The following is a 118,533-nucleotide window of genomic DNA, read 5'->3' on the forward strand; positions in this document are numbered from 1 at the left end:
TGGTGTTTTTAGAGCATAATTGAGTTAAAAACTCAATAAATATCAGAGAAGTTAATTATTTTTATTCATTAATTATTATATTACATGATATTGTGTTGTGGATGAAATTGTGATGAAATATGTATAGCAGTGATGATTAATTTTTGTTGAACATTAATAGCATGATATATTGAGTTGAATGATTCTATGTAATTGAGAATATGAATATTAGTTTGGTTAAATTGGCTCATCATATAATTATTAATTATGTCTAAATATTTTAATATTATCCATAATATAATTTATTATTTAAAAACATAATTAATTATATAATTTTGTATTTTTATTTTACACGGAAATTTTGTAGTTTTCACACTTATTTTACTGACCTTTTTCCACACCACCCTCCTTTGGGTCTGTAAATACAAACAAGACGTGAGGGCATACTACTTTATTACTCTAATTAAGCAATCGATCATAGTTAAATATTACAACTTTTCAACCATTCTATATTAATTAAAAACTATTAAAGATTTTGTGTAGTACTTCGTATTACTTGCTATAGCTGGCGAATTATAGGATACAAGTTTTAGAAACAGAAGAATATATATGGTCTTTCTTTTTCTCTTGTAAAAACAATATTAGGACATGCATGTTACAATTCTACGTGGAACCAACATCAGTGGAAGTACCAAATTATTTTGATAAATATTCTTTAGCCTTACAAGTAAGAAATTGCTATAATTAAAGTTTTATAATTATATTGCAAGAAATTGCATTTTAATTAATTTAAGGAAGTATGTGATTAAAATATAAGAGGGAAAGATGATATAGTTATAAATTTGATGTTAGGTTAGTGGATTTGAATTCTTGGATGACATGTTTGTCTGGGTGTTGCTAGATTCATAAATCACGAACTCCACTTCCTAGGTGAATATGGTGTATAGCTATTAAGATATTGATTATTGAATGAAGAGAAGAAGTGATTTGGAAGTTTCTTCATTATTGGTGGAAAAGAGGGACACTTCCACCATCTATGTCTTCACCTTGTCCACAAACACCTCAAATTCTGCCCAAGATTGATGCACTTCATTCTTATCAACATATACCCTCATTTTCTTTTTTTCTTTTTTATAAACACGCCCATTCATTATTTTACGTACAAAATGTAGACTGTAAAGTATTTTAAATATAAGATGTTCAGAAATATTTTAAACTATTTTATTTTAATGAGTTTCTAAAATCTTTTTTTTTTCGAATAACATTTTTTACCATAAAAAACATTTTAATTCTTAAAAAAATGAATTGCTGTCTTAAAATTAGATGTCCAAACACACTCTAGAGCTTATGAATGCAAAAGTACATGTATTAAAAAAATGATTAAAACAAGTTTGGGCCATAAAGGATAACCTGACTCATGAGCCCACCAATAAAAAAGAAACATTTTGGGACAAAAAGGTTGCTTCTTCCTGGACTTCTATACTTCCATAGTTTCTTCCTGCACCTCTATAGATAATGTAAGAAGACCAAATTATATATAGTTTGAAACCCAAAATAAAAAACAGATAAACTAAAATTTTAAAATATATGGAGGTGCAGGAAGAAGCACCCCACAAAAAGAGCTATTAGGAAGCCTAAAGAATGTGTAAGGTGATGGATAGAAAGGAATTTCTCTCCCCAACTTCATATTTTCTTTCTTCATAGATTATACAGTGCAATTAGAAAATTATTTTTTGGTATAAAAACAATTATAGATTTTATAATTAGAAAGTGATTTAATTTATTTTTGAATTATACAATCTGAAAATTAATTTTACTCACAAATTATATAATCTAAAAATAAAACTTTGCATGAAATAAGTTTCCATATAATTTTAAAGTCATTTTTTAAATTGTAGAAACTATTTTTTTTCGCGAGAAATATTTTTAGATTGTGTAATTCATATATTTGTTTTTGAAAAATGACTTCAGAATTCTTCTATAACTTAAAAATAATGTGAATCATCTTAATTGTCACCTTAATTATAAGCAGAATCGTTAGTTAAGATTTGTTTGTAATTTCTCGAATTCTAGAAAAGTTTGTTTTCAGTTACTCAAATTTAAAAGTTCCTGTTTTAATTCACATTTTTAATATGTGATCTAAATTTTGATACATGATACTTTTCAATTAATTTTAACGTTAAATTAACGATCACATTGATTTTTGTTTAAAAAAAAATATGAGATTACATGGGATCTTTATAATAAAATAAACAAAGACTCAGTTAAATAAAGAAATATAGAGATTAGAATAAATTAAATTATTAAGTCTTAAATTTTCATATGAAAAAGTTATTCAAGAGATTCAAGTCGTTCTTTCTTGACACAGTGGTTTAATTTATAAATGTTTGTAGTTTAGAAACAAGAAAGGAAGTGAGAGGAAGAAAAATAATTGGAAGCAGAGAAGAAAGAGTAAGATGTGTGAACCTTACTCAAACATTTTGTATTGGTGCAGCTAAAGCAGAAAAGAAGATGGGGCCATGGCTAGTGATGCCCATTACGTGCCCCATCCTTCCACCATCATCACACTTGCACAGAAATCTATGTCACCTTGTGATTGCAAATGATGCAAATGTGATTGCAAAAGTGAAACCACCCCAATCATTTCTTCATCCATGGATAAACCACACACCCAATCTTATCCCAAACAATTTCTTCTACGTTTAATATCATCGTAAAAGTTCTGATTCAGGAGTTGTATTTGCAGTTCATTGCATCTCAAAAATATGTCATTGATTTCAGTTCATGCTTACTAAAAGATTCACACTTTTATGTCACTGATATTTTATTCTGTCACCAACCATGTTGTCAATATAGCTTTTTGTGCATCCAAACACACCCTTTCTGCTACCATCTCTGTGAAAATGAATATGATAATCACTGATTCAGAGTGGTGCTATAACAACTACCTACATTGGTTTGAGTTTATCTTTGAACATCTATTTCCTTTTTCAACTTCTTACTTTACCTGTGTTTAGTGATTTTTCATTCTATAAATGGAGTTGAGGTCAATGGTGAGCCATGCACGTATCAGCAAACAAATTCGTTTATTGTATTTTTTTTCATCTGATTGATTAATCAAGTGAAAACTTTCGATAATTATGAAAGAATCACAATTATATATATATATATATATATATATATATATATATATATATATATATATATATATATATATGACATGATTATAAATTTAGGCTAATATCTTTAATTTTATTCACCACTCTAGATATATGAAAGAGAAAGAAAATATAGATTATATATAGATGAATGATCAATATTAAAAGGTATAAATTAATGATTAATATTATAACCGATTTAATAGTTATAATTATATATATATATATATATATATATATATATATATATATATATATATATATATATATATATATATATATATATATATGAATACAGGATACAATATCTGATAGGTTGATATGTTTATTTTGAAAATAATAAAATATAATATGTGATATATACACGATTTATAAATACTAAAAAATGTATATTAATTCTTAAAAACATAATAAATATAAAATTATTATTGTGTGAATCTAAATTAAAGCTATATGTACTAAAGTTGTTAATATAAAAAAATATAAATTATTTTCATCATAAAAGTATCACTATAAAAAAACTTTTAAATAATGACTAATTTTATTAACCAAAACTATTAGAAATCAATTTCTTAATTAAAAATCAATTTAGAGACTAATTATTTTGGAAGCCAAAACCTATAACTAAGGTTAGTGATCAATTCAGGAACCAATTATTTTGGTAGTCAAAACCTTGGTAGTTGATTGTTAGTTACCAATTTAAAAACCAATTCATAATAAAAACTATTTTAATTATATGATCAATTATAATTTTTTGGAACTATTTTAGCTGCCAATAATTTTTAGTTTTTAAATTAGTACTTAAATTGGTCACTATATAATGACTAACTATTTTTTATTACTAAAATTGGTTATTATTAAAAAAATTTCTTGTAATATATTACGACTTTATAAATTAGATACTTTACATATAAATATAGATATAGATAACATATTCTAAAGTATCGAACACGTGTCAAATACAAATACATGATCTAAGTGGAAGTATCGATACATTATGGATAATCACTTTTGAAATACCAACCCTAAACCAAATTCAAATCACACCATTTTCGAACTTAATTAAAGGTGTGAAAAGTTGTCTAAGTGGTTTAAAAAATACATTTGAATGATTAAATAATTCCTCGTCTTTTTTTGAGGGCTTAACGAAGAATCTCTCGTCTTGTAGATACACAAAGAGCACAGAAGCAAATGACATTTGTTGAGAAAACTGTCTGCTTTTGCTTTAGTGTGAACAGGGTTATGCCAACCACACTCTGAACCCAATTTCTAATTCCACTGTATCTATCTATCTATCTATATATAAATAAATATATATAATTTCATGCATAAAGAATTTTGGCGTCCAGCTGAGTTGTCGAATAATTAAATTTGAACTTATCAATAAGGCAATGTAAACATACTGATATCTGAAAATATTCTATAGATTTTGTATCAATACTTAATTCACTTTTATATAAAGTATAATACAATGATTGACTTTGCACACCAAGACTCACTTTAATATATATATTTTGAAAACTGGGCTAATCTGTTAGTTAATAATGAAAACCAATTAACTATAGTAAAATGATCAATTTTTGGAATACGTTATATATATAAAAAAAGGTTAGAGGAAAATCCGAAAATATGTATACAAAATAAAAGAAAATATTTATATTAATGAATCAGTAAAAAAATGAATACAATATTTTTATTTCTTCAAAATAATTAAAAATTAAGTTATTACTTTTTACTCTTAAATATGTATGTTACATAAGAATATGTTACATATAAAAAAAAAAAACTCTATATGTATGTCACTGGCAATAATAAATTTTAATAAGTAGGAATGAAACTTAGATTTAAGTGTTAAAATATTTTATTTGAATTTTTATAGATTCTAAATGTTGAAAAATTGTAAATACATGGTTTATTTCTAATAATTAATTATAATTTTTTTAATTATCGTGAAATCGATGCAATTGAATTATAAATTAATTTAAATATGATTAATAAATCTGTATAGATTAAATTAACGCTATTTAAAATGTTTTTAGAAGGTGACATTAATAAACTATTTCTTATAAAAACATATATTAACATTTGACTCAAGACTTGTAGGTAATCAAAATCTCATAACAATTTTTTTTTCATTCTTCATAGACAACTTCATATTCAACCATGTAAATTTAGAATTATATATTTTCTTCTCAAACCGAGTTGACAAATAATTTCCTTTTCTATGCATTAAAACTTCAATCAAGCTATACAACTATTCACGTCTTCAATATATTGATTTCAAACTTTGTTCAATTCAACCATTTCCATATCCATTTCTTAGAACTAATTTACAAGAATTGAATGCCACTCGAATAACAATATGCAAACTTGTCAAATTCATCTCAAAGTCTTATTCTGCACGATTAATCAAGTTAACATCTGAACTGTTTAAAGAAGTGTCTACTCCATAATTTTGTATGTAATATAATCCTTCAAAAATCAAGATAGAACATTCTTCCAAAATTTTAAATAAAAAATTTTAACAAATGTTTGCTTCTTTTGTCTTGGGATTTCTTGAAAACTAAGAAAAATAAATATTGGAGTGGATAATTAAAGATTCCAATACTCTTTAATCACCTCCAAAATAAAATCCTAACAACCAATCATTTCAAAATAACCTCAAAGTAATCTAAAACTCATTTCTCACAATAATGCCAACATGCGTATAGATTCTAAGAAGGATAAGAAGATATTGAAAAGGTTTTCCAGTTTCAAAATTGGTGTTATACCTACACTTTTGCTGACTTGTGCTTAATAGGATCTAAATGATTGAGAATTTATATTGATGGTGAGAAAGGGGAGGAAGGAAGAATGTTTTCAAAGGTTTTTAGATAACAAAAAGAGTGAGTGACTTTTTTTTTCCCACTTTTCTAAAGACACCGCTTCCATATACTATTTTTACTCCTTTTGTTGTTTTTTTTTAATTAAACACTAAGATCCAAAATAAAAGCTCACTCAAATAATTAAACTTTTCTGATATCTACACCCTCATTTTAACTCACACATCTTATATTAAATAATAAAATAAACACACAATTCAATTCAGAATTATTAAAATTCACATATACAGATAAAATGAAAAACTCAATCCTCACAGAATTTGGGTATTGAATAATTGAAGTCGTTTAAATAAATAGATTTTTGGATATATATAATGGTTTATAATACTACTTAAAATTTCCCACTAATATAAGAAAAGCCAATTCTGTCACATTTCATAGAGTTATTTTCACATCCTTTAGAATAAGCATATAATTTATATACTTATCTGAATTTAAAGGTGTTTATTAGGTTAGAGTTAATCGGAAGGGATCTAACTCTCTCTCTCTCTTTCTCTCTCCTACACCATTGTCTGTTCTTAAAAATCTCGATCTCTGCACATTGTCCTCTCCCTTTCTCAGTTTTGTGATCATGCATCTTCTTAAACTTCAACAGTAAGAGACAGATACCAGTTTGCATGAACGATATATCACTATCACAACACATCATCATTCATCATCATCTTCTTCTTCTTCTTCTACCATGGCCTTTCCACCTTCTCACAGCTTCACGTTTCACACTCACGAACAAGATCACCACCACCTCCCTTCAACCTCTCTCAACTCCTTCCCCTTACCACCCCAACACTTTCAAGGTTCATTCATCTCTTTCTGTCGCAGTACATATATATATTCTTTGTTGTTGAATTGAAACTCATATTTCACTTTGGAGTTAGATAACATTATACGCAAGTATATACATATTCTCTTTTCTTGATTTTCGTGTTCAATTTCTATACCCTTTTACTCTCTGTGGATATGCTATCAGAAAATTGGGTTTTGTCTTAATGTTGCAGGGGTTGCACCACCATTGATGTTGAAGCGGTCCATGTCGTTTTCAGGCATTGAGAACAAGTGCGATGAGGTGAATGGAGATGATGAGTTATCCGACGATGGGAACTTTCAGTGTGGGGAGAAGAAAAAGAGGCTGAATTTGGAACAGGTGAAGGCTCTAGAGAAGAGTTTTGAGTTGGGGAACAAGCTTGAGCCAGAAAGGAAAGTGCAGTTAGCTAAGGCTTTGGGGTTGCAACCAAGACAAATTGCCATATGGTTTCAGAATAGAAGGGCCAGATGGAAAACCAAGCAATTGGAGAAGGAATACGAAGCACTCAAGAAGCAGTTTGAGGCAGCTAAGGTTGATAATGATGTTCTTAAGAGTCAGAATCAGAAACTACAGGCAGAGGTAATAATAATGGTTTTTTAGCTTGCTTCAAATTTGTGTTTGGATCAATCATTCAACTTTCCATAATGGTCTCTTTTTGGATCTAAGTAATAATAAAGTGTTTGGTGAAATGGATCAAGGGGAACATGAACTTAATTACTGATCAGAATCTAGGGGTCAGTGTTACTGAACTCTTGTTCTTGATCTTGATTCAGATATCTGTATGTGTAGTATGATTCCACTATTAAAATATTCGTTCTTGGTAGGATTCTTCTACTTTTGGAAAGAAAAGCATAAGTTTGCATTATTCCTCTTCTATTTTTCTTCCAAAAATTTAAATTTTGTTCCTCACTTTCCTCTACACATATATGCATTCTCGTCATTGACTTGATATGGAATTCAATTTGTTATATTCTGTGAGTAGAGTTTTTCTACTCCTCATGTTTCTTTGGCTTTATAAGAAAAGGAAAATCTTTCCATGTTTTGAGTTTTGGTGCGTTTCATTTACTTCTGAAACCCCATTTCCTATATTGCATCACTATATGTAACACAGTAGTGATGGCCAGTAACTTTTTAAAGTGACTGGTTCCCACATTAACTATTTTCTTCTATAAATTGGTCATTAATTTGGTGAAGAATCTGCGTCATTGTCAGGTCCCATACCTGTAACAAGTTGCAACGTGTTTCTTTTATGCAACGTGTTTTATTTTTTACCACGATTTGCAGACACATTGCACAGGATCCAAGTAATGTTTTAAGCTTTTAACATACTAGTATATGTTATATATGCTACTTGATATCTTTACTTTTTTTTACATTTTTTTCACTATATATCAATGTTTGCAGTTACAAGCAGTAAAAAGTAGGGGTTGGTGTGAAAATGGAATAATGAGACTTAAGAAAGAAGGTGAGGGTTCATGGAGCAATGGAAGTGATAACAGCTCAGACATTAATTTAGAACTCTCAAGAGCACCAGTTTTGAACAACCCTACATCTTGTCAAGCACCCTTTCCCACCAGCATCACTCAGATCCTTCAATATTCGTCAAAACCAGATTTTCATGATGATGACTTCTGCAACGTGATTCACAACATTGATGCACACCAAAACTTTTGGCCCTGGCCTGGTCAACAGAACCACCATTTCCATTGACCTATAAATGATTTGAGGATCTATCATACAACATTTTTCCTTAAGTTTTTTTTTTTTTTTTTTGCATTATTATTTATATGCTGTAGATTGGTGTATAAAGTCTGAACAGATTAAATGTATGTAGAGTCGGTGGACTTTAAGCAGTGCAATTTCTTTCCCATAGACATTATTGTTCCATACACATTATTGTATTGAAAAACATAAAATAATATTTACGTTAGGCAGAGAAGTAAAAAAAGAAAATATTAATTGAGTTATGGCACATGTGCCTCCTAAGTGGATTTCCAGCTCTGCAGTGCAGTGTGGACCATGCATAATTAAAAACTGGATTCTCTGTTTCTCTTCTTTAAGCACATATTTTATTACATATTGGTACTTTGCAATCTTGACATTGAGATCATGTTGTGGAAAAATGCATGCAAAGCTCACCATAATCAGTGTAACCATGGAGATTCAAAAGGATTATCTCTCATCTATATATACGGGTTGAAAAAAGAGCGAATCTAGCTTGCAGTAGTTGATTAAGAAGAACATTACCAAAATCAGGAAAAAGAGTAATGCAACACAGTCCAAGAAGCAATAATTTATGTCCAACTGTTCCTACATCAACTTACTGTTATATAGTAATTTTATATATTGTATATTATTTTGTATAAGTTTGATAATATTTCTTTTTTACACTATTTTGAATATTATATATATATATATATATATATATATTAACTTATTAGAAAATATTCTATATTTATGTAGCAGAAGTTTGAAACCACAAACAGAAAGACTTGTATATGTACTTTGCATGTGCTAAACAATTAAAAATCTACCATCATTATGGCATTTCAGAATTGTTGGAAAAAGCACTTGTGTTGTTTATGTTTATAAATATCTTAAAATTTTATGACAAACAAAACAAATATTGAATAATTACGCCCAAAATTGATGATGAAAAACTACACCTACATCTCCAAATCGTTGCATGTACCTTATTGAAAGAGAAAAGTTGTAAAATATGTGTTTATAAAACAGACCGGCCACAATCTAAATAAATTCAGAAAATATAAATAATATTTTCTAATCAAGAATTCTCTCTCAATCTCTTTTCTACATTGTTTGAATATTATTTTAAATGTCTATAACATAATGTTATTTATACATGTACGCAAACTTTATAATTCTCACATTTTATTTTATAATTTTGATGCAATCCTTTTATCTGTTTTTTTCCCTAAAAAAATGCTTTTCCATAGAATTTGTTCTACATTATCAAGTTCAACAAAATCTCTCGTTTGAAGATTAATTTTAATTTGTCTCGACTTCTCGATCAATGCAATAATTTTGTTTTATATGCTATTCTATTAGGTCAATTGAAAATTGATACCTCAATTAATAAATGATTAACAATTTTGTCAACATGTTTAATGTTTATAAGGTTATGTTAGCACCCAATCCTCATTTAAAGATATGATGAAATGATAATGTAGGCTAATATGTTTTATTCTAGAATGAAATATTGAATTTTTTATTAGATGTTTCACACTCTGATTATCCCTAGCAAAACACTTATCTAGATAAATCCTAACTTTGTTAATAAATCTTGAAGTCATTATCAATTCTTTATTGACTTTTATTGCTGTTATATACTCATTCTCTGCGGTGGATGGAACAACTATCTTTTGTATCTGCTATATCCAACTAACCGTTTTAGTAACAACAATAAAAATACATTAAGTGGTATTTCTTCAATGATCAGCTTCATTTAATTCTAATTTACTAAAATACAAATACTTCTTGTAGTGTCTTGTAATACCTCAAAATCCATTTAAATGTTTTAGGGAGAAGTAATATTTTCCTTAACTTCTTGATTCTTTAGTGCATTTTTGTATAGATTTGTTTTTCATAATTTTAACACTAGATTGTCTTTTAGTTATGAGAATAACTATGATGATTCTTAGACCTGGAATATTGGATTATGGGTGTTACACAATCTTTTTCCTATCTCATATTATTTAGAAGGTTTAATTAGTTAAATAATATCTATTTTCTCAGATATATCAGTTTAATATTTATTATTAAAAATATGTTAATTAAGTTTCAACTTTTAAAAAAATATCTCTTTGTGAAATCAAGAGCAGGTAGAAAAGAAATGTGAGGGAGAATGCGTTGAGATAACAGTGGTTGGGTTAATCTTCTTATCCTTTGAAAAATCAAAGATGGCACTCTCAACTATGCCCATTCAAATACCTCCAAAATCTAACCTTTCTTCCTGCACTTCGTCAGAGTACTGATTTTGATTAAAAAACAAAAGTGAAGAAGAAAAACCCCTATATAACTATTTTTTATTTTAGCCAACTTTCACCTACTCTCCCTCTCTTGTCAGAATCATCTCTTCTTGAATGATTTTCGTTGTCCCCACAAAACATTCAGAACTGAATCAAATAATTTATGCTATTTTGGAATATATACTACAAATTAATCAATTTCAATCGCTACAATTTCAATTTCAATGTCCTTAAAATTATATATATAATTCGTCTCATTTTATCCAATTAATTCTTTGTTAGTTCATTGAAAGAGTACTAAACTCTGCTCATTACAAGAAAATTAACCTTAAGATACGCCTAACGATTAAAGGTCCACATTAATGAATAAACGTCGGTTACAAGAGAAGATTAATTTTTAATTAAAATAATTTAACATTGATAAACTCAATGTTGATATGCTTTTATTTTAAATAAATTTAACTTAATTTTTAATATTAGTGTAACTTATGTTGACGTGATTAATGTTAATGACATATAGTAATTTCATAAAAAGTTTCAGTACGTAGAACACTTCCGTCTCCAACAAAAGATAAAATACAAACAAATAGTAAAAAGAAATTTTAGTATATGAAAGATATGTATTTGTATGAAGGAGATATTGTTGATGAAAGAGATGTGTGGTACATCCTATATGTGGTACGCGTGTTGAAACACTCAATTTCATGTGTATTAAAATTTCGAGTTTTCTTGAAACACTCATTTTAAAAATTAGTTAATTTCTTCATATAATTGGAGTTATAGTAAAACATTGCGGTCAATTGGGCGAAAATTGTTGTTAATTTTAGTCTTTGTTCATTTTTTACTTGAAAGTTTATACAATTTAAGATGGATTTATTAGTGTTTTATCGAAAGAATATTAATAGAAAATTTACTCATTTTATCTACTTAAAATCTTAAAATTATAGGAGTTTGATAATTTCTCCTTCATACTCTAAAGGCAGCTTCTTTATGTATTTTTATAAATTTCTCCCTGCATCTTTACATACAAAATGTTTTTTGTTCTTTTAAGATTATGTAATAGTTAAAAATGACTTTTTTAGATTGTATAATTTAAAAGTTAAATGACTTCGGAATTTTACAATCTAAAAACTATTTTCTTAACTCTTTTCAATCTTTGAAAGTCATTTTGAACTTTTAAGTTTCACAATCCGTAAGTCATTTAACAAACAAATTGCTAAAAGTTATTTGATTTTAAAATCCAAAAAGAATAAAAGTTATTTTTTTATATAAAATACAGGGTCAAATCTATGGAAGCAGGAAGATGTCGCATGCTCTGAATTAAAAAATAAGCATTATCTGTAGGGCCAAACTAATATACTCCTTCTATACCTATAAACATAACATATAAATTTTAAAAGTATTCTTTATTTATCTATTTTTTATTTTTATAAATCCAATGCTTCAAAAAAGAAATGACACTCCCTAGTTGTGATCTAAAAAATAGAGTATTGGGAGTATGTATTATATGTTCACCCACTCCCATCAACATTCACATATTAGCTCAGGGAAGATGATCAACTACCAATTTCATTCATCTCTCTTCAACAATTCTACACTACCAAATTAATCTTTGAATAATCAAATTTCTTACCAAATCTATCATATTTTACATGACAAATACATTGGACCATGCACTCTACGATTTTATAACTACTTATAAAAGAAAATAAAAATAAAAATGTCTACTTGCTTTTTTCATAAATTTACTTTATATACAAATAAAAAATAGATTTTAAACTAATAATTTCTTTTACTAATTAATTTATGTTTTACAGATGAGTTTTTAAAAAGCATCTGCAAAAAAAAAAAATTATATAATAAGCCATTTTGAAAGTTTATTATAATCATATAAGGTAAAGTTGCTTCTACAAAATGTAAGAAAAGCAATACACATATTTTGACTTTTACAAAACCGTAGGAATTTCAAGAGAGGTTTTTTACAAAGAAAGAAAACACGTCATCGTACATTGTTAAACAATGAAAAGTGAAGGAAAATTGCAATACATATTCCATGAAAGTAAGTATATAGTATATTTTTCTTTTTCATTTTGTTACACCTAACTGTTTAAGAAAACAACTAATCCATTCAAACGTGTGTTCCGATAACATTCTATTACGTACGACAATTTCAGGTGGCTGTCGTTGGTCGGTCACTCTTACCCTGCCGTGTTCGTATCAAAATAGAACAAACCTATCATTTTTAAAGGTAAATTCAACATTGCTTTTACCTAGTAAAAATTCTTTGTGTTCAGTTTCTCACCCTATATATATTCCTGCTCAATTCTCAGGTGATTAAATTGCACTTTCATCTCTCTTTCTGAACGTTAACCAAAAATATATAGTAATATGGAACACCTAAATGAGGAGCAAGATGAACCAGTTAGCCCTATGGGACAATACTTCAATAGTTCTGCGCTATGCATATATATTGTTGGAGTTTTGGAATTTGAAGTTCCCATTCATGACTTGCAAACCTTCACTCTCATTAAAGATGTTTTCCTTCCCATCAATCCACGCTTCTCTTCCATCATGGTTCTCTCTCTTTCACTGTTTCATTTATTTTCATGTCTGTTTATATTAGGATTATTCATGGTTTATGAAACTTATGAAACCAGGTCCAAGATAAAGATGGAGAGAAACGATGGAAGCAAGTTGAAGTCAATTTGAAACATCATGTGCAGTTTCCGAAATTCCCTAAAGGGAAAACAGTGGAATCTTACGACAAGTTTTTTCATGACTATTTATCGAACATAGCAATGGAGCAATTACCACAAAGCAGACCCTTGTGGGAAATTCATGTGATCAACTACCCCTCTAAAGATGCATGTGGCAGTATAATATTTAAGCTTCACCATGCTCTTGGAGATGGTTATTCTCTGGTTGGTGCTCTTCTTTCTTGTCTGCAACGAGCAGATGACCCTTCTCTTCCATTGTCGTTTCCTACTCTGAGACCACCAAAGCCACAATTATCATCAACTAAAAGCTTCTGGAGAAGATTTTCTTGGATGTTCTCTTCTGCCATAAACACTGCCTCAGATTTTGGATGGAGTGTGCTGAAGAGTAGCATCATGAGTGACGATAAAACACCAATAAGGTCTGGAGATGAAGGAACCGAATTTCGCCCAATTTCCATATCAACTATGGATTTCTCCATTGACCATATCAAGAACATCAAGTCCAGCCTCCGAGTGGTATTAATTCCTTATTTAATCTTTAATTCTTCATTTATAAAGTTTACCACTTTATAAATGCTCATACGTACGTCACTTCTGTTACAGAAAATACTTTTCAGTATCCATGCATATATGTACATCCAAAAAAAATAATTATTTTATGAAGAAAAATAATATTTTCACAACTAATCCAAATGTATAACAATGTATCACGGTTCTTTTATCAAAAAGAGACATGCATAGTAGTACCTGGGCTTGTTTGCTGTCGGGCTCTATAGTTTACATGTAACAATTAACAACAGTAAATTATATCATGGAAATGAATGTACACATATTTTTTAAGTCACAGGAAAATAAGTGATGTACCTTTTCATGAAATTAATTTTATATCTCAGTTGCAAATCGATTTGAATATTTTCTTTTACATAGTTTAAAATAAGCTATGGGATTAAATACCATTTTAATTTTTTAATTTTCAGTAAAAATTAAAATTAATATTTTTTAAATTTTAAATTAATTTAGTTCTTATTTTTAAACATACATTAATTTAGTCCTTTTAATTAAACTTTATTAAGTTTATTTGATATTTTAATGTGTTTTTCGGTGAATGTTAAAGTGAAAATATATCAAATGGTATAAACAACTCAAATGCTATCATAAAATACTTTTAAAATGTCAAATAAATTTAACAAAAATTAGTTGAAAAAAAATTAAATTTACGTATTTCTAAGATTATGGAATAAACTGGATCAAATTTTTTAAGAGGACAAAAAGATATGTTTAAAAGAGTTACCCACGTAGTTAATTAGTTGCAATACTTAAAACATTTGCTCTTGAAATCTAGTTGTGCCTCAAAGTTTGTAGGAAAAATATACATGCATGACTGTCATTGAAAAGTTTCAATAAGGACATGTTTCTTATACACAAAACTTGTTTTGACATAAATTATGTGCTTACAAGAAACATAAAAAATGAGAAATTAATACATGATATCATAATTATCTTTATGTTCAAATAATATTGATAGCACACACACTCTCTCTCTATTTATATATATATATATATATATATATATATATATATATATATATATATATATATATATATATATAGTATGTGCAGATTAAAGACATTTAATAATCATTATCTGATTTTGTAATGGCAGACTATAAACGATGTGATCACTGGAATGGTGTTCTATGGGACCAGGTTATATATGCAAGACATGGACTTGAAGTCAAAAACAGCAGATTCCACTGCATTGGTCTTGTTGAATACCAGAAACATAGAAGGTTACCAAACAATAAATGACATGCTCAACAGCAAAGCCAAGGGTCCATGGGGGAATAAAATTTCCTTTTTGCATGTCCCAATACCAAAATTAAATCAAAACACAATGTCAAACCCTCTACATTTCATTTGGGACTCCCATAATATAATCAAGAGAAAGAAACAATCTCTAGCTGTTGCCCTCACTGGAACTCTTTTGGACATGGAGAACAAATTCAGAGGACAAGAGGTTGGTATCATTATATATAGCTCCTTAAATTGAATGTTATATATATATATACGTTCTTCCATTCAGTGCTTTTAGCTCTTTTTTTTTTCTTAACTTAATGTAATTATTGTATTTGCCTTTATAATTTTGTTACAGGCAGTAGCAAAACACCTTCGAGGGACAGTAATGAATTCAAGTGCAGTGATTTCAAGCTTGGTTGGACCAACACAACAAATGTCTTTAGCTAATCATCCTGTTAAGGGCTTGTATTTCACATTGGCCGGTGGACCTGAGGTTAGAACAAGTTGCAGTGAACACAAATATTTCATCATATTATGAAATTTTCTTGATGAAACAAATCAAATAACAGTTTTCATAAACTTGATTTCTTTATTTTAACCAGAAGATTTAGATGTAGTGAAGTTATATGCGTGAGCTCTATTTAAACATCATTGAACTATGTGTGCATTGCAGAGTCTTGCCATTTCAGTTATGAGCTATGTGGGAGTGCTTAGAATCACCCTAAAGACAGAAAAGGACTTCATAGATGAAGAGAAATTGAAGGCATGCATACAAAGTGCCTTTCAGATGATACTCAAAGCAGCTACAGAAAATTCCTGACAGAGCAATACAGAAGTCAAAATTCTTACATTATTTATTTTGAGGAATTGGAATTGCTTTGTTTTAATTTTTTTTGTACAAGTATCATGTCATTATTTCTTGGGTTTCATGAACACCTTAATTCATTAATCAATATGATGTGTGTATGCTCTGAAACTTCATAAAGGAGGTCTACTCATCCATGTGGATTTTCCGTATGAAGTTATGTTTTTCTACTATTCGCCATGCCTCAGTTAATAAATGCAAATTTTCTTGTTATGGTAAAATCGAGTTTTGATTCTTTGTTGATTTTCTTATATAGACCTGCATATGAAAACTCAGCACTGACGAAGAATAAAGAGAGCAAGTATTTTCATATTGTTCACATAGACAAAATATTGATACTAGTATAACCGACAATTAAGTATATCACTTTACAGAAATCAGATTTTGAGTACCCTACACAATTGACATCATTTTTCTCATATATTATCTGTATTACAATGTTGTGCTTAGTAAAGCAATTTTGGTAGAATTGTATTCCAATGCTTTAGATATCACATATATTATCACTGAGCAATATTCTAGAATTTTCTATGTATGTTTTTTCTATTTTCGCGTTGGTGGCAAAATCAGTATTTGTTATATTTATTCATTATAGATGGGGTGTCTGATTTGTTTTCTGGAAATAACCTGCACTACATTAAAATATTGTCGTTAAAAAAAATGACAAACTTTCAAATTCAATCCATATTGTCAACGTCATTTTGGCAGACTTTAATTACGTTTGTCGCCCCGTTAATTACAAACATTCTTGTCCTCTTTTAATTTTATTATCTTTATTATATTTTTAATAAATATAATATGTATGATATTATATTAATAAATAATTTATTGTAATATTATTAAATTAATATACAAAATAAATTTATATTTATTAAAAATAAAATAAAATTAATGAAAAAAAAATAAAAAATAAATATTAATGGATAGAAAAAAAAGAGAAGATAGTTTTATAAAAAATATGTAAAATTAACATTTAATTTTTAAAAATTTAACAAATAATTATATTATAAAGAGTAAAATTAAAATTATGAGATATGGAAAAAAAGTTAAATTTATGAATTAATTTAAATTCATATCTTTTAAAATTTAATTAAGTTTACATCTGAGAAATTTTCGTGTATTTAATATTCAAAATATATTTATTTTTATATAGCTATTTTGTCATTTGATTTTTATTGTTAATAAGATGATGTCAAATTATATATATATATATATATATTGCTGATAAAAAATGGTTAGGTGCAATATTTGTTTTAACAGCAAAAAGTAAATATAGTAAATAGGAGATCCTCTTTTATTAGCACTTTCCCACTTATGGTAAAATTAGTCATTGTGTTATCAATCATAAGTTTAATTGATTTAGTTACATAGATTTAACTGATTTTTAATTTTGCTTAAGACATGAATAATAATTTTCAAGCTCACAAGACTCGCTATATAAAAATCTACTGAATGAAATTATTGAATCTATAATCTTTGTCGTATTAGACAACAGCGGTGGTGCAAACATATTGGACAATAAATGCTAAGGTTACGTTATTTAATTTTCGGTGACATGTAGTTAACAGTTAGCCAGCAATATTCGGTGGCGTTTGGTGAACCTAATTCAAAGTATAAATGTTTGGACAAACAGTTCTTAAAAGAATTTCATCAATCCCATCTTTAATTTTAATTTATTTTTCTCTTGCGTATAATCCTCTGATTTTTTTTATTAAACATGTTTACCTTTTAAAATTAGAGTTAAAAGATTTTAATCGGAAGTGCAAACCTTACTACTTGCATCCATCGTTATTCCATTTGAAAATACATAGTCTTTATGTCTGAAATCACACGAGCTGCTTTTTCCGAATATATGAACACCCAATGGATATATTTTGACTTAATTTGAAAGTGCCGCCGGAAATATTTAGTTATTGTTTGAAAAGGAAAAAGCCACCATAAAAGGTTAAACAAACAAAAATAAACGCAAATTTTAATTTATATTTGAGAAATATTTTTTCTACAGTTTCTTTTCTTCTTTTTAAAAGAAAAGAAAAACAGTGTACGAAAAAAATATTATTACTACTTTTATTATAATAGAAAGCAATGTCCGTAGTATATGATAAATGATAATTGATAAATCTATATTTAAGTATGAGTCTTAAAGATATTATTAAACGTATATAAACATATTAGAAGTTTTTTTCTTAAAGAAAAAAACTATCTAATTATGTCAAAAAGGTAATACTTCAACATTTAAATGGATTATGGTTTGTCATTAACATTGTGTACTTGTTTACGTAATAATGAATTGTTGGTTCTCATGTATATCTGTCATTTCTTGCTCCATGCCTTTTGTTCTTATCAAAGTAAAACTTACTCATTTCAATGGTAACTTAAAACAATCTAAGGTCACTCTGGCACGTCTTTATCGCTTGCTTTTCGTCCTCACCTTCGTTCTGTGTACTATATATATGGTTTATTTCCCTCTTGAAGTTGTCAAAAATTTCACAGAAGGTATACTATGGAACACCAAAAAGAGGAGCTAGCAGAACCAGTTAGTCCTGTGGGACAATACTTCAACAGCTCTGTGCTCTGCATATACATTATTGGAGTTTTAGAATTCGAAGTTCCAATAGATGACTTGCAAACATACGCTCTTCTCCAAGATGTTTTCCTTCCCATCAATCCACGCTTCTCCTCCATCATGGTTCTCTCTTTTTCTTCCTTACTACACTGTTTCACTTATTTTCATGTGCATGTGATGTGTAAGAACATTACAATATACTATACATACCAGGTTTACCTTTCATCATTTCTGAAATTTGCACTAATCACATGGTTACCAGGTTCAAGATAAAAATGGAGAGAAACAATGGAAGAAAGTTGATGTGAACTTGAAAGACCATGTGAACATCCCCATATTCCCCGAAGGAAAAACAGTGGAATTGCATGACAAATATTTCCATGACTATTTATCAAGCATAGCAATGGAGCAGTTACCACAAAGCAGACCCTTATGGGAAATTCACATGATCAACTACCCTACAAGTGATGCATGTAGCACTTTAATATTTAAGCTTCACCATGCACTTGGTGATGGCTATTCTCTCATGGGTGCACTTCTTTCTTGTCTGCACCGAGCTGATGACCCTTTTCTTCCCTTGTCCTTTCCTTCTCTCAAACAATCTAAACCAGAACCTTCCACTAAAAGCTTCTGCAGAAAACTCTCTTACATGTTGTCCTCTGCCTTCAACACTGTCTCAGATTTTGGATGGAGTGTGTTGAAGAGCAGCATCATCAGTGATGATAGAACACCAATAAGGTTCGGAGATGACGGAGCCGATTTTCAACCAATTTCCATATCAAGCATCACATTCTCCATTCACCATATCAAGGACATCAAATCCAGACTTGGAGTGGTATGAAAACAATTTCTGGTTGTTTAACTTTATCTTTGACTTTATCCATACATATAGTCTTATTGGATCGCCTACTTGTCAGAGTACACACAAGTATTTTCAATATTCAACTTTTGCTGGTAGAACTGGTTGGATCTTATAATTTGTCTTTTGCTATGTGTGTGTCAATAAAAAATGTTACATATCTAATTACATTCCATAATGCTTCCATCATGCAATAAAACAACCTTACCATGTAACCACTACTTTCTATGAATCTTGGTCCATCACTATCTTCAAATCATTGACATTGTATCATTATTTGCTTTTTTGAAAAAACTTGTATTACCAATTGCAGACTATAAACGATGTTATCACTGGAATTGTCTTCTATGGGACTCGATTATATATGCAAGATATTGATTCCAAATCCAAAAGCTCACACTCCACGGCATTAGTATTACTGAATACGAGAAACATTGAAGGGTATCAGTCAATCAACGATATGCTGAATACTAAAGCCAAGGGTCCATGGGGGAACAAAATTACCTTCTTGCATGTTCCGATACCAAAATTAAATGAGACCAGAACTTCTACCCCTCTTGAATTTATTCGGGATTCACATAACATTATCAAGAGGAAGAAACAATCTCTGGGTGTTGTTCTCACTGGAACACTTTTGGACATAGAGGGCAAACTGAGAGGACAAGAGGTTGGTAGAATATTTGGTTACTTAACTTGAATTTGATCATGATGCTGTTACTTACATTTTTCCTACCAATAATCTGTGAATGGTACAATTGTTAAGTTAGTTCTTGTTGTTGCAGGCAGTAGCTAAACGCATTCGTGGCACATTGACAAAATCAAGTGCAGTGATTTCAAATTTGGTTGGACCAGTACAACAAATGGCTTTAGCTAACCATCCTGTGAAAGGCTTGTACTTCACATTGGCTGGTGGACCTGAGGTATCTTCAATCAATCCCTTTCATTTTTCAACTAATCATATCAGTATGTGAGAATCTGAATTGATTCTTAATTTCCTTTTCTAGATACCAAAAATAAATTTTATATTTTCTAGTAGCCAAAACTGGAATGAATGACACTTTAAGAAGGAAAGTTTTTATCTCTTCACTCCTTGACTTGATTGCTGTGATACAAAAGCACCATTTAATTGTATTTGCAGAGTCTGGTCATTTCGATCATGAGTTACATGGAAGTGATAAAAGTTACCCTCAAAACGGAAAAAGACTTCATAGACGAACAGAAATTAAAGTCGTGCATGCAGAGTGCATTTGAGATGATTCTCCAAGCAGCCATGGAAATTCCTCTCGAAACAAAATGCTAGTGTGCTCCCTCACCAACTCTGAAGGTCAAAAATCTATTATTTGGTTTGGATCGTTGTAAACAACATGGAACTGCTTAATGCGAAATCAGAGAGAGAGAAATACATTAATTATACATATTATTCCCAGGATTTATCAACGCCTTCAATTGCTTTTCTTGAATATTTGTCGTGTGTATGTTATGGAAATTAATAGAAGAAGCCCACCTTGGGATTTGTTGTATATATTTTCTTGTATCTGTCAGCAGTGATTGGTAAAACTACCATTTCTATGGTAGTTTTGCTCAACAAAAAAACCTCACCTACGTAATCGTCGAAAACTTGTTATAATAATTTTTATATAATTAATATATAATGCTATTAATTTTTTTTTTTTTACACATATGTCTGTACATGGAGAAAAAGAGAGATCATTATATAAATTGTCATACATCTGATAACTTCTCAGTACAGACAGAGTCACTTCTGAGAGAGATACTTTTGTAAATTGTACTCACACGAAGTCATAATCCTTACCAATTGTCCCCTAAATAGGGATAGAGAAGACTTCCATGATGATACACTCATTATAACTATGTGTAATAAAGTGATAACAATTCATAATTTTATATGTATTTTTAAAATAATTATTATGAAATTGTCATAAATCTTAAATTTGTACTTTATAACATCAAAAGCCTCCCAGATATTTATTTCTTAAATGAATTTGAGAGTTAATTTAAGAAAGAAAAAAAAATCATCCACCAATTGGTTTCGCCTAAGTTGACTAAATCCTCGTAACATGGTGTGTTTCAGCCAACAACTTTGACTGTCAACGCAACAGCTGTTTAATCCTTCATTACAGCGACAAATAACAAGAAAATAGTTTTTTTAAGAAATTAGAAAAAAAAAAGTCACTGGTATTGGATTGGGGTCTTCTTCCACATTCTTATGAGAAAAAAAACATTGTAGTTTGTGGAAAAAAAATTCTTAATTTATCATGATAGATTTTTACTTTTTAATAAAAATGTCGCAAGGTTGTCAAATATTAAAATAAACAATGTATGCACCTGTAATATTTAATAAAATGAATTGATGACATATACTATAATATGACTATTCAAAATTTTTAAATAAATAAATTATATTTTCTTTTGTCTTTTTCCGTGTTTATAGTTAACTTTTTTATTTTTACTAAATCTCATACTCAAATCCATAAGTAGATTCTTACGCACCACCAATTATGGAGAGAACACTAAATTATTCATTGTAATGGCCACAAGTATGGACGAAATCCAGGTTCATAAATGTTACACTGATTTAGCGAGGTAAACTGAAATTGGGAGAAACATGACTCCTCTTGCGTCTCTCTAAACTAATAGTGAGTTTTGGTGGAAAACTTGAAGAGCATATAGTGCTTGTAAGGCTTTTCTGGGGTCACAATTGTCGAAGGAAAATTAGGACGATTCACAGAATCAGGGAAGGCCTGAGTCTCCAAACACAGTCCTGCATGAGCATTGTATACATATCCACCTTTCCCCTTCACATTCTTGATATAGTTACCACTGTAAAACTGCAAACCAGGAGCGTTTGTGTACAGTTCAAAAACTCTTCCAGATTTCTTATCCTGCACTATAGCTGCTAGCTTCCTCTTTTTTCCCTTCTCAGCATCCAGCACATAGTTTATGTCATAACCTTTGGTTTCAGCCAGTTGGTTGATCCTGCTTCCAATACTCTGTGGCTTAAGGAAATCATAAGCTGTTCCTTTCACAGAAGCAAATTTTCCTGTGGGAATGAGTTTGCTGTCAACAACTGTGATTTGTGAACCAAATATCTGCACAACCTCGTTCAGAATGTTGCCACTGTTTTGGCCTCCTAGGTTCCAGTAAACATGGTTGGCCAAGTTCAACGGAGTTGCTTTGTTCAGAGCTTTTCCTTTCATAAGTATAACCAATTGGTTTTTCCCAGTTAGAATGTAGCTCACACTTACAATAACATCACCAGGGAACCCTGAAACACAAATATCAGAATTTCTAACTGTCAGAAATTATTTAGCTCACACTTACCCCTCTAAAATAAATTGATCTTTTACTTTAATCATTTAGAACTTAGAAGCAATCAAAAGAGTGATACTATGGCTTACCTTCTTCACCATCTACACTGTGGTAACTGAAAGTGATTCTAGGACTTGGACCTTCCTTTTGATACCTTTCCACTTTCCAAAGAACATCACCAAATCCTCTGGATCCACCTAACAAATAGGACAGACAGAACACTCTGGTAAAAATAATATACGACAACTAAGGTATAAATTCTTTGTTAAGGTCTTTTTCACTTATGTTGAACATACCATGAAGTGTATTGTTTCCTTCATTAGCAACTAATTTGTAATGGGTTCCATGTAGAGTAAACTGAGCTCCACCAATTCTGTTGGCAACCCGGCCAACAGTAGCACCAAAATATGTTGTATCATTCTGCAAACAGTTGGCATGCAATAACTTGGTCACAATTTATCCACTATATGTGAGACATGTTAGGTGGAAACAAAAAGAACAAACATTGTGGTATATAAATCCTGTGTTTGGTAGGGTTAAGTTGGAAACAAAAGGAAAATTGAGTTGAAAAGAAAGCATAAATGTTACTAGTTCTGCACAACACAACTCTGACTTCCACCAAGTAACTTTTAGTAATGGCGCAGTACCCTGGTGTAAAATGTTTTAAGGCCACACGTGCATCACGTGACTTGTGGCCATCTTTTTCCGAATTCATAGATAAACCTTATCTACGGATTTGGGAAAAATTATCTGATAAGGGGCACTTCACCTACTACCCTTAGTGCGTCCTTGCTACGATATCAGAAGAATAATTATTTTTGGAAACTTCTATATACCCTTTTTGATGATGATTCTTTGTGAAAATCTTTCTAAACCATACTACCACTAAACTAGTGCAATATATACTATTCTCCATCTTAAATTACTATAATTTAACTGAATAATCCTTTTTAAATTAAATAGTATTTATATTTTTTAATAAAATATTAACCTTTTTACTTTATGCAATCCTCCATATAAAGTAATGAAGAATTTTTACTCAGAAAAAAATATTTATTCGAAATTTATTTTAATAAAAACTACATTATTAATCTATTTATAAAACTTTAACTGCAATCATTATATTATTTAACCATAAGAACAAATTACTATTATTTTAATTAATTTTGGTCATTAGTGCAACCACCATGATTATACCTTGAAACATCATTGCAACCCAATATTCCAGGGGATCGCACAATGCCTTTATAACTTCCTCAGATCTAACCTACACCTATCTGAATGCAACACTCAACATACCTTGTTGTCAACTTGTCATTACTTGTATGCTACTTTTCTTCATTATAAAATAGCTAGTTAGATACACTACATACAGTGGAAGCATCACTTGTAGAATTTTAATTTTTCAAATTAAAAATTTAATCAAATTAAAATTTTATCTACAATCACGAAATAGCAAAATGATTTTGAAGAAATAAAAAAATAATAATATAAGCGAATACATTTTTATATACAGCTGGGGGAGGTAAATATGACAAATATGTATATGTGGAAATGTCAGATGGAAACAACAACTAGAAAAGGGACATTGAAAATTAAAAAACGCAATCCCTTTCTGTATTAAAAAATTGACTTATACGTACGTGGACCCTTTCTTTCCATGAACTGACACAAACTTCAAAGCTATCTTAATATAGTGAAATTTATTAATAACTCTTCAAACTAAATAATAGTATTATTCTCTAAATTATATAACTAAATAATTTAACCTAAAAGTAATTCGTTTTTACATTGGACTCAAGTGGTGACTAGGACTCTGGGGATAGCGACAAACTATACTCCAAATCTTAGCCAACCAAGCAAATTTTTTTTTTTTTTTTGCTAAACAAAAGTATTCATAGCTATCACATGTTTGAATAAATCCAAGTTGTTGAACACGAGAATATTGTAGCCTTGCAGAAGAGAAGAAATCACAGAAGGTAGCAAAGTCTGAAATCACAATAATCAAGAAATACAGATGAGAGTGGACTCACAGTGTAATCCTTAACAGAATCGTATCCAAGAACAACATCACCCAACTTTCCTGAACACAGAAGACAGAGAAATAAGGAAAATAAAGAAGAAAAATCATGATTTGAAGTTTGGAGCAGTGAATTATACCATTCTTATCAGGAAGGAGAAGGGACACAATTGATGCACCCCAGTTGGTGACCTTCAAAGAAAGTTCACCTTTCTTGAGCTCAAATATTTTTATATTTTCCTTCTCAACAACAGAGCCATTGACAGAGCCAGAAGCTCCTAAGAAGAGACTCAGCAGGAAGAAAAAGAGCTTGATCATTTTTGTTGCAGAGGGATTTGGTATGAAGCAAGAATGAGAAGAAGAGATTGTAATGTAGTAGGAGGGAGAGAAAGGAATAATGATGGGGAGTGAAGGGGAAAAATGAAAGGCAGTGGGTGAGAGTGTCACACAGCACTTCACTGTTTTCAGCTTAAGACCAGAGTTTATATGATACTCTGACTAGGCTTGTGTTTTGGGCCATGTGGACCTATGTATTAATTTGTCCTGGCCCTAAGTCAATGAATTTATTTGTTAAGGTTATCTTTTCAACATCTAAGAATCATTTAATTAATTAAAGCTTAGAAAATAAAATAATTTAAAAGGATAAAGTGATAATCAGAATATTAGGCAATTCAAACTCAACACACTTGGAAATAAAGTTATAACAAATATATTATCAAATCTGCTTTTATACGTAGGAATAGAACATATATTAAAAGCTTACAACAACGTGTCTTGCTTAATTAATCGGGTTAGATTCCTTGTTTTTATCAAGAACTTTTTGTTTTTATTTCAATAATTGTCTGTAAACCTATACATAAGTTCTTTTTGAGACCATGCTAATTTGAAGGCAAAGCTAAAACCTTTGACCAAGGAAGAAATGAAAAGAAAAATCAACGGCAAAAACCTGCTTCCAAATAGGCTTTTTCTTCCTACACCCTATAATTTCTAAATGCATCCCCATAATTTTGAAAATGATCATGTATCTTTTGTAAAAAAATGACATCTAGATTATTTGTTATGAAATTGTTCCAAAACAAGTTTTCTATAAGTTTATAACATAATTTTTGGAATAAAATTTCCAGAATAAGATTTTTAAGCTTTGTGAAACACATGTATTCTAAAATAAACTTTTGAAAACAAAGTTTCAAAAACAAGCTTTCCAAAATATATATGATATATTTTGAAATGAGATTTCCAAAATAGATTTTCCAGAATAAAATTTTGAAAATACATAAAATACATTTTAGAACGAGCTTTTAAAACAAAATTTCTCATACAAACTTTTCAAAACATAAATCATAACTTTTGGAACGGACAATCTTTTCAAAATGAGCTCTCTCATCTTCTTTCTCTTAAAGCACTTGGAAACTAAGGTGGAGCATGCGAGGGCGTATTAGCGACAACTGTAGTGGTGTAATGAGAAAGAGTATTTTAGTCTTATTTCTACGTTAGTATGGCGCAAGAGTTAGTAATAATGTGAGTGCATAAAGAAAATGCCTCCAAAATTGCAATATGATTGTTTCTGGTGTGAACCTTTGAGCTGCCCATTGTTTTAAAAAATGGATAACTGCTTCCTGCACCTCCATACATTTATCCCTGTGCGCCAGTATTTTAAAAAGAATCATTTTTTATCTTTTTTGTATAATCTCAAAATAAAAATAACTTTCGAATTCTGCGATTCTTCATTAAATCATTTGACTTCTGAATTAGATAATTTAAAAGTTATTTTTAACTTCCAAATTATACGGTCTAGAAGTTTTCTTTTAAGAAAAAAATTTGCTTAGGTAGAACGCAGTGGGAAATTTATGAAGATGTATCACAATTTTTGAGATGGGCTCCAGTCCCCAAATATCTATTATTTGGTAATACACACAAACATCTACACATTAATGTAGACATCAAAATCTATATATTTTGGACACAAATTATTTTAACACTACTCTTTTTTTCATTATCATTTCATAGTATCTTTCACTACTATTTATTTTCTCTTTCTTCTAAAAATACAAAAGTTAACTTTTGTTAAAACTATTTTACCTTTATACAAATCATCGAAGGGTCGTCAAATGGTGTTAAATGACTTTTTCCATATATTTTTACCCATTAATGCAAATTTAAAGTTTATACATAAACAATAATTGTACCAGGTCTCATTTAACATCCAAATTATCATAAGGGCACTTCAATATATATATATATATATATATATATATATATATATATATATATATATATAATATTAAGACAATAGCATTACAAAACACATGTGGTACAAAACTCCAATTTCACAGTAGATCATGTTGTTTTGTGCCCATCTTATTCAGAAATAAAAACCATAAAACATGACATCATATGATCATGCGTCTTTATTTGGGTCACTAACCACAGAATTTTGGCTTAGACACAAAAGGAAAAAAGCGAAGTTCCAGCAGTAAAATTTCCAATATTCAATCCAAAGCCTACCTTATATCCATTCCCAACATATATGCACCCATCACTGACAGACAAGCCACCGTACACCGATGATCCTGTCTCATACGACCACAAAATACTACCTGTCTCAGCGTTAATTGCATAAATAGGTCCTTTTATATCTACGGATCCTGCAAACACAATGCCATTAGCTACAGAAACAGGTCCAAAAGCAGAGGCATTACTAGGGTTTTCTGTGGACCACAAGATCTTCCCACTCTTTGTCTCCATTGCCACCCACCCTCCACTTCTTGTAGTCTTCTTCGATGGTTTCAGGGTGAAGTTCTTGCGATCAGAATTAGCAATGTTAGTGTAAACCCTTTCTATGTCACTCGCTGCTCCCCATATTGCACCTCCCGCAACCCCTCCTGGTCCAGCTTCCTACACAAAATCAAACTTTCCAATGTTACGTACCATGATGTATATTAAATAATTCCTAAGGTTTTCAACATTCTTAATTAATGCTTAAAACCCTAACCGTGGACCAAACTAGGTTGCCGTCATCACGGTGCAAAGCCCAAGCAAAACCACTCTTTTGCACAGCAACAACAACATCTTGTTTTGTTTTGTTGACATCAATTGTGAGAACGATTGGTGCCTCCCCGAAATCAGCATCTGGGTTGGGACCAGGTGGACAATTAGGTGTTGACAAATTGCTGCATGAAACGAACCACACATCGTACCCTCCGAATTGGCGGTACCATTTGATTTTTCCATCATCCAAGTCAAGTGCGAGGATTGAATCAGAGTGATTTTCTGGCTCAACACAGCGATCAGGGTGAGTGGGTTGTGTTTCGTTATTTTCTTTTTCTTGACATTGACGTATTTCCAAAGGGGCAGAATACAAGTTTCCAGTGGCAATATATATATGGTTCCTTGATGCATCGATGGAAGGGCTACTTCCCCATACAGCTGCTCCAGCATATTCTCCTTTTTCTCCATGATTATCAGGTAGCAGGAAGGTTTGCCACAAAATGGCACCAGATTTAATATCTAGCTTTAAGAAGCTTCCTCGAAAGGTGCAACATTCTTCAGGTGTCAGACCTTCTTCTTGTGAAGATGTTCCCACATAATAAGCCCTGTATACATTTGCAACTTCATGTGCAATCACTACTTTTACATTGATTCTTTAAGGTGGTTTTTTTGTGTGTGTCTGTGATCATTTTCTTTACATAAACGACACTAGAAAGTTACTCGTCTGTGTTGGTTATTCCTCCAAGTAAATCTAGCTCATCATTCAATCAATTTGAATTTATATGAAAATTTGATTCTATCATTTTAGATTTTGTGTTTTTCATTAAACAAGTCACAACCTACTTATAATATTTTAATATTTACATTATATACCCATGCATCATATTATAATTGGCATACCAATTAGTTGTCAACTTCCAAAGAATTGATTATGTATAATATATATACCATTTTTCGGAGACCACGTCCCCGATAAATTAAATATAATTCAATGATATGGAAAGAAACGTTGAACATTGTACACTAATTTGTGAAATACTTTTCATAGTCATACAACCAAAAGTCAATGTTTTTCTTTGGTTGACTTTTGTGCTTTCATCATTTAGAAACATAGTTATGATAATATCTGGTAGTATATTTTAAAACATAAATGCATATTATTTAACATCTCAGTTAAATCACAATATATTTTAGGGATGAGTTTGGGAAAAAAAAAATTAAAAATAGAAATGAAAAGTTAAACTGTGGAACAAAACGTTATAACTGACCCGTTGTAGTAGGTTCCAGACGTGGAGATAGCACTTGTGTTATGACTGTCCAAACGTGTGTTCCAAACTAACTCTCCCGTGGATCTTTTGAGAGCAATAACAAGTGCAGGACCATATATTCCAAACAACACAAGACCATGGTCTGCAATAGTTGGTGTTGCTCTTGACACAGTCCAGTTGACACCTGGCACAAACCCTGTTGCACTTACACCCGTTAGATTCTGCAAGTTCTGCTTCCACACCAGAGATCCATCTTCGGTTCTCACCGCATAAATGTTTCCATTCCACGACGGAAAGTAGAGTATTCCATCAAAAATAGCTGGAGTTGCAGTTATGTCTTGGCCCGCTTTGAACTTCCACTTCAAACTTAAGTTCGAAACAGTTTCAACGCTGATCTTTTTCTCCATGCTCGCGTATCTTCTGTTGTATATATCCCCACCATGGTTCAACCAGTTTTCTGTCTTTTCTGTTGCTCTGAATGTCTCCTAAAACAACCACTCAACGATATATAGTAAGTTCAGCTTAAGTAGATCAAAATCAATTGTAGGAAACAAATTAAAGTTAACATGGTAGCTCTTACATCAGAAGCTTCCGATAATGAACTTGTTAGTAGGCATATTACAAGCATGCAAATTGTAAAACATGTGATTTTCTCGAACTGTGCCATGATGTTATGAAGTTGGAGGTTTGTAATTGTAACCTTCAGGACTTTCCTAGGATATATATATCATTTATACTATGTATGAAATGTATGAATGTGTAGTCGTTATTTTATTCGAAAAATGTTTTTTTTACACATTATACACATATAATTCAGTTTTAGAGTATTTTAGTTAAGTTAACTTTTATATTTATGAAGAAAAAGAAATTGAAAAATAAAATAATAAATATAAAATATGTATATAAATTTGTTGGTGTAAAAGGAACAATATCATTTTTATTATAATATGCCTCTTTTATTATGATATGCCAAGGACAATATTTTTATTTTGGTTTACCATGTCAATGTGGCGGCGTTCATTTTGAGAGGCATTTTGGTTGTGTATAGGCATTGGTTTGGTTGTCTCACTTATCTTTAATAAAAAAAACCGATTCAATGATTTGTTTTTTTCCGAAAAAAATCGCGTAATGTTGAATAGAAAATTTTAATTTTTCAAATATATATATATAAAGAAACCAATAAAAATTGAGTAAAATTACATTTTTCAGAAAAAGAAAAGTTACTGAAACCTTCTTCTAGATCAATACTTGTATATATTGATCGTTTAAAGTCATTTTGTTTAAAATAACTATCCTTCTAAACACTTCTTTTAAAGATTACATGAAATATTTGGAGGAATAATAACGTTAACGTTTGAGATCTGGAGTATAGTTATTATTTTCGTATTTTGGACGAGTAATTGTTATATAATAATTTATGTATAATGTTTGGTTTGAATTAATATGAATGAATGGTACTGTTCCTTATTTATATATCGTTATTTTTTTTCTTGATAAGAAAAAATTACGTTTAATCAGTAGAACATTGAGGACAGTAAAATACTTTATTTGTTTAAAATTGCTTGAAATATATTTATTATTGGTCTCTAATTCATTCATTTTTTTTCCGCTAATTTAATAGTGCTTAATGTCATATGCATTTTTTTTTTCTTTTCACGCTGTAATGCAAACTTCATACTTTACTTGGTGATGTTTGCAGTGAAGTCAGCGTAAGGTATAAAACTCGAAATTTGTTGTACTAAATAAAGAAATAAAGTTTAAACACTTATCATGGTCAACTTTTAACCACTTGACATGAAATAGTATTAGAGATGACAAATAAGTTTATTTTTATAGACATTGTTTGGCCTTTCCTATTTTTGAGGAAGAATTATTGACTATGGGTATCTAGCATTTTAAGTTACATATAAAAATGAGAATAGAGAAATATATAGTTATCCTCTCATCTATTCATTTACATTTAAAATTATTAAAACATTTTTAATTAATTAAACAATTTTAAAAATTGATTTTCATCATTTCTTTGATAATTTGTTTTATTTTATTTGAAGAATTATTTCTTATATACATTTTTTTCTCAATTATTCATGTCACTTATTAAACATAAAATTTTAGATTTTCAAGATTTTTTTTTCATTATAACTTTAATTACACTTTTTTCTATGTTAACTTTTTCAAGGAGGTATCGTATTTTAAGAAAGTGAGTAAACTTAATATTGATTGAATAAAATTGTTAAACTCTTAAACTATTACATAACAAAAAAAATATTTATTTTCACTTTTGTCTATGATTTTTTAATTTTTTTTATTTAAATAATTATTTTTCGTTACACAGTTTTTCATTAACTCTTTTAATAATTAAATTCATTCATAAGTTCATTCAAATCTCTCAGATATTTTTTTCATTTAACATCTTCAAAAAAATAATAAATATAATTATTATTATAAAACTTAAATTATGTGTAATTTTTATTTAATGTTGTTTTTTCTTGAATAAATATTTAATTAATATTTAAAATAGTGCTGTATAAATGTGGGTAACAAACATATGCTATTAAAATAATTCATAGGAGGTTACAAACATACTGAAATTTTCTTAGAAATGTAGAATATATGGTTGCAGGTACATGGATTTAGATATGGTAGGAGAAGTTTTAAGTTTTATGTGAACAAAGATTTGTATTGACGTTGCGTAATGCCGGCTATCACAATATGACTTTATGACTTTATGAATGAAGACAATGATTAATTATCTAAACCTTGGAAGTATTACAGTGAGACTAAATAATTAACATGTCATTGGAATTAATAAAATTGATGTTTAGGATTAAGTTGGATTCAAAGGAAAGGAATTTTAATGTTATTGATCAATTATGATACATTTTCGAATTTGGATTCTCTCATGTTTTTTTTTTCTTTTTACTATTCCTCTATTGTGACTCTATAATATACTGATTACCACTAATTTTAATATTTTAAAATATGTTAAAAAGATATTTAAAATATCAACACAGTATATTTTTAATGCTCAACAGAGAATAATACCAAAAAACAAAAAACCAGTTGATAATCTGGACTCTGCATTTTCACACCCATGTTTAGGAAATAAATGAACAATTTGTCTATTCCAGAAACTGTGACTACTTAGTTTATGTAAAGTTTGCTTAATCATGGGAAGTCAACTTGCATAATCAATTGGGTATAACCTCACATATATCGTTTCTTCATTTCTTTATGTGACTTCATTATCGATAGGTATGACTTTATACCTTCGCCATCCAAATTCATCACTTTCTGTTAGTAAGAAATATAAAAAAAAAAACAATGGCTTCTCGAGAGTAATCTTTGGGGATGAATACTATTTATCACACTATAGGAAAAATGATCGATATAGATTCAAAAATCTGGTCACAAAAATGAGGAATTTCATTGATGAATTTAGTGTATAATATTTGTAAGCAGGGAATGATCAATTTGTGAATTATGAGTTTTATCTTAACCTTTTTGTCTGACTATACTTGTAATTTAGACATTTTAATGTTGGCATAATCCATACGATGTTGGAAACCACTATCAACATACGCAAAAAAAAAAAAAAAAAAAAAAAAAAAAAAAATTGTTTGAAAACAATTGAGGTAAGAATACGTGACAATTGAAGCTCTACATTATGTATAAGTTTATATGGAGTTTAAGAAAATGGTTCACCAATTAGCGAAATTTCAATCGTTGGATTTCAAACAAGCTACATGTTAGATGATTGTTTTTGAAATGTATTTTATGCGTGTTCTTGCTCTATATATAGCTCTCTTATGACCTAAATTATTTTCTCATACTTTTTTAGTTGCACACACCTCACTTGTAGTTCTTTGTATTTTTTGTTAGCAGTCTGTAGTTTTCTTTTTTTAAAGAGTTGAAGTACGATCACTTTGTTCTGCTCTTTTATTAATTTATTTTGCATTGTCGATAAAAAGATGTATGAATAATGATGACACTAACGCAAAATTTAAGATATAACAATAAGATAATATTAGGTTTACTATAAAGAAAACAATGTAACTAAAAGTGCAGTGATGTTCATGAATATTGAAAACAATTATATCGGTTGTATGTTCTAATCAATGTAATATATAACTTATATTACAACGTTATGCGGAAAACCGATGTAATATATTATTTTAAGGTTGTTGTTTAAGTATGAATATTCAAACTTAAAGATTCATAACATTTTTAATTTATTTTACTCCCACTTCAAATTTGTTTTTTTATCTTTTAAGCATGAACATTTAGAGTAGATATATAAGACTAAAATTTGAACACACACAGAGTTAGAGTGTCATATATTTTTCTTTAAGTAATGCATTACACGTTATAATAATGTACATATACGATATGTATATCGGATATAACACGTATTTGATATGTCGATACATTTATTTTGAAAATAATATATGATATGTTATATTTGCATATTAAAAAATATATAATAATTCTTAAAGACATTATTTATATATATATATATATATATATATATATATATATATATATATATATATATATGATTATTATTGTGTAAATCCAAATTAAAATCATATATATTAAAGTTGTCAACATAAAAAATTAGAAATTATTTTCATTATAAAAATATTATTGCTTTATAGATTAAATACTTCATTGATAATTAATATCAGTCAAGTATCCTAAAATATCTTACTCAAACACGGATATATTATTCAAATTAAAATATCGGTGTATCATAAATTACAATAATAACAAATTACATTTTGATTTCTTAAACTGAGAAATGAAATATGTATGCAATAAGTATTTTGTAACGACTTTTATGATATTATTATCGAGACTTGAGGTTTTCATCACAAAGATTGTCACTAATTTTGTTTTATATATTTTATGAAGACTTTTACTAGATATAATTTTTTTGACAAGTTAGTGATACAACATGTTTGTTTAGGTGATTTTGTTATAAAATCTCTCGTATATTTACTCATTGCATATTCATTACAGTTGAGATATCAACGGGACGGGTAGGGTACGAGTAGTAGCTCTCCCGTACCCTACTCGCTGGATAAATATCCATCTCGCACCCATACTCATATTTGTGTAGATATCCGTTATGCGGGTATCTGCATATTTTTTTAATATCCACGGATATCAACGGGTATCCGCGGGTATTTACAAAAGAAAATTTTAATATTTAACAATATATTTTAACAATAAATTCAAATAAAAATACAATGCATAACATAACATTTATAAATTTCAAACAAAGTGCAAATAACGCATTTAAATAGTGTTGGATGACAATTTACAAATAAATGAAGATTTTTTTAAACCAATTGATAAAAAAGAACTCATTCAAATTCAATATGTTAAGTTGTAATCATGGTTTTTTTTAATTTAAATGAAAATATAGCGATACGGGTATCCACGGGTGCGGATACTATGATACACGTACCCGCGTTCTGTTAACATGTGAGTATTAAAAATATCCGTACCCATTGGATATCCATTTCTATCCGTTGCGGTTTTATCTACGGATATTCGGAGGTACGAATTTTTTTGACATCCCTAATTACCGTCCTTAACTTTTTGTCACAAAATTTGTTATTTATATGAATTGTAGCCACAAATACTTGTAAACAACATGATTTTTTAGTGTGTTAATCTTTAACATTTTCAACACTTTTTCATAGTTCAAATGTGAAATTATAGTAATTTATTTCCTAGGGAACCATGTAGACCGCAAATCTCAACAAGGTACTAAACACTCAATAATGCTAGTATTGACCTTCACCAAGTTACCCATGCATATTTATTCAAAAACTTTCCGTACTACCTCACATGAATCTTAGCGTGTATATATATATATATATATATATATATATATATATATATATATATATATATATATATATATAATAAACACCGATACCATATTTTATTTTACTATTATTTGATATTATTTCCCACAATTATTTACTTTTTTAAAATATAAAACTTAATTTTTTTTAATATTATTTTATTCTTATAAAAGTTATCAAATTATGTCATACAAGTTTTTATCATATATCATCAGAGTCATATGATTATAATCGACCTTAATTGAGTTAGGTATGAATTGACTTTTTAAAGATATTTTTGAAATAAAAAAACAGATTTTAACTTTCTTTTTTTGTATGGCATAAATTGTAGAATTTTTTAATAAATTAAAATTAATATGAAATAAATTACGTTGAATTGATTTTGTTTAATGAAATGCTAATGAGATATTATTCTACGGAGTTTGAAATTTGACAATCAATCGATAGCCGTTTATCCATATAATTATATGATTCGTATAATCTTATCAAAGTGTTATTGTTTTTTTAATAATTGATAAATACACTAGATTAGATGTATCATGGACAAAAGTTTTCTATTTAAATACTTTTATATATTTTAATTTCATTAATCTCTTAATATACTAAGTCACCTTTTGTTGTATACTATCATTTATTAGATAACATTAACGTAAGACTTTACTTTCACACTAAAAATAACGCACCAAATTAGGCCACTTTTTTTTTCCATATAAAGTCTCTTCAAAACAAGTTTCTCAAACATATATCTTGAAAACTGACACACCATCTTCAGGTTCAATCATGCCACTACCCAAGTACAGCATGCACTTGGATCTTTGTCTAATGTTATTATGTATCCATGCAGTAATGGTCTTTGCAGCAAACTCTGACGTATGATATATAGTAACCCTCATTATATCGTTCGAGTACATATAGTTTTAAAGATTACTCATGAATTTTTGCTTTGGTTTTAGGTAGCAAGGCACGAATCACAAGGCTGGTTAAACCATGGTGGAGATTTGTTCAACCGAAGATATGCTTCCAAGGAGCGTAAGATCAGTCCGAAAACTGCACCAGACCTACGTATGAAGTGGAAATTCTATGCTGGCAGAGACATCACTGCAACACCAGCCATATATGATCGTACCCTTTATTTTCCAAGCTGGAATGGTAACATCTATGCAGTTAAAGAAGCTGATGGATCGCTTGTTTGGAAGCAGAACTTGGACAAATTGACAGGTCTGAAAGCACCTGTAGGCCTTATTAAAAACGTAAATTGGACAGTGTCACGGTCAACTCCTACAGTGGTCGGTAATTTACTGATTATGGGAATATATGCCCCTGCTGCTGTTATTGCTGTCAAAAGAGCAACAGGTAAGCTTGCGTGGAAGACCATTTTGGATTACCATCCTAAAGCACTCATCACCATGTCAGGAACATATTACAAAAGGTCATTATTTGCAGATCTATTTGCCTTATTTTCTTAATGGAAAAACTCATGTTATAAAACTTATTTATGCTCAACCCTCCACAGAGGTTACTATGTTGGAACATCTTCCCTGGAGTCACTTGTGAAACGTGATGAGTGCTGCACGTTTCGTGGAAGATTTGTGAAACTTGATCCTGAATCCGGTGACATCACGTGGAGGACTTATACGATACCAGATAACAATAACACAAAAGGAGGATATGCAGGAGCTGCTGTTTGGGGAAGTAGTCCTTCCATTGATGAGAAAAGAAACCATGTCTATATGGCCACAGGGAACCTCTATGCTGCCCCATTACGAATACGCCAGTGTCGAGAGAGACAAATTAATCGAACTCAACCTACTCAACCAGACGAGTGTGTTGAACCAGACAACCACTCCAACTCAATCTTAGCCCTTGATTTGGATTCTGGGAAGATCAAATGGTACTACCAGGCCGGAGGCTAGATGTGTCTCTCTTAGTATGTAGCGATTCTCCCACACCTGCTCCTGATTGTCCCCCTCTAGCAGACAAACCAGATGCTGATTTTGGTGAGGCACCTATGATGTTGACCGTAGATATAAATGGGAACAAAAGAGATATTGTTGTTGCAGTCCAGCAAAGTGGCATTGCTTGGGCTTTGGATCGAAATAATGGTGACGTCGTTTGGTATACGGTAATACATAATTTATAGTATGATAGTTTTCTATTTTCTTCTCCCCACCCTTTTCATCGAACAGTTGGTGGACATCTCTATATCAGTTGAAAAGTTTATTCATTTTGTTCTCTATTTTTCTTTTGTAGGAAGCTGGGCCATATGGGTCGGCAGGAGGTGGATCATGGGGTGCAGCAACTGATGAAAAGAGGGTTTACACGAACATTGTGAATTCTGATGCCCAAAATTTCACGCTCAAACCCTCAAACAAGATTACAACTGCGGGTGGGTGGGTGGCAATGGATGCTAACAATGGTAGAGTTCTGTGGTCAACAGCAAACCCTGCTAACAGCACTGCTGATGGTCCTGTTAGTGTTGCAAATGGTGTTCTCTTTGCTGGATCAGCTGATAAAATGGGATACATATATGCAATGGATGCAAAGAGTGGGAAAATTTTATGGTCCTATAAAACTGGAGCCAGTGTCTATGGAGGCATGTCAATCAACAAAGGGTGCATCTATGTGGGCCATGGATTCAATGCTGGTTATGGGTTTAACAAGAAATTAACACAAGGAAACTCTCTCTTTGCCTTCTGTGTTAAGGATTAACAGTTCTTTTAGCTTTTGGCAAAAAGCTGCTAAAAGTTATCTCTTTTAAAAAATGTGATAATCATAAATGGATTATTAATAAAACGAAAACTATAGCATATGTTTTCCTCTCTATATTGAGCGTAGTTTTTAAACACTCATTTATACATAGTTAATTTTGTTCTCTTGCTCAAAATTGAATCTTTTTTCTAAATAATTGGAAGTCGGAACATTTTATATACATGTCATCACAACTCTACTTCCACACCATAGATTCTGCAAGTTCTGCTTCCACATCAGAGATCCATCTTCTGTTCTCACCGCATAAATGTTACCATTCCACGACGGAAAGTAGAGTACGCCATAAAAAATGGCTGGAGTTGCAGTTATGTCTTTGCCCGCTTCGAACTTCCACTTCAAACTTAAGTTCGAAACAGTTTCAACGCTGATCTTTTTCTCCATGCTCGCATATCTTCTGTTGTATATACCCCCACCATGGTTCAACCAGTTTTCTGTCTTTTCTGTTGCTCTGAATGTCTCCTAAAACCACTCAACCATATATAGTAAGTTCAGCTTAAGTAGATCAAAATCAATTGTAGGAAACAAATTAAAGTTAGCATGGTAGCTCTTACATCAGAAGCTTCCGATGATGAACTTGTTAGTAGGCATATTACAAGCATGCAAATTGTAAAACATGTGATTTTCTCGAACTGTGCCATGATGTTATGAAGTTGGAAGTGTGTAATTGTAACCTTCAGGACTTTCCTAGGGTGTTTGGATATATATATCATTTATACTATGTATGAAATGTATGAACGTGTAGTCGTTATTTTATTCGAAAAATGTTTTTTTTACACATTATACGCATATAATTCAGTTTTAGAGTATTTTAGTTAAGTTAACTTTTATATTTATGAAGAAAAATAAATTTAAAAATAAAATATAAAATATGAAATATGCATATAAATTTTGATATCAGTGGGACATAATTTTATCAAATAACACTCATACAGGTACAGCGAAACAAGAGAGGAAGAGAGTGTTTCTACTCAATATATTTCAATCTAAAATTGATGCATTACTCTTGGTACAAGATTAGCCTTTTATAGGCTTTACAAAATATTATAATATTAATTTTTTTTAGACAACCCACTCAAGAAGAAATTGTCAGTAAATATCCTTTCAACTTGTGACTCTAATTGAATGGTGTTTATAATTTTGTGCAATTTTGTGCGATGCCTACAATTAGCTTTACCAGTGTAGCTGCCTTTATGCTTTCCAATAAAGTTACAAAGCTTTCTCATAAGGTAAGTTTTGGTCCAATCAATCATTTTCTATCCGGTCAAAGTTTTCAACTTCTGCAGCTTGATTTAATTACTGACATTGCCTCCCTTAAATCAAGCTTGTATCATTCCAAGCATTCTTTTTAACTTATAAAATAACTCAGCTTTCAGTGTAAAAATATTTGCAACTTGTTCTTTAGTTGGACAATATTCGATTGCTACTTCTTTCTCAGCTACCAGTTCTCAGATTTTATGAAACCAAATATCTATGTGCTTGGATCGTCCATGAAATACTGGATTTTTGCACAATGCAATTGCTGACTTGTTATCACAAAATACCACTGTGGGAGTATCTTGCTTCTGATGCATCACTTCAAGCATTATTCTTAATCATACTGTCTGGGTTGCACAACTAGCTGTTGCCATGCGACTGTTGAAAGAGCGACGACAGGTTGTTTCTTTGAGGACCACGATATTGCTCCTGTTCCTAGATGAAATGTATATCCTGACGTGCTTTTTCTTGTTTCAACATCTCCTGCCCAATCACTATCTGTATGTCCAACAAGCTTCACAACTTTAGTGTTAGCATAAAAAATTCCCTCGGTCAGAGTACCTTTGATATATCTGAGAATTCTCTTTGCTCCTTGTAAAGGACATGCATGTGGTTCTTCCATGAATCTGCTCAGCAATCCTACTCCAAAGACAATATCTGGTATAGTAGCAATCAAATATATGAGGCTTCCAATCAAGCTCTTGTAATATGTTGAATCAATTCTTTTTTCATCACTATCCTTTTTCAGCTTCAACTTCTCTTCAACAGGTATTGAGATTGACTTTGAATTCTCCATCTTGAATTTTTTTAAAACGTCAGCAGCATACTTCTTTTGAGATATAAAAATTCCATCATCTTGCTGAATGACCTCAATGCCAAGAAAATATGACATTAGGCCCAAATCTGTCATCTCAAAACATTTAACCATGGCCTCCCTGAATTCTGCAATCATCTTTGAATTATTGATAGTAAAAATTAGATCATCAACATAGAGGCACACAATAAGAATATTGTCAGAGTCAACTGATCTGATATACAAAGTATGTTCAAACGGGCATCTCTGAAAACCATTATGCACAAAGTAAGAATCAATCTTCTTATACCATGCCATGGGTGCCTACTTCAAGCCATAAAATGTCTTCTTCAATCTGTAAACTTTATCTTCTTTTCCTTCAACTTCATATCCTGCAGGCTGCTCAACATATACTTCTTCTTCCAAAGTGTCATTCAAAAAGGCAGATTTAACATCCATTTGATGAATTTTCCAATTATTTTGAGCTGATAGAGAGATAAGCATACAAATTGTATATAATCTTGCTACAGGAGCAAATACCTCAAAATAATCAATACCTGGCTTTTGTTTGTACCCTTTTGCTACCAACCTTGCTTTGAAACGATCAATTTCTCCATTGGACTTGTACTTAGTTTTGTACACCCATTTTACTCCAATTGGCCTTTTGTCTACTGGTAAGTTTGTCAGCTCCCATGTTTGATTCTTCATAATGGCATGAATTTCTTCATCCATTGCTTTTCTCCAATGTTGATTATTTGAAGCTTCTTCAAATGTTACAGGCTCACAATTTGCAAATAAGGCAAAATTGATAATTTCTTCATCAAATGGGTCATTGTCATTACCCACAACATAATCCTCCAATCTGATTGGTAGTCTCCGTTGCTCTATGGTCTGCTTGATGTTTCTGGATCATTAGGTGTTGGATCTACATGTATGTTCTCCTCTTCATAATTTTCTGGATTTACTGCATGTTCTTTTTGTTCTTTAGAAGACCAATCCCACATTCTTTCTTCATCAAAGGTCACATCTCTGCTGATAATTACCTTCTTTGTCACTGCATTGTAAAGCTTGTACGCCTTTGAGTTAATGTTGTAACCAATGAAGATGCACTTCTCTCCTTTGTCATCAAGCTTTTTTTTGAGTTGATCTAGTACATGGGCATATGCTATACACCCAAAAACTTTGAGATGCCGGATTGAGGGCTTCCTTCCACTCTAAGCTTCTTCTGGTGTTTTATCACAAACACTCTTTGTTGGACACCTGTTCAAAATATACACAACAGTAGAAACTACTTCTGTCCAAAATTCTCTAGGCATTTGTTTCGCCTTTAGCATGCATCTCACCATATCCATGATTGTTCTGTTCTTCCTTTCTACTACTCCATTTTGTTGAGGAGTGTATCTTGTTATCATTTGATGTTGAATTCCATGGTGGTCAAAGAAATCTGCACAAGCAAGGTATTCTTGGCCTCTATCTGTCCTCAATGCTTTAATCTTGCAGCCACTTTGTTTCTCCACAAATGCCTTAAATGACTTAAAGGCATCACAAACTTCTGATTTTTGTTTCAATAAATACACCCAAGCTTTTCTGCTAAAGTCATCAATAAAAGTAATGAAATACCTGCTATCGCCATGTGTTGGTATCTCAACCATGCATAAATATGAATGCACAATCTCCAATGGCTTTCTTGCTCTCCAGGATTTTCCAGTTGGAAAAGATTCTCTGTGTTTCTTTCCAATTTCAGAAGTCTCACATATACCTTCAGGAATGTTTATAGCAGGCAAACCAGATACATACTCCTTTTTAGATAAAAAATTTAATCCAGAAAAGTGGTAATGTCCAAAGCGCATGTGCCACAGCCAATCATCATTTTGTATAATGGAACTCAAGCAAGGAATTTTATCATGTTGAACTTTTAAAGGGAATAGGCGATTAGGAGTCATTTTTACCTTGGTAATGAATCTCCTATTTTTGTCAATCAACATACAATAGCCATCATGAATCTGCATGTTGTAGCCTTTCTCTGATAATTGTCCCATGCTCAACAGGTTATGATGAAGACCAAGAGCATAGAAAACATCAAAGATGAAATTTTGAGAATCGCTCTTCAATTTGATTGCAACTCGGCCTTTTCCCAAAATCGAAATGTTGAGTTATTTCCGAATTTCACGCTAGATTTTACCATTTCATCTAGTGAGAAAAATAACTCCTTTTTCCCACACATGTGGTTGCTGCAGATAGTATCTAGGTTCCAAATATCTCCATCGCCTAAAAAATTGTTTGTTGCGAGGAGTAAGGTTTGTGGATTATCAGAACTCTCACCAGTATGCAAAAACTTGTTAGTGAAAAACCAACACGGCAAGTGCACCGGTCGCACATAGCAAGTAATAAGTATTTTATCGTTCTCTCCCAAGGGACTTGTGCAACACATGTCAACTCTTGCAATTCACGATTTAATTAGACACAAAGTTCACAAAAATACTAAGAAACTTTTTTTGTATTTTATGAAATAGTTGGTGTGCAATAAGAAATTAACATAGTATATTTACAATTTGTCAAGATTAGACTTCAACCATTTCATTCTCATGCATTCTAAATTATCCCAATTCCATATTCATGTTAAAATCAATTCACAAGAATACTCAAATCTTATTCTTAGAGCCTTTGAGCCTATGATCACTCATCAAGTTTCAATTCCTTGAATCCTCAACAAGTGAAATCATGCATTAGTTTCAAGAATCTAAGATTACTAATGAACCAAGTTCTATTCCTAGATACAAGCATCCATTAGGTATTTAATTTCAAATCTAGATTCTAAAGATGTTTCCCAACACCTCAAGAACCACAAACAAGCCATGGGTGATTAAACCACAACAAGCATTAAGCATGGAAATCAAATACTAACATGAATTGGAAAAGCATATAAATCAACAACACAATTTTACACAAGAATTCAATGTTTTACATCTAATCTCAACAAATAGAAATTGCTCTCCATGGTGGAGAACCTAGGGTTTTACAAAATTTAAGAATAGGAAAGAAATTGGAACCATAAAGTAGAAACAATCCCTCTCCCAAGGTTCTTGAATACTGCTCATGGTTCAATTGTGCCTCCCATTCGCATCCCCGCCTTCAATTTCGCAGCCCATCATCCTCTCCAACCCAAAAGGGGTAAAACCTCCATGGATGAAGAAGGAAACCCAAGAAGGAGAAGGGAGAGTTTCCCAACACCCCTAATAGCCTCCAAGAGTCTCTCCCAAGCACTCAAGGTGTTTCTATTCGTGAAAAATGAGGAATCCCCTAATACTCTCGTAAAAACATGATTAAATAACCATATTCGCGTATTGGGGTTGATATTCTCACCTAGTGGCTTCATTCTCGCCCAACGAGGCCTAAAATCGACGTTCTCAAACATGTGACTCGCTGGACGAACCATATTTTCGCCCAACGACTCAAATATTGCAGTTCTGGTCTGTCATTCTCGCCTAGCGAGCCACCAGATCGCCTAGCGAGTGACCTTGGCGTCCAATGCTCTTTTTTTGCCTTCCAAGGGTGGTCTAAGGCAGTATATACATATAGGTGAGTCTTTTCTCCATGTTTGCAGTGTTGGACTTGATCTCAATGCCCCTCGACATGATTATTTGTGTAAAAGTCAATCTTTCATGTCCAATCATGCTTCCTTTAGTTTCAACTTGTTTTTCTCCACCAGAATTGCTTCCTATTGTTTTATTTCACATACTCATGATAGAGATTAGAAGTAAAAAAGCATAAAACAACTAAAATACGAAACAATGCAAAAACAACATAAACTAGAGAATTAAACAAGATAAAAGTTATGTAGGAGTTGATTTTATTCACAAAATTTAACATCAATAAACGGTAGAAAACAACGTTATCATATGTTGATATTGATTTTCTGCTATATTTGCATGTTGTTTAAATCTACAATTTGTAGCTCTGTGTCCGAACTTTCCACAGTGGTAGCAATTGAAATTTGTCCTCTCCTGGTAGGTGAAGTTGCCTCTTCCTCTTCCATGGTTAGTAGATCTGACATTGTGTCCACCTCTTCCTTGATTAGGTGGCCTAAAATTGTTGTCTCTCCATTGTTGGTTGAAATTACAACGACCTCTTCCTCTGAAGCTACCACGGCCTCTACCTCTAAAATTTATATTTCCATCTTCACGACCTCCACCATCTTTACTTTGGCTGGATTCTACTATGTTGGTAAAATTCACCTAACTTTTCATGGCTTCTTCATTTGCTTTTTCATGTTTTCTCCAAGATTCTGCTCACATGGCTTTCAATGCTACCTTGCAATTCTGCAACCGTCATGATGTTTGTGTTGTGGGACTCAATTATTATAGTCACCACATGATCAAATTTCATCGGCATTGTGCGTAGAATTTTCTCTACCACCTTGCTTTCAGGGATGTCTTGTCCATACACCCTCATCTTATTGACAAGATTTGTTACCCGTGAAAATTATTGTTTCACGGTTTATGAACAGGACATCTCATATCTTTCATATTCTCGATGCATGGATTGCAATTTGGATTTCTGAGCTTTCTCTACTCCTTGTATGATAGCTTCAAAATGTCCCACGCTTCTTTGGCTGTTTTGGCATTTGCTATTTTGCCAAAAATTGAATAATCTACACCTTGGTGAATTTGTGATAGCGCCAACTGGTCCTTCCTTTGAGTTGCATCATCAACTCCTTATTATATGCCTGGTTTAATAAAGCTCCAAATATTGTGAGCTTTCAAATGGGTGGACATCAACAATGCCCAATAATTGTAATCTAGTTTCCCATCTAATTTAGGACCGGACCAAACAATAATGTAGTTTGTGGCCATCTTTCTTTCTCAAATAGACTCAAAATTTTGATAAAGTGAGAACTCTTTTGTTCCTCACACACTCAATATTTTTTTCTAAAATTTTCACTAACTCTCTCACAAACTCACAAAACAAATGCTGGATCTAACCAGCTCTAATACCAATTTGATATCAGTGGGACATAATTTTATCAAATAACACTCATACACGTACAACGGAAACAAGAGAGGAAGAGAGTGTTTCTACTCAATATATTTCAATCTAAAATTGATGCATTACTCTTGGTATAAGATTAGCCTTTTATAGGCTTTACAAAACATTATAATATTAATTTTTTTTAGACAACCCACTCAAGAAGGAACTGTCAGTAAATATCCTTTCAACTTGTGACTCTAATTGAATGGTCCTTACAATTTTATGTAATTTTGTGCGGTGCCTACAATTAGTTTTATCAGTGTAGCTGCTTTATGCTTTCCAATAAAATTACATAGCTTTCTCATAACGTAAGTTTTGTTTCAATCAATCATTTTCTATCCGGTCAAAGTTAATTACTGATAAATTTAGTGGTGTAAAAGGAACAATATCATTATAATATGCCTATTTTATTATGATATGTCAAGGACAATATTTTTGTTTTGGTTTACCATGTCAATGTGGCGGAGTTCATTTTGAGAGGTATTATGGTTGTGTATAGGCATTGGTTTGGTTGTCTAACTTATCCTTAATAAAAAAAACCGATTCAATGATTTTTTTTTTCGAAAATAAATCACGTAATGTTGAATAGAAAATTTTAATTTTTCAAATATATATATATATATATATATATATATATATTATATTATTGAGTGAAATTACATTTTTCAGAAAAAAAGTTGCTGAAACCTTCTTCTAGATCAATACTTGTATATATTGATCGTTTAAAGTCATTTTGTTTAAAATAACTATCCTTTTAAACACTTCTTTAAAGATTACATGAAATATTTGGAGAAATAATAGCGTTAACGTTTGAGTTCTGGAGTATAGTTATTATTTTCGTATTTTGGATGAGTAATTGTTATATAATAATTTATGTATAATGTTTGGTTTGAATTAATATGAATGAATGGTAACACTCCTACTGTTCCTTATTTATATATCGTTTTTTTTTTTTTGATAAGAAAAAATTATGTTTAATCAGTACAACATTGAGGACAGTAAAATACTTTATTTGTTTAAAATTGCTTGAAATATATTTATTATTGGTCTCTAATTCATTCATTTTTTTCCGCTAATTTAAGAGTGCTTATTGTCATATGCATTTTTTTTTCTTTTCACGCTATAATGCAAACTTCATACTTTACATGGTGATATTTGCAGTGAAGTCAGCGTAAGGTATAAAACTCGAAGTTTGTTGTACTAAATAAAGAAATAAAGTTTAAACAACTTATCATAGTCAACTTTTAACCACTTGACATGAAATAGTATTAAAAGTTTATTTTTATAGACATTGTTTGGCCTTTCCTAATTTTCAGGAAGAATTATTGACTATGGGTATCTAGCATTTTAAGTTAGATATAAAAATGAGAATATAGAGAAATATATACTTATCCTCTCATCTACTTATTTACATTTAAAATTATTAAAACATTTTTAATTAATTAAATAATTTTAGAAATTGATTTTCATCATTTTCTTTGATAATTTGTTTTATTTTATTTGAAGAATTATTTCTTATATACATTTTTTTTCTCAATTATTCATGTCACTTATTAAACATAACATTTATTTGATTTTCAAGATTTTTTTTTTCATTATAACTTTAATTACACTTTTTTTATGTTAACTTTTTCAACGAGGTATCGTATTTTAAGAAAGTAAGTAACCTTAATATTGATTGAATAAAATTGTTAAACTCTTAAACTATTAAATAACAAAAAATATTAATTTTCACTTTTGTCTAGGATTTTTTAATTCTGTTTCTTATTTAAATAATTATTTTTTTCTTACACAATTTTTCATTAACTCTTTTAATAATTAAATTCATTCAATATCTACTAAGTTCATTCAAATCTCTCAGATATTTTTTCATTTAACATTTTCAAAAAAATAATAAATATTATAATTATTATAAAACTTAAATTATGTGTAATTGTTATTTCATGTCATATTTTCTTTATTATGATTTTTTCTTGAATAAATATTTAATTAAAATTTAAAATAGTGCTGTATAAATGTGGGTAACAAACATATTTCTATTAAAATAACTCATAGGAGGTTACAAACATAGTGAAATTTTGGTAGAAATGTGTAGGAGAAGTTTTAAGTGAGTGAATAAACAATGAATATTAATACAATGAATAATGGAAAGGAATGTGAGACTCTAAAGGAGAGAAAGTTCGTGGTATGTGAACAAAGATTTGTATTGACGCAAATGTTGCGTAATGCCGGCTATCACAATATTTTTATGACTTTATGAATGAAAACGATTAATTATCTGAACCTGCTTATTTGGAGGTATTACAGTGAAACTAAATAATTAACGTGACACTGGAATTAATTAAATTGATGTTTAGGATTAAGTTGCATTCAAAGGAATTTTTATGCTACTGATGATGTTTAGGAAAAGAATGAACAATTCGTCTGTTCCAGAAACTGTGACCACTTAGTTTGTGTAAAGGCTGCTCAATCATAGAAAGTCAACTTGCATAATTAATTGGGTAAAATTATATATGATAATAATATTTTAACTCTTTTTTTTTTACTTATTTTTAATTTATTATTTTATTCATCGTTAAATTATCTATTTTAATTTTTTTTAATGATGTGATGATTTAATAATAATTATAATAATAAATTAAAAATGGATAAAAAAAAATAGTTTTGAAACGTATATTATGCTCTCAGGTTTAGTTAGTGTTCTTACTCTATAGCTCTCTTATGACCTAAATTTTTTTTCTCATACTTTTTTAGTTGCACACACCTCACCTGTAGTTCTTTGTACTTTTTGTTAACTGTCTATAGGTTTTTTCAAAGAGTTGAAGTATGATTGCTTTGTTATGCTCTTTTATTAATTTATTTTTTGTTGTTGATAAAAAAATGTATGAATAATGATGACACTAATGCAAAATTAAGATATAACAAGGAGATATTAGGTTCATTACGAAGAAAACAATGTAAATAAAAAACGATTATATTTAAAACAATTATATCGGTAGTATGTTTTAAAATGTAATATATAACTTATGTAAATTAAAAAAAAACGAAATATATTATATCGATTATGCCTGACGTAATATATTATTTTAAGGTTCTTGTTTAAGTATGAATATTCAAACTAAGATTCATAAAATTTTAAATTTATTCAACTACCACTTAAAACTTTCTTTCTATCTTTTTTAAGCATTATCATTTAAAGTGAGATATATAAGACTAAAATTTAAACACACTCTATTAAAAACTATATTATTACATTAAATTTTTCTTGTAAATTTGTTAAAAAAAATTTTAAGAAAAAAAATTTTCTGCTATTTTTTTAAGAATTTTAATTGACAGGTAATTCTTTTGTGGATAATTATTTCCTATAAAATTATAAAATTCATAAGTATTTCTAACAAAATTGGTTGTGAAAAGCATTTACTATAAAACATTTTGCAAAAAATTTGAAAATAATTTCCTACAAAATTTTTTTCATAACAAAATTTATAATTTTCTACAAAAAAAAATTCAAAACAAAATTAACAAAAAATATGAGATTTTTTAATAATGACACTTAGAGTTAGAATATCATATATTTTTCTTTAAGTGATAAATTACAACCTATGATGCACATATACGATATATGTATTGAATGCGACACGTATACACCGATATATTTATTTTGAAAATAATATATGATACATTATATATACATATTGAAAAATGTACAATAATTCCTAAAAACATGATAAATATATTATTGTTATTTTGTAAATCCAAATTAAAACCATATGTATTAAAGTTGTCAACATAAAAACTAGAAATTATTGTCATTATAAAAGTACTATTACTTTATCAATTAGATACTTTATTAATAATTAGTATTGTAAAGTATCCTAAAGTATTCTACTAAAAATTCTCATATTACATAAAAATTTTCTTACAAATTTGTTAAAAAAAATTGCATGAAAAGACTTTTTTCTGCAATTTTTTCTAAGGATCTAAATTGGCAGGTAACTCCTGTGTGAATAATTATTTCCCACAAAATTATAAAATTCTTAAGTAGTTCCTACAAAATTTATTGCAAAAAGTGTTTTACAAAATATTTTGCATAAAAATTGGTAATAATTTCCTGCAAAATTTTTTTCATAAAAAAATTTATAAGTTATTTCTATAAAAAAAAATTAAAACAAAATTAGCAGAAAATATGAATTTTTTTAGTAGTAACATGAATAGTGTCGGATACAGGTATGTTACCCAAAAATTTCAATATCAGTTTATTATAAATTATAATATTAAGAAATTATATTTTGATTTCTTGAAGAAAAATGAAAAGTTTATGCAACAAGTATTTTGTAACAACTTTTATAATATTATTATCGAGACTTGTGGTTTTTATCACTAAGTTCGTCACTATTTTTTTTACATATTTTCTTAATATTTTTACAACATATAATTTTTTGACAAATTAGATATAACATATGTTTGTTTAGGTGATTTTGTCAGATATTTACTCATTGCTCATTCATTACATTACATTGTCACAAAATTTGTTATTTATAATGAATTGTAGTCGGAAATACTTGTAAACAACATGATTTTTTAGTGTGAATCTTTATCATTTTCAACACTTCTTCATAATTCAAATGTGAAATTATAGTAATTTATTTTTCATGAGATCATGTAAACCACAAATCCCAACAAGGAGCCAAACATTAATCTTAGTATTGACTTTCAGCAAGTTAGGCATGCATATTTATTCAAAAACCTTCCATACTTCTCACATCAATCTTAGCATATATATATATATATATATATATATATATATATATAAAATTACAGTCCTTAACTTTTTCTCACAAAATTTGTTATTTGTATGCATTGTAGTCACAAATACATGTAAAGAACATGATTTTTTAGTGTTAATCTTTGTCGTTTTCAACCCTTCTTTATAATTCAAATGTGAAATTATACTAATTTATTTCTTACAGAATCATGTAGACGGCAAATCCCAACAAGGTGTCAAACATACATTAATGTCAGTATTGACCTTCACCAAGTTAGGCATGTATATGTACTCACATCAATCTTTGCATATATATCATCAAGTAACACGCTCATTATTATAATTTACCTTGAGTTAGGCATGAATTGACCTTTTAAAGATATTTTTGAAATAAAAAATAAATAAATTTTTTTTTTTGTGTATGGTATAAATTGTAGAATTTTTTAATAAATTATAAAATTAATATGAAATAAATTACGCTGAATTGATTTTGTTTAACGAAATGCTAATGAGATATTAATCTATGGAGTTTGAAATTTGACAATCAATCGATTGCCGTTTATCCATATAATTATATGATTCGTATAATCTTATCAAAGTGTTATTTTTTTTTAATAATTGATAAATACACTAGATTAGATGCATCATGGACAAAAGTTTTCTATTTAAATACTTTATATATTTTAATTTCATTAATCTCTTAATATACTAAGTCACCTTTTGTTATATACTATCATTTATTAGATAACATTAACATAAAAGACTTTACTTTCACACTAAAAATAATGCACCAAATTAGGCCACTTTTTTTTTCCATATATTGGCAAGTCTCTTCAAAACAAGTTTCTCAAACATATATCTTGAAAACTGACACACCATCTTCAGGTTCAATCATGCCACTACCCAAGTACAGCATGCACTTGGATCTTTGTCTAATGTTATTATGTATCCATGCAGTAGTGGTCTTTGCAGCAAACTCTGACGTATGATATATAGTAACCCTCATTATATCGTTCGATGTCATATCGTTTTAAAGATTACTCATGAATTTTTGCTTTGGTTTTAGGTAGCAAGGCACGAATCACAAGGCTGGTTAAACCATGGTGGAGATTTGTTCAACCGAAGATATGCTTCCAAGGAGCGTAAGATCAGTCCGAAAACTGCACCAGACCTACGTATGAAGTGGAAGTTCTATACTGGCAGAGACATCACTGCAACACCAGCCATATATGATCGTACCCTTTATTTTCCAAGCTGGAATGGTAACATCTATGCAGTTAAAGAAGCTGATGGATCGCTTGTTTGGAAGCAGAACTTGGACAAATTGACAGGTCTGAAAGCATCTGAAGGCCTTGTTAATAACGTAAATTGGACAGTGTCACGGTCAACTCCTACAGTGGTTGGTGATTTGCTGATTATGGGAATGTATGGCCCTGCTGCTGTTATTGCTGTCAAAAGAGCAACAGGTAAGCTTGTGTGGAAGACCATTTTGGATTACCATCCTAAAGCACTCATCACCATGTCAGGAACATATTACAAAAGGTCATTATTTGCAGATCTATTTGCCTTATTTTCTTAATGGAAAAACTCATGTTATAAAACTTATTTATGCTCAACCCTCCACAGAGGTTACTATGTTGGAACATCTTCCCTGGAGTCACTTGTGGAACTTGATGAGTGCTGCACGTTTCGTGGAAGCTTTGTGAAACTTGATCCTGAATCCGGTGACATCGTGTGGAGGACTTATACGATACCAGATAACAATAACACAAAAGGAGGATATGCAGGAGCTGCTATTTGGGGAAGTAGTCCTTCCATTGATGAGAAAAGAAACCATGTCTATATGGCCACAGGGAACCTCTATGCTGCCCCATTACGAATACGCCAGTGTCGAGAGAGACAAATTAATCGAACTCAGCGTACTCAACCAGACGAGTGTGTGGAACCAGACAACCACTCCAACTCAATCCTAGCCCTTGATTTGGATTCTGGGAAGATCAAATGGTACTACCAGGCTGGAGGCTACGATGTGTCTCTCTTAGTATGTAGCGATTCTCCCACACCTGCTCCTGATTGTCCCCCTCAAGCAGACAAACCAGATGTTGATTTTGGTGAGGCACCTATGATGTTGACCGTAGATATAAATCGGAACAAAAGAGATATTGTTGTTGCAGTCCAGAAAAGTGGCATTGCATGGGCTTTGGATCGCAATAATGGTGACCTCGTTTGGTATACGGTAATACATAATTTATAGTATGATAGTTTTCTATTTTCTTCTGCCCCATCCTTTTCATCGAACAGTTGGTGGACATCTCTATATCAGTTGAAAAGTTCATTCATTTTGTTCTCTATTTTTCTTTTGTAGGAAGCTGGGCCATATGGGTTGGCAGGAGGTGGATCATGGGGTGCAGCAACTGATGAAAAGAGGGTTTACACGAACATTGTGAATTCTGATGCCCAAAATTTCACGCTCAGACCCTCAAACAAGATTACAACTGCGGGTGGGTGGGTGGCAATGGATGCTAACAATGGTAGAGTTCTGTGGTCAACAGCAAACCCTGCTAACAGCACTGCTTATGGTCCTGTTAGTGTTGCAAATGGTGTTCTCTTTGTTGGATCAGCTGATAGAATGGGATACATATATGCAATTGATGCAAAGAGTGGGAAAATTTTATGGTCCTATAAAACTGGAGCCAGTGTCTATGGAGGCATGTCAATCAACAAAGGGTGCATCTATGTGGGCCATGGATACAGTGCTGCTTATGGGTTTAACTTGAACTTACCACAAGGAAACTCTCTCTTTGCCTTCTGTGTTAAGAAATAACAGTTCTTTTAGCTTTTGGCAAAAAGCTGTTAAAAGTTACCTCTTTTAAAAAATGTGATAATCATAAATGGATTATTAATAAAACGAAAACTATAGCATATGTTTTCCTCTCTATATTTAGCATAGTTTTAAACTTTCATTTATACATAGTTAATTTTGTTCTCTTGCTCAAAATTGAATGTTTTCTTGGTTTGAATTCCAAGTTAAAGTCTCCTAAATAATTCAAAGTATTATTTTTCTAAATAATTGGAAGTCGGAACCTTTTATATACATGTCATCACAACTCTACTGCTAAGCAAAACATAACTCGGATTAGAATCCATAAAACATTTAGATCAAATCTGAAATGCAGAAAGAAACAAAAGGGCTGCATATAATTAAAGTATCTGCTCCATCTTAGCCTGAAATTATGATACATAATACAATTTAGGCAAATTAACAACTCCGTTGATAATGTGAACTTTTAATTACCTAACATCCCTTAACAGAGGTCGAACTGCAATTGGTCTATTTACAGAACAGGGGACTAAAATATCTAAACTTAAATTTGAATGAGGCACTAGAAGCGAATATTACATCTTTAAGAATAACTTCAGATGTTCAAAGTCAATCAAATAAATATTTATAATACTTTCTTAAATGATGTAACAAAAAAAAATTAATAACAAAACAATAATTTTTGGTACAGAGATATACTGTTTTATTCATCCATTACAATACTAACAATAACATTAATCACTTCAGACACAGAAGGCAAAGAGTGAAGTTCCCCCAGTTAAGTTTGTGGCAAACCCTAGACCTACATTATATCCATGACCCACATATATGCAACCGTTGTCAATTGACATGCCTCCATAGACACTGGCTCCTGTTTTGTAGGACCACAAAATCTTCCCACTCTTTGCGTTAATTGCATAAATGGATCCCATTCTATCAGTTGATCCAGCAAAGACAACCTCATTTGCAACACTAACAGGACCATTAGCAGTGCTATTACTAGGGTTTGCGGTAGACCATAGAATTTTACCTTTGTTTGAATCCATTGCCACCCACCCACCAGTGGTTGTAGTTATATTTAATGGTGCAAGAGTAAAATTTTTGGCCTCAGAGTTTGCAATATTGGTGTAAACTCTCCTTTCATCGGTTGCTGCACCCCATGTTCCACCTCCTGCAAACCCACCGGGTCCAGCTTCCTGCACAATGAGTTTTTTTTTTTTTTTTTTTTTTACCAGCTAAAAAGATATAACAAAAGGTACAAGAAGTGATACAAACCGAAACTTTGGGAATATCCATAGGTTTAATAAAGTATGAGTTAAATGCAATTCATAATGAGTTAGAGACAAACTAAATCACTTTTAAATCACAGGAATTGGTTTTTGAAGAAATTCTGTGAACTTTTCCTAGTTATGGATTTCGATCTTATAACCTTAATAAATTTTATTACAAGTTTCATATATTGTTGTAAACTTATGTATCACATTTGTTTTGATTGAAGATTTTCCTACTACTGTAGAGTATGTATAAGCTTTCATTAAAAGTGAAAATTTAATAAATTAATATCAAATAACTTTTATATTGATGGAAATTAACAACTGTGTACCGTAAACCAAATGAGACTGCCATTGTTGCGATCTAAAGCCCAAGCAAAGCCACTTTTCTGAACAGCAACAACCATATCTTTTTTGGAACCATTTACATATGCTGTCAGCATCATTGGTGCCTCTCCAAAATCAGCATCTGGGGTAGGACCTGAAGGAGGACAATTAGGAGTTGAAGCATTGGTGCATGCAAAAAACCACACATCATAGCCTCCTAATTGGCGGAACCATGTAATGTTGCCAGAGTTCAAATCAAGGGCCAAGATTGAATTGGAGTGATTTTCTGGCTCAACACACTCATCTGGTTGAGTAGGCTTAGTTTGATTCTGTTGTCTTTCTTGACATTGAAGTATGTGTGATGGGGCAGAATAGAGGTTTCCGGTAGCAATATAGACATGGTTTCTATAAACATCAATGGAGGGGCTGCTTCCCCAAATGGCAGCGCCTGCATAATTTCCTCTAGTGTTATTGTTATCTGGTAACACATAGGTCTTCCACAAGATGGCACCAGATTGAACATCAAGTTTTGTAAAACTTCCACGAAATACACAGCATTGTTCAATGGTTGCGCCTTCTTCAAGTGAAGATGTTCCAACATAGTAACTCCTGTGGAGAGTTCAGAACAAAATGGAAAAGTCAAAACAAGTAATTCAGAGGCCTGCTGAAAAAATTCAGTAGAAGTTTGTATAGTGAGTCTTCCATCAACCAGAGATAAAACAATTTCATAGTTAATAAGATGCAAACTTTATTTTACAGATCAGTAAGATTAAATTAGACTTAAAGTACACTTTTTGAAGATTTTAACATTGAAATCAAGAACGCGAAAAGATGTGAAGTAGTAGACTGACCCGTTGTAAAATGTCCCAGACATGGTGATGAGTGCTGCAGGATGATTATCCAAAGTGGTCTTCCACACAAGTTCACCATTTGTTCTTCTGACACCAATAACAACGGCAGGGCCATAGATTCCAACAATCAATAAATCCCCAGCAACAGTGGGAGTTGACCTTGACACTGTCCAATTTACATTCTGAATCAAGCCCGTTGCTTTTAGACCTGTCAGAATCTGCAAGTTCTGCTTCCAAACAAGAGATCCATCGCCTTCTTTAACTGCGTAGATGTTACCATTCCAGCTTGGAAAATAAAGGGTGCCGTCATATATGGCTGGTGTTGCAGTAATATCTTTGCCTGCATAGAATTTCCACTTCAAACGTAGGTTCGGTGCTGTTTCTGGACTGATCTTACGCTCTTTGTAAGCATATCTCCTGTTCAACAAATCTCCACCATGGTTTAACCAGTCTTGTGATTCTTGTCCTTCCCACTAAAATCAAGAAACCAATAATCAGAATTCATGAGTAATCCTTAAAGCTATATATGCAAGTGCTACATATTATAGACATTAACGATAGTGGTAAAGTGTGTTATACATCTGAAGTTGCTGCAAAAACTGCTACTGCATAAGCACAAACCAACAGTGAAAAAAGAACTGAATGCATGCTGTATTTAGGCAGTGTCAATTGGCAAGATATGTTGGGAAAAAATTAGTAGAAAGAGACTCAATTATATGGAAAACAAAAGAATGGCACAAAGTGTGCATGACGAAATGCTGATCTAAAGTTCGTTGACTTTGAGTTTAATGCCTGATAAAATAATGATATCATTTATCTATTATTGGAAAAGAGATAAGAAGAGAAAGATAAATATTAAATTGTGAATGAGATACTGAAATAAAGAAAAATAAGGTTTTTTTCCCAAACTGGTGCAATTTTTTTTCCAATTTCTTAAAATGGTGCAGTTTTTTTTTAAATTCCCGATAGAGGTAAGTCGTGAAAAAATGGCACGACTTCTTTAGGATGAAGTCGTGCCAAATTAAGGCGAATTTGATTAAAATAAGCTGAAATCGTGCCAACATGGAAAGACTTCTGTGTTATGAAGAAGTCGTGCCATATTCAAACGACTTTAATTAATATTTAAAGCAAAGTCGTGCCAATATGGAAAGACTTCAATATTAAATTGTTAATGAAGAAGTCGTCCCATATTGGAGAGACTTCAGTGTTGTATTGATAATGAAGAAGTCGTACCATATTGGAACGACTTTAGTTCGAATAAAAATTAAATATTTTTTAGTCATGTTAATTAGTTAAATAATAATGCATATAAGTAATTAAAAATTTTATGATGATTTTGGTTTCTTATAATAGGGCATGAAAGTTATTTATGAGAGTTTGTGTCACAAGGAGGTCTTATTTATGAGGGGAGATTGTGGTTTAACTTTGTCTTTTATATCCAATGTGGGACTTTTTGACTCACACTTGGACTATTCCCAACATCTCCCCTCAAGGGTGAGTCCCTTGTTTTTTTTTCTTTTTTTTCATATATTTCCCTTCAGGTGTGTATGAGTGACCCCTTATGCGGTCAGTCACTCCGAACGAACCATCGACTCTGATACCACTGATAGGTTTATATATATTTCATATAGGTTATATATATTTTCATATATGGTTATGATTAGTCATGGTTATGGCATAGTTATGGTCATTGAGAGATTGTGGTTCTATATGGTTATATGACATTAGTCTTACACATATAAGACCTTAGACACCACTTTTACACCAAAACCTTAAGGCAGTGTTGTTATGGGTCTTTATTCTTATATAGTGTTTAACTTTGTCTTTTCTATCCAATGTGGGACTTTTTGACTCACACTTGGACTATTCCCAACAACCTAGACCTAGACGACACCGAAGAAGACCTCCTTGTGACACATGCTCTCATAGATAACTTTCATGTCCTATTATAAGAAACCAAAATCATCATGAAATTTTTAATTACTTATATGCATTATTATTTAACTAATTAATATGACTAAAAAATATTTAATTTTTATTCGAACTAAAGTCGTTCCAATATGGTACGACTTCTTCATTATCAATACAACACTGAAGTCTCTCCAATATGGGACGACTTCTTCATTAACAATTTAATACTGAAGTCTTTCCATATTGGCACAACTTTGCTTAAAATGTTAATTAAAGTCGTCTGAATATGACACGACTTCTTCATAACACATAAGTCTCTCCATGTTGACACGACTTCAGCTTATTTTAATTAAAATCGCCTTATTTTGGCACGACTTCTTCAAGATGAAGTCGTGCTATTTTCTCACGACTTACCTCTGCCGGGAATTAAAAAAAAACTGCACCATTTTAGGAAATTGGAAAAAAAATTGCACCATTTTGGGAAAAAGACCGAAAAATAAATTATAGAAAACGTTGTGCTTCCTACTTTATAATTAATTTTTTTAGCGATTGACTTTTTTTTTTTAATTATACAGAATAAAAAGATGATATGTTGCTCTTTATTTGTAAGGAAATCGTAATTTATGAAATTTGATTTAATTAGTGTAAGTTACAGTAACAAGATAGATGACCAAAATTCAAATTGACAATGTTTTGAGTTGAAAAGTACACCGATGTTTCCTTTTGCTTCACGTATAAAGCTTTGTAACGGTGACATGCTCATTAAACCCAAAGATGAATAAAAAAATGAGAAAGACCAAAGTTTCAAGAGAACCTTTTAAGTTCTTTAATATCTTGGCGTATAAGAGTGAAACATCTCTCCTTACAAAAGTCAACAAACGTAATTAATTATATGGATCGGTGAATATATTATCCATTTAAATGTTTCATGTATCACTTGTTTCTTCATTCATATTGTTAGTTGAATGTTTAAAAAGTTTAAATTAGTTAAATTCATTTCTTATTACTTAGCATAGATGCCCTTTTAAGTCAACAGTCAAAATAGAGTGCAAAATTTGTAGACTTTAGAAAAGATAAATCAGATAAAAAATTAATTCAGATATATTCACTTGGTCATCTTAATAAAATTATGATTCTTGTTTTGTTTATTGTTAAATCAAACTAAAATGTTCACAACAAATTTTTGTGTCTATGGCTTTATTTTGACCGTTAAGATAGTTAAGTTGATATTTGTGTTTGAAGAAAAGTTTCACATTGTTATTCTATTTGAAGTTCTTTTTCTTGTTCTTTATATTTAAGAATATTATTATTAGTTGGTTAAAGATAATTTTTGTATCTAAATTTGATGTTGAGAAAATTAATCGACTACTTTATACATGTAAATTTTAGTGTTTTTCACAATAAAAATGTTGGTGTTTTTTTTTATGATTATGATTATTATTGTTTATTACAAGAAAACTTTTAAATAATAATTAATTTTAATAACAAAAAATTAATAATTATTATAATAACTAATTTAGATACCAATTTATACAATAAAAAAATTATTATTAAAATAATCAATATTTATGTATAAAAAAATTAATTATTTACCAAATTAGTCACTAAGACTAATTTAGAAATTAATTCCTTTAATAATCTAAATCTTGATATGTTTGGTGATTAATTTATGAATTAATTCTTTTAATAGTCAAAAATTATGTAATTAAATTTTAGCGATGAATTTAAAGATAATCATAATTTTTTTTATTAATAATAATGATTATTTTAATAATTAATAATTTTTTTATAAATTTTATCTAAATTGATAATTCCTAACTAATAGAGTAATAACTTTTTGTCTGCTAAAATTGATGGTAATGGAATTCTTGTAGTGGTTGTTGTTCCTCACATGTAAATTTGAAAAAATGAGTATTGCATACTTTGATAAAAAAAAAGAAAAAAAATCCCATCTGATAAAGCATTATAGCAAAATAAAATTATGAAAATAAAGTAGAGCATCGAGTGCGAAAGTAGATTAGACAATTCAAAGGTTTAAAATCAGGTTGTTGTCTCCCTCTGTGCCGCCCGATCCTCCATCTCCTTGTTTCTTGTTGTCAAATTTGTTGAAAGGTTTCGACTTAGCTAAACCTACCATTCCATATTGTGATTTTCGTGTGTTTGTTATTTTGGAGATACTTTTTTTCTATAATCTGGTGTCATGTACTGATTATCACGTTGTGCTGAGAATTATCGACTTAATGGATCAAGCTTTGTTTGATTCATAAGAGATATAATTTCAACGCAGAATTCATTAAATGAATAAAATCATAACATTGAAAAATGAACATTTATCTATTTAGGATTTGTCAACGCCTCTTCATAGTTGCATTCCAGCTCGTTAGCTTTATTTGACCAGTCAATCTAATTCTTGTAACTGATGTGCCTAACATTGCAGAACTAACGAAAACAAATTGCATATTTAGCCTTAAGTATTGAATTATTGGTTACTGATAGATTAATGTCACAAACACAAGATATGGTGTACTAGTTTCTGTAATAGGTTGCTTGAGCAGTTGCTGATGAGTATTACAAAAATGGCACGAAAATTTGTTTTTGATAAGACAAACATATATTGACGAAATGGCATGGAATAACTAGATTGTAGGGAGACAACAACATTCATTTCTACGCGTTCTTTTTTGTTCTAAACTTAATCCCTAGTTAGTGGGGTCCTATTTTGACGTGAAAGAATAGGATCTTGAACCTTGAAAGAGAGGCTAGTGATGCGTGTTCATTTCTGGAACGTAGCGGTTGATCTGATTTGTGACATTCTTGGAGAAAGAAAATGGCAATGGTGGTTGGAGAAGAATGAAGTTTCCAGCCTCGGAACTTTTAGAGGCCAAACTTTTGAAGTAGCCAGTTAAGGGACTAGGTGAAGCCAGTTGAAGATGCTCCCCAAGTTTTAAGTTCAACCCTGAACCAAGAACATTCTCTGTTACCTCTTGTTTACCACTGTTTGATTCCACTATCGATGAAACCGCAGCAGCTATGACTGAACGAAAACTCGGGTCTGTGCTGATTGCTTTGGTTATTGTTTCTGCCAAAGCTTCTCGGGAGGGAGTTTGTTGGTTTGTTGTGCATTGTTGGTAGAAATGTTGTTGGAAATTATTTGGCTGCATAATTGGCCTTGTGGGGATTTTGTCAATTGGTGTCGTGGTTGTGGCATTATCATGGAACCCCTTACCCCAAATGGATGGTATGAAGTTATGCTCCGGTGAACAAAAGCTGAGACTGGGTGAGGATCTTGGGTTTGAAATTGGAGCCACGGTTGAAGTTAAGCCACGGTGGAATTGAGTTGATGAGGAGGAAGGAGCTGAAGAAGTAAGGTCTAGAGTGATTGTTGAGAACATATGTGGTGAGGCATGGCTTGGTGGTGAGAACATTTGTTTGGGTCTTGATTCATTAAACTGGTCACTGAAACTTAGACCATTTCCAAAAGATGCAGAGATGTGGCTTGAAGATGTTGAAGAACCTGACAATAGCATGGAAGCTGCAGCAGAAGTTGTTGAAGCCATGGCTGTGGCTGAGACCGGAAGTGGGTGGTTATGGGTTCCTTCATAGGTTGTGATTAAGATGGACAGGTCCTGGGAACACCTTTGCACCTGAAGTCATTCATGCATTAAATTTGGGTATTGTTAGAATTAATGCACTATTTTCATATTATATTTTTCATTAATGTATGGACATTGAGTGAATTCTTAATTGATGTTTATGCAAAAATATTTTAAATTTACAATGCATATACACTGTAAACTATATATATATATATATATATATATATATATATATATATATATATATATATATATATATATATATATATATATATATACCTGCTTCCTAACTGGGCATGTTGGTGCAACTGTGCAACGATAGTATGCCCTCGGGCATGGATTTCCCTTTGCAATCTTCTGTCCATATTTCCTCCATTGACACCCATCATTCATCTGTTTCAAAAGGACAATATTAGACAACAAAAATAATAGATTACAAGAATGAAAATATCAGTGCAGTCATGTTTGATAGTTTTCACAAATACTAAGAAAAAAATGTCACTTCCATTTTTCTTTGAGAAAACTATTGTTTTTACCGTTTCTTACACAAGATTTTGAAAACAGTTAAAAACAAAGTAATGTTTTTATGAGTATTTATCAAACAAAAGGTAAAAGCAAAACATTTTCTTTGATACTAACCGTGGGAGTCTCACATCTAGCTCTCACAGACACCCTTGCTCTCTTGGCTGGCATTTGATCTGAAATGTCGGTATTCACATTTATCACTTTTGCTGATTGATTTGTTGACAAAGTTCCCTCTGTCACCGTTTCCTTTGCTTCTTCTGAGCTGTTCATCGGACTCAAATCTGACACAACCTCCATCTCCAACAAGTGTTTGGAGTCTAATCCAAGAGTAAGGTTGGGTCCAACGTTTTCTTCTGTCGGTTTGTTAAAGTCTCCGATTCTTGCCTCCTTCTTAGGCTCCGTTGGACTCCTTCCAAGGCTGAGTGAGACAAACTCAGGCTCTTCGCTTTGATCATCATGGGAAGTAGATGAATCAAGCACACCCTTGTTTGGAACATCTTTGTGAAGGATGTCAAAGAAACGGAGTTGAAGGGAGTGGTAATCCTTTTCTACTCTTTCCAGCGTCTTCTTCAATCTCTCATTCTCTTCCCTCACCTCACCCATTTCAGTTTTAGCAGATTTGACTTTATCTTCCTAGATTTCAAAACCACATAATTACAATAATCAGCTATTTGATTCCTCAATTTATCATCCACACAGACACAACATAGCACAAGACATAACTACTTTTCAAAGACAACCAAAATTCGACAAACTTAGGTTTATGTTTGATTATGTAGAATCAAAGTTAAAAGGATATTCATGAGTACAAGATAAAGAAAAATTGTTCAAAAATAGTACAGTTTTGACAAGAAGAAAGAATTGGGAAGGAAAAGAAGTAGCATATATATACCTGTGTAACTCTCTTCTCTTCTATCTCTGGACTACTAGGGCTAGACATGTTTTGCTTCAATTATTACTATTTCTCTGGCTGGTAGAACACCCTCAATCTCACACAGATATAAATGCCATAAACACACAACACATACCCTATATATTACAAACCAATCGACTAAAAGTTAGACACGGTATACAAAGACATTAATTAAACAAATACAAATCCCGGAGCTCTCTAAGCCATTACGAAGCCACCCCTTTTAAAATGTCAACACCGAATTGCTAAGATAATTTGTGGGAGTTTTTTATTACTTATTGAAAGGTTAAATTAATTAATTAGTCTCCCAAATGTGAGTCATAAGGGGAAATTTGACACACAAATTGTGCATTGATTATTATTATGGTTGAAGCTTGGTGGTGGTGAGAAGACGTCACATGGGTATGTGGTCAAAGTTGTAAGATGTAACGAGTTATTAGCCATGGCGGCGAGTGAGACCTCTGAATATTTGTCAATGGTGAAGCCTTATTACGCGGTCCATACGCTTCATGCTTCTAAACTATTGCTCTGCTGTCCACTCCCATTGACTGGCTTTCCATCAATGCATTGCCACAACACCATGAACAATTAATTCCAATATAGTAATATGCTTTTTTAAATCCTTCTATGATCAACTTGATTAAACAATTAATACTCCTTCTCATCTTCATCTTTTCCACGCCCTTGGAGTGTTTAAGAGTTACTTTGTTAATTAGGTAGGTACCTATTTTGTTTAGGAGTTAATATTTCATCTAAACTGGATTATAACCTCTGGAATAGAAACACAAAATATATATGTATCTTTTTGTTGAAAGTGGACTTTAAAACTCAACCCTACAAAACTCACGCCGAAGTATATTCATTTTGTGTGTGAGATAAGAAATTAGTGGATTGTCCATTAGTGGTCCGAGAATGTCCAAGAAAGTTCGCTAAGATAGACTTTAACTTAGCTTTGATACCATATTACATATTAAAAGTCGACTTTAAATCTAACTCAACCCCACAAAACCAACTTGTAAGGTAGCATCCTTTCAGGTAAACAAACTTCATTATTCGATTTTTATACTATATATATACACGATCAAAGAACCATTATTATTTCAATTTTAGTCTGTAAACCAGTTCTTTTCGTATAAAATTAATATATACCAAACATGATGAACTAAGTTTCAAAGGTTGCAAACAAGGGTCACACAGCACAACTACTGCAAAAGAATATTTAGTTTTGAGTTGTTAAATTAAATCACTGTCATTGTTACATGTTAAGTTGTTCTTTCCAATCAAACATTTTATGTCTATCGGTGCATTACAAAGAAGCTACTTATTTATATTATGTTTTTAAAACAACGTCAATGTTCGGTTAACTAGGTGCTTTATTAAAACTAAGACTAACCTCGGGATCTGATTCAATTGTTTTAGATACAGTCAACGTCAAAAACGAAAGGTAGATGTGTATTTTATACAAAACAATGTTATATATAGGTCATGTAATAATATAATGACAGAAGAAAGATAAACAAAAGAAAAATGCAATGAAAGAAAGATAAGGTTGTGATGTCTGTATATGAATATCATTATTACAAGTGTCGTTTGAAACATATTAGAAAATAGTTTGGATATGTTATAAAAACTCATAATGGTGTCAACGTGACGATTAATAAGTTTATGGTGTGAATGCATATATACAAGTATGCATCAGTTAACCGTTAAGTAACTCCATGCGTTTTTAAGGGTTGATTAGATTAAATAACGATGAGAGAGTCGCGTATTAATTAACCACTGAATATTAATTTCAACCCTATGGGCATAGGATATTAATAAAGATGCCTCTTCGAAATATTCCCTTTTTATATATTATGCAGTTTTAATTAATTTGATTCGTTCAAAGCCAAGGGTCAACCAGTATTACTTGTCAAAGGGTTAGCATGTCCTTCTGCACCTTTTCACTGGTCTTAAGTTATTGTTAATGATGATCTTAATAGGTTAATAAGCTACCCTAACCCCTCTTTTCCATGACCTATTCCATGTTTGAATATGGTCCCAAAATGATTTTTGTTCTGTTTCAGCCCCAAAATACTGAACTTTTTATTAATGTTCATCTAACACGCTAACGTCTAAGTGTCATTGCATGCATGGCAAAAGACACCGCATGTAATGAGTCAATTAGTATTTTTTTTTTGGGTGGTATTTTGACACCATTTGACATTGTTCTTTATTATTATTCATTTTCTTTTTTTTTTTAAATATAAAAATTAATTCTTAAGATTATTTTACCATTTTAAGAATTGTCAAAAAGTTGTAAAATGATTTAAAAAAAAATTCCATTTAAGGAAGGATTGTAGTGTCACTAAGTGATATGCATGGCCATTTTCGAAAAAACAAAAACAAAATTAGAAACATCAATCACAAACTATAAACCTTAAACTCCCAGAAAAAATGTCGAGTTTTGCAGAATCGTTAAAGTAGGTTGAGTGTTTACCGCATCTTCAAAGGGTTAGGAGCTTTACTTTTCATTTTTTTATATATTTCGTAACTTTTAAAACATTTAAATATATTAAATTTGAATTTTTTTTTATATAATTTAAATTGTTCCTTTCTTAAATATTTCAATTTGAATAAAATAATTTAATTTTGTTAAATTTTTCATTAAATATTTCAATTGCCATCAAATATAAAAATTTTATTTAAATATTAAATAATTGTTAATAAATTTTAAATATCAATTAATAATATTTTAATCAATATTAGTTATGTTAATTTGTAGTTAAAGTCTACAAAGCTTTTTCTCGTGACATTGAGAAGGATTTTTCTCAATTAACATTAGTTGAAATTGTTTCAGTTCATTTTAATTACAACTATTTTACATTGACATGAATCATATTTATTTTTATGTAATTTATTGGTTTGGGTATCTTTTGTCAACTAACTCTCCAGCTTAGCTGAGATGACCTCAGTAACCCATAGTACAATAATAATGTATTGATCAAATAATTTTTAATTAAATTTTATATGTTAAAAAATTATTATTATTATTATTATTATTATTATATAACCTTGGCCTATAGCTTTACATATACATATTAAAATAGTATTTTCCTATTATTTATTAAAAACCAGTAATAACAAGTAATTTATAAGATAACTATGTAGACAAATAAAAGTATTAATGACAAATATTATAGTTTGAAAACAAGGATATTCAAACTCCTTTAAATTTTGAAGTCATTATTTATGTAAAAAAGGAAATAATAAAGATATATAAAATAAATATCAATATATAAATTCATAATTTCTTTATTTAATATTGAAATTTTAAAACGTATGCAAAATATTGTTTAAACTGCAGTCAATAACTTCATTGTACATGTCAATAATTCACTAATAATCCGTTAAGTTTATTCAAGAAAAAGAAAAGCAGAAAATGTTAAAGGAAATAAATGAATAAAGAAAGACTGAATTACACATTTAACATTTGAACCAATTACTCGAGGAAGAGGAAGAGAAAGAAGTAGAAAGAAAGTAACTTTCTTTAAGTACAAAAGAATATAATAAATAAAGTAAAATATAAAAAACAAACATTAGATCAACTTCATGATAAAGTTTAAAGGTTTATTTTATTTATTTAATTAAAAATCTATTATCCAGAAGAAAACAAAGATAACTTTAAAAGTAAACTTTAAAAGTAAAAATGAATATAAATAATATGTTTTGTTATTTGAAATCAAAAAAATATTTATTCATATTTTCATTACAAAAACTATAATTCTCAAATAGAAATATAAGATTCTCTTCTTACCTTTCCTCCCCAGTTTTCATTATACCAGATGTTAAAAAGCTTATTGTTAATGGTATTTTGTCTTTCTTCTCCCTTTCTCTACTTAGGGAAAGGAAGATGCAACTGTCTGGGCTTTGATAAAATAAAAAAATTCCGCAGACAGAAAAATTGCTTCCTGCATCTCATCAATTTCATCATGCACCCCACTATTTGTTTTAATTTCATTCCTACCCTTATGGATTACTATTACTCGAACAATAGTGGTGGTGGTACATTTTTTCAGATTATTATTTTCGAAATTGCAGTATATAATATAGGAAAAATAAATCTGAGTTAAGTGTACCGCAGAAAAGATGGTTGCAGAATTTTGTGTGCATCGGAAAATAAAACCCAGACGTAAAAGTTTATTTTTCAAAAAATAATTTTGAAGTGAAAAAATTTGGATTGCACTCTCTCTTCGTCTCGGTAGGTCATGTAAAGAGGTTTTATATCCATTGAATTTGAAATAAGGACCAACAAAGTAAGAAATCTTTTCTCCATTTTTTTTATAAGTATTGTCTTTGATTTAAATATAAGTTTAGAATGAAAGGATTAATAATTATTGTCGTAAGAAATTACTTTAGCTTAATCCTATGAGTCGGGTGACACTTTTTTATTTTAAAAGATAATGATACAATGACTTACTAAATTTTGTCTTTTTTGTTATCTTAAGTGTCACTTGATGTGGCATTAGCAATCTTCTTCTTTTTTAATTTTTGTTCATCTGTGTGATGTGACATTTGAAAGAAGACGTGAGTCGCATTTGAAGTGGTTCATTTGGATTTAGTGTTGAAGTGGATTTCCTAAAGTGGGTTCGCAGGAAAGAAAGTTTTCGTTTCATCCTTAGTAAACCATTCAAAAAATAAATTTCGGTCATTGGATAACATTCAACAGTTGTCGTCTTTAGTTATTGTTTGAAAGACGAAAGGTTTGTCGATACCTTTTTCTCATTTGTATTCATTTTTTTCATGTTTTATCTTTGGTAACTCGTCACCAACATGAACAAGTTGTAGAACTTTTAATGGCGCGTTTGGAAGAAGAGCAACATGTTTTTTTATTCCTTTTGTGTGGTTCGTTGTCGATCACCGTTGACCTATTGAAAGCAACCAAAGTTTTTTGTTTGGTGGCGGTAAGTTATTCATTTTTTGCTCGGAATTTGTGGTGTAGTTGTGTGTCCTTCACTGAACCCTTTGTTCCTATTTTGGTAGTTTTTTATTTTAGGGTTTTTAACATTCCTATTTGAATTAATTATGATGATGTGTTTCTCAGAGTTTAATTATGGGATTTGAGTGTGTGTTGTTTGTTACTTATTACGTATTAGTGTGTTGGTTGTTGGTTATTTCATGTTAGTTGAAATTAGTGAAGTTAGTGAAGGTAGCATAATTTGGGGATGTAGTGATATAAGTCAAGTACGTTACTTGTTTGTCACACATATTTTGATTCTATTTTTCACATATTTGGATCTAAATTTTTTGTTTTATTATCTTTATTTGTGTATTTTGTTTGGCCATTCTTGTAGAATAAAATGTATTAGTTTATTGAATAAGAAGTTAACTTTGGATAAAAACTTTGTATTGAAGAAACACCTTTTTGTGATTATTTTGTTGAATAATATGTCAAAATCTTCTAAGTCAATTAAGTAATTTATGGGTAAAAAAGAAGAGGAACAGGTCAGTCACAATGAAAATGAAATACAAGTCAGTTACACGGAAGAATTCAAACTATTAATGAAAAGAACAAACACAATATGAATTGTAGGTTACAAAATCGAGAGATGAAGGAAAGAAAGATGAAAAACAAAAAAACATTTAAATTTACATGAAGATTTTGTTGGATAAAATGTAGATAATTACATTTAATAATAAGTTGTTATTTTAATTATGTTAAGAGATTTAAGAGTGTTTCTAATAATTGTGTCATGTAATGAAATTCATTAATCATAATTTGGTAGTTGTTATGTTTAATGCATGTACTTGAAAAGCTGAGACAAAAGAACTATAAATACTAGAGAATATTTTCAGAAATCGTCAACAAACACGTTTTAGAAAGATAATTTTGAAACTATCAGAAAAGATTTTTCCTGTTACATACTCCGGATTCTGATTTCCAATTTGCAATTTCAAGCACCTTCTCATTCTGCATTTTGCAGTTCGGTGAGATAATGAATCATTTAATCCTTTTCCTGGGGTTATTTTATGTACATTACAATAATGAAACGAACCAAAAATAAAAAATGGCGCAGTTAAGTGCCTCATGCTCCTCATAAGAAAATGAAATACTAAAATGGTAGTACTACCACAGACAGAACAAGTTTGACTAGAGGACAAAAAGATGACATCAAAAGACAGAATGAGACAATGATCTACAGCAACATTTGACCACAACAACAGGAAAAGTGTTGGATGACAAAACAGAGTTAGTTCTCCACAATATTTGGGCCGCTGTACATCTTTACCGCTACTTGAAGATTTTCAGGTTCCTCCTTCTCTCGTAGCCATTCATATGTTTTCCTTTCTTCCTCTGGTATGGATATTCCATCAACTGAAATTTCCAAAAGATTCAAATCATTTGATGTCATCAACATCTTCATACAGAGTTTTGACAAAGGATATGAAAATACCTGAATAGGTGGAGAAGGGAAAATTCTGGTAGTATGTGCAGTGTCTGCCATCAGGATCAGAGTATGGAGGACCAAGCACATCTAGAACTGCACAAGCTGTAACTGCAGTGAACCAATGCATGTTGCCTCCATCAGCAGGATAAAGAATGGAGGGGTCACAAGGAGCATTGAATTCAGCATCAACCTTAACTTTCGCCAATCTTACATCTGATGTCTGGGTTGCTACAATCACAAACACAACATTCAAATTATTCTTGTACATTTTAGTAACCAAGCAGCTTGAACAAATTTGCTTCAGTCTGTTCTGTTCAATTGTGAACAAATTTGCACATATCTTTTGTAATTAATCTATATATAAAACAATCAAATACTCACTTTCTGATGGTTTGACCATGTGAGGAGGCAAGTCAACTGCCCAATCATAAGATTTGATGTGCATAGTTCCAAAAAGAAGCTTGCTGAAAACAGTCATTCCTGGGTGATTGTGAAGAGGAATAACTCCAGAAGGTGGCAAGCAAAATATTCCCATCTGAAATAATAAGAAAATAAGAATAAAATGATAAACTGACAAAAAAATTCTCCAAAAAACACTTTATGAAAAGAAAAATATTACTAGAGAGTTTAATAATCATACAATGTAATTATTTCAGTAATAGAATGTAATGTTAAAATAATTAATTTGTAATGTAAATTAATTTATAAACAATTATTTTTCTGTTACTTGCTTTTTGATTCTAAAAAAGAAAATATTCAGAGAAGTTATAAATCATGAATAGTTTAATTACCGAGAATTGTTCACATTTATAAATGTGCAGGTATGTAATTTTTGGAGTTCTTCGAGGGTTGTTTGTACTGAAATATGGCATATCAGGTCTCAAGTCCAGGTCTTCTTGTTTTATTTCACCTGCACAAAGACCATTCATATAAAGTTAATTAAAGGAAATGTATAAAAAAATGGAATTAAATATTGGTAGATTTGTTCTACAGGTAATGAACTATCTGAGTCAATTCCAAAGTAACATTGAAAGAAAGTTAAAAATAGAAATAAATAAATAAACTGAAAAGGATATTTGATTATGCTTTGGTATTTTTAGCTTTTAAAAACTGGTCATAAAACTAAATTTTAAAGAGTATAGACTAGAAAAATATGAGAACGAATAATTAAAACTTGAAAGCAGAAAAACAAAAATACTTTATAAATATCCAGATTTTTTTTTCATGTAGTATATTTGGAATCAATTTTGTTCAATTATTTCTTATTTATTTTGAATTTTAAAAAATGATTTATAGACTAATTTAGGTATTTGCCCAAAATTAAAGGTGAGCAGCTGTATCCAGTTCAAGGAAATGCCAATAATAGGACAATTTTATTTATCAGAAAATTTCAACTCAATAATATGATGAAGGAGATTGATTATTTTCCAGGTAGTGACTAAAAATAGAAAATGAAACTTTTGTATAAAGGCAGCTATTTATTGTCATCCAAAATACTTGTTGTATATAGTGTCATGATATATCCAAAATTATGCTACCATTGACAAGACACAACCAAAAAAGTGAGGAACAAGTGTTAGGTATAACAAAAGACCACCTTATTAACGATAATTGGATTCAAAATTATATGTTTATAGTCTTCCAAGCGATAAATTGTCTTTTTATTTTAATATTTTAAAGAGAGAAATACCAAACTTCCAGCACCAGATAATGAACACTTGCATCAATACACATAGATAGTATAGAACACAAACCAAAAACAACTAAGCCAAAATGTGTTAGGTTGTTTTACCATACTCAGATATGAAAAAACAAATAGTAACATGTAAATATAAAATAAATTTTAACTACTTTAATTCTATTTAATGGTTTTATTTGGAAAAGATATTTTTCCTCTACATCTATAAATAATTCTTAACAAATGTAATTGGATATATATATATATATATATATATATATATATATATATATATATATATACACACACACTTATTCATTAGAAAATACTAAATAAATTAAATTAAAATGGTAATTAATATAAACATAATGAATTTTACTTGCATATTATATAAAAATCTATAAATGGATAACATTAAAAAAATAGTTAGAAATTTGACTAAAGTAATAACATAAATAAATAAACACATTTAAATATTGATTTTTTTTATTCCTACAAACATCATTCCCTATGGTAAAAGAAATATTAAATGTCCAAATCAAATGTTTTAATTCATAAAATGAATACTCCATAGATCTAATTCATAATGTGGTGAAAAATAAATTAAATTTTATGAAAATCTAATTTTAAAAAAAAATATTATTGTCACATGATATAGTTAAATTAATTTCTTTTTTATTTTTTAATAAATATGAAAAATTAATAACATAATAAATATTCTGTATAAAAAGTGCAGTGTGAATAACTTTTTTTTTTCCTCTGCTGATGAAATCAGAGATAAATAAGCAAATCCCAAATGCTTGTAATTGTCAGAACAAGAATAGTCCAACACTACAAGAAAACAAAATAATGGATCACCCCACCAAAATAAAATGCAAAAATCTATCAAATTGAGGCATAGGTGACAAGCACTAGTCCTCCAGAGAGATAAAAAAAATCCCAAAAATGCTTCTTATTTCATGATTCAGTTGTAAGAAAATGTTAAACGACATTTTTCTATACTTGTATGTGAGTTTGAAATTATAACAATTACATTAAATGTGAAAGAAATTGCAATCAAGCCAGAAGTCTTAGGTTAGAATTGAAATTTCATGTTCAATACAAACCAACCTATCACCAACATGAAATCTCAATGAAAAGAATGCAATGAGAACACTCCACTGACCTAAAACAGAGAGAAGCATTTCAATGTGTTGAGGGGAAGGGACAATCCCAGGACCAGTAGAAGCAAACACTTGATTACAAGTCTGAAACAACCTCTGTCCCGGCGACATCTTCCTCAGACGATGTTTCCGATTCTTTCTCGATTTGTTGGCGTTTGTGTTTGTTTCTTCTCGCAATTCACGCAACTCCCTCCCCTTCTTCTCAGACAAGTTTCTACCAATCCCCATTTAAATCAACTGTAGAATACACCCCAACAATAAAATCTTTGGCCCGCAAAAAACTTTGGCCCGCGATTGAATCTGATCCCAAAACTATTGATAATTATGGGAGATGGATATGGATGGAGAGAGAGAGAAAGAATTGCAGAAAAAGGAAAAGTGGAGAAAAAAAAAAAAAAACGGGAGAAACAGTGAAAAGTAGGTGAGATTTTAGGAGGGTTTAACAAGTTGAGAGAAAATGAGCATGAAGGAGAAGAGAGTGTGGGAAGAATCACACATTTGAATGATGAAACAATGTTGCATGTTTGATATGTAGAGGCAAGAGAATGAATGAATGAATGTAGATGAAAATGAGATTGAGAGAGAGAAAGAGAAAGTGGTTTGAAAAGTAAAACTGAAAACCAGGGGCCATATCTAAGAATTTCAGTGGGCAGCACAAACAGCGGATTCTAATCCAAATATAACTACTACTATGGAATTCACTTCTTTGTACGCTCCTTTTTCCTTTATTTGCCACTCGTGCTGCAATTTTATATTCTAGGTTTTTTCATTTTCTTATTTGTAAAATTAGTGAAAGACATATTTTTTTAAATATTTCTTACAAAAGTAAAATGATTTTTATACATTGACTATTTATTTATTATTACTTTTCATGTGACTAATTATTTATCATTTCAAGTTGACCGTTTATATCTTATTTTATATAATTGACTATTTATTTATGATATGAATGAATAATATAAGACGTTCCAATCAAGAAAACATTTATGGTACTGATTGATTGTAATTAAATTCTGTAACATATTTCACAGTTGTATTATTAAATAAAGCATTCAATGCGAATTAAGTTTGGTTTAGAAGTGTTGTAATTTGTACTCTAACTTTAACTCTCTTCTTGCAATTTAAAAAAATTATTTATTTAAAAGAATATGTAGTAACTTACTCAAATTTACCCGTGGGAATAATTAATATATAATTAATATAAATATGTGAAAATAAATATAGTATAAAGTATACAAGTTAATCGTACAGAACAATCTAACAAAAAAAACCATATTCCTTAATCACTCAATTTAGTAGTACTAACACAACAGTGTATTGTCTTGAAGTTAATCATTTTGTCACTGTAAATAAGAGAAACTTAATCATTAGTAAAAAAAAAAAAAGCTTTTGCATTAAATATTTACCGTTAAGTAAAACTTGCATTAAATATTTACCATTAAGTAGAACTTTGTGTAACGTCCCAATTAAATGGATAACAAGAAAGAAAAAACAAAAACCCACTTACTAAACTCCCAAAAGTTATGGGTCCCCAAAGCGAACTCGATAAACGTCCAAGATTCATCAAACGGCAGCATCTCTATTATTATTACCACTGCCGGAAGTTCTCACATCTGCTCAGATCAACAAGGTTGATGATCATCGCAAGGGAGGAAACCACACATGACACACAAGCAAGCAAAAGGGTAAGCTAACGAAGAAATCATCAAATCATACACCCAATATACAATTTAAATATTCAAACATACATAGCAGACATCCAGTACCCAACCATACAAAACACCAAGACTTGACTATCCGGATAAGCTTAATGAGGCACCACCACGTGGCAGTGGAATTATGTCCTAGCAATGAGGCGTCATCGCGAGGCCTTCGCGGAATTATACCCTTACATGAGGCACCACCACGTGGCCTTCGTGGAATTACGCCCTGGCCCTGAGGCACCACCACGTTATCCTCGTGGAATTACGTCCTAGTCTCGAGGCACCACCGTGAATCCTCACCTCGAGATTCATGGAATTAGGTCCTATAGTTGAGGCACCACCGGGGACTCCCCCTAGAAGGGCCCACGGAATTACGTCCATAAGATGAGGCACCACCACGAGCCCCGCTACCAGGATCATGGAATTATGTCCTACACAAACCTTACTCATACACTATCAATCAATCATGAAGTTCTTATGCATAACATTAACATGTCATTTAGTATGAGTAATCAACCATCAAATATATCTCATGCCAAGCTCATCTCCAATTCATTTGTTCTCACCCACAACATACATAATACATGCATATCCACCCCCTTTGTACATAATAAGTCAATGAACCATCCAATCAAACAACCATCAACATTCAAGAAACAAAGCATAGCAAAAACCTAAAGGAGGTCTCGCCCAAGCTAGAGTCCTCGCTCAGGCGAGAAGAGTACTCTCGCTCAAGTAGTAGGCTCTCGCTTAGGCGAGACTGCAATAGTGGCTCTTGGAGAACTTCGCGAGCTCTCGCTTAGGCGAGGCTATCTCGCCTGAGCGAGACAGTTCGTCGCTCAAAACGCAGCCACTCGCCTGGGCGAGCACTCGAGTAGAAAAATTGGGCGAGTTCTCGAGCAGAAAAACTGGGCGAGTTCCTGTGAATCTCGCCTGGGCAAGATGAGCTCGCCTGGGCGAGTATATAAGTACTCACCACTGAACCACGCGTATTCAAACAGGGACTCGCTCACAACAACACCCAAAGCATTTTTGTACCATCAGAAACAACATACGATCACCCAAAACACGAAACAGGACCAAAGCACACCAAACAGTGAATCAAAAGTATGAAGTCTAGCTTCCCTTACCTGGAATAAGCTAGTACAAGACTCCCACCCCGAATAGCGAGCACAGCAGCTACGAGTTTATCTTAATGAACTAGAGATCAAAGAAACAGAGCGGAAACGGGATTAATAAAGGAACCCCAGTTGAAACCCCGACAATAAAGCTAAAATGAGAAGAGAACGTTTGGGCGGTTAACTTACTTGGAACAACTGGTCCTCCTAGCTCAATGTAACGGTGAGAGTAAAGCCCTAGCAGAGGCGGCAGCAGCAGCTCGAGGTATGTGGGAATCTGTTTTACGCAATGAGCACAAGGATTAGGGTTTTGGCAAATTTAGGTCTGTTTTCCCCCTTCTGGACCAGCCCTATGGCCCAATGGTTAGGGACAACCTTAAGAAAAGGGCAGCACGAAAAGTGGACCTTACACTTGGTAAGGTCTAAAAAATTTATTAACATTTTTCTTTTTAAATTTAATTGATTTTAGCTTATAAATCTAAAATAAAGAAAAATATCAAGTAATAACCTTATTATGTATACATCGAATACAAATACAATAATATGCAAAATGATAATCACAAAATAAACCTTTTTGAACATCATTATTAAAATATAAGTATTTGATGACATAAAAAATTTCACAATATCTTTTAAACATTTTTTATAAGTATAGATATGTAAACTAAATGTATAAAATGTTAAAAAAATCTTTAAAATAATATTAAAATAATAAAAAATGTACTAAATGGAGGAACATTGAAAATTTTAAACCTCCAATATCTTTCGGAGATTAGCTTTCAGATTTTTCTACTTATTTCAAGTTTGATTTGGAATGCATTGAGGTAAAAGTTACAAATGTGTGAAGTTTTTCTTTATCAAATTTTTGTATCTCAAAATTTATGATTATTCTACTACATGTAAGGACTTTGCTATCAAATATATACTACAAAGTTTATAAAAAAAAATTTGGGTCAGTAATCAAATTTTAAATATTTTAAATGGTTTTTACAAAATTTGAAACCTTAATTTAAACAACTTTAAGTTAGAATGTTAGGAATCTCACGTAAACAATTTACAATTATTTATAAAAAGTATTATCATTGTTTGACGTGGAATAATTTTACAGTAGTAATAACTTGTCTAAAAAATTAATTGTTTCTTAAAAAATATCAAATTATTTTTTTATAATAACATATTTATCTAAAAAATAAGTTGTATTTATATATTAAAATTATATAATTATATTATTTTATATTATCTTACACTGTAATCTAACCTATCAATTAGATTAATTAAGTATTTACAATTTATTAATTTAAATCTTATAAGTTATGAAATTATAAACTAATAACTAATTTCTTAAGTAAAAACTAGCTCCAGTGAGAAAGAAAAATTAAATAAGGTTTGTTAATTATATGAACAACATTGACTATTCCATTGAATTAAATGACTTCTGCTGTTCTTGAATCAATTCTAGATTTCACGTCTCGAAATTTATTCTTTTTTCATTCCATTATTAAATTTCCATCTTCAATTGGGAGAAGATAATTTCAATATATTTTGGATAGGATTGATTTGTGCGTGCTTATCCAAACCTTGAGCCAATTTCAGTGTCATTGGTTGACAAAATATAGTTTAATTTGCTAATGTAGAAATTTTCTTTTCATTAGTATCCAATTAAAAATAATATTGTTAAATATTAATTTATGATTACTCATAGTGTACTTTAACTAAATTAAAAGTAATTGTGTAATGGTTTGAAATTTTAAAGGACTCCATCTTATTGATGTAATTGAAATCTGCATAATTTTCTTAACTAGATTTACAAAAAGAAAATATGTTTATATAGAACAGACAATGATCTTGCTAAATTCTTTCTTTAACTGTAATGTAGTCCAAGGAAATTATATTCTGTCCTAATTACATAACATTCTTACCTAAATTTGTGATTCACCAAAATTTATATCAACAAATTAATAATATAATATAATTATTAATTAATATAAATAATGAAAATTAGTGATGCTAGTTCAATTATCGAAATTATCAGTGTTAATAGTTTCAACTTAATCAGTCATATCATATCCGATTTGAATTAAATATAAAAGGAATTACTTTTAGGAGATCTATTTTTTTCTTTTATAATTATGTATGACTTCTTCATTAAATATAATTATCTAATTTCTTCGCTTAAAATAACAAAACATATATATTATTTTAATTATTTAATTTTTATTTTAAAATTTTATTATTTAAATTAAAAAAGATGGATGCGTAAGCACGATACCGCCATGTGTTTTTCCTAAGGCATAAACGGAAAAGATAAACACCTTTGATGATCAGGAGAAGTATAGACTTTACATATTTAATTATTCCATTTTCGACTCTTTATTACTCTTAATTGTCATATAATATAATAGTCATTAACTACTATATTATTGTCTAAAAATAATAATTATAAAAATATCAATCTTAACTTAAATCTTATCTTATGTAGAAACCTGTGAACAGTGCCAATTTAAAAAGTCTTCATATATTTCCATATTTTAATTAAATTAATATTTTAATTCGTACCATGACAAGTATTTTTTTATATTATTATAATTCTACTTCACAGTAAATAACAATTTTAATTTGTAAATCACAGTTCATAATGAAAAAAATTCATAATAGATGAACATTTTAAATCTAAAAAATAATATTCTTAATTTATAATAAAAATAATTAAATTATGATACGAGATTATTTTTGGATAGAAATAAACGTGTTATAAGGAAATCGAATATACTGCAGAAGATAAAAAGAGCAGCTTGATAAAATGGAGAGAGACATTTCTAACTGATAGCAAAGATGATTTTTGAAATATAGTTCACAGAAGAGTGTTACCTTCTCCTTGTTAAAGTTTATAATTTACGGAATAAAAATGATTATTGAATGTTTTATCTTATGAAGAGAGATACTATGTTTCTAACACACTAACTTAATTGCTATGTGCTCCTTCTTTCTAAAATAAATGTAGTTTTATGTTTTTTAAATGGCAAATTGACCAATGTTTCACTTTTATTGATTGACGCACTAATTATTTTCTAAATTTATCTTTAAATTAGAAGCTCTCTTTATCTCAATAAAAAATAAAACTAATTAAAAAAGGTGATATAAATTTATTGTGTCAAAAAACCTTAAACAGCACAGTGCTCTATCAAATCCTGACAAAATGATTAAAAAAATATAAGCAACAACTATGTCAAACAACCATTATGGCTAAATGTAAGAAAACAACAACATTAGATGTTTAAAAATGTACAAATTGTTACCTATTCACAGCTTTGTTACCAAGTAAGGTAGCAGAACGTGCAAGTTTATGTATCTTATCAAAATTAAATTGCTCAATTGCCTCTTTATCAAATATGGCATCTGATAAAACAACTGAGGATGCACCACGCAGAATATATTCACCAATAGCATCTGCAAAATACAGATGAAGTCAGTCACATTGAATGGTTATGCCAATGACATTGCCATTAACTTCATCTACTAAATAAAATGCATGTTGTGCTACTAGGCATCCATGGATGAGGTTATGGTGATCACATTTATCTAAAGCTGGTATAGAAAAGTTCTTCTAAAGTTGTTACATAAGCTGGTATAAACAGTTAATCAAAAGAAGTGTTTCTAAGAAAACCAGAAAACCTATTTATCAATTATTCGAGAATGAAACATGAAAAGGTCAGAATTTTCATGTTGGTACTCATACACAGGAAAACTTCAAAACTACCTATTGTTATTCCCTGGGAAGCAACCATAGATACATGAGGAAATGTCTTCTTGAGTGCTGATATGTACTGAAATCCTCCAAGTGCAGAAACTGGATATATCTATCACAAGGAAAAACCTAAGTATAAGAAATCATGATGTGAATTATAACCATTAAAAAGAAAAATAAATTAACATGGGGAAGCTCTAAATATAAAGACATGAATGTTAACCATTAAAAGAGATGGAAAAGCATACCTTGACCATTTTAGCCCCTGCATCACATGCAGACAATATCTGCATTGCACAATGATCACTAAGGAGTGCTCAATGAATGCTTGAAAAAATTGCATACAGTGAAATATTAATGATAGAAGAATTTATCATGAATCTGCAAAGGACTTGAATCTAAAAGTTGACTCTTACTTCAGTTGGAGTCATTGTACCCGGAATATATAAAACTTCACCACTCTGAACGTAATCCATTACCATTATGTCCTGATAACAAACAAACAATTTTCAACAGAATGCACAATGGTTAGACATTCTAGTGTGTCCGCAAATAGTGAACATGTAAGTATTATGTGACAAGAATCTCTCAAGCTAATTCAAACAAGAATAATAATAGGGAAAAGAAAAAAACAAAAAAACAAAATAATAATAGTAAACACTGAAATTTGCCACACACAGGTATTATGTGACATGCAAGTATATATAAATATAATTGCAAACCTTAACAGTTGCAGGACTCAATAGAAATTTGGCTCCAGCATTGATTGCACTTTTAGCATCCTCAATCTTGAGAACAGTTCCAACCTAAGGGCAATAGCTGTTCAGTTCAGAAAACTGTTGAAGAGAAATGTGATTTCGTAGAATAATATAATATATGATAAGAGTCTTGATCATCATGTTAAAACAATCATTAGAATGCAGAAGGATACCTTTACAAGCTAGTGATATCCAACAAGCAACTAAAGAAATCTCTAATTTTATAATAATATTTTGTGTGCATTTTCAAGAGAGATCAATTTATTAGTGTTCTAGACAAGACTAAATCAGAAGAAAGTTAGAGACTTTAGGTAAACTTTGACAATATTACTTAGAATTTAGAAGAAAAGTGGAAAGATAGGATGAACATCGTCTAAACTGATTGAGGATTGGACTAGGTCAGATATTCCTCTTAACCATTATGGGGCTGTCACAAAGAGGTAGTTATCCACATGAATAACAGATTCAACACTAGAACAATTTCGAATGTATCAACTTTATATATTTTTTCCAAAATTCTACAAGACATTGTGGTTTTGTTAGAAATAATCCACAGAATAAATAACTATTCTCTTGTTTCAGAGAGAAGAAAAAGATCGTGAGGATTAGCAGTTCTTGGTGATAATCGTCATTTACATGTCTATCAGCATGTCCATAGGTGATGATGCTATACACAATCTTAAAATTCAATGAACTGAGAGAGTGCAATGACATTGACATGTTCTCCAGATTTCTTAACTCTGGGCAAATTCACATGATGTACACCCAAACAAAGAACATTGATGCCATCTGATAAACTGATAGAAACTTTAAGGATGAAAGCATACCCCTAGGGTCATTGTAGGATGCTCCTTCACAAGCTGCTGCAGAACCTACACAGACCAGAAAAGCGTATGAATTCTAAATCTAAGAACAAAACAAGTGAGGCAGTACAAAAATTGAGGTAAACAACCTCAAACACACCTGGAGTCGACACCACAATTTCCAACTACATGTAAAAAGAAATAGATGATGAGAAACACATCACGAGAAAAATTAGTCGAGTACATCATATCTTTTCAGATGTCACAAGGCTTGCATAACTCTACTCAAGAACATTTAAACTGATTCAACTAGTAGGATCAATTTCAAAACCAAGACAAAACAGATCCATGTAACTGTCCTCTGAGTTTTCTTTATTAAAATTAAATTGATAATACAGAATAAAAGAACGTCAGAAGAAAACTTACAACTGAAACTCCACCTGCTATTGCAGCATTTGCAGCTTTCAAGGCCACTTCTGCACTATACATAGGTGAAAAATAAAAGGTAAGCCAGAATAAACAGGCACACAATACAATTCACTATGGTCTGCCTTGGGAGAATTAGCCTAGTACTTTCTAGCAAATAAAAAATTCAATACAATCAAAAAGAACATAATACATTCAGTTTAACCTCACTAAGCAAAAAAGGTGCCAAAGAAAAAGGAAGTGAAAAAGTAATACTCTTTTATCCTCTATATTTAGTAACATAAATTACACAACAGATACAAAACAATTAGGCTGAGTAATCCTGTTTCAACTTTGGCACTAAATTGTTAAAATTTGTTTATGGTGTCACTTCTTATCCTAACAAGCTACTACTCATAGACACCATATGTCCAAACTTCATCTACAACAAGTAGGCCATCCCTGCGTCATGTTTTACACAACCAGAATTGTAACCACTCATCCATATCCTTTAAATCTAAACCATATTTTTCACCTTTTTCAACATTAATGCAGTTCTCTTCTGAGAATCAACATTCCCATCAAAAGGAAAGTAGAGTAACAAGCTCCTTCTTTCTGAAAGCGTATAAAAATCATTTTTTTTATTGCAATCTGCTAATTCCCAGAAGAAGTTGCCCAAGTTATCCCCACCAGTGACAAAGCTACAGGGAAGCAGGATAAGAAAAAAAAAACCCAATATTGATTAAAAAAAACTAGACCACTGATATTTTTTTATAATTGTTCCATAAAAATAATAAAAGAATAGAAGCAGAGAAGGAAAAGGAACCTGTTAGCCCTGAGACAAGCTATGATACCAGAATTGTTGATCTGGCTGAGGGTTTTGTCAACTGCGGATGCTGAAAGATGAGGGATTCTGCATGAAACTCTCACATGCATACGCAGAGAAGGAGGAGAAGAAGAAAAAATAGGCCATTGACACAGAGATAAGGTTGCAGCAGCAGTGTCCATAGTTTCCTTACATCCGCTTCCTCTCTGTTTTTTCTTTACAGAGAAGCACAAGAAAAATGGCATTTTTTTTTTCCATCAATTAAAAGTTCATCCTCACAAATGCAATACGTAAGTGTAAAGGGGGTGTTTATTTTATCATATGTTTTTTTCTTTTAAAATGTTACTTTATTTATTGTTTTCAAATGTTAATTTCTTTCGGAATATTAGTGTTTTTTTCTAACACATTGTAACTTTCTTATTCAAGTTATTTTGTACAAGTATTTCAAACATAAAAATGCAACATGGTTATATCCATTTCTTGGAAAAAAAAAAGTAGAGATGACCTTGTTCATGTTTTCATATCCCAATTTAAATAATAAAATTAATTTTTATACAATTATTAGTTTTAATTATACCAATAAAAATATTGCAAACATATTTTTAAAGTAATCGTTATAAAATCAGTTTAATAACTATGTACTTTCACTATAAAATTATTTTCGTAATCATTTAATTAGAACTTCTTAGTGATATAAGTTTTATGACAATATTTTGAAAACTAACAAATTCGTTAAACCATTCAACACTTATTATGAATATATTATTATTAAAAAACAACTTTATTTTTTATGTATTTTTGATATGATGTTTTATATAAAATATTAAATATTAAATACAAATTTGAGATATTAAAGTCTGTATACGGTTTTAAAACTCTATTTTTACACATCATATTATTTAAATTAAAAAAAATAAAAACAAATTCTTAAAGTAAGTTTTCATATTAACATTTTGAATTAATTCAAGCTGATTAAACCTTGTACTGTTCTAATCAAAACATAATTGAAGGAATTGGTTGATTCAATTGATTAAATGGGAATTGATCCACTACCTCATCTAAACCTTTTCAAATGATTATATTTAATCAAACTAACATACAACCCATGAAATAAATTCTCATTAGATAAAACATACAATGATTGACAAGTTAAAAAAAAAATAATATTAACAAAGATATGTATATATTTTTTAAGAGAATTATAATTTTTTAAACTCAAATATGATTTATTAGATTTTTTTTATCTAACTTACTTTCCTTTTTTGTATATTATGATTTATGGCCTTTGAAGTACACTTTAAATTTTAGAATTTACGTGTATGATTTTAAATTTGTTATGAATGCTGTTTAGGATTATGATGTATTAAAAGAATAAAAGAAATAGTTTATTGAAATTAGTTCAATTCTTACTACCTTGAATCTTTATAAAACCATGATTTTACCGTCTATTGTTAGTTTGTGAATATATGTTTTTCACAATTTATTTTCTCAATGTAAAAGTGCAAAACACACTGCACTGTTCAAACCATTAATTAATTAAATAAAAGAAATAAAAAAAGAGGGAATACAATTTGTTGATATTTCTCAGAAATATTATTCATTCATTCATCTCCTTGCAGAAATTTCCCGAAGGAGGAGCTTCTCATCCTTTATCTGGTTCCCTTTCCTTCAACCAATTCGAGATCCGCGACGCACATTAGATCCGATCCGAGATGTACGGATTCGAAGCTCTCACTTTCAACATCCATGGTGGGTTTCTCGAAGCTATCGTCCGCGGCCACCGTGCCGGTCTCCTCACGACCGCCGATTACAACAACCTTTGCCAATGCGAAACCCTCGACGACATCAAGATGCACCTCTCCGCCACCGAGTACGGCCCTTACCTACAAAACGGTGCGTTTTCTCCAATCCGCGCCCTCTCCCTCATCCATCACCAATCTCAATTTATCATTAATTACTTATTTATTGGATATTAGTGTGCTTGTGATTATTGTGTTTCTCTAATCTCTGTTCTCCTGAAAGTGAATGCTTCTACAATATCGCGATAACTGTGTTCGACACGTGTGTGGATTTGAAGTGAATATGTGATAAGGAATGTTTCTCAAAATTTGTAGGAGATGTTATGTAATATAACCGAATCTAGTACTTGGAGATTCGTAAAAGCTTGTGATCTAGGTTTTTGGTTTAAGTTTTCATTGGTGTTACTTCATCATTATATATTCATGTCGTGAACCTTAGTGTGATTCTCCAATGAGATTGGGTTTAGTAGAGGGGCTAATCTTCATAACATGGCGAACTAAGGTTCAAATGCTTGTTTGGAGAGACGTCTCGATGGTGTCTCAGACAGGATTGCTCTAATGAAAATTCGAGAGGTATTCATATAGTGCCTGATTGTGTCTTGAGTAGGATTTCCTTCTATATGGAAGGAAGATATTTGCGGGAAACAAAAATAAGTTGTCTTGTTTGTTTCTTGTGTTATATTTTTCCCTGAAGTGATCCATTTTTTAAAGTTATCTGTTGCTTCCTGCGTAAATAAATTATTTTATTACTGAGTTAAAAAATTGTGTACGTTCTGTTGATTTTGTATTAGCGAAATGGTGTTTACTAGCTGACAAGATATAATTCTGATTATTGTTATATACTGATGGCTGATGAGTAACTATTGCAGAACCTTCTCCACTGCATACCACCACGATTGTAGAGAAGTGTACTCTTAAGCTGGTTGATGATTACAAGAACATGCTATGCCAAGCCACAGAACCCTTGTCAACTTTTTTAGAGTATATCACGTATGTGATCTTTTCCCTTCTCTGTTTGTCGTCTCTTTATTTACGGATTTACGCTGTCATGTCATCTTTATAGTGATAATATTATATAGGTTGAGCTAGAGGAGGCTTAAATTTGAATCATTCAAGTAGTCTTATTTCCCGTAACGGTAACTTGTTAGCAACTCAACTAGTGTCGGCATTAGCTCTGCCTCCTTGTGTAAAAGTTTAATTCAGATCAGAATTTCCTCTGGCTGATGAGTCTTTTGTGGCTCATTTTATTTTGATCCAATTTCTGTTATCATTCCACCGAAAAGGGAAAAGTTGAAACTGATGTACTTTCTGTTTTCTTCCTGCAGTTATGGTCACATGATAGACAATGTTGTTTTGATTGTTACTGGCACTTTGCATGAGAGAGATGTTCAAGAATTACTAGAAAAATGCCATCCACTCGGCATGTTTGACAGGTAAGTATATTCTATATAGTTTTCAATACGTTGACTGTAAGCAGTTAGACTTTTAATTTTTTTCCGCTTTCTGTTGCAGTATTGCTACTCTGGCTGTTGCTCAGAATATGCGGGAGCTATACAGGTTGGTTCTTGTTGACACTCCTCTAGCTCCGTACTTTTCTGAGTGCATTACATCAGAGGTAAACCATCTTTTCAATTATCCCCTTTTATTTTATTTTATTTAATTGATATGTGATAGTGTTAAAGGATTTTAGTAGTTAGTACTGTGAAGAAGCTGCAAATAATATAGATCTGCATCTCCTAATGTATAGATAGTGATAATAAAGATTTTGAAGAATCTTCGATACAATCATACAAAATGATTGGGAATCTAATGGAAACAAGGTGTCGGTTCCCTAATGAGGCCTACTTTCATACGCTACCTTTTTTTTGGTTATATGTTTGCTGGAATATTGGGATCTATACCTTGTTGCTTTATAGTTTATGTAACGGTTACTTGTTTCTTTTGTACTAGTTTAATTGTTAGATTTATGCTCACAATAGTTGTGTGAAACTGGACTTCTACTGATATGATATGTTGTTATTATATTCTTTATGTCTTTAGGACTTGGATGATATGAACATTGAAATAATGAGGAACACTCTTTATAAGGCATACCTTGAAGACTTCTACAGATTTTGTCAGGTGAAGGGTCTGAGGCACTTTGTTATCCACTACATATATGTACTCTCTTGTTACGGTTTTTGCGTGTCTGATTTTCATCAATCTTAATGTTATTCCTGAGCAGAAACTTGGTGGTGCCACAGCTGAGATAATGTCTGATCTTCTAGCTTTTGAGGCTGATAGAAGGGCTGTGAATATCACCATAAATAGGTATATGAAAAGTAAAATGATTTTCAATTGCCTTTTAGTTAATCTGGATACTTGTATAACTGGCATCCATGGTTTTTACTTTGTGCAGCATTGGTACTGAGCTGACAAGAGATGACCGTAGAAAATTGTACTCTAATTTTGGTTTGCTGTATGTTCTTAAACCCCAGCTCTCTCTCTCTCTCTCTCTCCGTCCCTCTGTACACACATTAGCAATGTTTGTATAATCCTTTGGCATGATTCTTTTGGTAATGATTGACTTATTTTAAACAGATACCCATATGGTCATGAGGAACTTGCAATCTGTGAGGACATTGATCAGGTATGTATGATTTACTTAAGACACCGGATTTAGGTACGTATGATTGACATGATGTTTTAGGTTGTCAAGTTGGTAGGTATGAGGTGTTTTGCTTCATTCAATTTGTACTTTTCTTAGGCCATGATAGTTTGTGTTTCTTGGGGTAATTGATTTGTTTTTATTGATAGCCAAGTTAGTGGAATGTACTGCTAGTGTTGATATGGTTCTTTTTACCAAAAGATGTTTTGGTATTTGATTTTTTAATGATATATGTGTTTTTTGGTTTAAACATTTGTATGGATTAAGCAACATAAGCATGTTGCGAAATTGTCCCATGAGTCTTTGATTGATCCTTGCAGATGTTTTTCGGTGACGTCACTTTGAAGCTTTCCTTTTTTTGAGCACCTTCTATCATACAGGCATAAATGATATATTATGATTGTTTCTTATTCCGTTTGTAATTTGAAATTGCCACCTTGGTTTTGGCTACCAATTTCCGGAGGGTCTTTTGTATGGGTTGTTTATCCTTCTCTGTTGGAATCTATCCTGAAATGATCAACCATCAATGCATTAGTATTGTCAGCATTTTTCTGTCCGATTTCTTTTAATAATACTTTTGGGCCCTAAACTTATATCTGGTTGCTCATGTAGGTTCGTGCTGTCATGGAAAAATATCCGCCCTATCAATCTATTTTTGCTAAGCTATCATATGGTGAAAGTCAGATGCTTGACAAGGCATTCTATGAGGAGGAGGTGAAAAGGCTTTGCTTGGCGTTTGAACAACAGGTTCATTTACAATTTTGAGTATCATAATGTTTGGCTAATGCACATCGTGTTTGGTTGGGGGTAAATGTGGAGGGAAGGGTTTATATAAACTTTTGTTGTTTGATTTAATTTTTAGGAGGGGAAGGGAACAAAGTCCCTCATTTTTTCTGTCCACCAACATAGGCTTTAGAGTGGAAGGGAGGATATTAAAAACATTTCAAGTATAATTGCTAAAATATCTCTAGGGTTTATATAAACTTTTGTTGTTTGATTTAATTTTTAAGAGGGGAAGGGAACAAAGTCCCTCATTTTTTCTCTCTCCCAACATAGGCTTTAGAGTGGAAGGGAGGATATTAAAAACATTTCAAGTATAATTGCTAAAATATCTCTACTTATGTTTTGAAGTTCAAATTATATGATACAAATGGGTTTGTTTGGTCAAACTTATGCTTAAGGAATTTTAGGAGAGAAAAATAGGAAGAAAAAATGAAATTAGATTCTCGTAAGTTAATATTAAGTTAGGCGTAAGCGAATTTGTTGGAACTATCTCATAACTTATGCATAAGTGTATATTAGTTTATAAAGTTCATTTATTTTTCTTAATTTTTCGTCTAGAATGTCTTATGAGGAAGTTTGTCCAAAAATGCTCAAGGTAAATTAATTTTTAAAATTTATTATCTGTCCTTGTGAACCAAACAAGAAAAAAGCTACCGCCCTTCTCTACAAAAATCCGCCTTCCTCCTCCTTTCTCAACCAAACAAATAAGAAATCCACCTTCCTTCCGCTTTCTTCTCCTCCATTAAAATCCCTCCCTTCTTCCCTCTTCCTTCTGAACCAGACAGTTTTGAATTGGGTTAGTTTAATATTTTAATGTTAGCTAATTTTCTTTCTTTGTTTATTAAGTTGTACTATTTTGTCAATACTGCAGTTTCATTATGCTGTGTTCTTCGCATATATGAGGTTAAGGGAACAGGAGATCAGGAATTTAATGTGGATTTCAGAATGTGTTGCTCAGAATCAGAAGTCCAGAGTTCATGACAGTGTTGTCTTCATATTTTAATCGGATTGCTCGTTATAGTTTGTGTGTTCGTTGGGATAATTTATTGACTTTCTGCATTCGCCATCTGAGTTGTCATTTGTAGACACTAGACAGCCACTGTTCAGAAGATTGAGATAAAAATAATTAATCTTATGCTGATAAGATCTTCTGTAATATAGAAGGAAGATTTTTATAGTCTACTTTGATTGAAATATGTTCAGTTTTAAAGATCTTAAGATTCAATTTGTATGTTGTGAATTTGACAGTAAATATTTCTATGCAATAAACCTGCTAGCTGGGATCTATGTATCTGTGTCTTAATCTCTTTCTTTTGTTTCTACTAGAATTTAGCCTAAGATTTGACCCTTTTTTTTCTTTTCTTTTTTTGTATTTTTTTCACTATATTGTTTTATCATATTGTGAATCTATTTATTTTTAGTCTAAAACATGTGAACTTCTGTGAGAAGAAAAATACTTAATGGACTTTCTAGGCGACTTTTCAGCTTTTACTGTAAAACTTGCGTGTTTATTATTATGTATGGTTAAGACAGATATTTTAAAAACTGCTTAATTAATTGCAATACATTTTAGTTTGGATGTTATAGGACTATTGTAGGATTAAGTTTTAACTTTTAATGCATAGCTGACTTCGGGATTTTCGAACTTCTTTCTAATTTTATAAATTTTGATCATGACTTCAAAACACATTCACCGATATAAATTAGTAGTAGTGGCGTCGTGTGGCATCAAAATGTTCCTATGAAATAAATTCTCTTGTGGAAACAGTTGCCACGTAGCCCACTGCAATAAATTCTCCTGGCGTCACTATAGTTTTATGTTCTTAACCACAATACACACGGCGCCGTCTCTCATTGAACATTCTCAGTTTTTAATACAGGTCAATGCACGTGATTAGATATTTTTGCGTATACAGTAGATTAATCGAGTATATAAAGCACCTACTTCATCTCAGCTTATAAGTTAGTAAAAAATACAATGGATTGGTCTTTTGCTCTCTCAAAATATTCTCTCTTCCTTTATTCATTGTTTTCATTCACAGCTACTAATTGTCTTCTTTTCGTTGCTCCTACCAAATGCCACGAACATGAAAGTCGTGCCTTGTTGCAATTTAAGGAAAGTTTTGTTATCAGTAAGTCTTCTTCATATAATCTTTTCAGTTATCCTAAAATGGCGTCTTGGAATGCAGCCATTGATTGCTGCTCATGGGATGGAATTGAATGTGATGAACACACAAATCATGTGATTAATATTGATCTTAGTAGCAGCCACATCTACGGTACAATGGATGCAAACAGTACTCTCTTTCGCCTCAAACATCTTCAAAGCCTTGATCTTGCTGATAATCACTTCAATTACTCTCAAATTCCATCTCGAATTGGTGAACTTTCACAGTTAAGGTATCTGAACCTTTCTCAAACCTATTTTTCTGGTGAAATCCCGCAACAAGTTTCACGTTTGTCCAAGTTACTTTCTCTTGATCTATGTGGTGCATCTGATTCTCTAGTTCCAGTCAATCTTTTGAGTTTGAAAATATCTACTCTAAGAAGCTTAATTCAAAACTCAACTAATCTTGAAGTTTTTCGTGTTAATTATGTAACCATTTCCTCGTCTGTACCCCATACATTCACAAATCTTACATCTTTGCAGCAAGTCTCTCTTTATCATTGTGAACTACATGGGCAATTTCTACCTGGAATATTCCATCTTCCAAACTTGAGATATTTAAATTTGGGAAATAATCAAAACCTCACTGGCACATTTCCTGATTTTCGTTCAAGTGCACAAATTACAACATTAGAACTTGATTCCACAAGTTTCTACGGTACACTTCCTGCATCGATTGGAAATCTCAATTCTTTGAATTGCTTATCAATATCATATTCCAATTTTTCTGGGTCTATTCCTTCTTCATTTAGAAACCTCACTCAGCTTACGTTTCTAGATATTGGAGGCAACAAATTCAGAGGTGATCTTTCTTCTTTCTTGCTAAATGTAACCAAACTACGCACCCTGAGAGTTGGTTTTAATGAATTTACTACTGAAACCATATCATGGATTTGTAAGTTGTCGGGACTAAATGATTTGCGCCTGGAATTTGTAAATATTGGCCACGAAATCCCATTTTGTTTCACAAATCTCACCCAATTATCAATATTATCCCTATATCAAAACAATTTAAGTGGACCAATTCCATCTTGGATAATGAACCTAACCAATTTAGCTTCCTTGGATCTTGGAAAAAATAATCTTCGGGGTGAAATTCCAATCTCTCTCTTCGAACTTGAGAACCTAGAAACTGTTTCTGTGATCAGTAATCTGTTGAAGGGAGAATTAGAGCTGGATAAATTTCTAAAGCTAAAAAGGCTCGTGCTGGTTGAATTATGTTTCAATAAATTGTCGTTAATTAGTGGAAAAAATCCGTCCAATGCAAGCCTTTCAAAAATTCAAGGGTTAGGTTTGGGATTAAGCAATTTGAGTGAGTTTCCACTTTTTATTCGGGACTTGGCTGAGCTATCACACATTTACATGCCATACAATAATGTCAGTTCATTCCCCAGCTGGATCTGGAGAAAAACAAGCCTTCGGAGCTTAATTGTTTCTTACAACTCATTAATTGGAAAAATAGATCCACAAATATGCAATTTGAACTCTCTTGTGCTTCTTGACTTGTCATTTAACAGCTTAAGTGGCAGAGTTCCCTCGTGTTTGGGAAGTTCCAGTAAACTTCTGCAAATTTTAGTGCTAAATGGAAACAAATTGACTGGCTCCTTTCCTGAGACATATACGAAGACAAGTGATCTAAGAATGATAGGTTTAAGCAATAACAATCTGCAGGGTCAATTGCCAAGAGCACTGCTAAACATTAGAATGCTAGAGTATATTGATGTCAGCCATAACCAAATCAATGATTCATTTCCCTGTTGGTTGGGAACTCTTCCGGAGCTGAAAGTTGTTGCTTTACATCATAATCATTTGTACGGATCCATAGGGTGCCCTACATCATGCACATTTACCAAACTGCATATCATTGATCTTTCCCACAATCAGTTGTCTGGAAGTTTGCCTTCAAAAACAATCCAGAATTGGAAATCAATGGAAGCTTCAAACGAGAATCAATTACAGTACGAATATTATACGGTGTTTGATTATCACATGTTGGCAAGGTTTAGCTCGTTGAAGGATGGCTCTTACGGGTATTCATTTGCACTGTGTAACAAAGGGACGACCCTGGTTTATGAAAAGCTCCAAGAGTTTTACAACTTGATAGTCATTAATCTTTCAGGTAATAAATTCTCTGGGGAGATTCCAAATGTTATAGGAAACTTAACTGGTCTTGTTTTGTTGAACCTTTCAAACAACATGCTTAGTGGCAACATTCCTTCTTCCTTAGGGAAGCTTTCAAACCTTGAAACTTTGGACCTTTCTCTCAATGCTTTATCAGGGAAGATTCCCCTACATTTGCAAGAACTGACCTTTCTTTCGCACTTTAATGTGTCCTTTAACAATCTTTCGGGTCCTATACCTCAAAATATGCAGTTTGCAACCTTCCAAAATAGTTCATTTGAGGGAAACCAAGAATTGTGTGTTAATCCATCGATCAATAAATGTGAGGAAGATGGAGAGCTGCCATTTGTTCCACCTTCCACATCTGATGATGATATAAACTCTGGAATTTTTATTGAATTTGACTGGAAAGTGGTTCTGATTGGGTATGGAGGTGGACTTCTTGTGGGATTGGCACTGGGAAGCTCTTTCAATCGTCAGATATTAGCTTGGCTTAAAAGAGTTTGTTGAGTGTGAACCAATAAATTGTGACGATGGGAGCTCTTTCCATTGTATTTGTGCCTTTCATTTTTGTACTTTCTTATCATTTATTATTATAATTGCATTTAGGTAGCAAGAGTGTGCGTATTGTTTTATGCAGTTTAGCAAGAGTTGCTTATTGCTTCATTTACTACATTGTACAATTGAATGGATGTGCAGGACAGAAACTTTTTTTTTTGTGCGTGCAAGTCCTATTGTTACTTAATTGTCATGTCACCATTGTTCCTGTTTCGAAGGTCATACAATTTTTAGTTTAACCATTGGTGCTGAAACGGTAGAACTCCTACATCAATTAACACTCTTTTGAACAAAAGTTTTTACTCAACATGGAAGTTTATAGAAAGAAACTAAGCACGATGTTATTTTTTTGCTGGTATTGGATGTGTATGTCTCTTTCGTCTGGTTCATTTAAGCTTCTTCTTTTTACATTACAGAGACTACATACATTTGTTTTTTTCTTTATATTTCTGGTTTTTATAGTCTAAATGTGTAAAAAGATAGAAACACTACAAGTACTATATAATTAATATACTTTTCATTGTTGATAAAAAAAAGATACAATTTTTAGTTCAGTAAAAATATACCACTTTTAAAGGTCTGTTAGATTAAAATATTAAATTTGGATTTGAATGAGATTACTTTAATATATTGAATCATTACATTGATTGTATGAACATTGGATCCTATTGCCGAATCAACTGATAATCAATTTTGCTTGAGATTCTATATTTATACATGATAAATGAGTACGGCATGAATTTGGATGAATTCGTCACAGCTCACATATTGATTTCTTTCTCGTAAAAATCTATTAAACCAAACTTCCTTAAAATATATTAATTATTTTGATGCTATAAAAAAATTTAAAAATATTACTAATTATATTGTATTGCATTTTAAGGCATTATCTCTTTTAAAATTTAATATTTTGATTACAATTTTATTATATCTGAGAGATAAGAGGTGAGAGTTTTTAAATTATTTTTAAGCTTAACTTTTACGTTATGTGCAAATTATGGATATCTTAAAACAGAGTATCGTTAAGTACATGCAGAATAAAGATATTGAAGTATTTTCCACTCTATTTTCCTATAAATCACCATCAAAATACGTTGATAATTCACTACTCAAAACAAAAGGTAATAATATGAGTTTAACTAAGTTATTAGATAGACAAATTAATCTTAAAAGCATGATAAATTTCTATCAATTTTATCCTTGAATACTAAGCATGAAAATGAGACTCTCCTTCCCATTTAATGTTACAAGTGGCTTGAGTATTTACAGAATATAATGAAAATCTTGCACAAATTCAATATAATTATTTACAATAGACCTTCATAATGTATTGCAGCAACACAATTGGCCCTTATGCAATATTAACAACCAAAAACACAATTTAAAACCTTTTTGAAACATATCATGGGAGGATTTCTTCTTGCTATGGATCTTGTTAACTATGGCTTCCATGTACATATTCCCTCTATAAAACCTGTTCTTTTAAGAATTATCATTATTCCCATGTCCAAAATTGGAAGTAACTGAGATGAAGACAAACTGAGAGCAGAATCTAGACAATCTATGTTCAAAATATTGAGTGGAGGTCTCTTTCTTGCAATTCTAAGTTGTATCTATTGGGATCACAGACAAATGGGATATCACCAATGCTATCAAAGAAGATTCCACCCAGATCATCATCACTACCTATCTGTGGCTGTTCACCTTTTGTGACTTCCCCATCATCAGCTTCATCTCCAGATACACTTGAATTCTTTTTGACCAATTCTCTAAACAACGAAGAGCGGAGAAGAAGGCCAAGTGCAGTGGGAGAAGATGACTTGCTGCTTGAGAATGGGTAGGGTTTGCTTCCATAATTTTCTTGCCCTACTGGGGAATTCAGAGAATCTAGGCTGAAAAAACTGTTGTGAATGACTGAAGATTTTGATTCTTCTGTCAGAGAATAATTAGATGGGGATGCCACCTTTTGACCCTCTAGTACTGCATGTGCTTCAAGTTTTGCTTCTGGGGTGCTTCCTCCTCCTGGCTTTAACCATTTTATGTAAGTGCTCAAATCAAAGTTTGTCACAGCATTGATCCCTCTGTACTCAATGGCCGCTAAGTCATAAGCTCGTGCAGCTTCCTCTTGGGTGCCTATGGTGGCCAACAAAATTTGCTGAGGCTAATGAATGAAAGAAGCATAACTATATCTTTGCTTTGTGTGTGTTTGTTGTGGAGATTTAACTTACCGTAGGTACCAAGGTAGAGATATTTGTTTCCAAAAACCCTTCCTATTCTTGCTTCCCATCTACCATTGTGGTGGTGCCTGCAAAACATTATTCAACACTCATTACTGATTCACCTTCACAAAGCAACTACTCAAAAGTCAATTTTTGTGTTTATTGATCAGAAATAAGCACCTTGCAACACCCCTATACTTTGACACACCTCTTGAAAATCCACTGCTCTTTCTGCAAAATCAATTTTCAAATAACCAGAGTCAAGAAGTCGGTTTTTTTCATGACGAAGTAACCAAAGAAGTGTACCAAAACTTATCTATATAACTTTATCTGCTGCAACTTAAATACTACTATTTCTGTCTCTTATAAAACTGCAGCTACTTCCCTACACCTTCTCAAGGTGTCCTAGAGAACAAAACCATAACTATTTACCTCCTTAAAGTTGCCAAATACTCCTCCTTGGTCATAGTCTGCATTATTTCCATATCTTTCCCGTAATCAGATATCTGTTCAAAGTACAAGGAGCGTTAGATGGATATTCGCACCTAAATGAAATATAATCTGTTACTATCAACTTACTGGAAAATTGGTGAAAGTTGAAGTTCCCCAATACTTAAGTGCAGCTAAATCATATGCTCTGGCAGCCGATTCTTCTTCATCATAAGCCCCTATGATATTGAAAGATAAATCATTGTCAACTTAAACTTGATTGACAGAATAATTAAACCAAAATCTTGGCTCTCATATCATTAAATGACTCACCAAGGTAAACTGTTAAACCAATCCCAATTCCAGTTGAAGTTCCAAACGAAAAGGATAATCATGTTAGTATGTTAGCAAGGAAAAGCAAGTGAATGAGGAAAGTAAGAAATATATAGAGCAACAATTGATGCTAAAACACCAAAAAGGAAGAACTCTACCTTGCTTCCCTTTTTTCTTCTGTGTTATGTTCCATGAGAGTTTGTCCCACAAGTGAGCTTCATACCGACCAGTCCACCTATGTCTGTTATTACAGTTAAGCAAATTAGACACAAGACCATAGTAGTTAACGCTCTTTGAAACTATAGAACAAGGAAGTTCTTTCTTATATCACCTGCTAACACCACGAAATTTTGAGCTTCTCTTTGTTGTGTTGATTGTAGAATTTTCACCACCATGTTGTTTTGGTAACTGCTGGTGATTGTTATCATCACCACTGCTAACTGCTGCAGCAACCTCTCTTCTTCGCCTCTTGACACACCGTGTAGCTTGAAGCTCACCTTCTGCCATGGACATTTGGTTCTTCCCTATAATGTTATCTTTCATCATTTCCATTTCTTATAGTGTGATGTTGTGATTGTTTGGTAGACGCTTTTTCCTTCTCAACTGTGTTTAACTTGATGAGAGGTGTGTGAGTTATGCGTTGTTCTTATAATTTGCATGCTTATTTTGGTCTTTTTATGTTTTTGTATTTATTGTTAGCTACAATGTTGTTGTTAGAAACAAGGAGGACGATAATAACGGGGAAAGTATAGCGGTCGGGTTTGTCTTGTCCTATTGCCAGCTCAAAGTCCATGAGTCTTGAACTTGCTTCATGAGAATTCTAATCACCCCTACCATATATAATAAATATAAGAACTCCTCTTTCAAAGTCATTTCATATTCACGCCCACATTTTCAATGATGCTATGATTCGCTTGCCAAAAGTTAATAGGTGTGAAGTTTGTATAGAGTTTATTATATATTAATTAACCCTCTGGTTGGTTAATCATTCACTAATAGTTTCAAGCTTTCACAAACCTAGATTGCTTAATCTTTTTCTTTAGTTTGACCAGGATTTACCCAATAGTAGGGTTAGGTTGACAAATTGTTTCCTTATGGTGTTTGTTTCTATGAGAAAACGTACACCCATTAACGTGTTTGTTTCTTAATTATGGTGTTTATTTCAGGAATAAAAATAAATTTTTATTTCAGGAACAATAATGAATATACTATAATCCACTCCCACCCTACACAATTCTATCTTAATATATGATGGTGAAAATAAGCACCATGATGTACTCGTGCCCTTAAAAATACCTTTCCTAAACTATTTAACTTTGGTTTTTAAATATTTTCTCATAAATTGGGTTTTATTCATTAGTAGACATAGAGAAATGTCACAGTAATTTATGGATGAGTTTGCAATTTAATAAAATTATGTTGGGTCATGAGTCCTGTAACGTTTTTTTATGGGCAAAGAGAATATTTAATAAATAAAAGAAGGTATACCTGAACTCATACAAGAATTAAACCATTGTTTTAAGCATTATAGTATTTGAAGATCACTCAGACAAAAAAAAAATCGTCTTTGCAAATCATGACCTAAATCTTATATATTATGTTTGGATGCTCTGTTTTTAGGAGAACTTATATATCATACTAAGGCAACATATGTATACCTAACCTGATTTTAGTAATTGTAACTTTTATATCTCAAACGTAATTTTTGTACTTTTTAAGTGATTTTCAAACATGTCACACACATATGTTTTTGGAAAAGGAAAAATAGTCCTGGAAGATGTAGAATGTATAAGGAACCCAAACAATTTGGTAATTATTAAACAATGCAAGTTTGACTTGAAACTGACAGGATTGATCAGGAATGTTTTCTTCAATTATATATGTTATTTAACAATAAAAAGACAGCATGAATATAGTATATATATTGAATATAAAAAGGTTTATGCTTTGGTGCATAATAGTGTTTCCCTTGGATTCATCACAGTCGAGTTGGAATCTTTCTTGAGGCAGAAAAGAATTTGCTTACACCACGTTATCTAAAATTTACGGTGCTACCAATGACTGAAAGCTCATAAAATATTCATCTTGTCATTTATTTATTGTTGACAATATATTTAGATTAAATACCTGTTATAGAGCTGAAAACTTGGCATCTTTATATATGTATTTTATTTGCATTTGGGTTACTGATACGGACTAGTTTAATTAATTAAGAAAAAGAAAATTTGTCTTTCAACGCATGCTTCAAGACGTGGCTTTTAGTTTAGAAAATGGAAAATAATTATTTAAGCCATAGCCATGTATCCTGAAGGTGACAATATGTCATTGTCCTTAGAGATGGCAAATAAATTCGTCCCCGTGGGTATTGCCCGAACCCGTCCCCGTTTTGACGGAGAATCCCCGCATTGACTGGGTATGGGTATGGGTATGGGGAATCCCCGACTTTTTAAGTTGGGTATGGGGATGGGTATGGGGATGTACATATACCCGCCATAATACCCGTCCCCGCCATATCTTCATTCTCGTTTAAATTATCAAAATATTCACAATTAATCAAGTAACCCATATATATATATATATATATATATATATATATATATATATATATATATATATATATATATATATATATTCTATTTTTTATTTCTTTTAATTATTTCATTTGTCATTAAACTCATTCTCATCTCCAATATATTTTTTATCTTATCATAACCTTTATGTAATTATGTTAAAATAATGTATGTTAATAAAAAAAATTATGCCTTACATTTGAATATTTATATTATTTTTTAATATTTTTATTTATTATAAATTTTCCTTTCACATGAGAATGTTTATACTCTCAATTTAAGGTAATATAAAAAAAATTCTTTACTTATTATTATTATTATTATTAATTTTTGTTTAATTTGAAGAACTCTTTTGTTTCATTAAAGTAATTTTCGTTATTTTTCAACCATTAAGTATATATGTTGATATTTGAAAAGTTTTCTTAGTTCTCTGAGATATTTTTTGTCTTATCATACCTTAGTTATACATTTGATTTCCTTTGTGTGATTTTTTTCGATAGTCTCTCAAATTATTTCTAAAACACACATTTGTTAGTTTTTTAATATTTTTATTTATTGTTTTTATTTTCATCATGTAGAATAATATATCATAATGTAATTGTTTCACTTTAAATTCTGTCTGAAGTGGTTAAAATTATATATATATATATATATAATGATATTTAGGAATAGTATATGATAATTCACTACAAGAAAAAATGAAATGGTGACTGATTTAGTCAGTAACCCATATCAGTCACTATTTTTCGTCATTGGTGGTAGTAGTTGATTTATTGTCTAAATTAGTGACTGATTCAATGATCGAATCGGTACTTGATTTAGTGACCAATTTAATTACTAATTTATTTGTAATTTAATGATAAATTTTTTGGTCACTAATGATATTTCTATTTATTTTTAACCACTTCAAACATAATTTAATAATTAGTTCTCTAAGGTTTTTTTCATTTTATCATACCTTAATTATACATTTGATTTCCTTTGTGCGATTTCTTTCGATAGTCTCTCAAATTATTTCTAAAACACACATTTGTTAGTTTTTTAATATTTTTATTTATTGTTTATTTTCATCATGTAGAATAAAATATTTCGATATATTCTATCTAATTATTTGTTATTTTATAACTCACTATTAATCATACTGTAATTTTTTTTACTTTAATTGTATAAATAACTTTTATTTACTACAATATAAAAATTTAATGTAATTTCTATGAATATTTTTTTGTCACTATGCAACATATATTGAAGTTCAAAAGATACAAAATCTATGTCAAAATTTTATTATTATGTTTATTATTTGTTTTTTGTGTTATTTTGATCAAGTGATGTATTATAACTTTTTATTAGTGTATAAAAAAGAGATTCATTATAATTTAAAAAATTGAAGTAAACAAATATTTAAAATATATTTTAATTTGAATATTTGTTCTTTGTGTCATTTTGATCAAGTGATATATTATAACTTTTATTAGTGTATAAAAAAGAGATTCATTAGAATTTAAAAAATTGAAGTAAACAAACATTTAAAATATATTTTAATTTGAATATTTGTTTTCCTTTTATACTTTTTTGAAATATTTTTTAATTTTATCAACTAAGTTCATTAATGTTGTAGTTTGCAAATTTAATAAATGTTTTGGTTCACATGAAATTTTATTTGGTATTCTAATATAAAATATAAACAATTATAATTTATTTTAATGTATTTGGCATCGAAGAAAATCCTCCTAATATTGAATATTTCATAATATTATGTTTTCTTTACCGTAATTTTTTTTCTTTTATAAAAATTAATATTGAAGTAGTTAGAACATGGGTACGGGTATGGGTACGAGATTATACCCGTTACCCGGTGGGGATGGGGATGGGAAAAAAGTTTGATACCCGTTGGGTTTGGGTATGGGGATGAGGATGAATTTTTTATGCGGGGATGGGTATGGGATAGTGAAACCCGTCCCCGCCCCGTCCCGTTGCCATCCCTAATTGTCCTCCTAAAATTAAAAGAGTTCTTGGAACATCTCTATTTTTGTGGTTTTAATGTTCAATTTGATTTCGCGTGATTACTTTAAAATTTAACATGTCGTTTGAGGAAATTGATTAGCAATGTGTTGTCTTCCTCAAGTACATAGCTGGGATATTTCGAGAAATGTGACTGAAAATAATGGTTTTCCAAGTCTATAATCAGAATACTTATGGGGATACACAGATTAAGTTTGGTAAGTAAATGTTGAACCTATAATTATAATTAAGTGAAGTTTCACTGAAATGCTATTTTGGTTATTGAAAGTATGTGGAATGCATTCAAAAGTCTTTAAAATTGAAAAGAAAATTATTCAAAAGATTTGTTAGTATTTTATCTCTTATGTCACTAATTTTTATTTTAGAGTAATATGATTGATAGATTGCACTTTCAAAAGAAATTTGGAATTTTCTAGGTTTCACAAACTAATGTAACAAACTACATTTACACTTTTAAAAACTAAAATAATTATTTATTCAGAAAGTCTCTAAAGGTAATCGAAGGAACAACCATATTATGGTTAATGTTTGTAACTATAGTGAAAATTAACCAAATAGTTAGGTCCACTTAAGACTTGGACTATTTATTAAAAATGTTGGATGTAATTATATATGTATATATATATAAAGCTTATTTATCAAAAGTTCACATTTTAAGCTTTAAAAAGACAACCGAATCCTATGGAATAGTCTATTTATACACATATATTATATTATATACGAATAAAATGTATATATAAATAATAATAACAATAAAATATAATTATTAATTATAAATGTTAAAGATCTATTTAGACTTATAGGTCTATTGATCCAGAGTCCCTGTATAAAGCATGCCTTGTAAGGGATACTTATGTCAGAATAATACTTCAAATGGATTAAGCCAAGTTTTAAAAATTGGAGTAAACAAATAAATAAATTAGGATTAGGTTTAGTTATACTAAAACATGATCTAGCTACGGTATGCTTTCACCCCCATTGACTCTGGGTAATTAATTAACATCTGTGAAGGTTTTAGAATTAAGAAAATGATGGCGTTGACTTTATATATATATATATATATATATATATATATATATATATATATATGTGTTGTTTTAGTAGAATAATCCAAACGTTCAATGAATATGAGTTAAGAGAAAGAAAGAAAGAAAAATGTTTTTGAAATGATTGGGATGTTTGGCATGCATGCAACTCATTCTCTTCCCCAAAGTAACAAAAACAATGCATGGAGAAATAATATAGAGATGGTTGAAAAAGTTGGAGGAAAAGCAGTTGAATTTGTAAATGTAAACGAAAGTTGATATATTGTTGTAAATAGAGATATTAATATTGTACAAAGTAAAATGGGTAATGAAAGAAAGATTGTGAAAGACATCCTCTGTCTAAAGCAGAAGAGCCACCGGTTACAGTAGACCCTAGAGGATTGATTCCCTACGAATTATTAATTACTTAGTTGTTGTTTGCTTAATTAAGGGGTAATTAAGCAGTAAGTAATACTAATTAAGAAAAAGCCATGGACCTTAATCCTCTAATCTAGCAAGGGTTTCCCACTTTGCATTTGAGGGTTCCAGCAAAGCGTGTGAGCCTGTTGGCTTGAGAGCCATGTCTAGGTTTCATGAGATACCCTTTGTTGAATGGAAGCTTCCCGAGAGGTTTCCCTGACTGAATAAATTTAGCCCCATTCATGAACACATCGTTCTCCGATCTCCATTGCCATTTCCCCCACACGGGAGGTTCTGCATAGTCCCTGTGCGTCACTTCCTTCGCCTTGTCGTCGTCCGGTGCAATGAACCGGTTTCCTTGGCTCAGAATGGTTGGCCCTGAGCTCCCACCAATGGCATACATTATCCAGTGAGTGTAATCGTTGTTCAACACATGGAAGAAACCCCATCTGCATCGGGGCATTCTCTGGATCAGACCCTGCCCGAAATGGTTGAATGCCACCGTCACCTGCATTATCTTGTCATCGGGGTAGGTGTCGCTCGCTCCGAACAACATCACCTGATTCAATAATCAATCAATAAAGGTGAATGAAGAGTAAAATATCAAAAGACATGAATTTATAATTAATTTACATCGTTGTGTTTGGTCATGTGGCAATTTGAGACGGTGATTGCAGTGGAACCCTGGATAATATCGACGAGACCATCCTCGCATTCAGCGAGTGAGATGTGATCGATCCAAATGTTTGAAGAGCCGAAAATGGAGATGGCATCACCATCAGCCCTTGTTCTTGTTCCGACATGGTCCCAAGAGTCTCTGATCGTGCCACCTGGCGTCGACTTGATCTGGTGTATTTTAAGCCCATGGATGATAATGTTGTTCACGTACTGCATGGTAAGACCTGCACCACCCTTGATGACCACGGTGTGGCCGCGACCGTCGATGGTTTTGTCAGAAGAAATCAACAACTCGTAGTTGAGCTTGATTATCATGCTTTTTGAAAATATGATCCAGAGTGGGTCCTTTTGTATAACACCGTAGCGTAGGGTTCCTTCTTTAGGGTCAACGGGATCATCGTCAGAGGGATCAGAGACAGTGTAGATTTTGCCCTTGGATCCTCCGGTGGCCCTTCTTCCAAAACCCTTGACGCAACTGGCTAACTTAAAACGGTTTTTGGCCCAGCTTTTCTTGCACCTCCAACAACGATCGATTGGGTTGAGGGCCAAGCATGGTCCTTTGTATTTCTTCTTATCCTTCTCCTCCTTCATCTCCCTCCTTGTTGTTGTTGTGCTGTTTGATTCCTTCTTTGGCTTCTTCCTAGTAGTCCGGCATCAAACAATTTGTGAGCATCATGTATACATAATAATGAGTTTGATGATTCAAGTACTTACTCCTTAACATGCAAGTTATTGTGCTGGGAAGTGACGTTTGTAGGGTCAGGCACGTAGGATTTCAGAGCGATTTCATGGGCCTTCATAGCTCGTTCTTTGAGAAATTCGTCCATCGTACCAATGCCACCCTCAAGGCATGGAATAGTAATGGCAAAAGCGACCAGGACAATTGCAACCTTGCATGAACTTCCTGCCATTATGCTTTCCAATGCCTCTTGTCTTTTTTCGACTTTGTTTTCGAGTTTTTTCTCTTTTTTCTTTTGCTTCAGATACTATACCTTTATTTTGTTCTTGGTTTAGAAGGCAAGGACAGAGCCTTCGATCGGTCTATATTTGAGCCTTTTAGAGTCTACAAAATAGACCTTACCAAGCCAATACAGATTATTAGAGCAAAACACTTTATTTAGGTCCACAGCATAGCGCTCAATTGAGCTGTTTAGAGAACCAAGTTCTGCCAACTTAAATAATGCTCCCATTCCTTCAACACTCAAACCTTCACTTCTAAATTTAGAACCCTCATTCTATTTCTGTGCCTATTTTCAATTTCGTTCGGTTAATGCAATGTTGCTTCAAAATGAAATCACTGTTCATCCGTTCACTTAGCCTACAATTTCTCATCACTATTTTCTTTGCTTCTCCGTTTGAATAGCCATTGCTGAAATTTGTTATGTAGGTCTTAGCAGTTACTATTTATCAGCCACATAAATGTGTTAGTTTGTTTCACCATATATCTATTTTGAAACACTTGCATGCCTTACTATTAAAGTCTATATCTCGTTTATATGGTGGGGAATGTAGTTAGGATCACCTACTTTTCTTTTGGACAACGTAAAAATTACTTTAAAAACAAAGTTCGTGGAAAAAACATGCTAAATTTAATGCTATAGTCACTTACTTTTTTAAATTTTAAATATTGCTTAAATTAAAATTTCTTCAATGTTGATATTCTTGAAATTTTCTATTTTCATTAAAAAATAGAAGTCAAAAAGCTTTAAAATAAGCTTCTTTTTATATAGAAGTCAAATCCAAATTATGTTCAATTATTCAATTAAATTGAAGGAAATAAACACTTATTCTTGAAAGAATTGTACAAGTAAGCAATTAATTTACTTTCTAAACAAAATATAAAGTATATGTAGCAAGAATTATTGTTATTATTATTTATTATTATTAAACGTAATGGAAACAATGTATATAGAATTGAGAAGATGGTTTCTATCTAATGAAATTAGACGTGGAAATTATCAAAATTGTAAAAAACAATTAATGTAATTTAAATTAAGGTAAAAGAATTGAAGACAAATAAAAATTAAATTTCGTGGATAGAGTCTACACCAATTCATTTAAATAAAAATATTTGTTTAAATAAAAAAAAGGCTATATAACTTTTAAAAAATAAATAAAACTACTAAAATATTAATAAGAATTTAACAATTTTGAAAAATCTAAATTTTGAATTATATAATAATATTTTTTCTACGAAACTAAAATTTTATTTACATAATGACGCATATGTAATTATATCCTTAAGTGTCTTTTTACATTTCTCAACTATATCATCAGTTACTTGTCAAACACTTAGCTTATCAGCTAAAAAACTTATGAATTAAAAAAATTATATGTTAATTTTGATAAAGAAACAGTAAAGATGAGTACTCCCCAACAATAAAGAAAACAATCAATAACCCTAATGTCAATTTGTATATTTTCTACAATAAAAAGAAATTCAATATTGTGCCATTCCATCGATTAAAGATTCATATAGTTATTCCAAAATTCACCATTATAGTTTCCATTATTTTGTATACTACTAACTAACTAAATCTAATTAATAATTTTTATGACATCAAATTTTAGACAAGTGATTAACTTCATTTAAAAAAAATATTCAAGTATTTTTTTATATAAATTAGTTGGAACATTTCAAATACTTCTTTTAATATAGTTTTTTCTTATAAATAAATATATATATATATATATATATATATATATATATATATATATATATATATATATATATATATATAAATCCGGGTAATTCTCATATTAACATTAGAGAATCCGTTTGTCAATTATATTTTTTTATCGGCAATAAATATATTTATAATGAATATTAAATATCAGGTTCATTTACTCTCCATCAGTAATGAGTACTTAATATATAAATATTGGAAAATGTTTATTTTAACATCATCTTTTTTACAATTTTTTAAGAGTATTTTTAACCATTGTATTTGAAAAGAGATTAAAGGATAAAATAGTGATATAAAGTATGTGTAAAAATTTATTGGATATCAAAATAACAGTACACATGCCTTATTTAAAAGAAGAAACAGGTTTTTTTTTTTTTTGCCGAAAAAAAAAATCAAACGTGACAAACTAAGTATCAACCTTGCTCGAAGAGGGATTCATGTACTTAATTAGTATCTAGCATTGTTCAAACAATAATGTGTTTAATCTTCGTTAAAAAAAATTTAAAGTTTGAATTTAATTCATTTACTAACTAAAATATTTCTAGAGATGTAAGTCAGTCGATAAAAGTTTTATCTAGCTAAACCTATTTTATAATAAAAATTCTAAAAAACTTACATCATTATATTTGCTTAGAGTTGTTCAGAATTATAATTTTCTTATATCATTATGTAATATGTAAAATTATTTGTATATAATATGTAATAAATTGTTTATTTAAAAATCTATTTTGTAATCAAAGTTTTAAATAATATGCAACTTTTGGACATTGATAATCTTATAAACTTAACTTTTAATATAAGTTAAAGGGCACATAAATATATAATTTTAAAACATTAATTATAATAAAATTAATTTAATAAAAACCAAATATTACTATTTATAAATAGATCGTATAATTAATCTTGAATAAAAATCTAAAACTTTTATCATTTTAAGTAAACAGACTTTAAGAAATCTAGATCTAACATATTTCTTAAAATAGGTCTAACATCAGATTCCTCCATACATCTGAATATAAAAATAAGGGTTAAATATGTTTTTGGTCCTTTAACTTTTAGTGAGTTTTGGAATTAGTCCATTTCGAAACTTTGAATCAATTTAGTCTTTCATCTCTCGAAATACGTAGATTTGGTCCTTTTAATCAAATTTTGTTACGTTTATTTGACATTTCAAACACGTTTCATGATAGTATTTGATTTAACATTAAAGTAAAAATGTGTCAAACAATATAAACAACTCAAATACAATCATGAAATGCGTACGAAACATCAAATAAACGTAACAAAATTTGATTAAAAGGACTAAATCCACATATTTCGAAAGATGAAAGACTAAATTGGTCTAAAGTTTCGAAATGGACTAATTCCAAAATTCACTAAAACTTAAGGGACCAAAAACATATTTAACCCTAAAAATAAAATAAGATTCCAACACGTTTCAGTGGCTATAACTACAATCATCACAACAACAAAACCATAGTAGTATACGTAATACATTATAGAATTATGATAGCATCGTATTCTGATCATAAAAGAAAACCTAATGATTAATATTGTTATTCTTGAAAAAAATATGTGGTGAAGTATGAAGATCTTTATAGGACAGCATCACCGAGAAAAAGGGCTTTATTTAAAGAATGAACAATGGCTATATGCATGTAGTTAATAAGATAGCTCGGAAAAAAGATTAATTTTAACATTAACAATATAAGTGGTAGGGTTGGTCAAAAGTTGCCACTGCTGCACCAACGACTGTTTATTATTAACTTAAAAACTAGCTAACTTTAACTTTAGCAGAAAGAAGACCTGATGTCTATTAACATCTACAACCAATTTACATTTATATAAAATAAACATTCCTTCCTTCCAACATCAAAACACAAACAGGCTTAAGAGTCAAGTCAATATATTGGAAAAAAATCTCGTTCACATATAATAAAGACAAGAGAAGATGAGTATGGTTGGAAATAATTTAAATGTGAGTCAAAAGTCATTACATTCGATAAAATATACAAAGTTAAACACTATATAAGAAATAATAAAGACTCATAACATCATTGTCTGTAAGATTTTGAGATAAAAGTGGTGTCAAAAGTCTTATATGTGTAAAACCAATATCATATATATCTAGAATCACAATCTCTTAATTATTATAATCCATATATAAAAATATATACATAAACCCAACAAATTCATATAAAAATGTAAGATAAGACATTATAATTTGGGTTTATGAGAAGAAGCAAATATTTTACTTTCACGAATAAAATTATGAATATTTGGGAAAACTTAAGAAAGTTGACTTCATTATGAATGTTTTGCATGAACTTATTAAGAAGACTGAAATGTAAGTTTTGTTTTGTTCAAGAGACTTAATATTTTTGTATCATTGAGAAATAATCATTTCTTGTATACATATTCTTTCGCTTGAGGGACAACTACCTTTAATATTAATTAGTGCTACGGTAAACGACTTCATTTATTGTAATTTAACAGTTTTAATATTAATTAGTCACTCATCTACTACTATATTTATAGTGATACATAGGAATTTGGATTTTTTTTCCGAGTTTGTGTGTTGTTCCTATAGATGTGTTTTTAAAATATCTTAGTGGCCACTAATTTTAAAAAATTTAAAATATATGAAAAATGTTACTAAAATATTAACATAATATATTTTTAATACTCACGGTAAGCTGGATATCGATATACAGCGAGTGATGTTCTCCAAATCAAAGTATATTCCACTTTCTTTTCATATGCATCTCTATTAAATTTTTCACATTGTTGTATTAATATTCAAAACTTGGAATGATTCTCTCAACAAAATTATATATTCTTGTTATATTTTCTTCAACTGCTTGGAAATAGAATCAGAATAAACCCAAATTATGATATATATATATATATATATATATATATATATATATATATATATATATATATATATATATATATATATATATATATTTATATATATAAAATAAAAAGTATGTACATGTGATGTGATTATGTATATTTATTAAGACTTGTTTGTTTACTGTTTTGAAAAACAATGTTCAGTTTTTTAGTTTTTAAAAACTAAAAAACTTATTTGATGAATGTATTTGTTGAAATGGTTTAAAATAACATTGTCCTGTTTTTTAAAATTAAAAAAAAAAAACAAAAAAAGGTTTACATTCAGAGCAGGGTTAAACAAAATTTTTACATACAAGCGTAAATAGGAACTGCTGGAGTTAGAAAATTGATCCTATGAAACCCTTAGATTGTAGACAGCACTTTGTACTCTTTGGGCATGAGATCAGGAATAATTAAGGGAAAAAAAAAATATAATGGTTTATATGAAGTAAAAAGAGAAGAGATAAATTAGTGTTATACTGATAAATAAATTCATGCTAGTGATATTATTTTAACTCATTTTCATACGAGTTAAGAATATTCAAATTCATCAAGATAAAGGTATATGAATATGGTAATATTATTCTACTTGTAAATATCAGAATATTTTTAATTTATTTGATAGTTTATTATCTTTTCAAAATACACTTAGTACTGTAAGTGTATTGTTTTAATTAAATCGTTTTTATAAGATTGACAAAATTCTTTGTTATACTTTTATTTGGTATATATTAGTTAAGTTAAATTTCTTTGACAGTATTAATGGACCTTCAACTTGGGGATTGTGTAGCTATTATGCTAAGGAACATTGTGTCGGAAACTTTGTATGGACAATAAGTTTTCTTGTCTCGTTCAAATATCTCTTTGGTCTTGTTAGTGGGAATCACATAAAAATAAGTGTTACATTTGACAATGAGTTTTTCAGGACTAAAAATACCAGTGTGAAAGTGATATATCAACATAATCAATTGTTTTATATCAGAAAATTTATTCTCTTTCTCACATTTATATATAAACTTCAACTTCTATATATCTCTTCTTTAAACGCTGGGGAATAACGATGTTTTTCTACTTAATTCACCACAATATTTTAAATACTCTTATTAAATACTCTTAATAAATTAAATATTTTTTATACACTGTGAATAGACAATATAAATAAACAAATGATTTATGTTTCTTTTAGAATTTAGTATAAAATCTTTCTAATCTATATCTGTTTAGCATCGTCCCTGCATGAAAAGACAATTTAATGAGCTTGGTGGGATTGAGTTTTATATTCTCTTACAAAGACAACATGAAGAAAGAGATGATGGGTCTTTTATGGCAAAAAAATCACGTTTTGGAAAGTAAATTCCCTGCTGCAACACTTTTGACCAAAACTGGAAAGAATTCTTCTTCACACAGTTCTTAACAGTCCTTAGTTACTTAACTTCCAATTAACTTCTTTATTCTTCCTTCCCAGCACCGAAAAGCTTTAAAGAAATATTTTATAGGAAAAAGAAGTCTCAAGATTAAGCAAAAATTTTGAAGCAAAAATTTGGGAAACCAAGATTAGTTTTTGCATGTTCAAGAATGAGGATTATTCATAGGAATATCAGACAAAGGCTGAACACAAACTGAAACGAAAAATAGGGCACTTGAATTTATGTTCTTTTACAATAAAAAAATAACTGAACTGTATCATGATTTTGTCTTCTGATAGTGATTTGCTATTTGTCAGCATATACACTGTCTAGGTCTGCTTTCTTAAAGAACCTATGAACCGAAAGACTATGCCAAGAAGATGAAAATTGGAATCTAATTTTTATATACTTCAAGTGGACTTAAATGCCCTCACTTTATTTCATCATTAAGCTCTTTTCTAACCAAAATTGTGAAATCGTAATGTCTACACCAAAATACCATCAGATTCATGATATCTATTCATGAAGTATCACAGTGCAGTATCACAGTTTAAGAGAATAATACAACTAGACTACAGTGCACTTTGCAAAAACGAAGTTGAGAACTCCGAATAGATCATAACTCAGCTTAACAAAAGAAGAAAAAACAAGAAAGAATGATCCAGCAGACGACAAACCTGAGAGGATAATTATATGCTGTCTTACTCAAAGTACAAAGGTTGTTTTCAATACTAATTAACTGTTGTGACTAAGAGTTCATAAAGCAGCAACCTTACTATTACGCTAAGGTTCATTTTCGGGAAAAGGGGAAGAAAAAAGAAGCTGCTAAAATTAGCAATCCAATCCTATTACAGGTACAAGCTTTTCATTTAGAATTACACTGCTATTATCATAGTAAATGTTTACATTCAGAGTTGGTTTAGATTGTAGAAATGAAAATATAAACTTATTGAAATATACCGCAAGAGAAACATCTAAATCTTGTCTTATTAACCTTAAGTCACTTTTTGAGTGTGCAGAAGAAAGCCTCTGAAGAAGTTTCTTAAACCATTATTCATGGACAAAATAGCCTAAAAAGCATGCAAGGGAGCTTAAGAAGGTGTAGGTGATCCTAAATTTTCCTACACTAGCAATCATGATTTCCCTAGCAGAAGCCTATCATGTAGTGGCAGCCACTGTCCCATTATATGTGACCATGATACTGGCCTATGTTTCTGTGAAATGGTGGAAGATCTTCACACCAGATCAATGTTCAGGCATAAACAAATTTGTGGCAAAGTTCTCCATCCCCCTCTTGTCATTTCAAATCATTTCCTCGAACAACATCTACAAAATGAGCCTCAAACTCTTATATGCCGATTTTGTTCAGAAATTGCTTGCCTTTTTAGTCTTCATAGCAATCACGAAGATCAGTGGCCGAGGAGGGTTAAAGTGGATCATAACGGGTTTGTCATTAACAACACTTCCCAACACTTTGATTCTAGGAATTCCTCTGATGAAAGCTATGTATAAGGGTGATGCAGTTGTTCTCCTTGCTCAGATTATTTTCTTGCAGAGCATGATCTGGTACAATTTGTTGTTGTTTCTTTATGAACTTGATGCTGTCAACACCAGGCCTGCTGTAGCTGCACCACCATCACAAGGTTCAGCTGGTAGGTGTTTATAGCAGGTTAATTTTACTTGTAAGAAATGAGATTTAGAGTGATTAATATACGTGAAACAAAATAGTGATTAACTTAGCAAAACACTGATCTAGATTCGTTCTTCTTCTTGCCATTACTTTTCTCTCATAAGCCATAATTGATATATGCATAGATAGATAATATATTATTGATCAGTTAATCCTGTTCAACCAAGTAAAGTGATCTAAGAGAGTCAGATTAAATGGGGCCTGAACATTAATATATTTTAAGAGTAACTATATTTGAACACTATATATATTATATGCTTGTACAAATCAGTTTTTATATGTTAACATGTTTCTGTGCGATCTTTTCTTTCTCTACCTTCTCATTTAGATGCCATTTGAATATTTAAATACAATTTTGTTAGGAAAGTATATATATCCCAGTGTTTTAGTAGCAACATATCATGTTGGTTTAGCATATGGTGTAAAATTTTACTGCAGATATTTCCATAAAACTGAACCAGAAATAAAAATTGTATAATTTTTCTGTGTTGTAATAAGGAGAAACAGACGCAGATCGTGAGGTACAATCAAAAGGAGAAGAAGACGTAGACCCTAGAACAAAAAGGAAGCTGAAGGTGTTGCCCATTCTTGCCAAAGTGGGAAAGAAGCTAATAAAAAATCCTAATACATATGCAACTTTAACGGGTCTTATTTGGTCAAGCATACATTTCAGGTAATTATAACATGTCAGTCATCATGCCATTAAGATCATTGTATTTAAATTCCTGATCATACACAATAATTAAGGTGAGAAACAAGGTTAATTAAGTTGTGCAGGTGGGGATTACACATGCCTGAAATTGTTAATCAGTCAATAGAAATATTATCCAATGGAGGCCTTGGCATGGCAATGTTCAGCCTAGGTAAGTAAAAGCAAAAATCCATGGTTTCTGGTTATGAAAATTGCATTAAAGGGTATAAATTTTGTATATTTGTTGATGGAGATTGGTATCAGGTGTGTTTATGGCATCACAGTCGAGCATGATAGCATGTGGGCCAAGGATGACAATGGTGGCAGTAGTACTGAAATTTGTGGTTGGACCTGGTCTTATGACAGTGGCTTCTCTTCTCATAGGATTAAGATGCACACTGTTCAAAGTCACAATTGTTCAGGTCATTTTCCCTTTAATATTTTTTATTTATTTTTTCTACTTTTCAGGTCATTTAAAGGTAAATAGTTTGCATGATCATGATCTTGCATGTGGCAGGCAGCTCTACCTCAGGGAATTGTTCCTTTTGTTTTCGCCAAAGAATATAATGTTCATCCAGCTGTTTTAAGCACAGCGTAAGTCTTCAAATATCTTCTTCTTTTCTCTATTTTTATTATTTTGTTTTTGTTTAAAAAAAATAAAGAGGTGTGGAGATTTGATGTTTTGTTATTGTTTTTGATGGCAGGATCTTGTTAGGAATGGTGATGGCCTTGCCGGTGGAATTAGGCTTCTACTTCCTCTTAGCAATTTGAAGTGCTGGGTAAAGTACTTATGCTATATATATGAACAACAATAACCAGCATTACATTGCTGTTACAATAATTTACAAATATATACTTATAAATTTACTACATTATACATTCATTGTAATTACAAAACATCCGAGTTCGCCGAGGCTAATTAATATTGGGTTGCTTATAAATAAATAAATAAATATTGTATTATATTATTGTATATATTGTTACATAAATGTTTCAGGAAAAATAAGAGTTGTTTTAGTTCCTTCAAGCAAGAAAAAAACCAAGGAGTTGTTATATTAGTTCTAATTTATGGATCATTTACTTTTTGTGAGTATATGTACTTTGTTTTGTTTGTGTTGTCGTGGTATGCTTATAATAATTGCTTCTATTTTAAATTTGGTAGAATGAAGATGTATATATAAATCTCCAATATTATTAAATAATGCCAGCTGTTTATTTAGAGGATTATCTTACAAATCTAAACTAGAAACAATTTTACCCACTTAATTAATTATTGAATGAAAAATGCATAATTTTGAAAAGTGTTATTTAATCAAAAGTAACTAATGCATCTTAAGTGAGAACCATTCTTTCATCCAACAACATCATTGTTTGTTTGTACAATAAGTAAGCATCGGAAGAAATTCTTTCAAGATTCGTCAAGCGAGAGTGTCTCACTTGTTCAATGAATAGGACCACTTGAAGCAATTTTCACAAATTCTCCAACAAGTGAGCATCATGCTTCTTTAAATTTCAATTAAAAAGTGTTATATCTCATCAAGAAATTCACTCGCCAAACGAATATGCATAATTAAGAACTTATATTAGATTGGTAAATTTGTTTCACCGACCTAAACAATTATTTTACTTTCTTTTCACAAGTTAAAATTGGTTATACCAAATAAACAAATACTAATTGAAATTAATTCAGCCAGATTTACTGATCTTTGAAACAAATTCCTCTTCAAAGCCCAAATACACGTATCATTTGTATCTATATCATCAATTCAACCATTTTTCCAATTTACATCATCAAACAAGCAAAATCACATCATATATCAGTTCAACCACCCTAAATTGGAAATTCACCCACAATCTCCTTCACAATACAATAAAAAAAATTAATATCTAACTTCCTTTACTTGACTATGAGCACAACACAACATCCATCTCTAAGCACACATAACCACAAAGAAATAAATATTTGCACAAGATAAAACTCATATAAATGATTTGATCATATTCTAACATTCTTAATTGAACATAGATTCATGTAGAGCTTTGAAAATATACATGTAACCTCAAGGACTATACATGCAAATCCAAATATCAAAAGACTTTAAAAAGAGTAAAAGAGTAACTTACTCTGTTTAACTAATTAATCGGATAGAAAGATAGACTTTGTTGCCAATAGTCCTATGGTATGTTTCGACCTTCAAACAAGCGGTAGAAAAATCGAACACTTGGAGAGGAGTTAGACGAGGAGGAAGGTCCTAATTTGTAGAAAGATAGTAGATTTTATAAAATGAACTAGATTTAACTTTTTTAGTTCCTTGATAGTGGCTTAGCTGAATTCTTGATTTCTCTCTCTTTGCTCCTGCAAAACAATGTGTTTTCCTTAGTTTTCTTATCTTTTGTTTATCAAAAGAGGATGTTCATTAACTTAAGTAAAAAAGGGTATTTTCCTGTGATAAAAACAATTTAAGCTTTTGATAAATGTCTAATTTGAGGTGTTTTTTTATGTTATGGAAACACTTATCAGGCCCTCAGTTTCAGTCTCTTTTGCTTTCTTCTATGTCGTCTTTAAACTTGCGTGCTTATTGTGATGCAGATTAGAATGATGATCCTAATGATCTGAAATCCAATATTGGGTAGTGTATTTTTCTTGGTGATTCATGTAACATCCCTAAAAGGATATTACTTAAAATATTTTAAATATATAAAAAGAAGCTGGAACGTCACATCTTCATTAATATACGCCGCGAAAATAGAACAAAAATTTGATATTCAACGCGACAATTATTGAATAAAGATAAATAATTTGAAAAACTTTTACAAGTTCCAAATAAAACTTTAAAGCATAGTAAATCCCTAGCTCTAATTCCCAGTTAGTCCCTCTCTCCATCTCGAGTGTTAGCAGCATTACCTGTATCATCAACTGCTCCCGTGTAAAATACACGATCATCGCCAAACACAGACAGAAAGGGTGAGCTCAAAATATATATAAAAATCACAGAAATTAAATAATAGAAAACACCAATCTTATTATCATAATTACATCTTGGTTACATTCTCAACACGCCCCATGGCTGTTCAACTACTAACATACAACAAGGTTAGTCATGGACTCAGGATTCCTGATGCTCACACGAACATGTCCGCTCGTGGTTCTGCCTCTACGAGTCTCCCCGCTCGTAGTCCTACTCTACGGACCTACCCGTCCGTAGTCCAACACATGTGATCCACAAGCTACGTACCTCCCCACACGCAGCATCTCTCAACTGTGAGCACGGAACATACGAACCTACCTCGCTCGTATCCCCACAGGAGAGTAATCGAGTATGAACCTCCTCGTCCATACCATCACATGTTATCCACCATCCATGAACCTACCCGCTCATGCCACATCATCTCCTGACCCATGTTTCACCAAAGTATACAAACAATACCCATAGATCGTCCTAAACTCGCTTGGGCTAGAAGCCTTAGCTTAAGCGACCAGGCCTGTCTCACTCAAGCTAAGGTTTCTCACCTGAGCTAGCGTGCAAACAGGTCTCACATGCGAAGGCGAGCTTAGGCGAGATCCCACTTCGCTCACCACAACAACACTCGCCTAGGCGGCGAGACATTAGAACACTCGAACTCGAGTTCTCGCTTAGGCGAGTACCTCTCGCCTGAGCAAGGTACTCTGTCGCTCAAAACATGGGCTCCTCGCCTGGGCGAGACCCTCGAGCTCCACCTCACGTTTTCATGAATCCTCGCCTGGGCGAGCAGCTCTCGCCTAGGCGAGTTGTGCAGACATAACCCAAAATCTCCTTTCTGCTATTCTCGCCTAGGCGAGCCTAGTTAGCTCGGGCGAGAACAGAGGACCTATTCGCTGTCACGCACATAAAGACACCAAACCAATTGCCAAAAATTCACACACCATTATGCTAAGTACTCCATTACTGATTGCAATTGTGAAGAGCACAACATGCACTCTCATAAGGCTTTAATTCCATTACCAATCAAGTTGGCTAATTTTCCCCTTTTATATGGCTCCAAATTGTGGTAAAAAAATAAAAATGAATAATAGTTCTTTTTAATGTTTATTACTACATTTCATAGGCCATTATGGGCTGTTTCTCCCAACTCCCTTGGTTGCCCATTGTCTCTAGGCTTTCCTATCCTTTCACATGTTTGTGATAAATCTTCTAATTATATAATTATGTTAGTACCCAACATAACCTTGCAATTTATTAAAATTAATATTCAATCAAATAACACACATATGGCATACATAGGACTCGAACCCAAGTCCTTTCACACAATTAAGTACTCTTAACCACTTGAGCCAGTACTTTTCCACGTCACAACAATTAGCATTAAATGCCATAAAGGCTTCTACTACCCACATTTACTAACAAACTATTAATTTAATTATTTAAATTTCTCGGGTCTTACAATTCAATTATATCATGGATGAGTAAGAAACAAGATGTTACATCTCGATCTTTCATAGAAGTTGAGTATCGCGCCATGGCTTTGATTACTTGTGAGATTATTTGGCTGCATTAGTTACTTGCATATATTTGGAGGTGGCAATGGCAACGATTCAACGAACATCACTTCACACCCCATCCAAATCACGAAAACTAGTGGAAGAAGCATTACTCCATCACTTTTTTTTTTCTCCAATTCCTATTTCAAAAATCCCAATAACACACAACAAATCAGATTTATAAATGGAGGGAGGGAAGGTGCTGCCAACATGGCAATGGCAGAGGGAGTTTGATGATGGTGGTTCGATGGTTAAAGACCTTGGCAAGGTGCGACGACGTCTTAGTTGAAAACAGCAACCCCATTAGTGGCTCCCTGGTAGATTTTGGGGAAGAAAACCCCCGCATTGAATTAGAAGAAGAAAGCAATGAAGAAAAAGGAGAAAGGGTTGCAATAAAAAATCATGATAGCCACGTTAAAGAAAACACTAAAAACTAGACATGTCAAAGGGGGATAGGTCCGACAGGCCGACATGCCAGCCCGCTAGGAAAAGGGCGTGTCGAGTTGAAATTTCCAACCCGCTGTGGTCCAGCCTTGGCCCACCAACCCTTTTTTTTAATTTTTTATGTTTAAAAATTAAAAAAATTATATTATATATATAGTTTATAAATAAATTTTTAAAAAGTTAAAAGAAAAAATAAAAAAAATGGCTCACCAATCGGCCTTGCAACAAGAATTGTCCAACCTGTTTTTGGTGGGTCAAATGTGTGGTGGACCAAAACGGACCGAGCTAGCCTGTTTTACCACTCCTACTAAAAACATACCTGTTTTCTAGTAGCGAATCAACTCAACCCGACCTTTTTTTTCGTGGGACAAAGGCAGGGCGAGCCAAAATTAGTGAAAAGTAATCAAACTAAAAAAAATTCAATAATGAAATGTTAGACGAGAGAAAAGTTCCTCCGTAGAAAAAAAATTGAGTTAGTTTAAAAAGAATAAATAAATTCTTAAATCTTAAAATTATAAATAAACCTTTTTTTATTTACTATCATATTTGGAATTTTTAAATTCATCTATATTATTATTTAAAAAAATCTTTTAACAAATACATAAATGTTTTCTTAATTTTATTTTTTAAATAATTATTCTTTTAAACTAAAATAATTATTTTATCAATTTTATTATGTTCTATTAATTAAGATGAAGAAAATTACATATTTCTACAGTTTTAGATTTTTTCTAAACTTTAAAATAAATATTAAAATTTATATTTTTAGTATTTTAAACTTATTTTCATTTTTATTTAATGTTTTTAGTTGTTTTATATAAAATAAATATTCACATATTATTAAATTTAATTATAAAAAATAAACATTTATTTTGTGTATGGCCTAGGATAGAATACTAGTTATTCATCTATTGTTTTTCATTTATTCAGAAATGTTTATGAAACGTATTTCGTAGGGGTAAGTACATATTTCATGAAACATTATTTCAAAGCGGTATTTATGTATTATTAATGCAGAGTTTAATTAATCATTAAATATATTAAATCATTGCATTTGTTAAATGTAGTATATAGTAAACTCTAATAATATTATTAAATGTTAGTATATTATTAATTTTATTAAATATATACGATATGTACATTTTTTTTAGAGTTAAATATGTTTTTTTCCTATGACTTTTAGTGAAAATTGAAATTAGTCTATGAAAATCTAAAATGAATATAGTCTCTCATCTTTACAAATACGTGAATTTAGTCATTTAAACTATTTTTTAAAGTTTATTTGACTTAATAAACTTAATAAAAAATAATTAAAATGACTAAATCTACGCATTTATAGAGTTAAGGGACTAAACGAGTTCAAGATTACAAAAAAGACTAATTTCAATTCTCATTGGGTAAAGGATAAAAAACATATTTAACCAATTTTTTAAATACTCTTATAATAATTATTAATATTAAACACACACACATATAAACTCTAATTAATACATTTTAGTGCATTAATTTTAATAAATATATATGATACATGCCTTAAAATGTTATTATTATTATTTGAATACTTTAGCATTTATAAAATCATTAAATATTATTAGACCATTGTATTGTGTAACATATAATCACCTATAATTATACTATTAAGTTTTAGCATATTATTAATTTTAATAAATATATATGATACATACATTTCAATTTTATTATTTTTTTCTAAATTTATTCTATAAAGCACTGGTGAAAATAAATGTTATAACTTTTTTATGATAATAAAAATATTTTTTATAGTTTTATTGTAAATATATATAATTTTTATAATTTGATTGTAAATAATTTTTATTTATTTTATAAATATTTTTATAATTAAAAAATATTAAGTTTAAAAAAAACGGCAAAAAACGACTAAATTTTAAAAGAAATTACCTAAAGATAAAAATAATAAAATAATAATTTTAGTTTAAAAAAAGTTATTTAAAAGATAAAATTGAAAAACAAATATAAAAATAAAAATCTTTATATATGCATATATTTTAAATCAGTAAAATTAAAAAATGATACTAATATATATATATATATATATATATATATATATATATATATATATATATATATGTATATATTATTTTAATTTATGCAATTCGTGAGATAAATAGAAATTTAGTTTATTTGAAAATTATAATGAATAAATATTTTTAATATAAATTACATTATAATCTCAATTTTTATATATATTTATTTTTAACACATATATATATATATATATCATATTTTATATTTATGAAAAAAATTTCTTATTAATATTTTCTTAATATTAATATTATTATTATTTTAAATATATGCGTTAATTACATATAAACTATTTAATAAAAGTTATCTCTTGGTTTCGTTCCTTAATTATTATTTTACATATACGTTTGATTAAACATAAAAATACTAAGTTTTAATTAATATTGTTTATAAAAAAAACGTTTTTCTGTGTAACAATTTGAATAAATTATTATATTTTATTAAGATTTCTCAGCCATAAACTCGTTTCGAAATGTGATAATTAATATTATTGACCTTGACTAAAACTGCTCGCTATCTTAAAATAATATCTACATTGATCGTTTATAATAAACTATGAATATATGAAACTTTCATTCTTGAGAATTTTCAATTTAAATGAAAAATAATCACTATATTATGGCTATTTAGCTTTGGCTAAAAATTGATTTTATAAAGGAAAAAAATGGTCTCTATAATTATTAGCACTAGATTTACCTTGAACACGACAATGAGTTCTAAAAACATATGAACATCAATTTGATGTAAAGACTTTGAAAGGACCCAAAGATTTTAATATATATTTTTGAATTTGATGTAAAGAGGTTGGTGGGTTAAAGGTTTATCTCCTTTATTTAAAATAACTTTCCAGCAACTGAGTTTTGCAATCATGAAGACCAGTCAAATAATTAGTTTCAACAACTTCAAGTGTGACCATTTCTTCCCTTTATACAAGGAATAAGAATTTGGTATGAGTTCGATGATGATTATAATTTTGAGAGAAATGTTGTTTGTGTTTGATAATTAAAGATCAGAATTTTTCCTTGTTATTGGAAATCAAAATGACGTATCAAAATTAATTTTAATAATTCACTTTTTTCCAATGTATATAGTTTACTAATTTAAATTTATTTCTGTTTTTATCTTTTTCATTTTGAAAACATAAAATAAGTATTTTTTAAAGTCATGTACATTTCGTAATTGAATTAGAAATAATCGTTTACTATAAATATAATGACATGTTAGTTCATTTATTACAATTAACCTTTTAACACTAGTGTAATTTCAAATATAGATTTTAATTTAAATATTTCCAAATTTTTCAAAAATATATTGCTATTCCATTTGTTTTTATAAATATATTTTTTCATATCTAATCACATAGCCGACTTTAAAAGTTTATGACAGACGAGAAATATTTAAAATTTAATCTAATTATTTGCTGTGAGGAGTAACAAAATAGAATTAAAACAACGAAAAAAATATAATTATTTCTTTTAAAATTATATTAAATATTATTTCATTAAAACTTAACGGAAATAACTATATTTAAAGAAATTGTTAGATATTCAAGAAAGATAACTGTAATTTGATTAAAATTAACATTACATTCATTTTAAATATATTTTGGCTCAAATTATTAATGAAAAGTTTTAAATTGTGAGTTTAGTGAATAGAGAAAGAAAAAATAAAAATATAATCAAACGACTACTTATTAAATGCGGATAAAAAATACTCCATGTTAAAAATAATTATGTAATTACATATGTGAAATTTCCTTATTCATTAATTATTCCATCGGTCGGTGAACTTGTCTTTGTGTTTTTGTTGCACGTCT

At 30.7% G+C, this 118,533-nt stretch overlaps 16 protein-coding genes and 1 long non-coding RNA gene across 26 annotated transcripts; 8 read left to right on the forward strand and 9 right to left on the reverse strand.

The window, feature by feature from the left end:
• Positions 1-6,468: 6,468 nt before the first annotated feature.
• LOC114183941 (homeobox-leucine zipper protein HAT7-like) lies at positions 6,469-8,693 on the forward strand. The gene is made up of 3 exons (XM_028071142.2): positions 6,469-6,813; positions 7,015-7,400; positions 8,226-8,693. The coding sequence occupies exons 1-3, from the start codon at positions 6,702-6,704 to the stop codon at positions 8,529-8,531; spliced, it is 804 nt and encodes a 267-aa protein (XP_027926943.1). The 5' UTR covers positions 6,469-6,701; the 3' UTR covers positions 8,532-8,693.
• Positions 8,694-12,962: 4,269 nt separating this feature from the next.
• Positions 12,963-16,399, forward strand: LOC114185696 (medium-chain-alcohol O-fatty-acyltransferase-like). The gene is made up of 6 exons (XM_028073567.2): positions 12,963-13,058; positions 13,141-13,384; positions 13,468-14,043; positions 15,191-15,544; positions 15,680-15,817; positions 15,998-16,399. The coding sequence occupies exons 2-6, from the start codon at positions 13,199-13,201 to the stop codon at positions 16,142-16,144; spliced, it is 1,401 nt and encodes a 466-aa protein (XP_027929368.1). The 5' UTR covers positions 12,963-13,058; positions 13,141-13,198; the 3' UTR covers positions 16,145-16,399.
• Positions 16,400-18,651: 2,252 nt separating this feature from the next.
• Positions 18,652-21,134, forward strand: LOC114183837 (wax ester synthase/diacylglycerol acyltransferase 11-like). Its single transcript, XM_028070992.2, has 5 exons — positions 18,652-18,878; positions 19,018-19,590; positions 19,928-20,281; positions 20,397-20,534; positions 20,753-21,134. Exons 1-5 carry the CDS (start codon positions 18,693-18,695, stop codon positions 20,912-20,914), a joined length of 1,413 nt encoding a protein of 470 aa, XP_027926793.1. The 5' UTR covers positions 18,652-18,692; the 3' UTR covers positions 20,915-21,134.
• A 997-nt stretch (positions 21,135-22,131) lies between these two features.
• LOC114183005 (uncharacterized) lies at positions 22,132-25,415 on the reverse strand. The gene is made up of 5 exons (XM_028069828.2): positions 25,105-25,415; positions 24,978-25,027; positions 23,241-23,364; positions 23,034-23,141; positions 22,132-22,900 (listed from the first exon to the last, which is right to left on the reverse strand). The coding sequence occupies exons 1-5, from the start codon at positions 25,280-25,282 to the stop codon at positions 22,266-22,268; spliced, it is 1,095 nt and encodes a 364-aa protein (XP_027925629.1). The 5' UTR covers positions 25,283-25,415; the 3' UTR covers positions 22,132-22,265.
• A 1,831-nt stretch (positions 25,416-27,246) lies between these two features.
• On the reverse strand, positions 27,247-29,929 carry LOC114183812 (uncharacterized). Its single transcript, XM_028070961.2, has 4 exons — positions 29,801-29,929; positions 29,221-29,705; positions 27,957-28,557; positions 27,247-27,859 (listed from the first exon to the last, which is right to left on the reverse strand). The coding sequence occupies exons 1-4, from the start codon at positions 29,885-29,887 to the stop codon at positions 27,404-27,406; spliced, it is 1,629 nt and encodes a 542-aa protein (XP_027926762.1). The 5' UTR covers positions 29,888-29,929; the 3' UTR covers positions 27,247-27,403.
• Positions 29,930-35,840: 5,911 nt separating this feature from the next.
• On the forward strand, positions 35,841-37,161 carry LOC114186228 (uncharacterized). Its single transcript, XM_085672853.1, has 3 exons — positions 35,841-35,969; positions 36,053-36,528; positions 36,613-37,161. Exons 1-3 carry the CDS (start codon positions 35,880-35,882, stop codon positions 37,010-37,012), a joined length of 966 nt encoding a protein of 321 aa, XP_085528979.1. The 5' UTR covers positions 35,841-35,879; the 3' UTR covers positions 37,013-37,161.
• A 13,327-nt stretch (positions 37,162-50,488) lies between these two features.
• Positions 50,489-52,646, forward strand: LOC114183557 (uncharacterized). Of its 2 annotated transcripts, none has more exons than XM_028070627.2 (4): positions 50,489-50,691; positions 50,775-51,250; positions 51,335-51,944; positions 52,074-52,646. In XM_028070627.2, exons 1-4 carry the CDS (start codon positions 50,494-50,496, stop codon positions 52,530-52,532), a joined length of 1,743 nt encoding a protein of 580 aa, XP_027926428.2. In that variant the 5' UTR covers positions 50,489-50,493; the 3' UTR covers positions 52,533-52,646. The 2 variants fall into 2 exon arrangements, with proteins under 2 accessions (XP_027926428.2, XP_085530067.1); XM_085673941.1 differs by having other exon boundaries at positions 50,493-50,691; positions 50,779-51,250.
• A 526-nt stretch (positions 52,647-53,172) lies between these two features.
• On the reverse strand, positions 53,173-55,662 carry LOC114183558 (uncharacterized). The gene is made up of 4 exons (XM_028070628.2): positions 55,558-55,662; positions 54,979-55,451; positions 54,133-54,736; positions 53,173-53,725 (listed from the first exon to the last, which is right to left on the reverse strand). Exons 1-4 carry the CDS (start codon positions 55,624-55,626, stop codon positions 53,273-53,275), a joined length of 1,599 nt encoding a protein of 532 aa, XP_027926429.1. The 5' UTR covers positions 55,627-55,662; the 3' UTR covers positions 53,173-53,272.
• Positions 55,663-59,162: 3,500 nt separating this feature from the next.
• Positions 59,163-62,122, reverse strand: WRKY72 (WRKY DNA-binding protein 72). The gene is made up of 4 exons (XM_028070497.2): positions 61,903-62,122; positions 61,125-61,643; positions 60,765-60,878; positions 59,163-60,533 (listed from the first exon to the last, which is right to left on the reverse strand). Exons 1-4 carry the CDS (start codon positions 61,948-61,950, stop codon positions 59,649-59,651), a joined length of 1,566 nt encoding a protein of 521 aa, XP_027926298.2. The 5' UTR covers positions 61,951-62,122; the 3' UTR covers positions 59,163-59,648.
• A 5,880-nt stretch (positions 62,123-68,002) lies between these two features.
• On the reverse strand, positions 68,003-71,604 carry LOC114183936 (plant cysteine oxidase 2-like). The gene is made up of 5 exons (XM_028071135.2): positions 71,195-71,604; positions 69,143-69,261; positions 68,733-68,886; positions 68,358-68,579; positions 68,003-68,278 (listed from the first exon to the last, which is right to left on the reverse strand). Exons 1-5 carry the CDS (start codon positions 71,418-71,420, stop codon positions 68,154-68,156), a joined length of 846 nt encoding a protein of 281 aa, XP_027926936.2. The 5' UTR covers positions 71,421-71,604; the 3' UTR covers positions 68,003-68,153.
• A 1,091-nt stretch (positions 71,605-72,695) lies between these two features.
• LOC146885989 (uncharacterized) lies at positions 72,696-74,343 on the reverse strand. 2 transcript variants are annotated; one of them, XR_014994974.1, is made up of 3 exons: positions 74,203-74,343; positions 74,026-74,095; positions 72,696-72,805 (listed from the first exon to the last, which is right to left on the reverse strand). It is a non-coding gene; the product is annotated as an uncharacterized LOC146885989 (long non-coding RNA). The 2 variants fall into 2 exon arrangements; XR_014994973.1 differs by lacking the exon at positions 72,696-72,805 and adding an exon at positions 72,961-73,326.
• Positions 74,344-77,133: 2,790 nt separating this feature from the next.
• Positions 77,134-80,843, reverse strand: LOC114184163 (uncharacterized). Of its 2 annotated transcripts, none has more exons than XM_028071426.2 (9): positions 80,551-80,843; positions 79,746-79,800; positions 79,469-79,504; positions 79,344-79,388; positions 78,481-78,564; positions 78,175-78,246; positions 78,007-78,045; positions 77,771-77,870; positions 77,134-77,460 (listed from the first exon to the last, which is right to left on the reverse strand). In XM_028071426.2, exons 1-9 carry the CDS (start codon positions 80,793-80,795, stop codon positions 77,306-77,308), a joined length of 831 nt encoding a protein of 276 aa, XP_027927227.2. In that variant the 5' UTR covers positions 80,796-80,843; the 3' UTR covers positions 77,134-77,305. The 2 variants fall into 2 exon arrangements, with proteins under 2 accessions (XP_027927227.2, XP_027927228.2); XM_028071427.2 differs by having other exon boundaries at positions 77,771-77,887.
• Positions 80,844-82,142: 1,299 nt separating this feature from the next.
• Positions 82,143-87,070, forward strand: LOC114185700 (V-type proton ATPase subunit d2). The gene is made up of 10 exons (XM_028073575.2): positions 82,143-82,443; positions 83,219-83,339; positions 83,675-83,782; positions 83,862-83,964; positions 84,390-84,470; positions 84,574-84,659; positions 84,748-84,807; positions 84,930-84,978; positions 85,609-85,743; positions 86,651-87,070. Exons 1-10 carry the CDS (start codon positions 82,263-82,265, stop codon positions 86,780-86,782), a joined length of 1,056 nt encoding a protein of 351 aa, XP_027929376.1. The 5' UTR covers positions 82,143-82,262; the 3' UTR covers positions 86,783-87,070.
• A 565-nt stretch (positions 87,071-87,635) lies between these two features.
• Positions 87,636-90,683, forward strand: LOC114186257 (receptor-like protein 6). The gene has a single exon (XM_028074300.2). It carries the CDS (start codon positions 87,758-87,760, stop codon positions 90,575-90,577), a length of 2,820 nt encoding a protein of 939 aa, XP_027930101.2. The 5' UTR covers positions 87,636-87,757; the 3' UTR covers positions 90,578-90,683.
• Positions 90,684-91,862: 1,179 nt separating this feature from the next.
• Positions 91,863-94,339, reverse strand: LOC114186141 (uncharacterized). The gene is made up of 8 exons (XM_028074170.2): positions 93,938-94,339; positions 93,765-93,847; positions 93,607-93,615; positions 93,424-93,512; positions 93,277-93,350; positions 93,025-93,075; positions 92,854-92,930; positions 91,863-92,758 (listed from the first exon to the last, which is right to left on the reverse strand). The coding sequence occupies exons 1-8, from the start codon at positions 94,156-94,158 to the stop codon at positions 92,193-92,195; spliced, it is 1,170 nt and encodes a 389-aa protein (XP_027929971.1). The 5' UTR covers positions 94,159-94,339; the 3' UTR covers positions 91,863-92,192.
• Positions 94,340-99,478: 5,139 nt separating this feature from the next.
• Positions 99,479-101,461, reverse strand: LOC114184807 (pectate lyase-like). The gene is made up of 3 exons (XM_085672935.1): positions 101,036-101,461; positions 100,277-100,961; positions 99,479-100,202 (listed from the first exon to the last, which is right to left on the reverse strand). The coding sequence occupies exons 1-3, from the start codon at positions 101,230-101,232 to the stop codon at positions 99,735-99,737; spliced, it is 1,350 nt and encodes a 449-aa protein (XP_085529061.1). The 5' UTR covers positions 101,233-101,461; the 3' UTR covers positions 99,479-99,734.
• Positions 101,462-107,993: 6,532 nt separating this feature from the next.
• Positions 107,994-110,783, forward strand: LOC114185843 (putative auxin efflux carrier component 8). 7 transcript variants are annotated; one of them, XM_085673516.1, is made up of 7 exons: positions 107,994-108,166; positions 108,332-108,964; positions 109,501-109,675; positions 109,762-109,865; positions 109,958-110,115; positions 110,215-110,287; positions 110,398-110,783. In XM_085673516.1, the coding sequence occupies exons 2-6, from the start codon at positions 108,448-108,450 to the stop codon at positions 110,278-110,280; spliced, it is 1,020 nt and encodes a 339-aa protein (XP_085529642.1). In that variant the 5' UTR covers positions 107,994-108,166; positions 108,332-108,447; the 3' UTR covers positions 110,281-110,287; positions 110,398-110,783. The 7 variants fall into 7 exon arrangements, with proteins under 7 accessions (XP_085529642.1, XP_085529639.1, XP_085529640.1 ...); XM_085673513.1 differs by having other exon boundaries at positions 108,007-108,166; positions 109,504-109,675; positions 110,211-110,287; positions 110,398-110,774; XM_085673514.1 differs by having other exon boundaries at positions 108,007-108,166; positions 109,510-109,675; positions 110,211-110,287; positions 110,398-110,774.
• The last annotated feature ends 7,750 nt before the right edge of the window (positions 110,784-118,533 follow it).

Source organism: Vigna unguiculata, chromosome 5, assembly GCF_037176805.1.
Source record: "Vigna unguiculata cultivar grain cowpea cultivar isolate G323 ecotype 2 chromosome 5, ASM3717680v1, whole genome shotgun sequence".
Lineage (NCBI taxonomy): Eukaryota > Viridiplantae > Streptophyta > Magnoliopsida > Fabales > Fabaceae > Vigna > Vigna unguiculata.

Coding starts and splice junctions, on each gene's coding strand:
- LOC114183941 (XM_028071142.2), top strand. CDS start 6,702: ATGGCCTTTCCACCTTCTCACAGCTTCACGTTTCACACTCACGAACAA. Junction 6,814..7,014: donor ACCACCCCAACACTTTCAAG/GTTCATTCATCT, acceptor TTAATGTTGCAG/GGGTTGCACCACCATTGATG. Junction 7,401..8,225: donor ATCAGAAACTACAGGCAGAG/GTAATAATAATG, acceptor CAATGTTTGCAG/TTACAAGCAGTAAAAAGTAG.
- LOC114185696 (XM_028073567.2), top strand. CDS start 13,199: ATGGAACACCTAAATGAGGAGCAAGATGAACCAGTTAGCCCTATGGGA. Junction 13,385..13,467: donor CACGCTTCTCTTCCATCATG/GTTCTCTCTCTT, acceptor TTATGAAACCAG/GTCCAAGATAAAGATGGAGA. Junction 15,818..15,997: donor CATTGGCCGGTGGACCTGAG/GTTAGAACAAGT, acceptor TGTGCATTGCAG/AGTCTTGCCATTTCAGTTAT.
- LOC114183837 (XM_028070992.2), top strand. CDS start 18,693: ATGGAACACCAAAAAGAGGAGCTAGCAGAACCAGTTAGTCCTGTGGGA. Junction 18,879..19,017: donor CACGCTTCTCCTCCATCATG/GTTCTCTCTTTT, acceptor CATGGTTACCAG/GTTCAAGATAAAAATGGAGA. Junction 20,535..20,752: donor CATTGGCTGGTGGACCTGAG/GTATCTTCAATC, acceptor TTGTATTTGCAG/AGTCTGGTCATTTCGATCAT.
- LOC114183005 (XM_028069828.2), bottom strand. CDS start 25,282: ATGATCAAGCTCTTTTTCTTCCTGCTGAGTCTCTTCTTAGGAGCTTCT. Junction 25,028..25,104: donor TCTCCTTCCTGATAAGAATG/GTATAATTCACT, acceptor TTCTGTGTTCAG/GAAAGTTGGGTGATGTTGTT. Junction 22,901..23,033: donor CAGTGTAGATGGTGAAGAAG/GTAAGCCATAGT, acceptor TTTGTGTTTCAG/GGTTCCCTGGTGATGTTATT.
- LOC114183812 (XM_028070961.2), bottom strand. CDS start 29,887: ATGGCACAGTTCGAGAAAATCACATGTTTTACAATTTGCATGCTTGTA. Junction 29,706..29,800: donor CATTATCGGAAGCTTCTGAT/GTAAGAGCTACC, acceptor TGGTTGTTTTAG/GAGACATTCAGAGCAACAGA. Junction 28,558..29,220: donor TCTGGAACCTACTACAACGG/GTCAGTTATAAC, acceptor AAATGTATACAG/GGCTTATTATGTGGGAACAT.
- LOC114186228 (XM_085672853.1), top strand. CDS start 35,880: ATGCCACTACCCAAGTACAGCATGCACTTGGATCTTTGTCTAATGTTA. Junction 35,970..36,052: donor TCTTTGCAGCAAACTCTGAC/GTATGATATATA, acceptor CTTTGGTTTTAG/GTAGCAAGGCACGAATCACA. Junction 36,529..36,612: donor TCAGGAACATATTACAAAAG/GTCATTATTTGC, acceptor AACCCTCCACAG/AGGTTACTATGTTGGAACAT.
- LOC114183557 (XM_028070627.2), top strand. CDS start 50,494: ATGCACCAAATTAGGCCACTTTTTTTTTCCATATATTGGCAAGTCTCT. Junction 50,692..50,774: donor TCTTTGCAGCAAACTCTGAC/GTATGATATATA, acceptor CTTTGGTTTTAG/GTAGCAAGGCACGAATCACA. Junction 51,251..51,334: donor TCAGGAACATATTACAAAAG/GTCATTATTTGC, acceptor AACCCTCCACAG/AGGTTACTATGTTGGAACAT.
- LOC114183558 (XM_028070628.2), bottom strand. CDS start 55,626: ATGCATTCAGTTCTTTTTTCACTGTTGGTTTGTGCTTATGCAGTAGCA. Junction 54,737..54,978: donor TCTGGGACATTTTACAACGG/GTCAGTCTACTA, acceptor AACTCTCCACAG/GAGTTACTATGTTGGAACAT. Junction 53,726..54,132: donor GCAGTCTCATTTGGTTTACG/GTACACAGTTGT, acceptor CTCATTGTGCAG/GAAGCTGGACCCGGTGGGTT.
- WRKY72 (XM_028070497.2), bottom strand. CDS start 61,950: ATGTCTAGCCCTAGTAGTCCAGAGATAGAAGAGAAGAGAGTTACACAG. Junction 61,644..61,902: donor AAGAGAAGAGAGTTACACAG/GTATATATATGC, acceptor TTTGAAATCTAG/GAAGATAAAGTCAAATCTGC. Junction 60,879..61,124: donor CTAGATGTGAGACTCCCACG/GTTAGTATCAAA, acceptor CTTTTGAAACAG/ATGAATGATGGGTGTCAATG.
- LOC114183936 (XM_028071135.2), bottom strand. CDS start 71,420: ATGGGGATTGGTAGAAACTTGTCTGAGAAGAAGGGGAGGGAGTTGCGT. Junction 69,262..71,194: donor AATGCTTCTCTCTGTTTTAG/GTCAGTGGAGTG, acceptor GTCTTTGTGCAG/GTGAAATAAAACAAGAAGAC. Junction 68,887..69,142: donor ATAAATGTGAACAATTCTCG/GTAATTAAACTA, acceptor TTATTATTTCAG/ATGGGAATATTTTGCTTGCC.
- LOC114184163 (XM_028071426.2), bottom strand. CDS start 80,795: ATGCCATTTTTCTTGTGCTTCTCTGTAAAGAAAAAACAGAGAGGAAGC. Junction 78,046..78,174: donor GTACAATGACTCCAACTGAA/GTAAGAGTCAAC, acceptor TGTGCAATGCAG/ATATTGTCTGCATGTGATGC. Junction 77,461..77,770: donor TTCCCAGGGAATAACAATAG/GTAGTTTTGAAG, acceptor TGTATTTTGCAG/ATGCTATTGGTGAATATATT.
- LOC114185700 (XM_028073575.2), top strand. CDS start 82,263: ATGTACGGATTCGAAGCTCTCACTTTCAACATCCATGGTGGGTTTCTC. Junction 83,783..83,861: donor CCACTCGGCATGTTTGACAG/GTAAGTATATTC, acceptor TTTCTGTTGCAG/TATTGCTACTCTGGCTGTTG. Junction 84,660..84,747: donor GTGAATATCACCATAAATAG/GTATATGAAAAG, acceptor TACTTTGTGCAG/CATTGGTACTGAGCTGACAA.
- LOC114186257 (XM_028074300.2), top strand. CDS start 87,758: ATGGATTGGTCTTTTGCTCTCTCAAAATATTCTCTCTTCCTTTATTCA.
- LOC114186141 (XM_028074170.2), bottom strand. CDS start 94,158: ATGGAAATGATGAAAGATAACATTATAGGGAAGAACCAAATGTCCATG. Junction 93,848..93,937: donor AAATTTCGTGGTGTTAGCAG/GTGATATAAGAA, acceptor CTGTAATAACAG/ACATAGGTGGACTGGTCGGT. Junction 92,931..93,024: donor AAGTATAGGGGTGTTGCAAG/GTGCTTATTTCT, acceptor AATGTTTTGCAG/GCACCACCACAATGGTAGAT.
- LOC114184807 (XM_085672935.1), bottom strand. CDS start 101,232: ATGGCAGGAAGTTCATGCAAGGTTGCAATTGTCCTGGTCGCTTTTGCC. Junction 100,962..101,035: donor AATAACTTGCATGTTAAGGA/GTAAGTACTTGA, acceptor CCGGACTACTAG/GAAGAAGCCAAAGAAGGAAT. Junction 100,203..100,276: donor ACATGACCAAACACAACGAT/GTAAATTAATTA, acceptor TTATTGAATCAG/GTGATGTTGTTCGGAGCGAG.
- LOC114185843 (XM_085673511.1), top strand. CDS start 108,448: ATGATTTCCCTAGCAGAAGCCTATCATGTAGTGGCAGCCACTGTCCCA. Junction 109,676..109,761: donor TGGTCAAGCATACATTTCAG/GTAATTATAACA, acceptor GTGAGAAACAAG/GTTAATTAAGTTGTGCAGGT. Junction 110,116..110,210: donor TCAAAGTCACAATTGTTCAG/GTCATTTTCCCT, acceptor TGCATGTGGCAG/GCAGCTCTACCTCAGGGAAT.